This window comes from Chironomus tepperi, unplaced genomic scaffold, assembly GCF_022539635.2.
Source record: "Chironomus tepperi strain 1889 unplaced genomic scaffold, CSIRO-AGI_Ctep_v1 contig_88, whole genome shotgun sequence".
In the NCBI taxonomy this organism is placed as follows: Eukaryota; Metazoa; Arthropoda; class Insecta; order Diptera; family Chironomidae; genus Chironomus; species Chironomus tepperi.
In genome coordinates, this window is record NW_027226210.1 from 889,279 (window position 1) to 1,033,457 (window position 144,179).

At 33.0% G+C, this 144,179-nt stretch overlaps 1 protein-coding gene and 1 long non-coding RNA gene across 3 annotated transcripts; both read right to left on the reverse strand.

Moving 5' to 3' along the window:
- Positions 1 to 35,166: 35,166 nt before the first annotated feature.
- Positions 35,167 to 36,561, reverse strand: LOC139086767 (uncharacterized). Its single transcript, XR_011544059.1, has 3 exons — positions 36,455 to 36,561; positions 35,510 to 35,714; positions 35,167 to 35,441 (listed from the first exon to the last, which is right to left on the reverse strand). It is a non-coding gene; the product is annotated as an uncharacterized lncRNA (long non-coding RNA).
- A 13,693-nt stretch (positions 36,562 to 50,254) lies between these two features.
- On the reverse strand, positions 50,255 to 104,900 carry Cph (BCL11 transcription factor chronophage). Of its 2 annotated transcripts, none has more exons than XM_070635306.1 (5): positions 103,672 to 104,900; positions 65,516 to 65,668; positions 65,260 to 65,448; positions 64,972 to 65,187; positions 50,255 to 53,859 (listed from the first exon to the last, which is right to left on the reverse strand). In XM_070635306.1, the coding sequence occupies exons 1-5, from the start codon at positions 103,706 to 103,708 to the stop codon at positions 51,593 to 51,595; spliced, it is 2,862 nt and encodes a 953-aa protein (XP_070491407.1). In that variant the 5' UTR covers positions 103,709 to 104,900; the 3' UTR covers positions 50,255 to 51,592. The 2 variants fall into 2 exon arrangements, with proteins under 2 accessions (XP_070491407.1, XP_070491406.1); XM_070635305.1 differs by having other exon boundaries at positions 65,516 to 65,671.
- Between the last annotated feature and the right edge of the window lie 39,279 nt (positions 104,901 to 144,179).

A 144,179-nucleotide genomic window follows, 5' to 3' on the forward strand; every position in this document is an offset into this window, starting at 1 on the left:
TATCAAAATTAAAATAAAGATGTAAATCTGCATGCTGTTTAGTATTCTAGATAAAATAATCAATACATCCAAAAAGAGAAGAATCTAGTCATAACAGTGTCATTTGCATTTGATCTTTATTGAGGCTGGAATTATTTTGTTTAGAATTCCTCAGGAACTACGGATATAAAATAGAACAGATTTAGAATTGATACTTAACAGACAGAAGTCATGAGACATAGTCTTGAAAGACATACGGCATGAATAAATCAGAAAATTGTATCCTCAGAGTAGCGTAACTCTAGTAAGAACCGAATTACTCGATGTTAGATTCGCGTCTACTTAGAAACACAATTGTCCGAATTTTCCACGCGACATGCCTCTAAGGAGTGAGCTATAAGTGACACATAAGGTCATCAAAGTTCATAAATGTCACCCAGTAAAGGAAGTAACAAAAAAAGCCATCAAAGGAACCAAAAATACAAAATTCTAGACAATACCGTTCCAAATATACCGAGACAAAAGTAATCCACAACAACAAGCATCCAGCCATACAAAATAATTCATCAGAAAACGTAAAAACATTTCCAAAGAACCTTGAAGTACAAAAAAATACCAAGAAAAGTCATCCTTAAAGCTAGCATAAAATTTCCTTGCCTTAAAAAAAATCAATAAAGTCGCACATGAGACATAAGACACAAGACATGTGTGTAGTAGCCAACGGGCTCCATTTTCTATTTTTCCACAACTTGACCATCCCATTTGTCCATTTTATAGCATCGTCTTACTCACCCACACTACACACAATTTACTCTCTCATGTACATCCATTCCACCCTCCGTAGCAGTCAACGATATTTAAGGATAATTTTGTGCTACAATGTCGACTGACGTGCTCTTTAAAGCTTTAAACGAAAGGAAAAACAGCCGCGAAAAAAGGAAAATCGATAAAAAAAATGTTTCGCGATGGAAGGAAGGAGAAGAGGAAGGAAAAAAAATGAAAACAAAGACGCTGTGCTTTAAAACATAATTTAAATATTTAAAGAAACACTTTTTTTTTTCGTGCTGTATAAAAAAATGGTGTTGATAGAAGCACAATTTTGAATGAATGAGAGAGAATGTGTTTTTGTTGCAATACATTGCGGCCCTTATGTACATGACTTCGGCTTTTTCTCCTTCCACTAACACATACAAAGGATGGTGATTCTCTGAGAGTTTTGAGGACTTTCTTCTTCCCCTTGTGTCTGACTGTTAGTTGGGATTGTAGTTAGGGGATGGAGAGAGAGAATATTGAGATATGAAATTGTTATTTTTCTGAGAATACAGAAGGGTTAGATTTTTGATGCTACTCGTCGGGGTTTGTACTTTTTAGCAATAGATGGCGCTAGGTGGGTGCTGCTAGAAATGACTTTTGATTGAATTTATGAGGATTTTGGAAAATTTGCAAAAAAAAAAGATTTTAAGAGAATAATTCAACAACTATCTTACTACATAAATTATAATTTCATGGGATTTGAACCCGTTACTATCTAAGAAACTCTACAATATGTAATGCAGTTGTAAAAATCACTTACTCAATTCCGGCTATCAGTGATATATATGAAATCATTGATGGCATGGCACAACTAAACATTGAGAATTTTGAATTTAAGTGAGTAACTTTGCTGCAGGAACGTAGCCTAAAATTATGAGAGAGAAAGCGAAGAGTTGGAATTTTTGGAAGGAATTGACAAAATTTAGGGGTTTTTTGAGATCTTTTTATGGAAAACTTAGCAAATTGAAGAAGTTTTGACATCTAAACCTTTCCTTTTCCTTGAATACTCCCCTGTTTTGCTGACCGTAAAGATCAATTGTGATCAATGGCCTCCCTCATCCAACCTCTTCCCTTCAATTTGAATTAAAACTCTTCAATTTCCTAGGTTTGTTCATAATAAGAATCTTAAACTCCTCCAAGGGCTGAATTCTTGCTATAAAACTAGAAACGAGTACCGTTTGCTTAAGGTCGTCGTGGGAAGTCTTACTCTGTTTGTATTCTGTTACTTTCTTTGTGCATGTGTGGTTTGGAGGTTCAGAGGGGCTATCTATCATCATGCAGGGTTGTTTTGATAGGCTTTTAATCTTTAAAGTGGTACCCAATCTGTGTCATGGGACTGCCGTAAAAAATAATTGGATGTCGATCACTGAACTATTTTTTCATGTCCATGTCTAGGCACAGAGTTCGGTCACCAAAGATGTATTTAATGGTATAAGAAGGTATGCACTTGACACTTGGTACGCTTCGGAGTTAGACTACCGCTTCCCCAATTCTCCAAAACTAGGTACGATACATTGGATCAAACAACTGTGTAGAATTTAACTCATGCTACAACACAGTACATTCTATATATTCCCTAACATCTCGTCCACAAAATCTTCAAAACAGCATACAAAAAAGAAAGAATCACCAAGCACAATGAAAGCAAATATAATCCTCCTACAACAACATACATACATAATTCGTCTCCTTCATATGCATATCAGATACAGAAGTAAATGATGATGGCGTCCGGTTTTAAGTGCTCTCTCCTATCTCCCCCGTATTGTTTTTCATTCTGTACACAGGATGGATGCTTATGTGTGCAAAAAGCAATTTATAAATGAAAAGACTGAGATTTTTTTTTCATGATATTATTTATTCATGTGCAGCTTCCTCATGTCTAAATGTATTTTCATGGTGGAGATTTTAAGGATGTTGATGGATATTTTTTCATGTGGAGCTTTGTTGAAAATTTAATGATGTTGAATGAAAATTTGACCAAAATATTTTGTAAATCCTGAATTTTTAATTATCATTAATAGCAATCACTTCCACTCAATATGTAGTCTCATAAAGTTATGGGAACATTTTTGGTAATATCCCGAGGGCGTGTATTAATTTCATGAATTTAAATTGGAAATAAATTTTCTAATCAATGAAATTCAAAAATAGATTTTTTGGTAGTGACTGCCTGCTTTAGACTGATGTGACGGCTAAATTGGATTTAATATATGACTGTGGTATTTCAATTTCCGTGCTTGAGAACATCATGCTGTGGAAATTTGGGAGAACGCCTTTTTGATTTGTTGAATTATGGATTATTGAATGAGAATTTGGAGTTATGAGTGCATTGGATGGGCTGTATGGACAGATTAGGATTCTGGAGTGTTTCGTACCTAAACCTTCTTTCTTTTGGAGTTTGACTTGTCCTTGACAATCTTCAGTAACCAAAAATGAGTCAAAATCAGGCGTTAAGTAGCCGTCATGGCATCTTGGTTACTTACCGTCAACGTGGTTACGTAGCGGTGTCCTAGCGACTTCATTGTCCCGTTTAGCAAAGCTAGTCCAGAGCAGTTCCTTTCAACAATTCTCAACAACCATTAAAAATCCATCAAAAACCCAGATCCAGCCTTAAACCATACTCAACCATGCCAAATGCGTTCCATACCCAATACTCCTATTACTTCCCAACTTCCTAACCATCCCAATTCAATTTCCAACTTAGTGCGGGTCGAGACTAAAAATGAATTAAAGAATGGCTTGACGATTATCAGTTAAGAAAAAGGATATGTGTATATATGCTGTATATATATGTATGGATGTGAATGAACGAATATCATTATCCTTTTTTGATCGAAAATTAATTGGCAGTGAAAAAGGACTGGCACACAATAACTACGTTTATGATGCAAAAGGATTTTCGTGATGATTTTACATGGCTTTTAGTGATTGTGGATGAATGGATGTTATGAACTTCTGGGTGTATGGGGGTATTGTCCTAAACTTCTAGGTGTATAGGGGTACTGTCTTGAAATTCAAGATATCATTCTTTATATGTTGGAATAGGTTGGATATGGATCTTACAGCTGGATTGCAAAGTGTGCAGCATTGGATCCAAAGCGGCAAAAAAATCCAAAATATCCATGTAACTATGTAAATCATACATGCTCTGCTGCTGTCGAGAACTAGCATCGAATTACAAAACTCTACGAGATAAAGTTCCCAAAACCTGTTTATCTAGATGTCTGACAAGCAAAATATTATTATAAGGTTATTGACTTAATGGTAAGCTGAAAGTCTGCAAATGAATTTCACCATACTCAATTCCCTATAAAAGAATTTTGTAAAGCTATGCACTGATCATTATTAGTTTGTTTGTTGGTTTGTGAACAAACAGTTGCCAGAGCATGCTGAAAATATTTTTGTAAGTATAGACATTTATTGATTAATCTTAAATCAATTCTAATGCAAAAATACATCCACTTAGCATTTTGTCATTTTTTGGAGTAATTTACTCCGCTCAACTTAACTGCAAATACGATTTTTATGAATGGAAAGCTGTGGGAAACATTTATTATTGTTGGGTACAGAACAGCTTAGGCATAAATTCTCCAGCCGCAGCCCAGATAGATTCAGAAGTAGGAAAGCATGTAAGTGGCTACAATAACAATGCAGTAAAGGGTTTTTGGTCCGATAAAGGAGGAATTAGCTACTTTCCTCGTGGATTGGAAAGAATTTATCCGAACATCATCTACATTCTCATAAGAGATGGCCAGGTCAAAGAAATTCATCAGTCAGATTTGAAGCAATATCCAAATTTGATTGAGCTTGACCTTTATAAAAATGAAATTGAAGTTCTTGAAGATGGCCTGTTCGCCTACAATCCTGATCTTGTGTACGTTTCTTTTCAAAGCAATAAGATCTGCTACGTTGCGCCAAACATTTTTGATCACTTGACCAAATTAAGATGGCTCCTATTCGGTGGAAATGAATGCATAAATGAAGGAGTAGAAAATAGCTTAACAGGTGTCGAAAAACTTACTAAAGTTATCAACAATAATGTTTGCTCATGTCCAGCGTTTGAAAATCTAAAATTGAGATTTGAAATTATTTTACTGCAATTTAACTTCTTGGGATATGAAGAATTAAAGAAGAAACTTGAAACATTGGAAAATCAGTTCAAATTATCCAAATTTTCTAACTTCCAACAATTTCAAACTAAATACTTAAATCTTAAACAAGCTCTTGAAAAGAGACATCAGCAAATTCTTTTGGTCAATTCAACAGAAATAAATCATTCTGAGACGTGTTCTACTTTTAAATTAAAGCTTATTCAAACAGCAGTAAATATCAAGGACCTAGTTTCTCAAAGTTCATATGGTGTTGATACACTGATCCAAACTTGTGAATCAGATTTTGATGGAAAACTTGGAACTATTGCTGACAACTTGTACAAGGTTTTTGAAGCTTTAGGAGTCGATTATTATTGATGTCTTTGTGCATTTTGGTGTATATTCATCTTTGTATCTTGAAACATTAATAAAGTAAAGCTTCTCAATATCAAAACTACTGGTTATGCTTAGTTTCAATCTTAATTTCCAGAGCATCCAGCACGGAAGTCAACAATTCTTACTCAAACAAATTTATGAATGATTTTCATATGTGAAAATTCCGAATATGCTGTTAACAATTAAGATTTTGGAACAATAACCTCAATTCCTTTAAAGTCAATTTTGTGTGAAAATTTTTTATGAGATAATGAAGACCTTTGGGGCCGTTCAAGTCCTACGTAACTCGAAAAATCGACTTTCTGACCCCCCACCCTCTCCCCTCTAAGAGTGTTACTTAATGAGTGAAGGACCCGATTTATTGATGCCTGAACATGCTTCATCTCTGCTATAAATAAAATGAACAAATTATCTAATTTCTCAGTCACTAAAAAGCGATGCCAATCATCAACAACTGTGTCACATGTCCATGTGGCACTTAAATCTGCCTACGACAATACCACCAAGCCAACATGGCCGACTCATTTCAAAGCTATCCAAAAAAGTCTTGTGGATGGAGAGAAAATTTTCAAAAAAAGAATATTTTACCATCCTAGAGATTTTCAAGCCATAAGTAAGTATGTAGGAACGAGAAATGGAAATAAAATGAATGGGTGGGATATTTTTAGTTTGGTCCTTTTTCTTGTGCTGTGTGCTCCTTTTTGTGTGTATTTAAAACATTAAATTTTATGTGTTTTTAAGGCAGAAAATTTTTGGTTGCCTTTTTTTAAGCAAAAACACGAGTGTGAGAGAGGACGACAGAGCATGCTGTGCCATACTATTTTCCAAATTGTACGTAAAAGTCGTCGTTTTTTTGGAAAACTTTCTCTCGAAAGATGATAATGAGGATGGGGATGAGGGATGAAGGGATGATAGTGAAATGGGCCGAAGATAAGGGACCATACACACATAAAAATGGTAAAAGAGCAGAGGAAAAAGTTTTCTGTGGGACGAAAGACTGTCTTCTTTTTTTGGGGAATGAATAAGAATGAAAATTCAAAAATTTTTTGGAATGAGAAAATGATTGTGTCGATGCTCTAACTGCTCTCATCGTAGTCGAAAAAATTCGATGCTTACTTGTAAGGGGATTTTATGAATGTGAAAATCCTCGAAAGTACCAATTACATTACTCGAACCGAACCATTAATTTGCTACATTTTTAGTATCTCTCATTCACTCTCTCCCTTCCATTTCATCCTTAACACGATAATATAGTGCGCTATACATCTATAGATGTGTAAATGGTAAAAGATATTGTGTCCGCACATTCTATCCCTTACTGTCTTCTTCTTATTATTTCCATTTTGATGTTAGAACATTTTTTAGATACTTTTAGACTCTGTAAAGGAACATATTTTGAGAGAAATGAAGTGAATTATAGTTTGGATGGTGTAAAATGGCTGACTGGCTATGTTCAACTGTTGAATAATATGTTTTTGAAGGCTATTGTACTTATTGTTCTTGCAGTTAAGGTCTAAGTCATTCGGGAACTTGTCAGTTTGGGATATTTTGGACTCTAGCTTTATTTCTTAGTTCTGAGCTCGAAGAAGGATTTTGTATAAACAAATGGACGCAAGTTGACTTGACTCTGCACACTACAAGACCCAGAGTATGTGCTAGAGTCAGACACACCTAATACAATGCATCTAGAACAGCGAAAAAGCACTCAAAATTCAACTTGACTCTCCCTGGAATTGAACCTGTGTCGTTAGGATCGATTGGCTGACACTCTAAGAACTACGCCACTGCTGATGTTTTGCTGTCTCTCTCAGTTCTTGCAATTCTATCTATTTATTCCAATATCTCCCGAGCGGCACAATGCAGCAAATCGCATTTTTCGCCGTAAGATTTGGTCGAAATCAGTCGTTATGGTCACATCCCAGTCTCGTCAGGACCACTTCGTTGTGCTGTTCGACACTACATCTTCTGAATGAATTTCCGCTCTAAATCTCCACTTACTCTACTCAATAATCCAGTTCCAAGAATACACTAATCCATCAAATCCCATTCAAAAGCATCACTTTTTCCTCATAAATCTTTCTAACTGCATATGCTGCACACATTCATTTTCTATTCATTCATCATTATTATGAATAGACTTTTTCAACAGTAAAATTAGTCTTGACTGCAGTCATGTTGGAATAAAACATTCAAAAGGAAGTTGATAATTACAAAAAAAAAAAATGAGAAACTTTAGATAAGGCAAAGAAGCCAATGGAAATGTCCTGAATGACATGGTAGAAAAAAAGGAAGATAAAATGTTGTAAAAAAATAAGCATACACAAAAGTTTTCAATGGATTTTGATTTTGTCAAGTGTGTTTACTTACCTTACGGATGATAAATGTGCATACATACATACATACGGTATCTAGGATGTACATGAGCTAACAGCAATGCTGGAAAAGAAATAATAATAAAAAAGAACTCAAAGAGCGACCCTTTGAGTACTTGAACATTAAAAATGTCACCGTTTGATGTTTCTGTGACTACATTTTTTCCCTATCCTTTACTCTTACTTACTTCTTTCATTTCCATTTTGTTGTTGTTGTTATTGCTACTACTACTGTGTATTATTATTGTCGTCGACGACCTCATATATTCGCATTATAAATCTCGAGTATCCGCTTCTCTCCTTTGTCATTGAAAAACAATAAGCAAAATAGAGAAAATAAAAAAAAAAAAATATTTGAGTTTGGGTATGGACAGGAGTTGTGAGGTTTAAAGGTGCATTTTTTGGATCAAAGTAAGGAACATTAAAGATTATACTGCGAAGATTGAGAATTCCAATGAGCTTAGCTGCATTCGGATGAGTTCGAATAACCTCGGCTGAATTCGGTTGAACTCGGATGAACTCGGCTGAATTCGGATGAACTCGGTTGAATTCGGATGAACTCGGCTGAATTCGGAAGAACTCGTATGGATTCGGATGAACTCGGCTGAATTCGGATAAACTCGGCTGAATTCGGAAGAACTCGTATGGATTCGGATGAACTCGGTTGAATTCGGATGAACTCGGCTGAATTCGGATGAACTCGACTGAATTCGGATGAACTCGGCTAAAGTCGGATGAGCTTGGATGAAATCGGCTGAATTCGGATGAACTCGGCTGAATTCGGATGAACTCGGCTGAATTCGGAAGATCTCATATGAATTCGCATGAACTCTGACTGAATTTGGATGCTTAAATTAGTCCAAATAACAAACAGTCCGACAGGCCAACCATTCATCCACATCCTTTCCAAAACATCCCTAACAAATCTCAAAATGCAATATAAAAATCATGAAAAATGTACGAAAAGGGTTAGCAATCCGCTTCCATGGTTCATGCATGTCCTTAAAACAAAAGAAATATTAGACTCAATGGCTGTTGCAATGGCTTTATGATATACATTTCTATATTTCCTTATACACAGCCATTTTTCGTCCATTTCAACTATTTACAATGTCGGGGTGGCATTGCCGTTGGGATTATTCACTTTTTACCTTGAAAAAAAAAACTTTTTTTTACGACTTTCCTTTTTTTCTGTATGTACTGAATATTTACAGGATGCTCGTAATTTTGATGCAAAGAAACAGCACAGACTGAAGAAAGGAAAAGAGAAAAAATCGCGGAAGTAAGAAGAAGTGAGAAAAAAATCCCAACTTGTTGCATCTTCATCACCCTGCTTGTTTATCCACAACTTTTTTGATGACTAAATTTTTTATGGAGGTAACTGACATTTGCTACATGACTTTTGGTGATCTGTACAATTATTTCTCACAATACAAAAACTAGATTCAACATCCCTTCATCCTCAATAACTGGTTTGGTCCAGTTCAGTTCAATGAATGAGTTAATATGGATGTAAATTATTATGATGCTGTATGCAGCATAATAATGAAGGGGATTGAAATGTCATGACACGTATTTGAACTTTGATATTTCATCCTCAAAAAAAGCCGTCATGACAAATTTAGCATCATCAATTGTCCCATCACATCCCTTCTTAATTTTTAGAGGAATATGTAGATTTTCTATTTGTTATTCTCATATGTGTGATGGGTATTGTGTGTGCTTTATTTTATTGTAGGATTATTGAATGAGACAAATTAGACATGAATAAAGAGAAATTTTAATTTTGATGAAAAATTATTTAGTTGTTTTTAATTAAAATGTTGTTGAATTGAATTTTCAGGATAGTTTTAATAGTTGAAAATGGACGGAATGTCATGATATGAGTGATGGGGTCAGACAACATCGCAAGTTGCAATTTTCAAATTTTCATCAATTTTTATGATTTTTGTCTGATTCTCTTAACTTTGGTATTCAGAATATTTAGACAACCTTCAACAATCTCACGCCACACTTGGATACTAGATGTCCCTCCTCAAGCCAAACTACTTTATAACAAAATCATGAAACATAACTTCCATTCCATAACAAAATTTTTATTTAAATCTCCATTCTTTTACACCCTAAACCCTTTTGATCCCCTACGCTTTCACACCTCCCTCCCCTATGCGTTACGTAATTTCCAAATGTTCCCAGTGATATATGTAAGGACACAAATTAAGTTTCAACTGCCAGTTCTATTTCAATTGGCCGTACAAACTCTAATCTTGAGAACTAGGTTCGGATCTCAATAAACAGAGCAGTAAGAATAGACCTAGATCACTCATAATTCCAAATGTCACATATTCTTGAATTTCAGATATATTCGTAGGTATTATTACAGGTAATTGTGTTTAAATGCTATAATTTTGAGATTCGAACCTCGAGTGTCGATACTTACAACAAGAAAGCTTGCGTACCTTAAACTTGAACACATAATAATCAAGTCGTTTCTCCTTTGTAATCATAAAGTGGTCAAAAGCATTATATATTACAAATGTAAGCTCTTAAATGTATTTTACATCATAGCAGACCATCAAACAGCTCTAAAATTGACAAAATTTTACACTTCCATACTTATTGCAAAACAGTTGCATGTAACAGGCAAAACCGTACAATTTTTTCATAATTTGCATGGTTTTATCAAGATTTTTTACGGTTTTTGTCTGACACACACCTGTGTTGCAACTCTGCTTCCTCTGCTTTTTACAAAAATAGTCCACCTCAACTTTAGCTCTGCTCAACCTTTGAAAATTTAAAAATAAAATCCCAAAAATAAATTATCATATTCATACTCTCACCCAATACAATACAATACATGAATGCATATCAATCTACATACTTACACTTTATAAATAAGCAGCATAAAAAAAAATAATAAAAATCCCATCCACAACATCCCAAAAACTCATACGAAATATAAAATGCGAGTGCTGGTATCTCATTAGCAAGATTAATTGTATCATTCATGTTTCATGTCACCGCAAGGCTCCTCTGTATCACTATTGTTATATTCAGCTCTTAATATCATTTTGGATTCCTGGTTGTTAAGAATGGATGGAAATAAAAAAAATTTTCGTGGTTTTTTTCATAAGAAGGGATTTTTGTGAGAGAATTGAGGGGCTGTGTGGGATGATATGTTCATGTATATATCCATGGGGTTTGATGGATAGTCGAAGATAATTCCTACACTTAAAATCTATTAATGAAAGATAGATTGAAGACATTTTTGTATCATTCTGTAACTTTCGTGTGGTTTTTCATCCTTTTTCTTTCACTTAAGCTGCTTCTTCCTCCTCCTTCTTAATGTTGGTTTTTCCCATCTACTGACTCATGCTCGATAATATCCTCCTATTTTTAAAAGATGAAAACTAGGAAGATTTTACAGCCATCTAGAGAGTTATTTTACAGATCCCACAACACCTAAAGGGAAAATTTTTTTGTTCTTTACTGCCATTTTATTCATATGAAATTTGTGGGGATTTGAATAAGTCGTTGGTTCATATGTGGATGTATGGGAACTTTTTAAAAAGTTGTTTATAGTTTTTAGGGGTCTTAATGGAGTTGATGTGATATTTGATGTAAATTTTTGGGATTTTGTTGATTTTTTTACTGGCTAATGCTTGGACTGATGCTGAATTTGTAGAGATGTAAGTTCCAGTTATTGTAAGCTGATTATGCATCATTTGGAACTTGACAAGGGGTTGTTTAGTTATTTTATGAGGCTCTCAGGATGGATTGGGTATTGAAGACTTCGTTACGTTACAAATAATCAAAAATTAAGCACGGGGTCAAAAGTCGATTCTGATTGTTAAGTAAATACCTTTTGAGCTAAATGCTTTAAAACATTATGGACCTAGTCACTACCACAGCAATATTTTTGTTTGTAGTTTACCAGTCCAGCACCTGAGTCCAAGGACTATAGTATAGCCACTAAGACACCGGTACGTAGCCATTTAGACAATTAAACATAAAAATGATGTGAAGATACCCTGACGACACAGGCTCAACGACTGATTTTGGTTCATTTTGACAAGACAAATTCAATTCGTCATAAATTTATCAGCTTGTGATCAGAAGGGTAGGAATTTTTTGAAAAGATGTTAGGAGGGATGTTAGGGCTGAGGAAGTTTGGCATAATGTGCCGCTAGGAGGGATTAAGATTCTTTAACTTGCTAAGTGTCTTCGATCTTTGGAGACCTTAACTGCCAGTAGACCTGCCTTACTACATCCAAGTTTATTACTCTTTGTAATGAAATTAACATTTATCAGAGGTCGTAGTCGGAAAGTTTTTAGTCGGCTTTAGTCGACTAAAGTCGACTAAAATTTAGTCGACTAAAGCCGACTAAAGCATTACAGATTTTTTTCTTTGTCGACTATAGTCGACTAAAACCGGCTAAAGCCGACTAAAGCCGCGACTAAGATCGACTAAAATGAAATTTTTACACTTGTGAAGTATATGGAATTTCATATTAAAAAATTCCTTTTTTTAATTTCGAAGTTCGATTCTCATAATATTTTTTTAATATTTTTTCAACATTTAACTACTTTATAATCTCAGAAAACAAAATTTCTTATTCTAAGATGCAAAACTCCTAAAACAGTCAATTTTGCATAGATTTTCTTATTAAAACGTGTATAATTCACGAGAAATCCGAATTTTGCCTCAAATTTCTAATTATTGAATGAAAAACATTAAGAAATGCTGAATTTTGCTTCAAATTTTCTTAATTAGTGAGAAAACCGATACAAAACTTGGCTTTTCTGGGTAGATTTTCACCTCTAAATAAGATAATTCAGGCAAAACTTAAAATTTCCGAGAGTTTTTCATCCAAAAATTAGAAATTCAAGGCATAATTCGGATTTTTTGTGAATTTGTCACGTTTTATTAAAAAAAAATCTATGCAAAATCGACTTTTTTAGGAGTTTTGCATCTTAAAATAAGAAAATTAGACTTTTCTGGGATTATAAAGTAATTAAATGTTGAAAAAATATTCAAAAAATATTATGAGATTCGAACTTAAGCTTGTTGGAAATTAAAAAAAGGAATTTTTTATATGAAATTCTATATACTTCACAAGTGTGAAAAATTTTCATTTTAGTCGATCTTAGTCGCGGCTTTAGTCGGCTTTAGCCGGTTTTAGTCGACTATAGTCGACTAAAAAAATTCTCAGAAATTTTTTAGTCGGCTTTAGTCGACTAAACAAACTTTAGTCGACTATAGTCGACTAACACCGACTTCGACCTCTGACATTTATTAAGCTTTGGTCATCATCTTCCCCAAAAACTAAGAATCAAACTTCATTATTCACCCAAGTACTCATAACAAGTCAATCCCTATACCAATCCCTATACATATCCAGTATAACTTTAACAGGAAGTTGAAACCAAAAGGAAAATGGGAAGAAGAACCAAAAAAAAGAAGAAATAAAGTTTAGATGAACTGCAACAACGTTCAATAGTCATGAATTTTGAAATTTTGTTTCTCATTTGTAAAATTGCTCTCTCATGGAAAAATGAATATTTTCAGCATACAGCATAAAAAAAAAAGTTTTGGTTCTTCTCGAAAAATACACATAGAGAGGTTGTAGAAAACCATAGAGCACAGGAAAAAGTAAGGAAGAAGAAGTTGAGTACAAAATGAAGCTCGAGTACATCATTGCCATCCACAACATCTACCAACTTTTTTGGTAGTTGTTCCGAAAACTAACTTCCTACACTAAACCACTTTTCATTAAAATATCCCTTTTTCTACTTATTTCCACTTCCACCCATTCCACTCGATTGCCCATCCCATCTATAATAAAACCCATTCATGTAGCCTTTTCGTATAATTTTCCTATTGCTGTATATCCTATACATATATATATATAGATATTTTCAGTAGAAAAAGTTTTTACTTACACTAGAAAAAGCTCCATTGGCCCCTCAACTCTTTTACTTCTTCATCTACAATTTTCTTCCTTGTACATACAACATGCCCATCTTCCATCCTACTCAAAAAATAACCACCCCACAAAATAAATTTTTAGCTATTTTTGTGGAAGGAAAAATTCGAGTTTTAGTTGATGCTTTGTTGGAGTCATATTGGGTGTGTGTAATTAGAAATGGATGGGGATGGATGAGGGATGGATGAGAGACTAGATGAGTTCCTTAATATGTTACATAATGTTAGAACTTCTAGGGAAGGTGGACTGATAGTGTATAATGGATCAAAGATGGATGGTCAGTTCATGTATTAGAAGCAGTTGCTTGGCATATCCTAAGGTTATCTACATTTCAGGGCCGAGAAACTCTAGAAACTTGAAAATTGTTATTGTTGAATTTCAAGGGAATGTCAACCTTCTATCATCTCCAGGTTAGTAGCCCCTACCCTCCCCAGGCGTGTAGCACCAACAGTCACCAGGTGAGTAACCAGAAATTGCCGACTGAGAAGATGAGTTGGGTTTCTTGTCTTAGAAAACGAGGGTAATCATAGGTTCTAGGCTCATTCGCAATATTTTGTTGGCTGCAAGCACATATGTCATCAGAGGGGTTGTTCGGATTTCACTAAGGACTATAGATCTAGACAGTGCTCAAAATCGAATCGGAAATTGTTTTAATTTGCCATCATATAGCAGCTCTAAATCTAAGAAGGCTTAAGAATTCTGATAAAGCGTCACTTAAATGACTGGAATAAGTCTTTTACCGCATATAGATTGCTGCTTTGGAGCTTAAAGTCTTTTCAGATTTTTCATTATATGGACGGTAATACTAAGGATCTTAGGTTCTTGATAAGAACTAACCTAATTATGATCTTGGTCATGTTTATTTTGTGTAGAACTGAAATTAAGGCATCCTAAGATTCGAAAAGAAGACAGCCAGTGTCAACACAGAACACTCAACCTCTACTCAACAACAATACCCAAAACTACAATCATTTAAATAACCAGACATCCAACAAATACAACAAACAGCCCCAAAACATGCGCCACATCCACAATAATCCTCAACAAATCTTCTTCCTCACTCAGTGCTTTCTCGTTTTTCCAAAAAACGGAACCCATCTTTTTGCCATTCTGCCAATTTATTTAGAGTTTGAGGTTTTTTTCTCTTCTTTCATTTGTGCTGCTCGAAAAATTAGTTTTTTTACTCAGTTCCGAAAAATTACTGAAGTGAAATTTTCAAACTTTTTATTTGGTTGTTCCTTACTGTTGTTGCTGTGGATGTTTAGTTTTAGTTTTTTTTTTTGTGATATGGCTGAATGGATTTTTGGCAATGACAAGCATCGGATGAGATTTTATGTATCAGTGCCTGATACTCTGCAACATCATAAATGCACATGAAGCTTGTTCGTCCAAAAGGAAATAAGTCAGAAATTCGACTTCCAATTTCTATCAACTAAAGTGGATGACTTCCTTCTTTTCATCTCCATCCTTTATGTCAGAATGGATGAAATTTGGAAACAGGAATGGAAATAAAAGAAAACTTTCATAACGACCTTTTTGAATAATTTATGTCTGATCAAGAATCTGATGAGGTTTGAAATTTGAAGGAGTTGAGGAACAGCACTTGATTGAGATTGGATGTCAAGGTAGGTGGACAGGGTATGATGAGGTATATTTTGAGCTTTTTTAGCAAGTTTTTTGGAGAAATTGAAACTAATTTTTAAGATTCTGAAGTTAGAGGATTCTGAAGTACTGAAGGCTGTACAGCCATTGACAGGCTAAAGCCAGCTACATAATCAACAGAACTTAAGCTCCAATACCTAAAGATCGTCTAAAAAATCACAATATTCTCCAAATCCAACCTAATCAGCATTCAAAAATCTTGCAAAATTTCCTTTTAATTTAATTAACTAAAAACTGAAATTTTCCCCATCCTTAAGAAATCTGATCGAAATTTTTTATGATTTCATCCACTTCATAGCCAAAGGAGTCGAATTAATGAAGCGAATACTTTCTATTATCGTCAAAAGAAATCGATAACAAGACATTTTATCAACTTACAAACTTCCTTTTTTGCCGTGGAAATGGAAAAAAAACTAGTATGGATGGTGGTGGGCATACTTGGCACATGATGACGCATTTTTAATGACATTTGAAAATTAACGGTCAAAAATATTTGAAAAGTAACGGTCAAAAATGATTTGAAAAATAACGGCCAAAAATTATTTGAAAGTAACGGTCAAAAATTATTTGAAAAATAATGGTCAAAAAAATTTGAAAAATAACGGTCAGAAATTTTTTTAAAATTAACGGTCAGAAAATATTTGAAAAATAACGGCCATAAAATATTTGAAAATTGACAGTCAAAGGATTTGAAGGTCAAAAATTATTTGAGAAATAACGGTCAAAAATTATTTGAAAATTAACCGTCAAAAAGGATTTGAAAAATAACGGTAAAAAAAATAGTCAGAAAATATTTGAATAATAATCAGGTCAGACAGACAAAATTAGACCAAAAGCACTTCTTCAATTCCCAAAAACTCACCAAAAAGTCTTGTTCTCATCAAAAAATAGTTTCGTGCCCCACACCTTCAACTTGAGTTTATTGATTCGAATTTAAAATTGACAATATCATCATAGTCGTGACTACATCACCCATCGTATTGATAATTTGAAGCCTTTACATCATCGCTGAGCTGGAAAAAGTTTTTTTCTATTTTTTCTGGTCGGTCCTCGTGTCTTATTTCCATCGATAAATTTTCCTCCGCTTTTCATGGAAAATTTTTCATTTTAAAATCCCATTCCACTTGCTTTTAATCCTCATTCTATATAAATTTTTCCACCGCGATGGTTTCAAGTGGCTTTATAAAGTGATTTCTATGTATATATATACAGCATACACATTCCGAACCCGTTTCGATGCTGAAAATGGAAAATTTTCAAGGGGTTGCCGATGGTCCATTTACAACATAAATTTATTTACCACCTTCTAAAAATTTTGTTCTTCTTGTTCCTACTCGTCGTCGACTTGTATTTCACTTGATATTGAATATTGTTGAGCCACCCACCCATACCTCTTCTTCTTGCTGTGCTTCGTTGAAGATCCTCTTATTTATTTTTCGAAAAGTAATTTTTTTGAAAATTTTACTTTTAAAACTAGCAGGGAAAGTTTTTTTTTAATTCTTGTAGCAAGGTAGGGGATGGTTGTGGATGGATATGGCGCAGTTCTATGGATTGCGTAGTTTACTGAGATTGTTTGGGTTGAATGAGTTTGAAATTGTTGAATTTTCATAGCTTACTGGGATAATTTCATTGGAAAATTGAGTATTTGAATTTTGACCGTTTTTTTTCAAATATATTCTGACCGTTATTTTTCAAACACTTTTTGAGCGTTATTTTTCGAATATTTTTTGACCGTTATTTTTCAAATATTTTTTGACCGTTATTTTTCAAATATTATCTGACCGTTATTTTTCAAATCTTTTTGACCGTTATTTTTCAAATATTTTTGACCGTTAATTTTCAAATATTTTTTAACCGTTAAATTTTAAATATTTTTTTAACGGTTTTATTTCAAATATTTTTTGACCGTTATTTTTCAAATATGACAACATGCTTCTCTTTGACTCCTTCGACAAACCCCATAAAATTCAGCTGCAAAACTATTGTATCTACTCCTTACACTCACACACAGACAAATACAAAACTTAGGAATAGAAAATTGTTTATTTTCATTTTTCAGCACATTGTTTTCATCTTCAACAGAAAATGACGATAGTCAGTTGAGTGAGTAAGAAACAAAAATACACAAACAAGTGAATGGGAAAAAGTAATTTCAAAAACAGAAAAAGATGCTTACTGTAAAGATGGAACATAACTTTTTATTAATGTGAACACAATGAATTGTCCTTTTGTGAATATTTCGTGCTTCCTTCTCGTTTTTTCGTAACATCTCCGCTCGTTTCTTGAATTTTTTTTTCAAAAAAATGGTTATCTCGATGGAAAAATGACACCCTGGCTATGTAAGGGGAGAGTGAGCAGTTTGTGGAATATTGTGGGATGAGGTTTGAGGACGATGGAAGCAAAAGGGATGAAAATGTGTTTTTTTTTTTGGAGGTTTGGTTTTCTTGCTGCGGCCTCGGTTTTTGTGATGAAAATGAGAAAGCTTATTTTGAGAATTAGAGGATGTCTTGGAGTGGGAAAGTGTTGAATTTGAGGCAGTTTGGAACTTAATTGAAGACATTAGAATGAAATTCAAATTTAACGGTTTTTAAGAATTTAAAATTTAACGGCTTTCAAAAATTCAAATTGTAACGGTTTTTTAATATTCAAATTTTAACGGTTTTCAAAAATTTGAATTTCAAAATTTTTCTCTTTCAACAATTTAAATTCCTTACAAATAAGTATGCCTATTTCCATCCCATCCATACTTTCCATCCATTTTGTCCATTCCGTAATTTTCATTGCCATTATTTTTCAGACACTGAGCATGTTAGAAATGAAATAGTTCTTTTTTGGGTGTGCGAGGGCGATGAATATTTTATAGCAGCAACCCCTTTTTTGTATATACATAAAAATTATCATCGTCATGCTGCTCTCATACTATGGCACTGTTTTGTGTCGGTCCACTTGAAGCTACTTATTTTTTGGGAAATTTTAGTCGTAAAAACAAGGAACATTTTTGTGTGCCATTATGGAATGTGCTGTGTATGGGGACTTATGTTTGTGGATGTGGATGTAAATTAAAGGCATGAATTGTGATTTTGATGCTGAAATTTAGGGAAGCACTTTAACTCAATTTCTAAGGACATCAAGGCACAAAACTAGCAGCAACATTCATCCTTCCAGTTAATTCCATCAAGAATATAAAAACGGACATGAAAGAATGCCTTCATTTTGCTAAGGGTATGAAAATTAAACTCATTGCAACTCATCATAGCTTTTATTTGTGCTACTCAGCTCGTTCAGCACCACTAAAAGACACAAAAGAGGAGAGGAGAGGAAATCTTTAATGATTTTGACGTGTGAGAATTTTATGCCACTACTGATGCTGTTTAAGAAAATTTGCAATAGGAAAAGTTTGACGTTGTCACGCGAATGGGACTGTGGAATAGGGGATAAAGCATGGGAAAATTGAATTTAAAATTGGGAAGGCTTTTTAACGGTATTTTGAAATTTCACATTTTAACGGCTTTTTAGAATTCAAATATTAACGGCATTTTAGAATCCAAATTTTAATGGCTTTTTAGAATTCAAATGTCAACGGTTTTTTGAAATTCAAATGTTAACGGCCTTTTAGAATTCAAATGTTAAAGCTTTTGTAAATTCAAATGTTAACGGCTTTTGGAATTTCAAATTGTAACGGCTTTTTAGAATTCAAATGTTAACGACTTTTTGGAATTTCAAATTTAAACGGCTTTTTAGCATTCTAATACTAGCGGCTTTTAAAATTCAAATGTCAACGGCTTTGTAGAAATTCAAATTTTAATGGTTTTTAGAATTTAAATGTTAACGACTTTTGAAATTTCAAATTTTAACGGCTTTTGGAAATTCAAATGTTAACGGCTTTTCAAAATTCAAATTTTAACGGCTTTGTAGAAATTTAAATTTTAACGGTTTTTTAGAATTCAAATATTAACAGATTTTTAGAATTCATATTTTAACGGCTTTTTAGAGCTCAGCTTTTTGAAAATTCAAATCAATCTAGTTCCTTCGAAACTTTTATCGATTCCGACAGTATAAAGCTAGAATCCCCACATCTTTATCATCTCATCTACAGTTGATAGTCATAAGTTTTATTGAAAGATTAAGTGAGCGACTCTAATGAATTGAAAAAGTTGTCAATTCAATGTTTGTCACGTAATGTTGAAAATATCTACAGCATGAAAACTGCAAAATCTTGACTTGAATATGTTGTGCAATTTATAGTTTACTAATTAAAATTTTCCCTTCAATTATTCATTCATAGCTTGATAAAATATTTTTTGGAAGGAACTGGAACTGGATGAATAAGATGTATAATAATTCATATTATATGTGCCGCTGTTCCGTACATGTGAAAGCGGGTGGAAATCTTTAAATAATGATGACTTTCAAGAGCGCGACTAATGTGTAACTTTATACATTCAACTATAGAAAGTGCTAACATGTTACATAATTAATAATTAGCTGTTATATCATCATTTAATAACAGATTCTATGTGCTGTGCTGTGCGTGTATAGATGCTTCTTATAGGATATGAAAGGGGTTAAAGGAATTTCCAACAACTAATGATTTATGGTTTTTATATGTGACGCGGCCGTCATCTGCTATTGAAAATTTTTCGAGTGATACACGAACAGCCCGTGGCTATAGAGCACATTGAAATATGTTAATTCATCATAGGGCGCTCGCCTTTTTTTGTTGCTATTTAAAATGTGTGTGTTTTTGTGGATGTGACGAGGTTATATGGGATTAATTAAAAGCAGCTCAAGATTTATTTTTCGGGGAGGTGTGATGTGGATTTTGAGGAAGGAGGTGGGGTTAGGGTGAGTTGTAGGAAGTTCTGATTTTTTGAGCAAGAATGGTCGCTAAAATTAAAATTTGAATTTAAAGTTCAAAATTAGAACTTAAAATTTTAAAAAAGATCAAAATTAGAACTTGAAGCACAAAATAAGTTCAAAATTTGTACTTACAGCTCATAAAAAGTCCAAAATTTGAGTCAAAATAAATTAAAATTGAACTTGAAGTTCAAAATTTGAACTTAAAGCTCATAAGAAGTTTGACTTTAAAACTAAAAAAGTTCAAAACTAGAACTTGAAATTCAAAATTTAAATTTGAAATTCAAAAAGATTTTAAAATTTGAAATTGAATTTTAATAAAGGTTCAATATTTGAACATGAAATTCAAAAGAAGTTTAATATTTGAACTTGAAGTTCAATAAAGTTTGAATATTTAAAGTTTGAACATAAAGTTCAATAAAGATTCAATATTTGAACTTGAAGTAAAAAATTTGATTTTCAAGTTGAAAATAGGTTCAAAATTTGAACTTAAAATCAAAAAAATTCAAAATTTGAACTTAAAGTTCAAAAAAGATTGAAAAATTAAGCTTGAAGTTCAAAATTTGAGCATAAAGTTCAAAAGAAGCTCAAAATTTAAATTTGAAGCTCAAAAGAAGTTCAAAATTTGAACTTGAACTTCATAAGAAGTTTAAAATTTGAACTTCAAGTCCAAAAGAAGTTCAAAATTTGAACTTCAAGTTTAAAAAGTGTTCAAATTTTGAACTTCAAGTTCAAAAAAGTTCAAAATATTGACAAGCTTCAAAATGGACACTTCAATAAGCAAAATCCCCTTAAAGATCCGATAAATTCAGCCTAATCTCCACACAGTTATCCAATAATTTATTTCCATCTTTTCATTCAATTTTCAACTGCAATTTTTCCCACAAAATAATGAAGAAAAGCTGGATATAACTCGAGAAATAAAATAAAAATCAACCAAGATGTGAAAATAGTGAATTGGAATAATACAGTATAGTAGAAAATAAGCAGCAAAATACAATAGCTATAGCTGTTGATAATGGTTGAATTACGGATTTTGTGAATATTTATTCAGCAACAAGAAGGAATAAAAATTGTACGTATAGTGAAGGATAAATTTTAGTGAGTCAGAAAGAGGAATGAAAAAGTAAGAGAAATGGGTGAAAAATAAATGCCCAAAGCATTCTTGAGTTTTCACATAACAACTTTATATAAATTTTTGAATTTCCTATGGATGAATGTGAATTTGGGTTGCCTGATGAGGTGGATTGATTGTGGATGTTTTGGAGGTACTGGTATGGAGGATGCTGTTGATAGAGACATTAGTTGTATGAAATTGGCAATTTAGAAGCCGTAGTCAGCTTCAGGAGCCCTCTAAGTGAGGGTATGCACTCACATCTTTCACTAGGTAAGACACTGAGTGCTAAAGAAGGATTCCAAGGTACGGCATACAATTTAAACCAGTTTTGACTCTCAAGTAGAACATAAGTAACCTTAGTCCCAGGGATGGAAGGGAGGGGAGGGCAGAGGGGATTGTAGGGAGTCAACCTCCTCATATAATCCCCTCAAGTAGGACATAAAGAGTAACCTCGAGTGCTGCCAGGGGTGGAATACAGAAGAAAGGGGTGACTGTAGGGAGTTAACCCCTTCCTTGGCTCTCATGAAGAACATAAGGGGTAGCTTTAGCGTAAAGAGTGGAATCCGAAAGATAGAAAGGATTGTAAGGAGTCAACCAATTGGCTCTAAAATAGAGCATAAGCAGGTAACTATAGTGTCAGAACTGGAATCAAGACATAGACTATATTTTTGGGTTGGGAGATTGGAAAGAGTCAACCCCTCTCCTTATCTCCTCAGACTCTCAGTTAGAACATTAGGTGTAACCCTAGTGTCAGAGACGTATTCAGAGGAATTGTATGGTAGGGAGTCAAATCGACCACCTCCTGGTTGGACAAGATTCTTTAAATTTGATGGTTTAACAACTCAATCAAACCCAAACTTCTTGCCATATTGTAGATCAGTGTTAGCTAAACTGGGTGTCCCTAAAACCATACACATTGTAAGGTTTTGGTCGACGCAAGGTGCACTCTGGATCAAAATAGCTTGGACAAAACTGGTCTGAATCAATAACAGTTACCCCAAAGTACTTTCAAATCCGATGGAGTCTGATGGAAGGCCTTTTGTAATAATCTAGGCTCCAAAGCTTTAAAATTCATAATTTGAAGTAAGTAAAAAGAAAAGTAAGTAAGTTAGTAAGTGCTTCTAAATCCAACATTCAATGTCCACAACCACAACACATCTCCAGCTAATTCAGACTACATAAATACCAAAAGCATCCAACGACGTCATCAGGCATCACAAAAACTTTTGCGACTAGAAATCGGAAACCGAGCGAGAAAATTTATTTTCACAACATCCAAGACATATCTACTATATTTTTGTGTTGGCTTGGAAAAAGTCTCTCTCTCCTTATCTCCTCATCCATTCCTTTTATATACATACATATACTTTTTTATTATTATTCCTCCTCGTTCCTTATTCGAATGAGTCGTAGAAATTGAAAATGGAATGTTTATATCTTTTTTTGTGTATAGTATGGTATATCCACTGGATATATTTATAGTTTAATTAAAATTTTTCACCAGCCAGTCGTCGAAAAAAGAAAAAAAGTGCAAAAAAAAAGAGGGAAAATTTATTTCAATGGAAGTACAACAATAATAGAAAATAACAATAACAACAAGGACGGGTAAGTAAAGTTAGAAGATGTTCTAAATGCTACTGGTGGGAATTGAGAAAATTGAAAATAAATATTAACCAGCAGCCAACCGTGAGTTTCTTCTCTTCTTCCTTTTTTTCTGTGGTATTTCTTTGTGTTAAAGGAAATGGATGTTGATGTGGAGAGATGGAATGTGGAATTTTCTGATATAATAATTGATGGGGGCAGACTTATGAGCTGAATGTACTAGAATTTATTATCTATAGTATCAAACTCTTTAGAATCACAGGTTATGGAGGGATTCGAACCACTTGGAAAGCTTTTCATATTAAAAGGATATGAGAAAGATTTGATGAATTCTGAATTTCCTTAATTTTTGAGGGATTTTTTTGGAATCATTCTTGAATTTTGAGGAAGTTGTGGTGTAGATTTGACCCAATTTACCACTTTTGCCCCTTGCTGATCGTAAAAAGGGTTTGTTATTCGATATTCATCCTCAGAAGCGCTAAAGGAGGCTAAGATGGAGCATAAGTTAAACGAGGAAGTCAAACAGCATTTTGCGGTCATGAAACCCCTTGCATATTGTCCTCTAAACGGTGATATGGCAGTTCTAACGACTACATTGTGTTATTTGTGGTGCCGACTTGGTGTCAATCATATTATGATCTGGAGTCGGATTGTTTGTAGTTGAGCTTTCTGGTTTAAAGTGTCTGGTTGGTTGGATACATTTATTTTTGGTAGGATTCGAACTCAGAACTTCTTAGAAATGAGATTGATTCATATTCCAGCTCAAGCGACTGACCATTCAGACAATCGGAACTAATTATTAAATTGACAAAATTTTCTACATATTAGTTTGTTAAAGTGTAATCGAGTCGAGTCAAAGGAAGTCGACACAACTCGACTTGATTACTTTAGAGTCGATTCAAGCTGATTTCATATTTTCTCCAATAAAAAGTAAATTTGAAGTTAAATCCATTCGGAATCCATTGAAAAAATTCGAAATTATTAGAATTGAAAGATCAGCTGAAGTCACGAAGACTGACCATTGACTCAAGGAATCCGCATTGGCTCAAGAGGTCTGCATTGACTCAAGGGGTCTGCATGATGTCCATCATTTTGGAAGAAGGCTAACAGTGACATAAGAGGAGTGAGGAGTTATGTGTGAAGTCCAGTCGCTAATCTCAAAATGCATCCCAAATTTATTTCAAATCAAGTGTTAAATTGGAATGGCAGTGGGGAAGGAGTTCTGGGTCCTAAAATCCGTTTCCATAATTGACGTCATAAATGAACTACCCCATAACAACTCCTTCATTTATCAGCACACAATTCAATCTCTTTAGCATGCAAATTCGAAAATATCACCAATTGATATTCGTCTATCCAATATTTTAAAATTCAAATTTCTTCCTTAAATTAAATGACACATGTCTCGACAATTTGTAAAATTAATTTTCTATCAAGTTCTTGTGAATATTTTAAATGAATTTCATGTTCATTGTGCATATATCCATTGAGGGAAATTGATGTATGTACATACACAACCGACAACAAACAGGAGCGACATATTAGCCTCTTAACTTCACTTCCATTGTCATTCAAGTTTTTTTCGTCATCGTAACTGGAAATCCGCTGAAAATGTGTACAAATATTTACGATTTTTACCGCGTATTTGGCATTGTAACTATTAATAAACCATAATTATGTTGCTGACAAATTTCTTACTCATCTACTCGTGGATATACATGTTGATGAAATAACAATAAATTAACAATATAATATGATTCGTGCATGTCAAGCTGTAAACCCCTTTCCCTTAAAAAAAACTAGAAATTTTTACTGGATTTTCGGCAACCGGTTGTGCTGTACAAATGTTTATGCATGTTATGAACTTCTCCACACATAAAATCGGGTAGTGAGGACATTAGAGAAATTAATAAAAAATTATTTTGTTGGAATTACTGCAAGTTAAGCTGTGATTTTACGTCATCACGCCTTGAAACTGGATGTTTATGGAAATTAGAGCGTGAATTTTTTGATTATTGAGGAATAGTCTATGGAAAATGTGAAATTCTGTTAGTTTTTGGTTTGTTTTGTGGATTACAGCTGTAATTATGCTAAATATGATTGAAATTTTAGAGATTTTGGTGATTTTTTGGATGTAAATTAAAATTCACATTTTAACGTATTTTTAAAATTCAAATAAAATAAAGATGCAAAAGATAACATTTGTATGGTTTTCAGAAGATTCAATGCACTTTTAAAACATTTGTATGGTTTTTAGAAGATGAAAATCTATTTATAAACATTTGTATGGTTTTCAGAAGATTTCAAACATTTGTATGGTTTTTTAGAAAATACAAAACTTTTTGAAACATTTATATGGTTTTCAGAAGGTACAAAACTCATTTAAACGCTTTTTCGTCATTTTAAAGCTAAAGATCAATGATGGGCAACCTGTGTGCCTCCAACAATTTTTGGATCATGTGCGGTCTCGCCCTCCACTGCCATAGATTATCATTTTTTGCTACCTTCCTCCAATTTTCCCTCCATTCCATCCACAATGACACAGAAAAACTAAAAATCCATAGCCTAAAAATAAGCACAAACACAGAAAAATTGTCAACTCACCGAGGCGAATGAACAAAAAATTTCCCCAAAAAAGGAATAAGAATGTCGATTGGAAAATTAGTTTGATTTATGAGCCTAACCATTTTCTACTTTTAAGCATGAAGACATAACAAAAAATAACATTTTTTTTGGCCACAACAAAACAGCGATCGTAAATGGTCTGTGAATAAATTCAGAAACTAGAGCAAAAATTTACTTCCATCGCGTACAGCACACAACACACAGAAAAATGATAAATCAAAACCGACGTGTCCTCCGTCAGTTGAATTTGTGAAGATACTTTACAGTTGTCAACGATAATTTTTCATATTTTCTATGCCAATCCACAAAAATATTTTCATTGTGCTGTATGGTTGTTGCCCACCCATTTTACAGCAATGACATGTAGCACAAAAATATATAAATTGAATTATCCTTTTGTGTTTACCATAACCCCATCATCAATCCATCTACTTTCGTACCCAGAATTATTGTCGTCAATTTCGTTTGTATGCTGGGTGTTTTGGGGGTAAAGTTGTGTTGACTGGGGGATCTTGGAGTAGGGATACTGCATATCCATGACTTGCTATGATTTGATTTCTCCTGTGGTATGGGTATACGGGGCATGTTAGAGTTTGACTTCAAATGCAGTTGCTAACCCTGAATTGACCCCTCCTTCTCCTGTATGCGCCTGGGGGTAACTTGGGGACTTGTGATGAGACTTTGACCTACAACATGTCGAATCTGGTTGATGTTTTCTGGGTATATCTAATGTGTGCTGAAACACATTAGGTTTGACTCAAATGTAATGCTCCAACACATCCTCTAGATGCGCCCGGGGAACCTCTGTTTGTGCATTGTTCTGATCATGTCAAATCTGGATGCGTCTCGGGGTAACTCGGTTTGTGGCCTACCCTGGCCTTAGCGTAGATCATGCCAAATCTGGGTTATGGCAAGTTGTGTGCTCCGACACATTAGAGTTTGACTGCAAATATACTTGCCATCCATGCCATCCCTGCTACCCCTGTCACCCAAACCACCCCTGCCACCCCTGCCACCCTTACCTTTCCTCCTTGATGCGCCTCGGGGTAAATCGACTTGTGGTCTATTTTGGCCATGATGTAGGCTGAATCTGGCTTTACCTACACCTTGAGAATACCTCTAGATATACCCCTAAGTAACAGCTAAATTACAGCACCCCTTAAATAGTGTCAACCCTTCAACACATCACCCAACCAACCCCATATCCACAATATCCATCCACTCACCACCCCAGAGCACCCATCATAAAAATACAAAACGTAAATGAAAATGGAAAATAGAAGAACAAGAAGTAAAGAATGAAAATAGTTTTTTATGGCAATGATTGATTGCATGACAGATAGTACAATACGGTCGTTGTATGAAGGACATAACAATAGGCACGAAATACTAGAAAAGAAAAATCCATTTTTTGGGTGATGATGAGAGATGAACAATTTTTCGGAAGGTGGAAAAAGAGCAGAACCGAAAAATTTCAAAAATGGAAGGAAAAAGGCACAAAAATTTTTCATCCTTCACTTGACATTTTACTTTTTAATTAATTTTCTACACTCACATTCATAAGCATACATATGGTGGAATGATGTAAGGCATATGTTAGAATGGGCCTCATTTGCTGCTTATTCTTTTACACAAAAAGGATTGTGATAGCTGGATTTTGTGGATGAATGTGTTGGCGGTTTGTCAATGAAGGAGGATGTGGTATGAAGTGAGAATTATTGAAATTTTGATGAATGTTAAGGTTCGAATCCTTTGGAAGTTTCGGTATAAAATATCGAATTTTTTGAGTTTTCTCCATAATGTTTTTGGAACTTTTTGCACTTTTTTGATGCTTACTTCCTTATTTACTTACTTCGCTGGCCGTACAGATCAACTGTGATCCATGGCCTCCCTCAGATGTCGCCTTACTATCGCCGGCTTCCGGCCAATACCAAATGCAATGCTGTTTTTTTCGACAGTTTCCATCCAGGTGGGAAAGAATTCTTCGGTTTTTTTGGTGCTTACTAGGCAAACACTAGTTTAAGTATCGAATTAAGTCATTCATATTTGAGGAATCCGAGAGCCTTAGTAGCTCATTAACACTTTAGTCTAGTAGTTTAGTCTATTAAAGTCAAAACGAGGCAAGTAATCGATCAAAGGTTCAAGTCCCAACAGAAGAGAATGTGAGTATGATTCTTCAGTCTAATGAGCTGCAAAGGAAGCTTAAAGCCTGCTGAAAAGTGTATCAAAGACTAGAATGCCAGTAATTGGTGCTTTTTAGTCAGAACCTAACAGATTATAGTAGTAGTTGGCAACCTGAGTGTCACGGCATACTTGTGTGCCTTCTTTTTTGGAAATGCAATATAGCATGTCGAGTGATGTTTCTGTCTAGGTAAGTATATGCTATCCCTACGACCTAGGGTAGGTTGTATCCCTCTGGTAAGACTCATCCAAGACTTTTATCGTAATACAAATCAGTTACTTAATTACTTCCTTAGCTGCACGAGGGCCCATTACCGCGCTTAAAGAATGTCTGTAGATAGCTCATCTTTCGATTACTTCTGCCAATTTAGGAGACACAGATCACCTAATGACTCAAAAAATGCGCCTTATTCCCAACATCCAGAAACTAGCTTTCCATTTGTTCTCCAAGAATAAGAAAAACGTAACGAGAGAAGAATGCTGATGGGATGATTTTTAATGTTGATGGAGAGCAGGGATTAATTTGTGAAATTTTATTTAACTCTCAAATACGTTCCTACACAAAAAAAACGGCATCACATACGGTAGGAGGTATTTTAAAATATTTAAGCAGCTTATGGCTGACTTTTGTTAGTTCACACAACCTCTCCATCTAAATGGATACTCTCATTTCCTTTTTACTTGATATAATTAATGATATTTGCTTATATAGTCATTAGTTCCATTCACCATTCGATTTATTTTAAGGCCGCTACTGTCACTTTTACAAAAAGGGGAGATTCTTGCTTTATTTTTTTTTTGAGGAAATTAAAATTTATTCATATAGCTAACGTATATGTATGTAGAGGCCACAAGAACATTTATATACACAGCATACTAACGAGACTTCCTTCTCATTTACTCTTTTCGTAATGTGACTTTTTTGTCTACTCATGCCAATTTATGAGCGAAAATGGATGATGGTGGTGAGTAAGGGGTGTAGTTTGGGTAGTGTGGTATCAGGCAAGGAAGGGATTGAGTAGGTCTAGTCAGGGGTTCTTGGGTCAGAGCACTAAAAATATTACATTTTCTAAAATTGTAAAAAGAAAAAAAAAAAATGAAAAATTGCCAGAATTGAGAATCGAACTCACAACTTCTGATTACAAGTCTATCGTTCAAACCACTAAGCCACTGACGCATGTATCAAAAGTTGATAATTTTCCAATTTAAACTATTGCAATGGACAGATTTAGTTGTTTACATGTGTGGAAGTCACTCCTACCCAGATTATAAGAACGTCACCTCTAGGAACCTGAAATAGTCATCTAAATTCTATGCAGTATCCTTAAGACTCTAGTTCAAATCCCAAAATCCAATAGATTGCCAGATCCTACCAACATCTATCAATTTATCACCCACCTACCCACTCACAGCACCCTTCCTACACTCCTGCCTCTCCAGATCATATTTACCCATATGTTGTAGTGTCAGTGGGTAGCTAATATTAATTAATAGTCATGTCTTTTTATTCACCATTATTCAACCATCTTTAGGCAGATAAAATCTCAAATTTTAAGTCATTTGAACTAAAAGGATCACCATGTGGAAGTGAAAAATCGCGACATGACTTGTAAGAAGTGAAAAAATTTTCTCACTCATGCTGTGAGGCGAGTATGAAAAATACTTATGGTGGCGAAATATTTTCACAACAGTGGATAATGGCACACATCATGGAAATGAGTGAGGCTTAATGTTAGTTTTTCATTTTTAGATGAAAAAGGAGTTTTTTTGGTGAAAGGGAAAAAATTATTTCCGCTTCTTTTTCTGTCTTTTTTTGGTGTGGTGGAAGAACTCATTTATTATTTTTTGGGGGGTTCTTTTGGATGGGGGTTTGGTAGATTTGGTGGGTATTTGGGATTTGTTTCATGGAAAATCCTAGCAATTGAAGGACTTTTCTTCCAAATTAGGACCTTTCCCTGGTGCTTAGGAGAGGGGAAGGGGTTCACTGAGGGGCACCCAAGGGAAAGGGGTGACTAAAGGGGCACGAAGGGGAAGGGGTTGACTGAGGGGTCAGTGAGAGGTTCAACCTCTGATATCAAGAGCTAATTCCAGGAAGCTTGGTGGCTCTAATCCGAATTGTGCATCCAAAAAGATAGATGGAAGGGGTGTGACTAAGGGGGAGTAGGGGTTTGACCCTTGATATCTAGTACGAATTATACAGGGGGTTCTGTTACTGTAATTCAACTAACACATCCTATTCGGCATCCTTAATGACTATATTCCTACTAGTTTCTACATACTCACCCATAAACCCCTAAAAACTCAATCAAACCCATCCAAATCTCCATCCCAAGGACAACATCCCCAATTGTACGTAGTTAAATGAACACCCAACCAACCAACCACCCACAATATATTCACATATCATGCAAACATGAACATTTCTTTTACTTCTTCTGCTGTGCTTACACAAAAATTCATTATTTACTGCCATTTACATGAAGAGAGAGGAACCATAGCCATTTACCATTTGAGACAATGAGGAAGGCAAGTTGAAAGTGATAATTCATAATTTTTCACAAGCACATACACTACACATATACAGCCACATTCTCACATATTTGCATGTTCGTTCGCGCATAATTTCTCCCTCATTGTTAAAGTTAATGGCATCAAGGAGAACCCATTCATCCCCCAATTTACATTCTGCAAGACACAATAGACTTTTTTGACTCTAAATCCACAAAAAAATAATATTTTTCATTTGTATGATATGCGACTCTCCTTTGTGTATTGTTTTTTAGTCTCTGCGAATGGAAATAAAGGCTGAGTTTTTTTTTGTTCTGGAATAAGTAAGTAATAAGTAATAAAAATATCCTCGTATGTGATGCTTAAATAAATAATTTCTTTTTGTGCCATTTAGATTGTCTATGTTTGGGTGGGATTTTCATTTCCTTTTATATTTGTATGGGACTTTATTGTTGATTTTTGGGATAGGATTGGATACTAGTACGGCGATATAATCTTGATTGGACAATAAATATGTTAGAACTAGTCATCAACTGGACATTAATTTGAGAATGATGGGTTCACAGTTATTAGTTTATCCTCTATTAGTTTATTGAGTGCTTGAATGCACAACAGTTGACTTCTTGTATATATTAGAACTAAACATTAATGAACCTGGTGCAATAGTGTCAGTTCTGGAACTGATCAGTTCCGCACTCTGGCTTGGTTTTCTAATATAAAAGACAAAATAATATGTTGAATTCGTTAACTCCTGAACATGATTATGACTGATTAAGAGACTGACAACGTATCCAAGTCCATTGTAGTAAAACTCCTTGCATGGGGACTGTACGTGTCCCATATCTTTGTCGACTCTAAACTCCATCATTCATGACCCGTTTCATCATCTCATACTACCCAATTTTAAGATTTACGTCGTAAACTGCTGTACCTTAAAAGCTGAAATACCTAAATTCTGAAAAATTATTATTCTGGTGGTGGGATTTGAACCCAGGAGTCTAAATTCAACACCATTTTTCATGACCTACACCTTGCCAATTGAGCTATCAAGACACTTTTGCTTCTTTGAAAAATCCTGTGCTGGTCTGCGATTTCAATGATCGGTTCAGCCTTAATCATGACAAATTTCATGACAATCACGAATCGACAGTAGTTCAACTGGCTTTTTACCTAGGGTGTTTTCAGAGAAGAGAAGGGGGTCTTCACCTTTTTGGTGCATCAAGATACTGTCTTGATCACCAGCTTTCTTCAAAGAGTTCATTAGCACACTCACGTGACCTTTTACCATCCACAAAGTCAAACTTAGAAATAGTCAGATCTTTCTTAAATGAGCTTCTACAAGTCTTCTAATAACATGTCCCGTACATCAAATTCTGTTCATTTTAACATGTGGTCAATTTTGACTAGAAGCAACAAATCCAGTGTCCATCCCTTGACAAAAATTTCATTTCATTTTCATTTCCACCAACTACAAATGCAATGTAAAATGAAATTTATTTTTTTTGTTGATTTTTAATGGGAGAAATTTAGGGTTAAAAATGTAATTTTTAAGCAAGCTAATTGGAAGATATGTGTGTTCGAGTGATATATTGAGATTTGAAATAAGATATCAAAAAAAAAATGAATAATTTTTAAAAATAGGGTTGAGTTTTAGCTTTTTAATTACGAGTTTTGTTGGATCTAGATTTGAATCTTTTGAAATTTAAAATTGAAAAATTTGAAAATTTTGATGGATTTTTACAAGATTTTTGCCTGCAAACCTCAAATTAAGAACATTGCCCATTGCTAATCCAAACATTATCATCAAAACTGCTTTTCAAGCCTTAAATTAAATCCTAGTTCTTATAACGTTGATAAAATGTAGCTCATTAATACCTTTCTATCTCAACTCACGTTCGAAAACAAATTTATCAATGAAAAATAAAGTTACTATATAGACTCTAATACTATTAAGCTTGCACCTGTCAATCAGTCGATTACCTGGCAGTTTAACTTATGTAAAGATAATTATAAGCTCACAAAAACAACAACAATAGTGATAAGGAACAATTAAAATTAACCTTGAGTACGACCCGAGCAGCAACTGTAAGACTTGAAGGTACCTTGGCGGCACTGTAAATACTGATTGTATCTCAATTTTGCGTCATAAATCAATATTGTTCAATCTGTCTGCCACGGAACATTAACATGCTGTCCAAATTTTTCGGAAATGCCATTATCCGCATGCCATGTTCTGTTTCGGTTGTGGCACACTTTCAAGGCCCCAGAGGACAAAAGGACGTTAGAACTAGTCATCAACTGGACATTAACTTGCCCATAATCAGTTCTAACGTTTTTTTGTCCACTGTCGCCTTGATATTGTGCCACAACCGAAACAGAACATGGCATGCGGATAATGGCATTTCCGAAAAGTTTTGACGGCATGTTAATGTTCCGTGGCACACAGATTGAACAATATTGATTTATAACGCAAAATTGAGATACAATAAGCATATACAATCAGCATTTCAGCATTACAGCATACAATCAGTGCCTTCAGGGTACCGCCAAGGTACCTTCACATCTTAATGTTTACGTGTCGACGCATTTAGCGATTCCTTAGCGATATCATTGTGCTTCCCGGGTTACAATTTGTGAAAGTACATGCAATTCAATTGAACTTATCAGGAATTGGTCAAATGCCTCTCAGGAGAGGTAAAAACTCTCGTTTATTTTTAGATTTCCTCAATATAATCAATAATAAAGTTGAATGAAATGCTTTGTCTGTGACTGAATTGCTTCCTAATTGAGAAGTATTGATTGACTGATATGAAACTAAAAATAAACAGTAATAAGAATGAGATTAAAAGTCATCTATGGGATTGTCAAGTACTTGAAGAGGCACGTTTTGTGCTCAATATTTAGCTGTGGGTTTAAATGCTATAACAGTGAATATGTCTGATATGTAGCTACGATATGTTGCGAGGATCATGAGAATGTCATGTTCGAATCCTTGCATTATCGACAGCACTCTATATCAGTGGTGGGCAACCTGTAAGCCGCCAAATTATGCAGTATGCGGTTTCGATCGCGGATTTACTACCAAGGTGTGTCTGCCACATGGCAGTGACTATCTAACACAGCTCTATATAATGATTGGAAGAATTCAGCTTCTGATGAGAATCGAACGCACTTCTTCGCACAAGATAACACCACTTCATGTCCGGTCTGTTGTCTTACCACTCGACCACAGAAGCCTTACTCTCATATTGGCAGAATCGCCTATATCTAGAACGGATTCTGGGATTATACATTGCTCAGACACAACAATTACCTTTGCATTGATAATGAAAAGAGAATCCTTAAAATACCCCAGAAAAACCATTCAGATTACCTAAATCTAATCTTAAAATTCCATACATTTTCTGACTTTGCCAAAATAAAATTTCATTCATAAATCCAAACGGCTCTTATCGCTCGTAGCAACGACAATTGATACTTCTTGTAGACATTCGCACTTTCATTAATGAATGAAAAAATGTTTTGATAAACAATACTTTAAGTATGCCTCTTCTTAGTTGGCGCAGGCCTTATATAATAATAAAAGTGGAAGCTCCCTTGATATAAAAGGCAATAAAAGAAGTGGATTAATCGAATGAGTATTAAAAGTATTAATAAACAAAGTCTGAACATTTCATGATAAGATAAAGCAATTTTTGAAGAATCGAGAAGAAATAAACGTGAGAAACCTAAGCGGAACACGCCTTAAAAAGGCTTAAAACTAGTCATTAAGATCTTGCGTTGCCACTCAAGATTGTAAACTTGTTTTTAATGATTTTAGTTTGAGAGCACAAGATGTGATTAGGAACAAAACTCAATTTTGAGTACAGATTTCCTTAGTTCTTGACAACTATTTTGAAAATGGTAAGCTATGAGCTTAAATAGGCTTAGTTTTGAAGTATTTTGTTTGCTTTGGAGTCCAGTGGATTAAAAGTTAATTGACTGATAAACAGTAAATATTGTTTTGACTAGAAGTTTATGATTTAAATCTTTTTATGGCTAGTATAAAGTCTTGCCGGGGAACACAATTTGTGGCTTCTATGGTGTCGCTATGCCACCAAGTTAGAGTGAACTGCCGGCTACATTAAGGATGATTTTGGTCCATTTTTATGCTGCAAAATGAAATTCTCAGCATCATGTTTTCTGGTTCATGAAAACTTGTTATTTAGATCCTGCAAATCAATATTTCCATCAAAATGCTGTGCAAGCCTTATTATCCAGTATAGTACAAATCGGTTTATCAATCAAAAATCCGTCCCTAGGTCAGTTTGACTCTGACTTGATGACAGATTCGATTTAAATCTGACTCTAAGTCAGAGTCACGCCTAATCCGACACTATGAGTCAAAATCACGACAAATCCAGTACCATGTAAGAGTCACGCTGAATCCGACACCACTTTGGTTTGATGCCAGATTTCGGGTTGACTATCCGACTTGTGCTCTTCGGGTATAAATTATACTGGATTTAGCGATCATATCCCGAGTGGACAAAAATACGTTACAACTAGTTAATGGCAAGTTAATGTCCAGTTGATCACTAGTTCTAATGTACTTTTGTCCACTCGGGTATGATATAAGTTCAGATTCATTTTGAACTGTTTTGGATTATTTGAATGAAATTGAAACTTGAGCTTGTGATGCTCATAACTTGATCCATTTTTTGGGATTCGAACTTTGATTTTGAAGACTCTTTCTACTTACAACCTTTAATTCAAATTAAAGTACAACATTCAGTCCAACTATATGCATTTAAGATCATGGATTCAATATTGCAGTTGGACCTGTCCACAATAAAATGTCAATCACTTCCACAAGACACAGTGCCAGCACTTGAAAATTTAACTTTTAAGTCCAACAACTTCATTTTTTTTCAATATTCACAAATATTTTATTACCAAATCTAACTTAAAAGCCTTAAAATTAGCAATCCTTAATCATACACATAATTTTAATTGAGATATTAAAATGCCAAACATGTTTGAACATCACCAGGCACACAAGCTCTAGCACTTATATCAAAAATTTGTTCAGCTGCACAATCAAACCAAACTGGTACTTCAAGCATGCACATATAAAATCGTCCACAATTATCAGGATGTACTCCAAATCTGATTATTTCATCTGTACAATTTGGTGTGAAAAGTGGAGTTGGGTTGAGTGGTGCTGAGGCGATTGCGACGATGAAGGCGATGAGGATGATGAGGAATGCTGTGGAATTAAGGAAGTAGGTTAATGTTAAGTTTGGGAAGAATTTTATTTTTTTTAATGTTCCTTACTTTTCATTTTGAGTTATTTTCGAGACGTAGGCAGTTAGACTTCAATTTTAAGAACTATACTGATGGATATGTTCTTAAAATTTGAGCATTTTATACCTAAAACTTATCTTATCACATTTTAAACTTCATTTGATAATAAAATTGAAAATCTCGTGCTTTTAACGCTAATTTTTTTGTTGTTGTTGGGTCTGCGATAAATCAGGTGCTGTAAATAAATTTAAACAGAATCAATTATAATTTTAATTTTTTGATAGCTTCTCAGTAACTGGTTGATTCTTAGTAAAGTGCACTTGAATTTTATATTTTGATACTCTTAAGCTTGCATATACCGTTATAAATTGTATGAATGTTGATAAATTGCTGATTAATAATTGAACTTTATTTTTTTCTTCTGAAATGGACAACTCTTATTGCTATCGGAGCACTTAAAATGGACTAACTCTTAAGATGCCCTTGATCAAACTTGATATGAATAGCTTGATGCTTTGTTTTTATTTATTTTTCCAATATTTCTTGTCAATAAAATGGATTCCGGAAAGCACACGATGTATTAGTGGTCAAGAATCCGGTCTCAAGGAATAGAAGGAAGCTGTCAATAGAGACAGTATTGCATTTGGTATTGACAATTGGTAGGCGAAAGCCGGTGTTAGAACCAGCTTTAGGCAACATCTTTGGGAGGCCATGGATCACACTTAATCTGTACGGCCACTGAAGTAAAGTAAGTAATCAGGTCCCAAACCGACTTGGCTCTGAGACCCTATTCTTGAGGTCGGGTTTCATTGAATCTAGTCTTTAGCCATAGTCTCGCTGGGTAGGGATCGTTTTCTTAGTATAAACCTATCCCTTGCTAAATCCTTCACCTATCCTAAGGTATACCGTAATGGTTAGCAACACTAATGTGCTGTCAAAAAAAAAATTGGAAATGCAATTTCGGTCGAGGCTTACCACGAAAGTGTGCTACGAACACAAAGGTTGCCAACCAGTGACCTAGATTGTGCCAAGCGTGGGTCCAATCCTTTGGGATCCTTTTGTCAGCCACGCAATACACCTTTCGGGTATTTAGTTTAATTCCGCAATCTAATCCATCCTATATTCTCTGAATCTGATAAGCCTCAAAATGCATCTGATTTAATTACATTTTTATTGTAAATTTCAGGGTCAATTTTAATTAATTTTTTTTTTTTAAATTTTTGACTAAAATAAGCTCCGTTATCTCGACTCTCCGCCAAGCCAATTTCCTGTCTATAACGAGAATATCAAAAAATTATTAATTAAAATTGTGACTTGATATTTTCTCTCACTGCAAATTTTTCAAGTGTCTTAATTATTGGGAAATGTGAACTTGAAAATGTAAAGATGAAGATTATTTTTGTTGTGGGTCATTTTTGAGGGTGTGGCACATGTGCATGGCTTTGTGTCTAATTTGGACTTGAGTCTACACTAATACTCGGCTACATCCTTAAAAAGCCCCTCTCGAAGAACCTCAAAAATATTGTCAAATTTAAGGCAATTTATCATCCAAATTCTCAACCAAACCTCCAACTAGGGGTGTGTTCCTTCCACTCACAAGGACATTAATGCCCTCCTCCATATGAATATAAAATATGTTTATCCATTCTGGTTGCGATTTCATCATTTATTTATTTTACATTATCATTTATATTCTTGGAAATGAATAAGGAAAAGGAATTTTTGCTATTTCATTGTGTGATTTTCTCCATTCGTTTCCACTATTTTTTATTTGATGAATGAGTGGATCGTGGATATAAGTCTAGAGGTTCTTAATCGATTCTTAATAATATTGATTTAGGCAAAGTGTTGATTGGGTGTTGAAGTGGGTTGGTGGTGGAATGGTTTAGTGGTATGGTAGCTAATTATTGTGATGTCCGACCCTACGATCGTGGGTTCGAGACTCGGCAGGTGATAATTTTTCAATTGTCCTTTTTCGAATCCATATATTCAAGCTAGGGCTACGCAGTGCCGTCGTAAAGATTAGTTACGAGACTGCTCAATGACATGTCTGGCCCTAATGACTAGTTTTGACCCATTTCTATAACAAAATTTGTAGATCGCCTATTGGTAATTGGCAAGCGGTAGCCATCGATAGAGCTAGCTTCAGGAACCAACTGAGACAGGCCATGGATCACACTTGATCTGTACGGCCAGCGAAGTAAGTAAGTATGTAGATCGCCGCATTAAGTCGCTCGAAAATGCAGCTGCATAGCATTTCCTTTTAATGCTACAAACAGTGATGGCATCAAAAGAGTCGTTCTGATTCCACTGTAAACTGTAGATCTAATGCGTGCGTAGAGGTCTGGTTCAGCTCTGGATCTTAATAATCTGATTAGTTAAAGGATGCTCGTTCAGTAGGGTTCGACGAAGAATCGAAGACATGCGTTTCCAGCATATTAGATTGGCTGTTCTGCAGTTTTTGGCTGTTTGTTGTAGTTCAGTTAAAACTGCAGACCTGCTTGTTATGTCTACAGACCTGCAATTTTCGACGAACTCTAATTTTTAAAACATAAAATTCTTCGAATTTCAAGAACCCCCAAAAAATTCCTTATAAAATGAACACTTAAAAATATGAATAATAAAATCCACACATCTACAACACAATCAGAATATGTAGACGTAAAAGCGGAAATTCTAATGGCGAAAATGTTGAGAGAATGATGATGATCATTTATATTACGTAAAAAAGGAAAAATTATATTTCTATTCTATTGAGAACATAATAATAGTAATGAATAGGGAAGTAGCATATATACACGAAATATGGAAATTCCTTTTTATATCCACAACAACTGAAGCAGCAGCAGCAATAAAGTAAAAAATGGAAGAATCATTCTTGAAGTAGTCATGGTCTCATACCAAAATTTTCATGTATTGTTATTGTATTTATGACTCAAAGTTCCATTTCCATTTTTGCTTCTCTTTTTTTTTTTCATAAATAGAATTTCCACATACATGGAATATTTTTCGCGCATTCATATGTCAGGAAAGGATTAATATTCGTAGGAAATTTATATCCTTTAATAGGCATCGTACACTGCATTGTGAGTGGATTCTTTTCTAAGCATGATATTTTGTGGTGTCTACTGTGTAGATGGTAGATGGATTGTCTTGGAGCTACATCTTTGCTTGGCTGACTAACATGATGGAAAGTGACTTAAGGTATGGTCATAGTTTGGTAGTCAACTGGGGATGGTATGTTGAGTTAATCCTAGTCATTTAAGAGCAGGTGCTTCCAAAATGTTAGGGAAGAGGTGGAGGTTGAGGGTTTGACTCCCAAAACAATCCTGAATTCTTCGTTGCTAATGTGTAACTTGAGGACTAATAAATTTAATTGAGGCTGAAAAGAAGTCACAATAATAAGGTCTTTTTTGAAAATGAATATGGGAAATGGGAGGGGTGGAGTTGTGTAGGTTCGGAATTTTTCGGAATGGATCAGACCCTAGCAATGGAACCCTAGCAAAATCTAGGATTTTTTCCAAAAAATTGAGGTTTTGAACCTCAGACCCTTACCCCTGAACATGCCGCTGGTCAGTACTGGGTAACAGTAATCCATGAACATCCTATAAAATCTCCTAAATCCAATCTTTTCACCTCACAGACCAGCAAATAGCCCTTAATAATCAATGTTATTCGTCATCAATCCTAAAGTGACCAGAGAAATGTGTCCAAACCCAAATGTCCCTAAATGCGCCTTAGTCACACCCTAAACAAGTATCCCCATGCCTTACCTACCATCCACCGTTATACGATTGTGCAAATAATAGATGTGCTCTTCCACTCGGTTCCACAAACGCTTTATTTCCGTTTCATGAATCTCATTCACTGTCTGCGATTTTTCATAGATGCAGGAATGAAAAAAAGAGAAAAAAGAACGTAGAAAACAGGCAGCCAGGAAAATTAAAAGGCAGTTTGAGATATGAGGTGGTGAAAATTCCTTTTCATGTGTATGAATAAGAGACGGTCGACGGTGACTATTATGATGTTAGATATTCAACTTCAAAATAATAATTATTCCATGCATCATGGATGCAATAAAAAATATATTCGAGTCGAGACGATGCAATGAGACATGAATGGAAATGGCATAAACTCATTTTAGCAATGGCGAGTTTTATGTTTTTTAATTTTAATGGGGACATAAAAGTGCTGCTTTTTTTTGCACGCTGCATTCATACGAACATTAATTAAATATTTTTTTTTGTGTGTTGACTTTGAATTGGCACTTGAGGAAGGGATTGACGTTGGAATTTTTGTAGTGATTTTTGATAAAATTTTAGTGGAATTGGGAAATATTGAAGCTGAGCTGCATATTGTCCAAAGCTGTGCTGTATATTGTCCAAAGCTGAGCAACATATTGTACAAAGCTGAGCTACATATTGTCCAAAGCTGTGCTGTATTTTGTCCAAAGCTAAGTTGCATATTGTCCAAAGCTGAGCTGCATATTGTCCTACGCTGAGTTGCATATTGTCCAAAGTTGAGCTGTATATTTCCCAAAGCTGAGCTGCATATTGTCTAAAACTGAGTTGCATAATGTCCAAAGCTGAGCTGCAATTTAATCCAAAGCTGAGCTGCATATTGTCCAAAACTGAGTTGCATAATGTCCAAAGCTGAGCTGCATATTGTCCAAAGCTGAGTTGCATTTTTTCCAAAGCTGAGTTGCATAATACCTTGAGCTGAGCTTAATATTGTCTAAAGCTGAGCTTAAAGATGAGCTTCACTTTGCCTAAAGCTGAGCTGCAATTTCACCCAAAGCCGAGCTTAATTGCGTCTAATTCCAACTGTTTACGCTTATACTTATCTCAAATATTATAGCCACCGATTGAAGTCACAAAAAAGTCTCATCTTTTTTTGTTTTAATTGCCACTCTCCATGACAGCATTTTGTGTTGATTTCCTGCTTCTTTTTTGCACCCTTTAACTTCAAAAATCTCTCGCTTTTTATCTTATTTCATCCCGTAATTGAATAAATTATTCATCAGACAGTGACATAAAGTGGCTCTTAAAATATGCACGAAATTCTGTGCATTTTTTAATTCCTGCAATACAGCGACAGTTTTTTTGACAAGCTGAGAAACTTATTTACAGTCCAGATGTTATTGGATCACAATTTAGGACGAATTTCCAGCATAAAGTTTCGGTTATTTCGAACGAGTTTTTCAAATTCTACCTGGAAACTGTCATGCATGCAGGAAGCATATGGACATATGTAATATGGAAATGAGTAGCTAGCAGGTAGCCGAAATATAATCTCGTCCATGTCCAGGACATTAAACACAGCATAAAGAATCGACATTTTGTTAAGGAACGATATTAAAATATCAGAATTGACTATAAAAGGCTTTATGTATGTGTGGATGTAATGTCGCTTGACAGAGACGAAAAGGGTCAAACAATATTTTATGTTCTGTTAAGGATATAAAGAAGGATTGATGATGATGAGGATCGGCAAAAAAAAGGGGTCGAAGGGTTTAATTATTGTTCCCTTGACGGAACGGTCAGTAAATTTTTATTTTTCAACCCTTCACATTTTTTACGATTATGGCCATGTAGAAGTAGCATTGAACACGCGTTTTAGACACAAACATCTACAAATGGTCACATAAAGTTCCTTGTACCGCACATGTGTCTTGAAAATAATTAAAATTTTCATTCCATCCATTCATCCCACACAGGCTATGCACATCCATCTTTGTTTTTTTGTAAATACCATTTTCCTCCTTTTATGCTGAATATGCTCATTAATGTTTAAAATTACTTCAAATTTTTATCTTTTTTTCATTCACTTTTAGATCATATGACAAGATTCATTGCTGATGTGTGTGAATGGGTGACTTATGTGATGACTAGACGCAAGTTCTTTGGCCTTTTGGTAATTATATCGAGAAGGATTTAATATGGATGTTTTGGATTGTTCAGATTATGGAGGAAAGATAAGGAAGTAAAAGTTCTTTGTGGTACTAAAATGGCTGAGAGTTTAGATTCTTAATTTGGGGTTTTTTAAAATGAAGGATATGCTTTTAAGGAACAAAATTATGCTTTCTATAATTACTATAATTAGTCTTAGACAGAGCTTGAAGTCAAATCTGATTTTGTATTAAAAAGTAGACTTTGAGCTCTGGTCTTTGATCAGTTCGGCAGTCTCATCAAAATAATCCCGAATGGACAATAGCAAGTAAATGTCTCTTAATCAAGATATACCTAAGAACTCGTCATTAAACTCGACATTATCTTGACTTCATCTAGTTATAATGTATTTTTGTCAAATATGGATAGTTTCGGAATTCATTATAGGTTGCATATTATTTGACAAATCATTGTACCTAAGCCAATCTACGGCCACAAGAATTTATCTATTCAGATCATTGAGATCCAAAGCTGCGTTAGGACAATCCACGACTAATAATTGTTTTACAAATGCGGGTGCGCCAGACCTCTACACTCACTGGACCTACAATTTAAAATCGGATAAGAAACTACTCCATTGATGACATCACTGCCTCTAGCCTTCAAAGGATGGCTTTGTACTGCGTTTTAAGTGTATATGATTCGAAAAAGGACTAATGAAAAGTTTCTCTTGCCGAGTCTCGAACCCATGTCCGTTTGATCGGTATCACAATAACTAGTAATCAAAGTACTAAACCATTCCGCCACCGAGCCATTTCGACTGACACAATCAAAAGCAACACTGTACTTAGAAGAACTTATTGATTTGTTCAACTGATTGCTTCAGCCAGAAGAGCTTAGTGGGTGCTGTACAGGAGGACTGCGACTTTGATTCAGACTCTAGTACTAGTAAAGCTTGAAAATGTGCCCAAAATAAATTCTTAAATCTGAATTAACTTCAAATATTCCTCAAATATCAGGTTACGACTCAAAACATGCTCAAAACTTCCTTCAAGAATCAATCATATCCAATTAATTCCACTAAATTCCATTCATTATCCACAAAATAAAAACAATAGTCTCGTCATTAAGACATATTAATAGAGAGAGATCCAAAAAAGAGGTAAATACATATCCGCACATGCTTCACAACTCTTTATTGACAATCAGGGATGAAGTATGTACTTTATTTTTAATATTTCACTCAACAGCACGCAAACAGATGTGAATTGTTTGAGCTAAACGAGAAGTAAAATTTATGACATCCAAAAAAAAAGAGAATCTTTTGTTCATGCCTTGAAAAACAGCAAAAGAATGGAAAAATTTTGTTGGAAGTAAATTTTAAGACAATAGACAAGCGTGGTAAACTTTTGTTGGATATAAGAAACTCAATACTTAATGCCATTAGACGATAGCAAATAGTTTCGTAATTTTTCAGTCTCAAAAAACAATTTTCTATTCAATTTTACATCCACAAAATATAATAAAATGTATATCAAAACCATACGAGCACATAGAGTTTGATTTAATGAATAAGAATTGAAAGATAATAAGGAAAAATGTAATCGAGAATGGATTTTCAGATGGTGAATCTCACAGAAGTTGAGGAAAAAATTGTGAAATATAAAGATTAAATGCGGAAAAGATATTTTTTGGTGGATATAACTGGAATTTTTGAGGTTAGTGGGATGTGGTCTTGCGGTTTGTATGGTAAAGGTATCCAAGAACTTTGAAAAAAAAATAAATTAGCTTTTAACTTTGATTAAAATTCAAAAAGCTTCAATGAACATAATTAAATTGGTTAATGATTTTTGAAACATTTAAAAATTCAAATATTTTTGACCGTTAAAAATTCAAATATTTTTGAATTGTTAAAAATTCAAATCAACTTTCGCACATGACAGGTTAAAGATTCAAATATTTTTTAACCGTTAAAAAATTCAAAAACTTTTTAAATCTTAAAAATGAAACAAATGTTCAAAAATTCAAAAATAATTTGTCCGTTATGGTAAGGATATCCAAAATTCTGAAAAATTATTTTTTGACCGTTAAAAATTCAAATATTTTTTGAACGGTTAAAAATTCAAATATTTTTTGACCGTTAAAGATTCAAATTTATTTTGACCGTTAAAGATTCAAATATTTATTCACAGTTAAAAATTCAAATCTTTTTTGACCGTTAAAAATTCAAATGAAAATTGAAACAATTTTAAAACAGAACCTAGAAAATCGCTTCAAATTCTGCAAGATATATCAAATCCCTACTTCCACTTCCATCAGTTTCCTTGAAAAAATATGATGAATTGATGAAAAATCTTTATTTGATAATATACAATCGAAGTAGAACAGAACAGAAAAAAGAAAGATGATGGAACTACATCATCAATAGAAATTCAACATTTTCCATATTCTTTGTGCTATTTTTCGAGGATAATAATAACAACAATAGTAGTAATGATAGTAAATGAATGAGATTGTAAAATTGTTTGAATTGAAGAAATTTGATATTGAAAATTTTAGATTGAAAAGAAAATTTGTTGACAACGCAGATGGAACTAAAAAGATGAGTATGGAAGCTTTTAAATATTCTTTTAGGAACAATTGTTGTTTAATTTTATATATTGTTTGGTAAATTTAAATAATTTTGAGAAAAAGGATTTCAAGGTAAGTGTCTCAAATTATTTAAAATGGCTGAAAAAGAAATTGAAGAATTTTTTTTTTTTTGAAATTGAAACTAATTTTAAAATTTAATTTTGAAAATTAAAAAGTTAATTATTAAAAAAAAAAACAATTATTTTTTTAAAAATGAACAATATTTTTAAAAAATAAAATAATTTTTTTAATTTAAAAACAAACAAATTTGAAATTTAAATTTAAATTTTAATTACTTTTTGTTTCTTTTTTAAATTTCAGCAAAATTTTAAGAATTTTTATTTGATTTTTTTAAATATTCTTTTTAGATTTTAATTTTAGAATTATTAAACTTTTAAAACTCAAAAACTATTGCTTAAAATTTTATAATTTTTTTTTATAAATTTAACTCAGCATTTATGTCTTTATTATTCCATACCTTAACGTATACTGCTGTAATTAGAAAACACTGAAAAAATCTATTAAAAAATGAGAAGGTACAACAAAGGTAAATGAGAGATTTGAAATTGAAATTTTAGGGAAGGGGAACTGCTTACTATTCTTATAAGTTAATATAGTTCATCTACCTTAAAAAAAAAACATTTTTAGGAAAACAAAATTTGTCAATAAGCAGCATGTATTCTGTATAAAATACTACATATTCTTTACGCACTATTCATTAATGCCTGTTTTTTTGAGAAATAAACAATTTGTCAACTAATATTTATTTAGCTGTTTTTTTCCTATAATTTTTCTCAAGAAATTCGCCAGAAATAGATTCAAAAACAGACATCCATCATATTGCGGATAATGAAAATTAACTGAATCTACTTTAAATTAACGTTTCCAGAAGTCCCCGAGACCGGGACCGAGACTTCCCGGAATATTTCCAAGACCGACAATATTCGAGAAGTCTGAAGCTCGGTGCCGGCATCGGGAATCATTACTTTATATCTATATGTATTATTGTTACTCCATGTCAAGAAAGAATGAACTGAAGCTGTTTAAACACTGTTTTTTTTTTATTGTTTATAATGCGTGGATATATTTTGAATGATGTAGTAACTTGAAATTGGGCTAGACACATGCTATCGATTGTTGGTTTTGTAATGACGAAAAGGTTATAAAGGTGTTTGGTAATAACTTAAAAATAGTATAGTCTGTTACATATAAGTAGAGCTGTAGCCGAGTTACTAGACAGAAGATACATAATATCAAACCTCTCAGTTGTAATTCTATTGGTTCGAATCCCACAGAGCAGAATATTCCATTTTATACCTAAAGAGTTGATCAGGGCTCTAACCCGGGTTCGATTCCTGGAATAATCAAGTCAAATTTTGGATTCGTATCTACTGTTTTAGTCATGCCATCTCAGTTTGTGTTAATCGGGATAAACAGATTGTGGTTGCATTGATATACCTCGGGTCATACAATTGTTCAGATTTTGGAATCATTATTACTGTTGTTATAAATAAGTCATTTTGAAACCGAGTTTGGGAAGGTTTGGTCTCGGTCCAGAAATCGGATATTTGTCGAAGCCTAGACTTTGCATAATTCTCTTGTAGTCTCCGTCCCGGTCTTTGTCTTGGAATTTTGTCAAAATCGAGACTTCGGGAAACTTCAGCTGTAATAGCCTCTGGCTAGTCATTTTGAAATTGTTAATAAAATTAAGACATTACAATAGTTCGATTCCCACCTGAGATTCTCAATTCTGTCAGTTACAACATCAACATTCCTTAATGTCTCGCAAAGAACCAAATTTAAAATCAGACAAAAATCAACTTCAAAAAAAAGTAACATTCATGCATACTCTTTCAAATCAACGACAAATTGCATCAGCAACCGCATCAAAAAAAGTATAAAAAGTCTCAATTAAACTTCAAACAGGCAGCACTTGCATAATTAAACAACAATTGAGTCGGCAATCATCAAAAGAAGTCGGCGAGAACAAAAAAAGAGTAGAAATTCAGGCATGAAACATAATTAAATTTTCATGTAGCGTCCATGTGCTGACTGTGTTGAATTAGCCATTTTGTAATTTCATATTTCTCATTTGCTCACCCACAACATGGACATGAATGAGGACGGCAAAAAAAAAGTGGAATGAGGGATAAAATTTTGTGTTGGACTTCCTTTCGTCCTATTGTTTTCTCTCGATGCTATTCAATCCTTTTTGCGTATGTATATGTGCAGCACATATGAGTAAACATTTATGCTTCTCATGCTCTGCTAGAAATTCTCATTTCCCCTCATGAAATAACTGCAAGAATATTCTATGTGTGATGTAGAAAGACGGGGAAGTTCGAATAAAAAGAGAGAATCATGTGTGCATGCATGAAGTACTAGATTTCTACTCATGGAAATACCTATATGAATTTTTGATGTGATTTTAATGAGATTCTTATTAGATGTGGTGGAATTTTGATGAATTTGATGTTGCTTGACATTTTATTTTGAGGGGATTCATATTGATTTTATCCGATCTTATGTTGCTTACATTGCTGGACGTACAGATCAATTGTGAACAATGGGATTAAAATTTTAACTTTTAATTAAAGATGAAGGCTTTGCTTGATCTACACATTTTAAAAAAGACAGATTCTCATTTGACTATGCTGCAATATGAAGCAGGGGCTAAGCATGATCCCCTCCCTTTTTATAACCCTGCACCAGTTCTGGACATGAATCTTCAATTTAGGAAGGTTTTTTGATACAAAAATCCCAAAATATCGGCTAAATTTCACACAAAAAATGCAATTGCATCCAAATCTCTTCCAAAAATTTCTGACTACCTCCCTGCTATCTAGGCTTGGATCACCAGCCCTCAGACCTTTTTGAGAACATGAAGATGCTTCTAAATGTCCTTAAATTAAGTGAGGATTTGAACCACATTCATAAATTGAGTTCACAACCTCTATCTTCGCCTTTTATGTATTTTAAAGGTAGTCTAGGATGCAAAACTGATCAAATGATCAAAAATAATCAAAATTAATTTGATTCCAACAATTCAGCAACTCCACAATTTCAATTTCCTTCAATAAATTTGAAAAATTCCAAAAATCCGCTTCTTAGAAATGTTGAATAAAAATTAAACTCGATCATGTGCGTGCTGTGGTGAAATACTTCATCCTCAAATCAAATAAATCACAGGTAAGTTATTCTCACCACACCTGAAGTACTTTTACCTGTGGTATTTCTGGTTGCCTAGCTACCAGGTTTAAAATTTCATTTTTTTTTTTAATTTGAAGCTTTTTTAAATTGATTTATTTTTTGCAATTTGAGGGTTTTTAATGCAGAATAATCTGGAAAATTGACATCCAAGTGTTGATTATGCTGATAAGAATTAGATTTGGGGCTTTTAAATATTAAATTTAATTGAGGGTAATAATAATTAAAAATATTCTCTAAAAATTTTACAAAAATTTTAATTTTTAAATTTATTTCAATTTTTTAAATCTGAAATTTGATTTTTTTAAATTTATAAAATGAAATTTAAAATATTTTTTAAAATTTTTCAAATTAAAATTTTAAATTACATATTTTGAAACTTTTTAAAAAAATTATTTTTTAAAGTTTTATTTTAAAACTATTTTTTTTTACTTTAAATTCACAATTTAAAAATTGAACTGATATTAAATTTAAATTTTTTAAAATTAATTTTATGTTTTGAATAAATTTAAATTTTGAATTATTAAAATATTAGTTTTCAAATTTTGAATTTTTTTAAAATTTAAATATGAAAATTTCTTTTATCAAAAAATCTTAATTTCTATCAAATTTCTTTGAAAGTTTAATAAATTTTTGCAAAAAAATTGAAAAATCCATTACAAAATCACATGATTTCACTCATTTCCTTGCAACAGCATTTAATGCTCTCCCGAAAAACTCAATGATATCACTCAGTATATAGATTAGCTTCAACGCGGAAAAATGAGTCAGCAGTAAGTTTTATCAAGCATTCCTCTCAACACAATGATACACACAGCTAAATGAGTAAACGGACAAGACTTTATTTCGGGTATGAAGCTTAAAAAACATTTATTTAGCTGAAATATAAATTGACGCACATGCTTATAAATATGACGATTATCGGGGGGACTGAAAAGACCTGAAAAGTACCTTGAGAAATTCTCAGGAAATTCAAAAAACTTGAATAAATAAAAAAAAAGTCCAAACAATATTTTTTTTTTAAATTAAACGATTATTTTTTATTGATTGATTTTTTTATAATCATCGTTTCAAACGTACACTACTTTTTTTATTATTTTATCTACAGAATCCATTAAATATGCAATTTTTTACGTCAATTTTTTATTTTTTTCTTATGACAAAAATGCTCCAAGAATCGAAACAAATTTTTCACATTTTTTTTTTCATTTTCTTCTTTTTTCGATTGCAAAATAAAATCTTTTTTTTTTTTTTATTTTCTATAAAGTACGTTTTTTCCATTTATTGTATATGAGAAGAATGTTTTAATGCCTTTTTTTTTGTTCATCTTTCATATCTTTTTGGGGTGCTTTGTATGAGGGGGGTCATTTGGGGTCATCTATTATCAAATTTCAATTTTTTTTAATTTTTTTAAATTTGAAATTTTTTAAAATTTGAATTTTACAATTAATTTTTTAATTTTAAATTTAAATTTAAAAATTTGAATTTTTATTTTTTAAAATTTAAATTTCAAAAATTTGAATTTTTTAATTTTTAATAAAGTTTCAAAAATTTGAGTGTTTAAATTTCAAAAATTTCAATTTTTAAAAATAAAATTTTAAAATTTTTAAAAAATTAATTTTTTTTATTTTAAATTCAAAAATTCAAATTTTAAATTTTCAAAAAATCAACTTTTTAACACCCCATAACCCCCCTCACAAGACCCCACTCCTAATGCATAAATTGTTTCATTTTTTTGGAATAGAAAGGAATTTAAGAGGAGAGAAATTTGATTTTTTTTTTGTTTATATAAAAATGAACTTAACTAAATTTTTTAATATATAATTATTTTTTCATAATTTCTATCAATTTGCGTCTATGTCTGTTGTGGATGTGGGCTTGTGTGTCTTACATTTAAACATTACATTTAGTCACTTAAATTATGTTTTTTAATTACTTTAATTGATTTCATTTTTTTTTTCATTATTTCAAATATACAACATTTTTTAATAGTAATAATCTACAAAAAATTGGGATTTTCTAATTAAATGTTCATCATCATCCGTTAATTTAAGTATTTATAGTTCTTGTGTCTAATCAACTAGGCATGAATTAAGTATGTATATAGTTTATAGCAATTAATTAATTATTATAGGAATAATTTCATTTATCATTCGAATTCAAATTTTCCTTTTTTTAATTTAAATAGATTACAACTCAATTTTCCACAGTGGTTTTTTTATTTATAAAATTAATGAACAATTATTCATCCTTTTTAGGGCAATTTTAAGGTTATGTTGACATAACCTCAAATATTTAAACCTAGGACCCCCAAAGGATTTTCCACTATAATTTAACTGTGTATCTTAAATTCTAAAAACTTTTTTTTGTAATATTGCAATTAGTTCATTTACTTACAACTGGCTTCATTTTCATATTTCTTACTTAAAATGAGGATTTTTTTTTATTATTTTTAAAATTAATTATTGACTGACCATCGAGATTTTTATTGTTAAACATTAAATTTTTTTTATTATTTTCTGTGTGCTGCTTATTTGTTTTTTGTGTTTAAAATACCCTGTTGTTTGGTGATAGAGATTTATTTTTCTTTGTCTTTTTTGCTATTTTTTTTTTGTGAATTTTTATTCTTAAATATTTTAAGTAGAAATTTTATTCTCGACTTTATTTGTACATTTTATTAAATGAATCATTTAAGTAGTGTCCTTTATACAGTTAGACGGTAAGTAAATACACAGTCATTATGAATTTTTCTTGTGTCTTTTTTAAGTTTTTTTGTTTTTTAAAAAATGGAAATTTTTTTTTGTTTTGTTGAGAAAAATTTGAATTTTTTTGCATTTAACGGTCGTTTTTTTATTGAATTTCTTTTATTTTAAAACATCTTAAAAATTTACGAATTCAATTTTGAAAATTTCAAATTTGAAAAATCCGTTAAAATTTCAAATTTGAAAAATTCTTTAAAAATTCAAATTTGAAAAGTTCGTTAAAATTTCAAATTTGAAAAAAATTATTTGAAATTCAAAATTGAAACTTTTGTTGAAGATTTAAATAAAAAATAGCCGTTAAAAATTCAAAAAAGTTAAAAATTTCATTAAAATCAACTAAAATGCTCAAAAATAGAATAAAAATTAATACTTTTTCAATTTAAAAATTGTTGTTAAGTAAATTGTTAGTACAATTAATAAGTTTCAATAAAAATCAGTCTCTCAAATAAATTTTTTTCATTATAAAAAACGTGTTCGGTCTTTTTCATCATTATTTTAAACCATTTCCACCCCATGAAGATAGCTTTTTTAAAAAAATTATTATTTTTTAAAAAATAAAAATAAAAACTAAACAAACAGAACTAAAAATGCGAAATTAATCGGTGCATTAAAATAAGAAACATGTTTTAAAAAAAATTTAACGCAACGTTAACAAAAAAGAAATTTGACATAAAAAAAAACATTGACATTTTTTCACTTTCTTCTCAGTTTCAATTAGCGCGCAAAAAAGGCAACCAAAAATATGAAAACTAAATTTTTATTTTTAATAAACAACTTTCTATCATTACTAATATTATCATTATTTGTGCCTAAAAACATCAACTTAAACGTTTTTTTTTTTTAAATTTCGAAAAAAAGGAATTTTTACAATTTTTTTTATTTTGGGAACATGAGCTGCTTTTAGTGACTATTTATACAAGTTTCCTCACTTTTTTTTGGGTTAATTTATCTTCAATTTTCACAATTCAATCATCAAAATTGCTAAAATTTCCCATTTTTTTCGGCCAACCCCTCAGTAATTTACAATTTTTCAGCAATTTTAAATAGCAATTTGGGAAATTTTAAGTACAATTTGACTTTTTCCTAATAATTATGGAAAACCTCCCTAAAATAAAGGGGGTTGTCCGTAAAAATCAGGAAATTTTCCCCATCAAACAATATTTTTTCCATAGCATTCTGTCGTCATCCTTAAGTCCATCTAATTTATACAATTCAAATTTCATTTCTTACATAATTTTGTCTACAATTTTCAATTTTTTTTGATACATCAGAATTTATTTTAATTTATTTTACAGGTTTTTGTCTATACATCCTCTAACTTCTCGTCCTCTAACTCTTATTTCCTTTGGTTTCGCTCGAATGCCTCTCAAATAAATTACTTCTTATCCATATTGCGTCTGTCTTGCGAGTATCGACAAAGTGGAAATTTTGAAACTTTTCCATATACTTGTGCCTTAAAAATTTCAAAATTTTCAGTTCATCAACGTCTATAAAATCACTAAATTCGTGTTCCTTTATAATTTTGGTTGGACTAGCATTGCATGTGTATGTTTGGAATTCCATTAGAAAATCCTCGACATGAGTCGATTAGGTGGCATTTCATAGGCCCATGGTGGGGCAAAGAGTCATGCATTCTGCTCTTCCTTTATCATACCCTGAGATTGATTAGAATTCTCGTCCATATTACGGCTAAGTCCATTTGGCATTCCACCCATACTTAGACTACTGATGGAACTACCATTACTATTACAATTGAGATTAAGTGCGGCGGCTGTTGAGAGATTTGTTGGATTATTTTGTGAAGCACCAAGTTGTAGTCCTAGCTGTTGCATGTTTGGTGGTAGGAGCATATTATGTTGTTGTTGATTATTACCTTGTAGCTTGCCTTGATTTACGACACATTTTCTCATATGCTTCTCAAGTGTCGATGGTACACTGAATGGCATCTCACAGAATCGACATCGATAGACATCCTTGCCCAGTCGACCGTGTGTCTTCATGTGACGTGTCAATTTTGAACTTTGTGCACAGGCATAGCTACACAATTCACATTTGTATGGCTTCTCGCCTGTATGCGATCGTCGATGAACTGTCAAGTTTGAGCAATTCTTAAATACTTTACCACAATATTCGCATGTATCGTTACGCCTTGATTTCTCCTTGGCTGGTGGATGAAGTGGATTTTGGTGGTTGGCATTCATGCCTTGAGGCAATTTGGCTTTTAAATTTTCCAACAACGCTTCGTTACGATGGAAGTTTGACAAATTCCACCATCCATCATTTCCTTCCATTTTAAGACGTTTTGAGGCATCAAATGGATTCTCAAATGGATTAAATAATGGAACTTGTGGTAATTGGGCATTTTGGTGGTGTTGCATGATATTCTTAGCAATTAGCTCTTCCTTAAGACGTAATGCAGCTGGAAAGCCATTTAATTTCTCAGCTAATCCAGGAATTGACAGCGATGTATTATTATTATCACGATCCTTACTTGTCAAATGAAGTTTTAATGCATTCTCAGACTCTTGGAGTGCCTGCTTATATGCTTCAGAATATTGTGCAATATTTGACAATCCAAACTTATCCATAAGTTCACCAACAAGTGATGCTGCACGATTTGCATGATGTTGTTGCAGCAGTTCCTTATCTCTAACACTAATGTTACTTTGAATACCAGACATACTTAAATCTTCAGCTTCCTCATCATTCTCATCATCAATGTCATCCTCATTCATCTCTTCGGCCTCTGCCTCCTCATCATCTAAATCATCAGGTGAATCCTCATTCTCTGTCTCAACCGATCCTGAATTACTAGCACGATCTTCAGGCGAACGATGTAGTCTCATGTGACGACGCAATTGTGATGCTTGAACGCATGTAAAATCACAGCTTGTGCATTTATAAATATCCTCGCCCGTATGAATACGTCGATGTACAATGAGATTACTTTGGAATCTAAATTTCTTATTGCAAAATTCACATGTATGAATGGCATCGACATTCTGTTGTGATGATGATTTTGGTGGCGTTGATGCGGAACGTGGTGTTGCTGTTATTGCCATACCATTCTCAGATGTCATATCATTGTGCTTTTCTGGTGGCGTTAAGCTCTGTGGTCGGGAATTATTTGTTAATGGTGTTGGTGGTAATTGATGTGATGGTGATGGACTGGCAAAATTTGGTGAGTGCTGTTTACGTGGACTTGGTGAGCTTGGTGTAACACCAATACTACCACCTGGACTCGTTGTACCAGCTAATTGACGTAATCGTTGTGAATAGAAATCTAAGTGAGGTTCCATTGTTGGTATTTGTGGAATATTCATTTTTCCTGATGATGATGATGATGGTGGACGTTCTGGAACATTTTGTCCAAATTGTGCCTGATTATGATTTAATTGATTTGCAGCAGCAACGGCAGCAGCTGCTAAATTTAATCCATGATGTCTAAATTGTTCAAATTGTTCCATACGAAAGTCATGAGGTCGTGAAAACAATGGTCCATGTGGAACTAATTGACTTTGTGACAATGCTGGAAGTGGCATACGTAATAATCCAAATGGATTACCATGTAAATCAGGTGGTGGTAATAATGGATGATGACGTAAACTGGGAGGCGGTAAATTTTGTTGTTGCTGTTGTGCTTGCTGTTGCTGTTGCAATGATTGGCCGGAACCATTTGAGGAACTCGTTGAACACGTTGAACTGCCACTGAGATTATTACTTGACGATGATGATGATGATGATGACGATGATTTTGTTTGATTTTGCTGTTGATTTGCATTTGACGTTTCCACGTAAATCTTTACGCCATGTGAGTGCTGAACGTGCTGTACCAATCGCCATGCTGAGCTATATTTTGTCTTACATGTTGAGCATACGTAGTTTGATGGTTCTGTGAATGTACAAAAAAATATGGATTTTTAGTCAAAAAATATTCATAAAAATAAAATCAAAGTCATGGTTCTGTTGTGACAAAAGGAATCTGCATCAAATCACGCAGTATGGAACATCCACAATGACATTTTCAATGTTGCGATCATAAAAAAGAGAAGTGGATTTTTTATTGCATTTTTTTATTCATGATTTTTTAAAAGATGAATGGGATTTGAGGGTATATAGATGATGTACATCTATGCTTGCCACTTTTTTGAACGATTTAGATCAAATAGTTTTATTTGATTCGTGATCCGTAGCTTAATAAATCAAAAAAACTTTTCGAAGTGGAGCCGCCATTTTGAAATTTTCAAAAAAAAGTTCGTTAAATTTCCAGCCATTTTGGAAGTCACCAACAGTGCCTCATTTACTCATTCATGAATGCAGTTGCAGCAGTAAAATTCACAGTAATCACTGCGTTGGTCATAAAATAAAAACTCACATTCATGACGGTTTATGATACTTCCATGCATACATATTTCATTGTTTGATTGTCCCCGGGAATTTTTTTTCCTTCCTTCATCACAAATAAATAAAAAAAAAAATCTTTACGAGGCTTGAAGCATAAACAAAGCATAAAAAAAATTATTTTTCTGTCGCTCGATTCATATCAGTTACATGACATAAATGCATTGATATAAACATTCGAAAATGTACACAACAATAAAAAAATCCAGACGATTGTTTGTGTTTCTGTCCGATATTAGCTGCATATTTTCGCGAATTTTAATTAATATTCTCGTTAATTAAAATATGTTTAATATGCAGCAGCGGCATCACATCTATTGAAAAAAATGTTTATCATACAGCTACACATAATTATTATTATTATTACTATGTTGGTCGACATCAAATTTCAATAAAATTAATAAAATAATGTATCCCGTATTGATATCAATGTAATAAGTTCGGGGCTGTATATGTACGACATTGCGTATATTAATTAATTTTTATTAAATGTTGTTGATACAACAATAAATATTGCTGGTCGTCAATTTAAAATTGGAAAATTTGTGATTTTTTTGTTGCTGTGCCTTGATACATCATGTACTTTGTTGATTAGACTTGTTGTACATGCGTTGAATTATTTCATATAATTTTAAGAAATTAAATTTCTTTTTTTTTCGCGTCTTTTGATGCGACAGAAATTTTAGCCTTGACTTTTTTTCGCACATGTGTTTGGCAATGATTGATAATTTTAAATGATATCAATGCTTGCCATCTTTTTGAACAAGTTGGCATTGAAATTGACTGTTAAATTGCTTTAATTAAGGAATTATTCAAGAAATACTTTTCGAAGTGAGAAGATGCAAAATTTCAAATTCAAAAAATCCGTTAAAAACAATTTTCATCATCTAATGCGCTTAATTCATCAATCTAACCATAAATCAACAATTCAAGCTATAATTGTGTAATTTCATGAAACTTATTTCCCTTTTATAGCCCACTATCCATGATGGTGTACGTCAATCACAATATTTTCATTCTCATTTCATCATTAATTAAATTTAAATGTAATCAAATAAATAAAAACGTTTTTTTGTGGGACTTGATGGCAGTCACATAGGATTATGATGTGTGTATTCACATATATAGCGATCGGCCCACAAAATGAGAGATTTTCACTTTCCATAAATTCTCGACAGAAAAAACCGCAACACGACAAAGTTTCCATTGTATGCAAATTTTACAGCATTCCATGACGTTTGTTTAAAGCGTTGGTGCCGTTTTTTTTTTCGTCCATTTTTATATGCTGTGTGACTTGAGGATGAGGAACATTAAAATTTTCCACAATGATACAATTTAATTCACAGGTTGGACATTTTTGCTGTTCTGTTTCAAATTGTCGCGACCATTCGCAAAAGGCATTATGCATTATGTGATCATCAAGACAACGAATGATGTTGATGATGATGGCAATCACAGTACATCAATAAATTACAATAAAATTATGGTTGAGAATTGAATAAATTTTCGTGTTGTGTCTCCTCTATCTCCTTTTTTAATAATAAAAAAAATATTATTCTATCTCTTCATAAAAATTGTGTGTATAAAGCGACGGACGACAATGACAAATTGCTGATGAATTTCCACCATCGAGATGATTTGATTTGCAAATTTTTTTTCTTTCTTCATTTCCATTCTCTTAACTTCTTGCCAGTTCTTATTTCATTCGATTTCATTTGTTGATGAGATTTTTATGTCATTTTGAGGGACTTTTTGGAGTGGATGATGAGCGATTTGGGTGACTGGATTGGCTACTAAGCTTAGTTGTGCTTCCATAACTAGCTATTGCAGTTCTGATGACTTTAAAGGCTTTATGGAATCTTTCAAAATTTGAATTTTAAAAAACCGTTAAAAATTCAAATCCGAAAAAGTCGTTAAAAATTCAAATTTCAAAAAGCCGTTACAAAATTCAAATGCGCTCCAATCTCCAAAATCCTGACTAAATTCCTCATAAATTTCATAAAATCACAACCATGAATTGCAAAAGATGCAGACATTTGTGGGCAATAAAAGCGAGAGATGCTCGCTTCTAAATTATCATAATTCAATGCAGAGGCGATCAACGGAAATGGCTTTATCAAGGTTTACACAAAGAACAAAAGACAAATGCACACACGAATTTTGGGCTCGTGGATGACTCAAATATCACGTGCAACCCTTTCATTTCCCTGAAAGACAATCGTCTTCAATTCCATATGCCCATCCTCAAAATAAATAAATAAAAATGCTTATAGACATTAAGACACATCATATTTGATGCCCTTAAATTGAAATTCATCCTCTCCTTTCAATTGTATTCATATATAGCACATGCCGCATTATAATAAACTATCGAAATATGATTATTTGTGTACAGGCACAGATATCTGTTTACCAAAACAATTGTCTTTCGCGTCATCCTTTATAAAAATGGATGAGGGCAACAAGACATGAGGGCCCACCAAGCTGTACAGTTTTTTTACCACCCCGAAATTGAGCATTTTTTTATTGATGGGAAATGAATAAAAAAAATCATGACCCACATTTTTTTAATGCTTGCTACCGCGTCCACGTCAATCCAATTGAACTGTTGTCATGCAATTCCAATTAAAAGGTCGATGCTGATGATGATGCCGATGATTTACAAGGATTGTAAATGGGAAGTAATTTTTAATTGACCATCATAATTCATTCTCCCTACATCCTACATTGAACTTGAGTAGATAATTGATTGGAAATTTTCATGTCAATTATCGATGTCATGTCACTCAAGTGAAGCTGGAGAATTTTCCGATTAAATTGTGTTGAATGGAAATTGTGTGCAGCATTTATATCTATCCCCATGTTAGATTGTGGATGGAAAATTTTCCTCTATTTCCGGTGTCTCTTGCATATGCTCATAAATAATTTTTTTTTGTGGCCTGTTTTTTTCTTACTTCCTTTCCAGCCGAAATGAATGCATAAACAGCAGCATTTCCCTTCCATTTGTCGTCATACCAATAATATGACGTAGAATGGCACTACCAACTGCTGCTCACTCACTTCTTCGCTCTTTATTTTCTTAAGCCTTTCACTTAAATCCAATATTAATGTCGAATCCCATTGAATACTATGTGACATTTGGATGTCAAATGCATGCACAACCAGTGATCCAGTGGGAGATTTGTTTTTAATATTTCATGTCGTTGATTGACATCCGCAGAACTTTTAGATATCATATTTCCAACTCTTTTTCTGTGCAATAAATATGTGATTTTATTCAAACTGTTTTTTCCTTTCCTTTTGTCCTTCTTCCTATTTTGTCTTGTTTTTTGTGATGATAGAAAAAAATATGGCAAGTAAGAAAGTCACGGATGGGTGTTGGTATAAGGCGCATTTTTGGAGATAGGGGTTATTTCTTTAAAAATTGAATACAAATTGTGAGGAAATTAAAGTTAATTAAGATTTTTGGAACTAAATACGCAGAAAAGTGTATATTAGTTCAAAAAGCCGACCTGATTGAAATTTAGCTCCACTTCGAAAAGTTTTTTGAGCTGTATTCTTAGCTCTTGATACCTAATAATTTGAAAATTTCTCCATTCGCTTCAAAAAAGTGGCAAAAGTCAACTACAAAAGATCCCAACTCAATAGCCATACCAGAAGTCAACATAACCTCAAAATCCCAAAGTCACATAGACAAAGCACGACAATTTTTCCAATAACTAGACATCAAAAAAAGATGATAAACGTTTTCAGGTCGTATGAATTGGGGGATGTATGACGGTGAATGAAATATTTTGTTCCGTGTTCAAGTCAAAAACATTTGAATGAACGCGATAAGGTATAAAGGTAAAGGAAAGCTGTCATAAAAATGGACTTGATGAAATTTAATATCTTCGACTGCAAACCGCCACTGTCAACAAGAAGAAGGAATTGTATCAGTTAGCATTTATTTATACAACTTTTTTTTATGGAAAACGATTTTCATTCATTCGCAGAACAGAATAAAGCCGAAGAATACAATTTTTCGTGGTTCTGTAGACAATTCATATATGCAGAACATTCACAGCAGGACATAACTGAGAAGAAAATTATGAGAAGACCAACATAGAATTTTATGGATATTTCTCTCGACTATTGTGTCGTTTTGGCTACTGATAAACATCTTAATGTATAGCAATTTTTCAGACTCTTTTTTTTACTTCCAAATGCAATTGCCCTTTATTGCTGCTGTTTTTCATTTCATGCGACCGTTGCCATTAACATTGACCGCAGAATTTACATATTTTATGATTTTTATTTGTATTTTTTTCTATCTCAAATTGTTATTTGATATAATCAGAAAATATATATACAGTTCTGTGGTGCTTAAAGCGAATTTCGCTGTATTTTTTTTTTTTATTTGTGCTTACGCGATTCAATTTGCATTTGATATTTTCTTGGAAGTTGGAAATGGAAATTTTATGTATCCAGTTTGAATTGTGGACATTTTATTGAGAAAATGTTGATTGAAAAAATTGTGGGAATTGGATTGAATTTTTTGAAAATATTTTGAGGTTATGCTGGATATTTTTAGGAGTTTTTAAAGCTGAGCGTCATTAAGGCTGAGAGTTAATAAAGCTGAGCGTCATTAAGGCTGAGCGTTATTCAAGCTGAGTGTTTTTATGGCTGAGCATAACTTAAACTAAGCGTTACTAAAGCAGAGTATTGCTAAGGCTTAGCGTCACTTAAGCTAAGCATCTTTAAGGCTGAGCGTCATTAAAGCTGAGCATTGCTAAGGCTATGCGTCACTCAAGCTGAGCATCATTAAGGCTGAAGGTCACTAAAGCTGAGCATTAATAAGACTAAGCGTCACTCAAGCTGAGCATCATTAAGGCTGAGCGTCACTAAAGCTGAGCGTCATTAAGTCTAAGCGTTACTAACCGATTCAAAACCTATTAAATTTCTACCGCAATAACCTCAACTCCCTTCATATCAATATAGCCGATTATAGAATTAATCTCAGATAATTGTTGCATTAAAAAATCTCAATCATGCTTCACCCACTGAGAATCAAACATCAATCTTTCTGTACATATAAACAAGGAGCAGCATATAAAAAAGTCATCTATATGACGTGATTATTGTTCATTTTTATATATTCCTAACATCATTCCTCCCTCATCCGATTGTTATTGAATTGTTTGTAAAAAAAAGGGAGAAAAAAGTATGTCCAGATAAAGGATTTGTTGCTCTCTCCCCAATTCCTCTTTGACCCATTCTATGACTGTTTTTATTTACATGAAGGCAGTCTATTGTGAATGTTCTATGACTCGGAAAAATCATTGCCATTCTCACATTCACATGTTTGTGGGTGATGAAATATCTACAAATTTTCAAAGTGCTACTTAATGCCCATTCTACAGACTTTAAAAGAAATCATTTAAAGCTTCTGTTTATGGACGGAAAGGGTCGATTTCTATTCATATTTTTATGGACACTTAGCCTTTCTCGATCGGATACAATAACTTTTTTTTTATTATTATTCCCCTCCATCCTTTATCCCTTTTTTCTTTCATGCTCTTCTTAAGACTTATGTCTTTTTTTTGTTTGTGGGCAACAAAAAAGTTAATGGCAAACACCGTCGTTGAAGAAAGGACAGTTGTTAGACGATGATTTCCATTAATCCTTTTATAAGATGAGGTATAAAGGTACGGATGGATGGATGGAGAGTGATCTGGTTTTATCTTGGGTGACAACTGACTAATTTTAATTTGATTGTGTTGGAGAGGCGACCCCGGGGGGTATATTGGTAGTTTTGAGGTTATGTTATGGTTTTTAAGGTTATAATTCATAATTTTGAGGTTATGTCAAGAATTTTGAGGTTATCTTAAGAATTTGGAGGTTATGATCCTATATTTTGAGGTTATAATGAAGAATTTTAAGGTTATGTCAAGAATTTTGAGGTTATGATCCTGAATTTTGAGGTTATGCTCCAGAATTTTGGAATTATGATCAGGAATTTTGAGGTTATGTCTAGAATTTTGAGGCCTTGCCAATAATTTTGAGGTTATGCCATCAATTTTGTTGTTATGATCCACAATTTTGAGGTTATGAACCAGAATTTTAAGGTTATGCCATCAATTTTGAGATTATGCTTCTGAATTTCAAGGTTATGATCCTGAATTTTGAGGTTATGTATCAAAAACAATGCCTGAAAACTCATGTGCATCTCGGGCTATTTCCCCAAACGAATCTCAAAATGATGGACATAAGTTGATCACTTCTAACTTGACTTTACTATGCGCGACGCGTGACAATCGTCTTCATAAAAGAAAGGTCTTCTTCTACTTCCAACAAGAAGCTCAAAAAAACCCTTTCAATTTTTATTTTTATATTTATTGCATTCATCAAAAGAAGAGAAAAATATATTTTTTAAGGGATATTGCCGCGTACACTTCTTATAGTCCCATCCGGTTATATAATTCAAAGCCATCCACACGTCTTGCCACTTCTACATAGAATAGAACTTGTCTCAGGAATGAAAGGTAGAGGAATGAATAAATTTTTATATCCTCACATTCAATTAAAATCTCCTCTTTGTCTTCAACAAAAACTAAAGGCGAAATAGAGGAAGGGACATGATGCATCTAATTAACATAAGTACGATGAACACGAGCTAAAAAAAAGATAATGAAATAAATTCTCTCTTTGACCCTACTTGATTGTCGTGAATGCACGTATTATATGTATATATAAAAAATTATTGTCTTTTGTTATTTGAAATACTCGAAAAAAAAATTGAAATTAAAGTTCGGCGGAACGGATTTTTGATGAATTTTTTGGTGGACAATGAGGAAGAGATCAAGGGATGGATGTTGAAATAGGTTTTAAAATTTAAATTTTAATTTATTTTGAATTTTGAAATTTTAAAAAATTTTAATTTTGAAATTTTAAAAAATTTTAATTTTAAAGTCTTAAAAAATTTAAAAAAATTATAAATTTGAATTTTGAAATTTAAATTTTTAAAAAATTGAAATTTTAATTTTTTGAATTTTTTAATTTTTGAAATTTTTTAAAATTTTTAAAATTTTTTAAATTTTTTTAATTTTTTTTTTTAAATTTTTTTTTTTTTGATTTTTTAAATTTTTTTTTTTTAATATTTTTTTGAATTTTTTTTTTGAATTTTAAAATCTTAAATTTTAAACTTTTAAATCATTTCCAATTTATAACCTCAAAAATCTCAAATTCTGATCGCTGGGACAAAAATGCGCTTAAGTCCCTCGATCAATAACACGAGGACTTTTGTAATTTTTTTTAAATGTTTTCAAATTTTTTCAAATTTTTTTAATTTTTTTAATATTTTTTTGAATTTTTAAAATTTTATTTGAGGTTTTTTTTTTTAAATTTTTCAATTTTTTTTTTTTGAATTTTAAAATCTTAAAATCTTAAAATTTTAAAGCATTTCAAATCCATAACCTCAAAAATCTCAAATTCCCATCCCTAGCCTGCAACTCCTTTTTTTGACAAAGATGAAAGGCATATTTCAAAAAAAAGCATTAGATGAGGGCTGCTTCCTCGTTCCCATACAATCATAATGTATTTTTTAATGCTGCGTCCGCGAGACCTTTTTTAAAAAAAATTAAAAAAAAATTTAAAAAACATATCCGATGCATCCGGTCATGCGTGATAAATGCAGTAAATTATTTAAAATTCCTTTCTCTATTCACCACGCTCATTTCACATTTATCCCCGCATATAGCATATATATCCTAACAACTGCAATAATAATAATCATTGAAAAACGATGGGAAGTGAAAGGATATAAAATCAGTATTATTGTTATGTGCGATGTGGTTTAATTAATAATTTAACCAAAAAAAAGGAACTTTTTTTAACACAATGGCATTATAGACCGCCAAATGATTTTTTTATGCTGTGCTGTAGCAAAAATTTAATTGCAATTAGAGCAAAACTGATATCGTACATCCCGATGAATGGTTCAATGGATGGAATATGAGGGACGTAATAGAAAAGAGAAATTGTTATTAAAAAAATTGTCAATAATATTCAGCGAACATGCTGAACATTTCTTTATTGTGCATTATAGGGGAAAAAATGATGTTGGATTGATAATGGACGGTGACCGTAAAGAGATTGAGATTTTTTCCTGTGTGTGGCATTGTTAAACAACAGATCATAAATGTTGAAATTTTTTGTGATTTTTACTGCATGTGGTTGGTACTGTAAGGTGGCAAATTGTTGGGATTATTGAGTATATTTAGTCAATTTTAGATTTTTAATTTTTAACGTACTTTTGGAATTTGAATTTTTAACGTACTTTTGGAATTTGAATTTTGATGGTTTCTTCAACATTGATTAACCGATTTTTGAATTTTGAAATTCAACGGTTTTCAAAAATTTGAAAGAATTTATTCTAAAAATTTAAAATATTTTTTGACCGTTAAATTTTCAAAAAAATTTTGACCGTTAAATTTTTTTTTGAATTTTTTCAAAAATATCTCCTAATTCTTCGACAACTTACAGTACCGACAATCAATAATCATCCCTCAAAAATCGCCTGTCTCTGTGGTTATTCTAACGACTTTAAAATCTTTTTTTTTTGCAATTTTTTTAAAGACCACAAATGTGTGGAACAGAACAGCAGACAACATATTGTGTAAACGATTAGCACCCTCGGATTTCCTTGTCTTCATTGCACTCCATGCCGACGATAATTTAAAATCCAAAGAGACAAGGCCAATTACACGAACAATTTTTCTTTAAAATATGAAATTTTGTGGGTGGAAGCAGCAAGCATAAGAAGCAGCATATCACGGGTGCAATAATAAAAATGAGGCAATATGATGCATGTTTTGTAAGATATTGTCAATATTTCATTCCTACTGTATATTTTTTATGTTCACCAGATGATTCCTTTATGCTACCGCGTACACAGGATGTACGCGCATTTTACATAGAAATTGTCACACGACAGAAAAGTGTTTCCATTGCCATCGGACGAGGACAATAAATGATACAACCGAGCTACTGATAGCCTCATAATCTGCACATGGTCTTTTTTTACACTTTTTGTGCTATATGAAAAAATTTCTTCTATCCATCGCATTCAAAAAGAGGACGATATGAACATATATGATGTCGTTCCACTGCTGCTGCTTCTATTTTATTCTTGCATGCAAAAAAGAAGCGATGATGAACGTTTCAGAATACAAATGAATATGAAAAGCACCAAAAGAACATAGAGAAAATTTTTTTTAAAAATGGAAACGCGCAGCATATGGTGGCTCCATATTTATAAATTTTCATATTTGCATTTTATTGTATATTTACATGGCTTTTTACAGAATTGAGCGCACATGAGTGAAGAAAAAGAAGACGAAGATGCGATGATAGAGAATGAAGATGAGGCTGGATGTGGAGGGGGTGGGATGGTATGGGGAGGTTGGGAAACAAAAGGAGGATTGTTGTGGTTCGTTATCATTGAATGTTGGTGTCCCTATGTGGTGATTTTGGTAGAAAGTTGCTTTTGATATTTTAACGGTCAAATCAGATTTGAATATTTAACGGTCAAATGAAATTTGAATTCAAAAAAATTGATTGAAAAATTTAACGGTCAAATGAAATTTGAAGTCCAAAAAGTCAGGTAAAAAATTCAAAAATTTAACGGTCAAATCAGATTTGAATTCAAAAAACCCACTTGAATTCAAAAAATAACCGTTAAATCCCCACAAATCACCCAAAAATCCCCACAAGGCATCAAATTTTCCATACATATATATTCATAAAAGAAATTGGCACATTCCTGGTCATTCACTTTCATTTCATAACAAGATGTTCCAATCTCATTTCATATTCCACATCCATAAACTTTACATACAGTAGCAATATTGCAGCCACCGAAGAGGATGATGAAAAAAAAAGAAGAATTGAAAGAAATTTACATGAATTTTTAATTGTGAAATGTCCATGTCCATCAATGTTGGCATCTATTCAATGTCATTTCTGAATAGCACTGAATAATGATGCAGGACATGAGACATTAAAAGGTGATTATCTATGTGCTTTGTGTAGCTCATTGTCGCTTCTGGACATTCAACCCCTTTTGCTTTATAATGTTGAGTATCATTTTAGTTTTGTACCTTTTTAACCATTGAGTGATTAGAGGAAGGACTCGTTGAGTTTGAAGGATGAAAAATAACGGATTTTTGAAATTTGAAAAATAACGGATTTTTGAAATTTGAAATTTAACGGTTTTCAAAAATTTGAAAAATTCAAAAATATTTTTAACGGTTTTTTATGAAACATGTCAAGCAACAGACAAGTGCTGGATATTATACAACATCCAGCAATTGCAGCAGCAATTAAAACGAGAAAAATCTCCTGAAAAATTAATGCTGTACTTATGCTGGACATTCGAAAGTCATTTACCATGCATGCAATTAATGCATGTGACTGTTTATCGATTTTTCTATCCTCCTTCATCCCTCTCGCTTCTGCACTCTTTTTTTAACCCCTCGTAACTTTTGCATACATCGTCGTCATGTCACAAGATAACAGAATCAACTCATATAAAGTCATACTTGAAAAATAAAGAAGAACTTACCACTATTTGTTGTATTTGATTCAGCATCAACAACATCAGCACGTAATCTTTTGAGTGGCGGTAATGAATGAAAGTCATCATCCGGACACAAGCTGGCATCATTGAGACGCTCTTGCTTGATTTCGACACTATCGCGTTTCTTATTGTCTACAACATTATCTTTACAATCTAATGATGGTGTGGCGCTGTCAGGTCGCTTAGATCCCATATCATTGTCTGTTAATGATAAGCAGATAATTACAAAATTATTTGTTGCCTGCAAATGACATTTAATGATTGCCAACTTACCTTCTGAGAGTCTTTTTGGTGTACTCGTTGATCCATCTTCGAGTAGATGACTTGATGGACTCGCAAGTGGTGGTGAATGAACGCGTGAAACACTCGATTTACGCGATATTGGTGCTGATATTGAAGGTCGTCGTGAATTTGCTAGACTTAATGGGCGTCCATCATCTGAATCTCTATCACCCGTTGTGCCTGTTATTATTGAAATATTCATTGAATAAGTAACAAATTTATCAATATCCATGAAATCTTGACTTACCTTGTGTATAGCATTGTCCATAATTCTCTTTATTGCATTGTAACACTTTGTGTTGGATGAATTTTACAATTTCGGCGAGTGCGAATGTTTTCTGACATGAACCGCACGTTAAAATGTCATGTGCTGGTTGTTCTCCTTCTCCTGCATCCGAATCTGCTGTGAAAAATAGATAAAAAGATGTTTGAGATTAATAAAATGCTTACTTTGATTGATTTTGTTTGATTTTAAGGTGAAAAAATTGTTGAAGAAAAATTTGAATTTTAAAATGTCGTTAAAAATTTGAATTTCAAATGTTCGTTAAAAAGATTCTTGAACTCTAGAACAAATTGAATTTAAATTTCAAAAAGCCGTTAGATTCAATCTTTGCTAGAATTCACATCCAATAAACCAGCTACCCACACCCAACAGTCTAAAAATATCCCTTAAATCTCGATCTCACTATGACACTTTTATTACCGTACAGCGTACTTATCCAACCATAATGTCTCTAAATGTCACTTCCTTCACACCATACTTTCACATTTGAAGGAAACAAATTGCTTTTAATTATACGAAATGTGTCGCAATTGACCATTAAGATGCTCGTGTAACTCATGGCTCTTATTGGATTCTAGTGCAGATTAAGTCTATAATTTCTGTTGTCGTTCCTTCTTTTTTCATTATAATTCAAGTGGGATAATAAAAATTTCTTGTGCTCGTACTTAAAATTGTGTATGGAAGGAAATGGCAAATGAAATTATTGATATTGAGTGTAGTTCTGGATATGCAGTCACTTCTTCATTCCCCTTCTTATGCATATTTATAGCCGTATTGTGGATGAATACGCACTTTATTAGAAATCTGTTTGAACTTAATTGACGTTCCAGCATTGGATTTTGTGTAAGTTATTACTGATTTATGTAAATTACTTTTTCTTTTGGATATCCACATCCACTACATTATGAAGAAGATGGCAATTGCGGACCCCGAAGAAAACGGAAAATCAATAAGCTAATCTTCGATGATTTCGGATGGCAATGAGGGAATGAGAATAAGAAGAAGAAGCAAAATGATGGTAAAGTAGTCGATGTCCCAAAACGTGACCTTTTGAATAAATGTCCTCCGTTGGTTCACAATCACATAATAAACACGGTTAATTTGATTTTCCGATCTCGAAGCAGACCTTCCTCAGCAGAAAACAGAAAATAAGAAAGATTACAGATTCTGTCCGTGATGAAAATCTGGGTGAAATTTATACATACAATGAAAGGAAAGGAGAGAGAAAAATTCCGATCAATGGACTGGCTGAATGGATGGAGAGGAAAAAAGTTTCGTGTAATCAAGAATTATGTCACTCATTCCACTGCTTGCTTGCCCTTAAGCGAATATTTATCCCTTTTTTGTAATGTCACAGGAATTTTTGAAGAAGCAGTTTTGTAGTTTTTTAGGTTAAATGTTAAAATGTCTCATAACTTTTGAATAATTGAGTGAATTGGCATCAAACCTTTTGTATTCGATGCTTGCCACTTTTTTAATTCAGGAATTATCCAGTTCTGATCTTAAAAGCATCAAATTTCCATAATATTTGAGAAAAACTTTTCGAGGTGGAGACCACGTGGTTTTGAAAAATATTCAAATTTCAAAAAACCGTTGAAACTTTAAAATGCGCGATAAAATAGAAAATTCTATAAATTTCAAACTTAACCATTTCTCCTGTCATTGCTCTCACACATCCATAGACAATATGACATATGAGTCACAAAAAACATTCAACGGACGAGATTAATCAGCACAAAAAACATTTCTTATCACACCAAAACTATCGACACAGTAATTTGATAAATGAATAACAATTGGGAATATCCATTGTTCAACATCCACAAAAAAAATATATATATTGCATAAAACATCAACAAAGACACATCTCATGGGCTCTCGGGCGATGTTTATCGATGCTATTAGTTCCCCGCTTTTGTTTTCTTTGTCTCAGGGACTTTTGCCAACTCAACGTAATGATGATGAACTGAATTTCTCTATTTTTGTTGTTGTTGCTTTGTCCTTCCACCCCAAATGAAGGAATTCTGTCGATTATGTCGATAGGGATTAAGGATATTTCTATTTGGTCGATTGGGAAGTTGCGTCAAATTTATTGAATTAATAAATTAGTCTTCCTTTAGCTGACAATAATCCCCTTGAGCTGTATTGGCAATAGCTAATAGAATTTTATTTTTTTTGGCAACAGAAGTCATGGAAGGCAAATGACCAAATGCTCTTTGGGAAAATTGGAAAAAAGGATTAATATTGGCTGTATAAATCCATGATTTATCATCTCCGACTGACTTTGAGAATTTCTCAATGATTCCGCGGTGCGTCAAACGACTATTTAACCCCTTATTATTTGCATAAAATGCATTTTGTTCAGCATTGCTGCCTTTCCAAATGCAAACATAAAGAGCGAATTGTTGTTTTACAAGTGGTGAGCGACATAAAAAAATAAATGTCAAAGTACTTGAGTACTTGAAAGGCAAATGTTGAATGCGAGAAGCATTTGTAAAATTTCGTGGGATATTGGAAGCTGCACAGAATCTTTTATTAGTTTCCTGTGCAAATTTTTTTTTTTATGAGAATTGAAGGAATTAGGAGAATTTTTTCATATTCAACAGCTGTTTTTATTGTTTTTAATATGCTGACTTTGTCGGTGGACTTCTTTTTTTGTGTGTACTTTTGTGATTGTTTTTTGGAAGTTATTGAAGTCATTTAATTATGTGAATTTTTGCAAATGTTTTTTTTTTTGCGTTTGGACTTGATTTTTTGGGTTTGAGGTTGGTGGTGGGAATGAGATAGAGGAGGTTGGGAGTGGGATTTTGGGAATTTGGAATGGAATTGTTAAAAAAAAAATGATTTTTTAAGGTAAAAATCCAAAAAAATAATAACCATAGATAATACCATTGTATATTATTTTATAATTTTTAGGATTTGAACCATTGATTTCTCAAATTTTAATGAAAACTTCTATTTTATACAATGATAAAATTTGACAAATCCTAAATTTAAGTTACAAAAATAATAAATTGGATCATTTATGTAGAAAGTAACTCATGGACAAACAGGAACTGATTAATCACATTTTGAAATCAATTTCAATTACTTTTTTGAAATTTTTTATAACTTTTTGAGGAATTTTGATCATTTTTCGACAATTTTAATCATTTTCATACCCTTGATCCCCAATCTAACTCATAATCCACTCCCCAACCTCCCCAACACCAGCACCAACTAATCCTCATCCTCATCCATATATCACTCATGTCCACATACAAACATAATCTCCAAACAAGATAACCATGAAGGCATAAAGACAAGAAGCAAGCAAATTTATGACAATTTAATTGCACAGCATCGATACAGTAAAGAGATTAAGTAGAATTGAGGGCGTTGAAGACAAAAAACAAGGAGGATATAAGATTTTACTGTAATAAATTGCCATTTGTTATTAATAAAAACATATTTTCAGATCTGTCGATAAAGGAATTGTTGAAGATTTATTTCCATAAATCCTTAAAGGACATAACATGTCTGGCAATGAATAATAAGTGAATATGAATTGGAGAGTGAGGAAGGCATGGCATGGCTGTCAATATAAGGGTTGAAATTAGCCTTTTTTTTATTAAAAATAATTCTCGGCTATTTCAGGTCCATGGCATCTGTCATAAAAATGAAATATCAGCAACGATGTAAAGGAAGCCTTTTCGATTATTTGTTGAATTGGAAATAAAAACGGAAAATCAACATCTGGCTTACAATGGCAGTAATGTCAGACTCTCCGCTCTAATTTCTTTTTTTTTGATAAATTATTTTTATTTCTATGCTGACTGCTGTGGTTGCTGCTGAATTTAAAATGACTTTTTGATTTCAATTTCTCATCCACAAAATAAAAACTGCATCGAATTGGAACTAATGTACTGCTACAGATTGGCTATGTAAGTCACAGCATGACAACTAAATCCCAAACTAATGGTCAAACTGTTTCCCCTCCCATTACATGCATCATCAACGAATGGCTTTAACTGATTGACGAAAAATGCTGACCATCACAATCACCATTGGTCAAGGCATGCGCGTCACACAAGGACATTTGTCCATGAGCACATATGAGTGGAGAGAATGAGGATAAAAAGGAATACAGAAAAAAAATGGAAAACGCCCTTTTCGTGTGTACAAAAAAACTTTTTTTCCTACAAACTGTTCGAAGGACGAAAGGAAAAGAAGAAGAATAAAAAAAAAGTACGAAAGGAATGGATAACTACCTCATATATATATATGAAATGGATATTGATTTTTCACATACATGTGAATGTCTGTATATCCGTTGGTTCTTTCATATCTATACATGATGCAAAAAAAAGAATCTGACTGGAGAATGGAGATATGTACTTAACATATTAATTTGTCGCAATTTTTATGACTATGACTACTTCTTCTTGTGCTGATCATCATCTCCACGGAATGAATTTTTATTATTCTGTCGATTCCTATTTTTTTTTTTGGAGCTTTTTACGACTTTGTTTTTGCACATGGATTACTTAAGCGCACACACAGCGATTTGCACATAAATTGGAATCCATTTCATCTTTGGTAATAAGAATCGAGAAAGGGCAATTGGCAATTGGATGGTTTGTGCTGTATTAAATGCTTTTTTTCCCTTCTTCTGTTTACGATACCGAAAAACTCATATCAAACTCAATTTACTATATTCGAGTAATGGTACGCAGAACTACAGAGTGAGTTGGATTGGAGATAAGCATCAATTGCTGATGTAATTGGAGCCAACGAAATCGTATTTGCCGTTATGTTCGATCGTAATCAACGAATGAGCATATCAATATTTTCTTTTATTAGACCGTAAGTATTCTGTAACAGAAATTAATTTTTAGCATGTTTTTCTAGGGGACATATGCGCTTTATTTGAGGTTTTGGATAGGGAAGTTATTATGATTGATGCTTGCCACTTTTTTGAAGAGAAGTACATCAAAAAAATGGAACTAAATGATGATTTTGACTGTAAAAAAGTCGAAAAACTTTTCGAGGTGGAGAAAATTTTTCAAATTTTAAAAAACCGTTAAAAATTTGAATCTTTTGAGACGCTTGAAAATTCATGATTTTCAAAGAATCATGTAACTCAACATCACAGACCATACTTGGCACTTTCCACAAAAATCATAAAATATATTTTTACAACTCGCATATAGCGCTCATAAAATTTCTCTCCCGACTGGTGCCATTAATATATTTTTTTTTTTGTAGTTTCATTTTCTGATGAGTTTTTGGCAATTTGTATAGTAATTGGGAAATTACAGTCATTGCTATTTGCTACAACATAAAATAATAATAATAATAATATTTGTATTTGAGAGAAAATTCACGCCACAGAAATGAGGAAAATTGCAATTTGGGCTGATGTGGAGTGGAAGTAGGAGAAGCAGAGGAAATAAAAGTTAATTTTCCGTCATTCGCTCCTCTAATTGTAAACAATTTGAATAAATTAACTCATTCTTGATGTGATAGGGAAATAGTTTATTGCGAAATTTTGTGGAAAAAAGTTCTATTCCATCCATAAATATCACGCATATCAATTACTGTTATATTGACATATAAAAATAGGGAAAATAAGGAAAAACATAAAATAATAGAAATTGTCTTCGGAATTCGAGGATATACATCCATCTGTAAATAATCATAAGTCATTGAATTCTGATTCAATTTATTTATCATACATGATATATGCATGTATATCCATCGCCCTATTCCGATTCATGACCGCAACATTTTCTAGATAGATTCAGTAAATAAATTTGATTAGGATGAATGTGTAAATGATACTGTCGAAGAGGACATTTGGCTTATTTATTTATTTATATTCCAATATATACTGTTACATCCTGGACGATTTGCAAGGCATAAACATAATAAAAAATATATATTTATTCTTGGGAATTTTTTTTATGTTTTTTTTTATATTTTATTGCTGGAAGCGATTTGTGCCTTGTATTTCTCATATTTTCCTGATTATTGAATAACATTACATTGTGGGATGATGACGTCGATAGAAATTGTGGAAAATTTTCCGTTTATTATTGAAATGAGGTCAAATTTTGTTGGTTTTTGTGAGGGTTGTGGATGAAGGATTATTTCATGTTTTCAGCAATTAGGTGTTGTTTTTACAGTAAAAAATGTTTCTAGAAGGATTTGAAATTTAACGGTTTTTTTGAATTTGAATTCAAAATTTGAAATTTTTTCTCCACCTCGAAAAGTTTTTCGTCAATTTTGACTTCAATTCTCAGATTTACAGCCAAATATTGATCGAAACTCATAGAAAAAAGTGGCAAGAGTTGTTCATAACTCAATAGAACCAACAACACAACTCCAATCGTCAGTTATGAATCAAAAGCTTATCTCAACTGCCAAATTTGAATGACAACTGTTCATAATCTGAACAAATACACAACAAATGTCAATAAATTGAGGGTAAAAGTGTAAAAAAGAAAGGCGTATGTACAAATTGATTGACCAGCATTTGCCCCGAAGCGGACTTGAAATACATCCGAATTATTTCATCACATATTTCAATTTAAAATTCACCTCTTGTTATCACCAGCAAGTAAAAAAGGGGGGAAATTGGTGTCGCAATAAAACACGTTGTTATTTTCTGTGAGAAATTGTCGTCTATATCGTACAAGCCATGAAAAAACAATTTTTTTTATAATCATAATGCAAATATTTGAATTTCATTCGTAACTGTTATCACTTAGCTTGGCATGTTAGCGGACATTTGTGTACAGTTAATGTTCTGACTCAAACGTGTGAGGTAATTTATCAAGCATGTTCAAAATGACTTTTTTTGGAAAATCCACTGTATGTCACAATATAAACGTTTTGTGTCAAACACAATCCCCGAAAACAAAATAAAGTCATTCGTTATCATTTCGAGGGCGACACACAAAAAATAGTAAAATAAAAAATTGTTAAGCAAACATGAAATTAACACAATTTTATTTTTTTTGGTCATAAAGTCAATAGACGATTGCGTATATGGAAATGATATGATCCAACCAACCCCAGTTGGAATGATATCTCATACGTTATGACAAATGATGGTGATACAATTAATATTTTGTGAATATTTCTTTATTGACTGAGCGTGTACACTGAAAAAAACTGGAACAAGGTAAATAGACAGTGGAATGTTCAACTTGCGCTTACTTCATCTTAGTGTCTACATCTTCTTAAAACGTGTGTTTACAGTTCTATATCAGCAGCATCATTGTCATACTGATCCGAATTTTGTGTGCTAATAGTCTGGAGATGTTGAAATTATTAGGAAATTTCGGAATAGGGAAATGTGAGAATTATGAGGTAATTTATGAGGGGTCTAATGAGGTACTGGATTTATGTGTGAATTTTTGGTATTTTTAGGGGATTTTTTTTTGTCAAATTTTCACTGATTAATTTCACTGATTTTTTGCATTTTAATGTTCAATTCCTGATCATCCAACTCCAAACCCCCCAATACCCTACCCCCTTTCAAATTCCAACTTCCAACATCTCCACAGCTCTCAATAATTGTTCAATAGCAAGGACATTTTGTGGCTTTTACTCTCATGTTTTTTTACTATAATGTTAGACTTACGATTATATGAACTAAATCCAGCATCGTCGCTTGTCGACAACATCTTTTATGCAAAAATTAAACCGCACACATACACAATAGTCAACCACTAAATGTTCTTCACAGTTCTTCAATTTTGCGCAAAATTAAATTAAATGTCAATAAGAATTGTTTTTTTGTAGTCAGTTCATTTGACCGCACGGATGGGTTTTGTGACTGTTTTTTTTTTAATTTTTTAATATTTTAAATTTTTTTTAAATTTTTTCAATTTTTTCTAAATTTTCAATTTTTTTATTAAATTTAAATTTTCAATTTTTTTTTCAATTTTCAATTTCTTTCAATTTTCAAGTTTTTTTTTCAATTTTTAAAATATTTTTAACTTTTTAAAATTTCAATTTTATTTTTTTTTAAATTATTAAAATTGAATTTTTGTAGAATTTTAAATAATTTTTCAAAATTTCAATTTTTCGAATTATTTTTTAATTTTTTCAATTCCGGCTTTTAAAAAAATTATTTTTTTTTCTCACAATTTTTTTTCGAAAAAAATAAAATAAAATAAAAAAATCTCTTCTATACAGCAACTTCGATGTTGATCCTCCGATCGTCCGAATTGCACTAAACAGTTTGTTAGAAAAAAACAATTTTTTGAGCCCTCAGAACTGTTCTCGGTCAGGATAGAAATCTCATTCAAACGAGGGGTGACACGAAACAGAAGTAGAATAAAAAAAAACTATTTTCGGAACCCTCGATATGAATGAGAGAGAATGAGAGAAATGCAAAAAATAGAAATAGAAGTAAAAAAAATTAGGGCTCAGGTAAAGTAAAGGAAATTTCCTTGCAGGTAGACGATCTGGTCCGTACAGATTTTTTTTTGATCCTTTCTTATAATATCTAAAAAAAAGAATATCTTCACGCACAATAAAGGGGATGGATAGACGGATGATGATGATTTTTTATGGGGTGCGTGATTATTTTTTTATATATTTAATTCAACGTACATTTGATATCCCTAACATTTCTTCTTCTTCCCCGTTGCCTTTTTTTTTATTCCTTTTGTTCTTCTTCTTTTTTTCTTAAGAAAGTCTCACATAACGGTAGTTTTTTATGCATATGCATATCTCATGTACCCCTAAACAAATTTTTTTTTTCACATCACAATCATTCGAGATGAAATTTATTATTATTTTAATTTTTTTTATGCTGTTTCTTCCCATGGATGGGATAAAAAAAAAATGTGTACGCATCTTTAATAATATGATCTTCATGAGAGTCTCAGACCGTATGTGTGCGTGATAAAAAAAAAAATCTGTTGCATAAGTAATTTAAAATTTATGCAATTTCAATGCTGAACAATAGAATTTATGAATATGACAAGGATGCAATTTACTGTTATGTATGTAATTAGATTTATTCTAAACATTGAGTATATATGTTGAATAAACTAGAAATGGAAATTAATTTAATATTTATTATTACTAGTTCGTCCACCTTTTTTTTACAATTGAAGTAAGGAAATAAAGTTGAGGAACCGGAAAGTTCTCAAATTACGCAGTGAATTTATAATTAAGAATGTGGATAAGGAGAAAATCAATTGAGGAGTTTTTGGCGGTTTAATTGAAGATTGTGGAGTATTTTTTGGGTGTTTTGGAAGTATCCTGATAAGCTAAGGAACATGGAATAGGATGGTGATGAAGGAATGCCAGTTAGATGTCGAAACTGATCATAATATTGCAACTTTTATTAAGCATTTTGTCATAAAAAACTCAAGTTTGAAATGTAAATTTTAAGTTGTAATTGAAAGATCTTAAGTTCGAATCTTATTGTGGACTTTTATAATTAGTATAATTTTACATGACTCAATAATATTTTTTTTTAAAATTTTTTTTGATTCAATATTCTGGGAATAGAAAATAGTTCCAATTTTTTTGGACTTCTTTCTCTTTAAACTGCAATATCATTTGAAATTTGCCAATTATTTGTAGGAATTAGAGTCATAAGAGCTGCAAATTAGCGATGAATTTTGGGTTGAATCTTAAAATTTATTGAAATTCCAAGGTTCAAATCCTACCTAATTTCTCATAATTCATGAGAATATCCAGCATCAAACTCCAATTCCTTTCCATCACCAATCCCAACTTATTTTCCATTATCAATCACCCATCCCATTGTCACCTTCATAAGAATATCCATTAAACATATTTTTTTTTTTTCATAATTTTTATGTCTATTAATGAATAGATTCATGCCCTATAAATCACCATCCAATAACTCTTTTACGATCATTCATTATCATCATTCAAATTGAAAAAAATACAGGCAATAAAGAGGTACACAACAGAATGGGAAAAAACAAGAGAGACAATGCCAAATGGCAAATATGCAATTAAGCCTTTTGCTGTTTATCGGAAAGTTTCTTTTGAAAACTTGACAAAAGTATGGAAATACGTGTGAGGTGGCACCACAATCGCTCTAATTATTCCATTAAAATTATTGTCAATTGTTTTGCTTTATAATAATAAAAAACTATATCTATGACAGCAATAAAGCGACAAGAACTTCAAAGACCTTAAATGCGACAAGAACATTAAATATGCCGATTGCCGATGTTTATTGATAGCAAATGGAAATTCATTGCTTATATTCACGAGCATATTTTTTTTTTGCAGCATGAAGAACGCCCACATTTGTGTCTAATGATGGACATATGAATTACCTAAGACTCGATTGCTTTATTACTTTATTGTTTATTTTCATTTTCGATAATTTCTCTCGGCATGCCATCCAATTGTCCAAATTTTTTTTTGTATTGGATGCCAAAACTAATTGCAGGACAGAAAAAGGGACTCCAGAAAAAGAAGGACTAATTAGCAAATTACTTTATGATCTGTTTATGAAAAATATTTGTTGTTCGAAGTTTGTTTTGAAAATATTTGTGGTTTATGCTGAATAGGAATCCCACAGCTTTTCGGAGGCATGTTGCAATAAATGTTCCTTTCTTCTTGTTCCTTTTGTTTCTCTCTGCCTGTTCCTTTATGTCTTTTTTTTCGTGATGAGTTTATTTACTTGTTTTTATTTTTATTTATTTGGCAAATCTCTTCTACCTTCCTTCTTCTTTTGTCTTATCTTGTAGCATTTTACGTAATAATTTCAATCTTCTGCCTTGCTCATCTTTCTTATGGACTTTTTGTAGGTCACAAAAACATGAAATAGAAATTTTTTTACAATAGGACAATAACTTAATGTTATTTGAAGATTAAGTGATGAAGTTACTCAAATGTTTGCTAATTTGCACGCAAAATTGATAGAAAATTTAACGACTTTTTGAAATTTGAATGAAAAAATTTTCTCACTTCGAAAAGTTTTTCTTGATTTATTTGATCAAGTTAGCTTTGAAAATTATTCTTTTTAATAGTTCTGATAGAAAAAAGTGGCAAGAGTAGAACAGAGAAGATTTCAAGTCAAAATCTTGTTCTAACCTCAAAAAATTTCAAAAATACCCAAAACCACGTGGACAAACCAGCGTAAAATCCATCAAATCACTCAAAAATTATGCATCAAACATCATCAATCATATGTAACATAGAAGATGAAGCATAAAAACTGTCTTTCTCGTGAGACATGCCAGAGACATTGGATAATCGTCATCTATTGTGAAAGTAACATTTGACCACTCGAGAAGAGATGCTCATTGTGTTGTATTCAAATTATTTTAAAGCATTTTTTTTGAAGCAGAGCAACAGAGGAACAAGAAGAAGATGAATAAAGGCAAGAAAGTCATTATTCTTTCAGCTTTATGCCATTCGGATGGCTTTTGTCGGAACATTTAACTTTGTTTTGTAGATTTTTTTCTCTGTTCCTCTCTGTGTCTTTTTTTGTTGTGCTGCTCAGAGAACTTCTTTATGCAAATTTCAATTTCTGGCTTGGGAAAATTGCACTCATTATAAATGAGATTTAGCCGGCAACTGGCAAACTGGCAATGCAATGCATCATGCTGTGTGTATGGAGACTTCAAGACATTATTCGCGTAGTTAGCATGCAATTTACTTCTTCTCGGACTACCAAGTCAATGGATAAAGATGCGATAACAGCGATAATGGTACATTGATTCTTAATGCCGATTATTCTACTTACTCATTCTTATTATTATTAATATGAACGTAAATGAACATTAAATTGGCTTATCTGGTCACCCAAAGTAGCATAAAAGATCAAAGAAGAACAGCACAAAAAAAGTATATAGCATACGAGAAAGAAGTTAAATGGAAAATTTATAACTTAATTAAATGAATTTGATGTCACTAAATAGATTCGCTGATATGCGAGCAAAAGAGCAGCGCGACTTGTTATGTTGAATCGGCTCGATAATTTATTATGAAAATTGTGAACAGAGAAATTGTGCAGTTTATCTATCCATCATTGAATTTAAAAGAGTAAATATATAAAATATATTAAATCATTTTTTTTTATGCTGCAGATGTAAGTGCTGCTGATTCTTGGTTTGGAGGCTTAGGGGTTCTGGGAGGTAGATTTTGAGGTTATGTTTGGAATTTTGAGGTTCGATTCCTAATTTGATCCTTCAAATCTCATGAATATTGAGGTTATGTTAAGGACTTTGAGGTTATGTACCCAAATTTTAAGGTTATATGCCTAATTTTGACAACTAAATTATAAGCTCGAATTTTGAGGTTATGTACTAAATTTTGAGGTTATGCTCTCGAATTTTGAGGTTATATACCTAATTTTGAGGTTATGCTCTCAAATTTTGAGGTTATATACCTAATTTTGAGGTTATATTCTCAAATTTTGAGGTTATGCTCTCAAATTTTGAGGTTAAGTTCAATTCTAAGCTTGAAGCTTGAGCGTGAAAACCCCTAACAAATCCAACTACATACACCCAATCCATAAATAAATCCAGAAGCGTAATCAGATGAATGTATTAAAGCCTGTCTCTGGCAGCCACTGCTGTTACTATATCACATTCTCGTAATCTTAAAAAAAAAAATAATATATATTTATGTTAAGAGACAGCAAACAGACCAGAATGAAATGAGGATGAGGATGAAGAAGAGAACAGCAGAAGAGACACAATGTCAGATGATTGTGCATGACATCGAATATCACAGAAGGCTCTCTCGCGGTCAACTTAACGTAATACATATATATGTGAATTGCGAAATGACAATAATGAGGCAGAATGAGGAGAAGACAACAAAAAAAAATCAACAAAGCGCTGATCTTTATCTTAACTCGATTGCCTGACTGCATGCATGCGAAGATGAATGTCTGATATGAGTAAGAATGAACAAAAAAAAAAAATCAGAATTGACCATCTCAACATAACCGCAGTCATGTAATTTGAGGGTTGCCATTGGCATATGAGCGTGGGAGCTCTACTTTTGATTTGGCATCGCTTGACTTGTACTTTGCCAACAGTACCAACAATCGTAATGATGCATAAATCGCTCATAGTTTAATACTATGTGGGTTCTGACACTTGATCTCTGCCTCATTCGGGCGCTTTTCTTACCGCAAAAAAAAAATTTATTTATGCCAATAGATGAATGAGAAAGAATTGCAATTGCATGTGGACAGATCTTTTTCAATTTCATATGTTATTGCGATTGTCTGATCGTTTGGCAATTTGATCACACAAAATACCCCGCGTGCATTCAATTCAATAAATTTTTTTAGCGGATCTTTTAGAGAAATTTGTGGGAAAATTGCTGGTGTTGTGACTGAGTGCTGGCTTGTGAGATTCAACTAGTAATTGCATGATATATCCTCAAAATCAGTCAAAAAAGTGAACTTTTATGATTTTTCATACAAATCTTATACTTCACAAGAGAGTGCAGAAATGAGTTTCATTAATAATTTTTGTGAATTTTTCAAAGGTTCAAATCTCAAAAATATGCGCACTAACAGTTCACATCATTTCTGACTTATCATATCCATCGACAGTATTGAAATCGATCGGCACAAAATGCAAAACTATACAGACTTATGACAGCTTTGTGCGGTCAATTAGGAAATAGAAAAGATCAATTTTATATGATTTAGACGTCATTTGAGATTCAAAATGTATAAATGAGAGTTCCTTAATATCCCACAATTAATGTCAACATCACAAAATATCATTTTCTATTTTCAAAGTGGCATGAGACACAACATTAATATAAACATTTAATTTCGCATTCTCAATTTTTTTTTTTATACTTCTTCCTATATCGTCTCATGTCTTGAAACATCGCATTAGAGATGCATAAATTTTCTAATGCATTTAATAAATTTTTTTCTATTTCTTCTTGTGCTTCCACATACACTAAATGTACCCGTACTTATGCCATCATCATCATTATTGCCATTTTGAAGATCATCAGTATGCATCTCTTGAAGTTCACAATCGTGCGCCACTGTCAATAATAGTTGAATATTGTATTAAGAGTAATAAACATAAATTTCTTTATGGATTTATTTAATGCAAATAGACATAAATATTTGTGGATTGTTGTAACGGATTTATTTGATTTGAATTTTTTAACGGTTTTTGAAAATTTGAACTTTTTAACGGTTTTTTGAAATTGGAATTTTTCAATGGCTTTCTGAATTTTAGAAATTTAAACGGTTTTCAAAAATTTGAATTTTTAACGACTTTCAAAAATTTGAATTTTTAACGGCTTTCAAAATTTGAATTTTTTAACGGTTTTCAAAAATTTGAATATTCAAAGCATGATTGAGCAATGAATTGCTGTGCCTTTATTGACTTTTCATTACAGGAGTTCAAGCCTTCAGACCCCAATTCAATCCATTTAACCCACATCCCAACAAAGTTGCAAGCAATACCGAGAATACATCCAATTTCCATCCACATTATAAGCATCATTAATCGTCAAATGATTCTATTACCTCACAATACAATTCCATTAAATCATTCACTGATGTTTCTCCTCCATATGTCTCTAATAATTACTATTTTGAGTCTATGAAGCCCTTCTTTAAAGCCTCAACATTTAATGTTTGATCCAATTTTAATGCCGCAAAAAATTGCACAGTCTTATGTAAATTTATTTGTATTTCTCATTCGGTATATTAAGCATCAATGATTCGGTAATTGGCGCTCACCTCTGCTTAATATTCTGTTTCTCTCTCTCATCTGAACTGCATATACATATGCATTAACTTGGGGTTTGTACGTCAGTGATGTAAAAGGGTTTGGTGCTGTATTGTGGATCAATTGAGGAACTAGAGAATGAGGATGACTAGCCCAAAACCCTTCAATTCCCAAGTGACGTAACTGGTGGATGCCCCCCAAAAATAAAAGTGGATTGATTGCAAAATACGCTGGAATTGGATGAGAAATAAGTAAAGGCAGAAGTGAATTGTATTAAGAGATTTTTAAATGCTTTTTATGGCTGCTGTACTGCTGTACTATTTTTTTGTGTTTGGTACTCTGTATTGCATTTTGGATTATATGCTTCCTATTAGTTAATAAATCATCTAATTGTAAACGTTTATGTTGCAGCAGGCATTAAATTGTACAATTGCTTAGCTTTCGGAAACAGCCGAGGCAGCATAAAGGAGAAGAAAAAAATATTCTCACGATATACATTCGCTGTGCGGATAGTCAGGCGCACTGACTTTAATATCAATTAACCGAAAAAAAAGTGAGTTGGAGTTCCTATTGCCGATCAATTTTGTGTTTATGAAAGGATTTGTCAAATTGTGGCATAAAAATGAGAATTGACAGTCGAATAGGAATTATTGTAATTAAGCATCAGCATCAGCATAAGGAGGATGGATTTTAATTGGACAATAAAATGATTATTCTTTTAATTGCTTATTGATTACTTAATCAGCCTGCAGTTGAGACATAGACTCTCTGTGTCATAAATCTTATGCAATTTAAGTGAGCATAAATGCTAGTTATGGCATATTTTAAGGCAGCATCACAATTGCTCATCGGCTCATTGCTTTAATTATTGTTTATTCTAGAATAATGTGCACATAAAAATTAAGACATTAAAGGCTGGTTGTGTAAGATTATTGGTTATTGGGGATGGTGGGATGGATTCATGTTTATGCAAATTTGATGAGTTTTTAACGGTTTTTGAAAATTTGAATTTTTAACGGTTTTCAAAAATTTAAATTTTGTAACGATTTTTGAAAATTTGAATTTTTAACGGTTTTCAAAAATTTGAATTTTTAACGATTGTTGAAAATTTGGATTTTTTAACGGTTTCCAAAAATTCAAATTCCCTAACTACTTAATCATGCTAAATCCAGCTCCAATCTATCAATAAAACTGCATTATTCTTCCATCTTCATCCATGACATTTAAGAAGTAAGCACAAAAAAAAGCAATAAAAACCCAGCGAATATCATAAAAAAGTGCATTAGGTTAAGTCTATCCAGTCTCAATTTTCGATACTTCTTATTTTAAATAATGAGAACTTTCTCACCAATTATGCTCGTGAAGCTGCAGCCTGAACAATTTACCTTCTTTTTATTGTTCATCGTCCGAAGTAAAGTCACATGGAAGTAAGTTCCATTGAATTGCATTTGGCAAGTAACTACTTACTTTCCATCCGAAAACGGAACAACGGAGATTATGAAGATGAGGATGGTAATAATAACAACAAGATGATGAAGAAAGTGCATCGCAATTCACATCTGGAAACGAGCACGTCGTTACGTTTAAAGTTAATTAATTAAGACGATAGCGCAAGACGATGCCAACAAATGAAAAACAATAATAATAAAGATTAGTACGAGAAGATTATCGCTCTTTTGCGTTTTTTTTTCTTACTTCTACCTTCTTCTTTTTAAGGCACAACAGAAAACAAGATGCGATATGTTGCCTTGTTCTTTACTTCTTGTTCCTTGTTTGAGGTAAAGTGGCTTTTTATTCAATATTATGTGTGCTTGTTTGATTTATTGAGGTGAATTGGATTGACTGTTTTTTATGTTTTTGAGGTTAAGTTGATACTTAATTTGAATTTTGAAAGTCCGTTGGAATTCAAATTTGAAATGTCCGTTAGAATTCAAATTTGAAATGTTCACTGAGAGTTCAAATCTCAAAATTCGTTGAAATTCAATTTTCAAAAATTTGTCAAAATTCAAATTTCAAAAGACCGTTAAATTCAAAAATTGAAAAGTCCGTTAAAATTCAAATTTGAAATGTTAGTGAGAGTTCAAATCTCAAAAGTTCGTTGAAATTCAATTTTTAAAAATTGTAAAAATTTAAATTTCAAAAGTCCGTTAAAATTCAAATCTCAAATGTTCGTTAATATTCAAAATCTTCAAGAAGCTATTAACAAGCCTCTAAATCTGCATAAATTCAGCCAACTTTCATTTTCACTTCCAAAACGAATCGCCCATCACGAAGTCCATAAATTCACATCCAAACATCATCATTAAGACAGCAAAAAAGTCTCTTCCATTTCAATTCCAACATTTCATCTTAAGTGACTTTTAATTGATTTTTCTTTTCTTATTTGAGCATATTTCCATTTCAATTTCATGACTTGCCAAGTCGTCTTCTTCGTCCATCATTCCATAATGTTGATCTGCTTGTAAAGTCATACAGCCGATTACAATTTTTCCGCCTATGTTTTGCCTGTCTTCAATTCAAAAACAAACAAACAATTAGAATTTCAGATAGACGTAAGGCAGAGTAAGAAGAAGAAGTAAGACATGCGATTGTGGACTAAACAATCCATGAATGAATTGAGGCACAGGTCTACGCATAATAAGAATAATAAAAAAAAGGGAAGAGTTACTTCGGGTTCTTGTCTATCATGTTGATGGCTCATTTTACACTATGTCTATATAAAGACTGGATGGATATAAACTATATGCGGTCATTAAATTAATTTATGACGAAGTCGACACGCGATAAAGTAGCGGAATTGTCGGAACCTTTATCACATGCCACTGTGTGACTCAATTCACCTTATTCATCTTGTGCTGATCATGAGATGATTATAAACAATTATTAAATTGTTTCGACATGCATATTAATCATTCTAGTGCTCACTAACTGCCACTTTTTGACTTAATAATAATCTCGCGCATCTATTCAATTTGGAGATTCATGCTTGAGCATCCATAATGATGGAAAAAATTATTTCACACATGCGGTTTATTGTCTTTGGTCAGGGAAGAGAAAAGAAGTGTAGCCATGATGACATGGAAGCTTCATGTGAATTGAATGAATTGAATCAGATCATGTGTGTGAGAAAATGCTGTGCGTTTTTGGACTGAACTGTTACATATTCAGCTGTTTGTTATTTTACATGAAGGCACGGATGGACTTGTTTCTTAAAGAAAGAGATTCAAAAACCGCAAGAAATGAAAATATTCATGAGAGAGTTTAAGGCATGCAAAATTTGAGACTCATGATTGAGTTTTTTTTGGGTATGGAATGGATTAATGGGAATTTATGCTGTTTATGCTGGTTTGTGGATCTTTTATTGACTGTTTTGATATGGAAACCTTGATTTGAGGCTCAATCACACAGGTTCGATTCCTAAAGGGTCTAAATTGGAACTTTTATCAATTTTGGCGGGAAATTTCACTTTTTAGCGCCAATTTTGGAACCTTTAGCTGTAAATCAGTTTTGGCGGGAAAATACTAATAGGGAAATTAGGACCCAACAAGGTTTTGGCGGGAAATTAGGCTCCCAAAGAGATTTTAGTGGAAAACCTAACCTCAAAATCAGTTTTGGCGGGAAAATTGAATTTTGGCGCCAACTGCGCTCCAATCCTCCAACTTCAATCCACCAAAACTTCCAACCAGCATAACAAAAACCCCTGCCATGTCCATTGTTTGGTCCATTTTGTGTGATCATCACCGAAGCAAAACTTCAAAAATTGTTAAGCGTCAAGCAACAAAATTCAAAAGAAACGAAAAAAATGTGAAAGAGTTGATTTCATAAATCATCATTGGAAATGCCGCAGACATGCCGAAAAGAAGAAGAAAAGAGACACAAAAAAAAGTCAAATTTCTTGCATGAAATTTGTCACTTCTCTTTTTTGCTGGGCACATGAAAAGCATCTCATTTAAGGTTCATTTAAGTCAAGAAATATAATGAAGCAGAGATAGACAGAGAATTTGAATGATAAACGACCGACCGATCATTAGTATGACAAAGTTTTGATACATTCTTTCGGAATCATCAGACGAGAATGTACGATACAGTTTACAGTCATTAAAGAGACCAAAAATTACCATAGAATTTCTCACGGTCGATTTACCGTCCTCTCTAAGCATCCAAAAATGGATATGAGGAATGAGCATGACACAACATGTGCAATGTCATACGAGTTTTGGCTTTATTGTGACCAAATTGATGCTGGATTGTTTCTTTCTATTGAATATGCAACTATTTCCATATTCGACTTTCTAGGAACAATTGATGCACTTTCTGTGATTTTTCAGCATTTGCGGAACTAGTGAATGGGACTCGGTTGGAATCGTTGGTAAAAAAAAATACAATAAAATTATCTAAGTTTGGTTTGAGATTCGAACTCATGACTCTTTGTACATCAGTCAGAGCATTTGCTAATTACTCCACTGAGACATATTTTTACATTAAGAAATTTCGACAAAATTCTAATTTAAACTTCAAAGTCCTTTCTTGGCAGTACTGGACTTGGTATTGGAGTACCCATGGGGGCATATCCTAAAGGAAGGAAGGAGGTAGGGTAACCAATATGCTCATATTCAGGCATCATCCAACAATATCTCACAAATAGCAATAGATCTATAAACACAACAAAGTAACCAAAGCAGACCGTCCACCACAAAAAATTATATTTATCAAGCCACAACTTGCTGCTTGCATTGTACAATCGTAACATTTTCTATATCTATATCCATACCAAATTAAGAATTTCACTATTATTTTCTATATTAAGCATTTTGAGATGTTAATTATTTGATAGTCGAATTGCAGTCGCGAGTGAAATATGCATGGGAATGGAATATTAAATGAGATCACCAAAAATAATTATTAAGTCATTTCATAAGAATTGCAGCAATTGAAATAAGCTATACAGCTCAATTCCATTATGAATATATTACAAATCGAAGTAAATAAATTTGATGAATTAAGCTTGTATTTTTTAAATAGCTTAATAATTTATGCCTTAATAGACATTCGAATATGTTAAGTAGAAGGACAGAGGGAGAGGGCGTACGAGGAATAATGTGATTGTTTACTTTACTGACTAATTTCCCGGTGGAGATTCTGAGTCGTATGGAATTTTCGATGAGGTCATGGACATAGTGTCAATAGTCGTACGCATCACACCACTATGTGCCTATTGAACCCAAAATCAAGTCCCATTCCCTCCCTTTTCAATTCAATTCCTGAACTTGTTGTCGAAATGTTTAAGACAATAATTTATTTCTTTATTTATTGACTCTACCCAAGCAGTCGTAGCTGCTGACTTTTTTTTTCGCTTACTTCTTTCAAACATCAATAGTACCAGTTGGAAGGGAAAATCGTTAATCTTTTTTAATATCTCCATCTCACTTACTTTACTCAATATATTCACATTCTCGCTCCTGTATTTGTTTTATAGGTTTTTTTTGTGCTGTTGCTGTGAACATTCGAATGTGCAAGGCTCCAACAATGCAGTTGCACATAAAAAAAAAATCCAATTGGACATATACATGCCATAATAAAAACAGAACGCGGTCTGTATGCGGGAAATATAAAAAAAGTGAGAGAGAGAGCAAAGTAGAACGATGGATGACTTGATAGAGAGCTCAAGTCGGCAGCATGCAGTTAAAACAAATTAAGGAGATTTAAATTGATTTTAAATAATAAATTTTAATCTTGATTACGTTATTAACTTTATTATTGTACTTATGTATGCAAAAATAGTCGACAGAATGAGGAGAAGGAGAGACTGATTTGTGAACAGTAAGATGTGAGTGAGGAAGGGTATTTGAGGTTAGGTAGGATGGCGCATTTGGGTGAATTAACCAAGATTTAATTGCAAAAGAGCTGAAATTTAAGAAAAATTTGTGCAAAAACAGTAAAACATCGAATTTGGAAATTTCTGCAATTTCTTGTGAAGTATGTAATTTTTAAAATTTTTATTTCACTTATAAATCTTTGAAATCTTCAAAACTATTCAAAAAATTGTTCAAAAACTAAAATTTAAAATTTTTATGAATTTCTGCAACTTCTTGTGAAGTATATAATTTTTAAAAAATAATTAAAACTTAAATTTCTAAACTTTATCCATCAACATATCTCAAATAGAATCTAATCAACCCAGACAATCTGCGAATTACACTACATAACCTCAAAAAAACTTTCCCGCTAAAAACGACAGCTAATGCACCTAATTTATGGTGCTTGCTTTTCTCATGTTTAATGTTTAGAAAATTGTGTAGTTCTATCAGCCGCTAAACCTTTTTTGTGTGTTGAACTTTTTTTTATGCCCGTGAAAAGAACACAAAAGCAATAATTTTTTTTCATACAGCCTAAGATCGATAATTAATTTGTTTCTCGAATGTTTTCAGCATAAATGTCTACCATAGCACATAACTTTTTTTACTCTCTTTCCATCTCTCTATATGGCTATATAAAGTTCTTAGGAGAGCTATAAAGCTATAAATTTTAATATCTTTTAGACGCTTGACTGTGTGTTATTTTTTTTATAATTCCAGGAGAGACTTCGTCACATATGAAAAAAAAAAATATTGCATTTAGCAGCTCTGATGCAGTTGGATATACTTTTTTTTTCGTATGTGCTTGTTTTTCAATTTAATTTTAATAAAAATTAATCTCTCTTGCATCGCTTAGTTGTTTTGCTGGTGCATGTGCATGGCTGATGCATGGCGGTTAGGGGGTTCTGATTGGGGGATGTCGGGTCGAATCCTATGAATTAAGATTTGAATTTTTTAGGTCAAATTCAATGCCATTTGATGGATATTTCTGAATTTTGTCCAAAAATTCTAAATTGCCGACATCCACAGAACCTCTAATCCCCCTCATACATGCCAACTCCCTTTATATGCAGCACATAGTGGCATATATTGTGACTACTATTTTTATATTTAATAACTTTTTTTTTGCTCTCACACAGCACAACTACTCGCAACAAAGTGTGCACTTTTTTCAGCTTTCTCGCTTCTTAAATGCTCTATCTATTACCATCCAGCAAACACTATGTGTCGTGTCACAAGGTAATTGATTTATAGCGATGAATTAATGACTACTTTTTTTTTCGGTACACAACAGTAGCTCATTGAATTGATTGAGCTTTTATATGATTTATAAGGCTATTAATGTCTCATCTAAATTAATGATTTTAAGATTTTTAAGCTTCCGTATAAATTAGGATTTGAACTGTGTATGGTGTATGTTAGGCTATAGAATGAGATTTGCTCATTTTGAGATTCGAACTTGAGAATCCCTAACTTATAGGACTCAAACTTGAGAATCCATAATTCATAGGATTTGAACTCTTTTAAGAATCCCAAACATGCTCCCCGTTAGGACTTGAACTCACAACCGTTACTCAAATAATTCACAAAACAACTCTTCCAACATGACCCACGAAGACCCTCAGCATCAGATTTGATTGATGGCTAAGCATCCATAATAAACATTCAGTCGTTAAAAAATTGTATGTAACACGATAGATACAAATTCCTAGAAACTCAACACGAAAAAAGGGAATGTATCAACTTGTTGACCATAAAAAAAATTGTTCGTACACTTGTTATGGTCGAGGGTCTTTTGTTGTTTCAGGACATTCATGTGAAACATTATATTTTTTTTATGATAGAAAGGAACAGAAGAAGATTGTGTAGGATAATCTTAACGAGAACATGAAAACATTTCTTTACAAAATGCACTAGAAATGCAACATAAATCCCTTTTTGTTCCTTCTTTTTTTTATTTAATTCTCTTTCGTTCCATTTTTATGGATCGCATATCAAAAAATGCAAAAGAAAGAAATTTTATTGTCCAATTTTGATCGGGCTTCAGATTTCTATAGAAAATCATGTTCGATAATTTCGAGGATTCAGGTCAATATGACCGTGTATAGCAGCCACATGTTGAACAATTTTTATATAAAAAAAATGTTTATAAAATAAAGCGAAAATATCCTTTTTCAAGTCCTTTTTTTTCGCCGTCGAACAATAAAATATGCTTTTAATTTGTCCATAGAATCTATTTTTATATCAAAAAAAAGGTTTTGGACCCACTCTAGAAAAGAAATTTACTTTAATGATGCGAATGATGAGCAGAAAATAGAAGTAGAAAATATACGAGTAGGAATTTATAAATCATGGGAAAATGATGCAGGTGTAAAATGCAAGAAACGATGAATTTTATGCCAATCACCACAGTAGTTGCCTGACCTTCCCTTTTTATATACAACACAAAAAATGTACCGTTGTCTTTCCTTTTTACTTCTTTCGATTCTTCCTCGATTTATTGATGAATAAGAAATTTGTATTTTTAATGAAATTATGGACTGTGAGAAAATTCCGTATGACAATTGATGTAAAAAGGGTTTAAAGTCAGCAAAACTACCGTAAAGTGCAAATAAGATTTTCTACTATGTATTTTTGAGTCCATTTGGTCCATTCATCATAACAATGAGACTTTTTAGCTCTATTGTTAATGGGAATATTTTTTTCTTTGTTGTGCTGCATAAATGTCGAAGATGCTATAGACGATGTTTACAGTTATTGAATGATTAATGCGCATTTTATTTGAATTAATTAGATTTTAATAATTTAACGGTTTTTTGAAATTTGAATTTTGAAATTCACAAAATTTTCCTCACTTCGAAAAGTTTTTTGGATATATTGGCACAATCAACCTTAAATTAATCCATAAATGCTTAATTCTCATAGAAAAAAGTGGCAAGCATCACATTCAAGTCATCTTCGTGTCATAATTACCGTCTAATGGTGAGTAAACCTTAACTAAGCTTATAAATGCACTTTATAAAAAAATACAGAAATTATGAACTCATGTGAAAAATAGTGTGCCCATTGGAAATGAGCAGCAAAACAACAGTTCAGATACGATTATCATCAGATTCTCACGAACTTTTTACATAAAAATGCATTAAATTGGCACTGAGTGGAGGGCACAAGAAGAAGAAAAAAAGGCACACAAAGCCCAGATGAGAATTGAATGCAACGTGATGTGCATTGGGCTTCATATTATGTATTTTATGTTACATTTACCGCTTACTGGGCCGAAAAATGCTCATCTGGTTCAATTTTTTTCTCTTTGCTTTGCCATTTTCTAAATTCTGTGCTTTAATTCCATTGTGCAACGACTTTACCGCTTTCCATATTATCTAATTATTCAGATGCAATGTTAATTTTTAATTTCATTCATGATGATGATGGAAGTCGAGTGAGAATTGGCATTAAAGATCTCAATTAATTATATATCCAACTAAAACAATTGTTTCGTGTCATGCAAGCTGACTGACTTTTAATTTGACCGTTATATAAATGAATCACGATACAAAAACCAATTCACTAATTAGTTCAAATGATGATTAATCAAATGAGAATATTCAGTCACAATTTTTTTCGGTATATTTTATGATAAATGAACAGACACAAAAAATTGTCATATTTGCCGATATTGAAACAAATGTATTTTTTCATCATTCATTGCACTCAGCACGTAATCCCCTTGTTTCGAATGCTGATAAGGAATTCGTTGTTTTCTCCATCTTTGTGTCCATATAAAGTAAATTGAAGATAGACTTGTATAGAAACAGAAATTTCGCGTGTACCTCATTTCCATTAATCATTGCCAGCTTTTTTTTTATTGTTATTTATTTTACTGATCATTTTGTAAATTGGATATGCGAAATGGAGTCGTTGAGCTGTGAAGATGAATTTCTGGTGATTAAGGATTGGATTTGAGGAGGTTTTGGGATAGAATCTTTGATTTTATTTGGTTTGTTGACTTGATTTGTTGGGTTAGTGGGTTAGGGTCATGTAAGTTGAGTTTACAATGGATATAAACCCCTTCTTGTTGGTCTATGCGTCTATAATAGTAGATTGAGCTTTGCTGAGCAATTGAAGATGTATTCTATGCATCTATAGGCATCTATATGCTCTATATTGAGTATAACCTAAGTATATTCAATATTCCTCCAATATCAAGCCACACATCAGCCATTCTACATCAATATCCCGCCAAAATCACCTAATAATGCACATACATCAATATTCCATCAACTAAACTGCTTCAAGCTACAGCTACATCAAAATATCACCTATTATTCACTAAACTAACATAAATTACGCCCTTCAACTCATTGAGTGATTCAAAAAGTGACACAGCCTTGAATTACACCCTTTAATAAAATTCCAACAGTCCACCATTTTCAATACTCATTAAAAATACGCAACATACATCAATTCGAGTCACCTCTTTATTCGCTGAATCAAAAATAAGAAAAAAACTGGTTGTCAACACACAAAAGAAATCAAAAATGAAGGCGATTCTATTTGGGCATTTACACAAGACGCAACAAGACGATGAATACAAAAAAATTAAAAATTCAAGAGAAGATTTTTTTTTTTATCGAATCAGAGAGCTGCGCACACCACACGAGACTCTTTTTTTTTGGACTTTTATGGTGATCTCAATGTTGACGGTATCGGCCAATTGCCACATTATACCCAATTTGCTTTCAATTCATGTCTCGTTGTCTTCTTCTTCCATCAAAAAAATTGGAATTTGAATTGAATTGAGCGCAAAGCTTAGTGCGTGTGTGTATGATGAATTGCCATATATAAAGCCTGGCTTCGGGTACAAAGAAAAGAAATTTAAATTTTTAATTTTCATCTCAATTTTTTGTTAAGTGCCCGGTGCCATTTACCATACATCTATCGATAGATGGATAGCCTTGAGGTTAAGCGCGCTTTTGTGTCTACTTGAAATAAGTCCATGTATGTGCCATACGGAGAGGTGTGACTTAAGAGATCACTTACAAGGCAGGCACAATTCTAACACAATTTTTTTTTATTTTTGCACTTTTTAATTTCAATCCTAATTTGCATAAAACACACCAAAGTGCTATTTCTACAATGTATCGTGGGCAAGTCAGCCACATCTAATGGAATAGCAAGCAACAAAAATAAATAAACATTCAATCTGTGCGTCTGTGGGGTATAAAGATGTGAGATCACGATTCTCAATCGGTCGCTTCGATGATCATGTATCATATATAATTAGTATAATAATTTAATTAAGCGCGAGTGCTTGAGAGCAATTTTAAAAAGCTATTTTACACATTATCAGGCAAGCGCGGTGTATGTTGCACGCTATAAAACTAAATTGTTGACATGATTTCATCTTGTAATTTTTCAATCACTTCAAGTGCATCACGACAAATCAATTTTTTTTCCTCTTCTCTTCTATAGCGTTGTTGTGGATTGGGATTGGTGTTGTGGAGGCAGTTTGGGATGGTTTGAGTGGATTTTGTCATCTTGGGAGTTTGTACTAAAATATTAGTATACTTTATTAGTCATCTAGATGCAGATTATATGAAATTAGTCATATTGGTGACTTGTACTAAATTTTAGTACTCAAATTCAGTCATCTAGGTAATTAGTACTAAATTTTAGTACCGAAAATTTGATTATCTCGGTACAATGTATTAAAATGTTGTAGTCTTGGTCAAATTTAATAAATTCAGTCTCCTCAGACTCAAGTACTAAATTGTAGTACAAAATTCTATCCACTAGGTAAGACTACATCCTCTTGATCCAAAATTCTAACCTCAAAATTCATTATGAATAATATGCGCATTAATCCCAAAAACCCGACATCCTCCAACCTCTAAATCCAAACTTCATGCATCATGCATCCTCCATCAATAATTTTCTCGCGATTTTCCATCCAGCATGACTACAATGCTGTCTATATACACATTTTTTTGTCAACACTGTTATTATGAATAAGCAGCGCACTCTGGCCGTCGGTAGAGCATCATAAATATCGCGCAATATTCTCGCCTGAGAGAAAAAAAAATCTCATCATACTCTTGGTGCTACCGCGATGCTGTATGTAAATCAGCAAAGAAGGGAAGCATTTGCGAATGTATTTGTGCAACAATTATTGTCGTCCCTAACACATATAGCAGTTCTTTTGAGCCTTTTTTTTCCTTCCTGATGCGAATAAAAAAATACGGCGTGATTGTGGATGTTTATTAAGGCAATGCTGTTTTTCACTCATCCCCAAATCTTTTTTTACATCGCGGCTTCGTTGAAGAATTTTTAAAAAAAATCAGCTGAAAATTGTTATTGTGCCTTGTCTTGTTACAGAAGGAGAATGAGACAAAAGGAGCAAGAATTGACTTTAAAAGAAATTTTTCGCACCGCATCAACTTCATGGCTTTAAGTTTGGTTGCAAATTAGGTGCTGTTGATGTTAAGTACTGATAATGATTCTCTTCACTTCTTTTTTGTGTGTTTTCTTCGCCACTTTTTCTTCTCGTCGAACTCAAAAGCACGCCAATTTCGCGAGTGGCATCTTGTCGCGTGCTTTACAGTACTTCCGGTTCTCTTTTCTTATTATTATATTTTATTCGTCATCGAAAAAATTGACTGCGTATGATGCACAAGAAGAGAATTGAAATAAATAAGAATTCCATCAGTTCATGCAGGGATTCGAGTTTTATGTTTCATGCCAATTCTCATTTCTGCGAAGTAGATTGAACAAGAATGAAATGGAAAAAAGGGGTTAAGCGACTGACACATACACACAACTGGGGTTACAAACTGAATAAATCACGTGTTTATGTTTGACGTCAATGAAATTGATGATGAGTATCAACAACATAAACTGTTTTATAGGATAATCAGTACTGGATAGTCGATTTATTGGTTTAATGTGGTTGAGTTTACGTCATGAAGATTTTAGGGCAAATTGTGGAGATTTTGGAATGATTAGAGAATTTTAAGGTTCGAATCTCATAGGAAATGTTGGATTTTTGGCTTTGACACTCAATTTAAGGTTCGAATCCTACAGAATATGAAGAATTTTGGGCTAATATTGCAAATTCAGGTTCAAATCCAACAATTGAGTTAAAATCTTGGATAAAATGACAAATCGCATCCAAAATCAAGTTCGAATCCCAAAACTTCACCTAAGCAACTTCCAACAATGCCTACAGTTCCAAAATACCCCCCAAACCCAATCACCATATCCACAAACAAAACAGACATAAACGGCAATAAAATATCGAATTTTACTATCAAACCAAAAAGAGAATATCTAGAAGTGCTGTTAAATGAAGCATAAAAATATTATTATTGAGTACAAGAAATACTTTATACTTTATACTTTTTTTTCTGTTGTCAATGAATAATTTTTAATAAAATAAAACAATGAGGCTACTTTTGTGCTGTATATTTATTTATTTGTTTCAATTTTATAATAAATATATGATTTTTATGTACATAAATTTGAGAATGTCCAATTGAAAAATTATGCAAATTAGGACTATATATATATATAGATTTATGTCATCAAAATTAAAGATTGATTTACATACGTAATTGCTTTGTATTTGTCAAATTGTTTGTTTGTACTTTATTGATTGCTGTTTAGGTACATTTGGAATTTGTTGATGAATTCGTGACTCATTTTTTAGAGCTAAGTATTGTTAATATTCATACTTAAGGCGGGCTTTTAAAGGTAATCAATAAAATAATTATAGGGAAAGGTGAATAGCGGAATAATGAGTAATAAAGTCGAGTTTTTGTGACTAGATTTGCGAATTTGAGGAGTTTGGTGGGTTAGTGGGTTAATTGGAGTCATTAATCTATTGATAATACTGAAAAAACCGTTAAAAATTCAAAAAAAGCCGTTAAATTTTGAATGTTTGAAATTTTAACGATTTTTGACCATTCTGCATGAATAATTTCAACTTTATCCATCCCGTCCACTCAAAAAACACATAACAACCAGCATAATTATGTCTACAATGCAACTCAGTACAAACTATATTCAAATAAAGCGATATGCATGCAATTAGAGCATAAAGAAAAGATATTTTCCGCATCGATATTTTAAAAAGCTCTTCTTATGCACAAAAACACAGCAAAATTGTAAAGAAGAACAGAAGAAGAGAAAAAAAATTAAATTCCAATTTCAATATTGAAGTTGAGACTTGTATTACATTGTACATTGTCAATTTCATTTTAAGAAGGGGCTCGCAGAGCGCCACAACTAAAAAAAATCTTTATGAAAAGAAAAGAAGAGTTGACTTCCGTTCCATCTGGTTGAATTTCTAGTAATGCAGTTACTTATTGCAATAAGCATCACATCCTCTATCGAAATGAGTTATGCTCAGCCGAAAAATTATTGAGAATCTTACTAGCTTTCAATTGTCTTTTTTTTTTTATTTTCGCGTACAGAGCACCATTTATTCCAATAAATCAAGCATTAAGAAAAAATTTCAATAGCTTGAACTCAACAAATGACTTTGCGCTGCACGAGAGCCATTAGTTTTTGGGATATTTCAGTGATTTAGGAGATTTTAAAGCGCATTTTATCAATTAAAAAATTTTAACGGTTTTTTGAAATTCAAATTTTTTTGCCTCACTTCGAAAAGTATTTTGGCTATAACTTCTATTTAACAATACATTTTAATTTACTTTTAATGCAAATGAACTAAAAAAAGTGGCAAGAACAGCCACAATCAACAAATTCTGAACATAAACCGTCAAAACGTCAACATAACCTCATTTACCTTACAAAAATCAGCACAAATAAACACTGTGAATGAATTGTGATTGTTTCGTCATAATAAACATCGGAGATATCGGTGCCGAGGTACGTTTATGACCACCACACGACATGTTTCTTTATTTCTCTTCTTTTCTTCATGCTCAATCGCATTTGCATACGCATTCTATGGACAATATCAACCCGAAAAGGTAATGTACTATGTTCTGTTCTAATGTACAAGACCTTTGACATCGCATTGTATTTACTCATTGCCATGGCTTCTTACTTATGTCTTGTTATGAATTTTTATTTATGATTACAACATGTTAAACTCGTTAAAGAGGGTTCAGAGTTCCTCGATTACTTCTTTTTATTCATTTCTCTTATGCCCGTATTGTACATTGTACAAAATTTCATATAGAGGACATTTCGCGATTCCGACTTCATTTATTGTTATTTTACAGCATGATATTCATAATTGCTGTCCCGAATTACATTTCATACGTTTTTGTTTATTTGGTTTCCCATACATGAAGGGGCGATATGACCCATAAGTCTCTTTCACTCCATGGATTTTTAAAAAAATTATTATTTTCATGCACATGCAACTAGTTTGCATAAAAACATAAAAATCGAGGCTAAAGAGAATAAGAAAAAAAAATCTTGAAATCGCGACCTTATCGCGAATATGAGATGATCGAAACGAAATTTATTACCATTTCTATACGACTATGTGGATGACCCATAGCGATTCTCCACCCATAATCTTTAATCTATGTCTTCTCTTCTTTTCTCTTCATCAATATGCATAGTGCCGTGTCGATAAATGTATATTTTTTTTTCGTCGTTTTGTTTCTATGTTTGGTTATCGGGCACGGTGAAATTGGAGAAGAAGAGTAGATTGGTTTATTGGAAAGGAATAAGATTAAGTTTGATAGGCATGGTCGATTAACAGGATATGGCGATATTTTCATGGAATCAGTATTTGAATGAAATTGTAACGACATTTTGAGGTTCAAATTTTTGAGAGAAAAAATTTTCTCCACCTCGAAAAGTAAAATTGCTTTTATGAGCTGTAGATTGATTTTTTTCTCAATTTTGCAGCTTAATGTTGTAGAAAAAAGTGGCAAGAATCAAACACAAAAACATTCAATTGATAAAATACTTCCCTAAAAGTTTTACATCAAAATTTCATCACATAACCTCACTTTTCAGACAAAATGTTCCCATAACCGCATTTAATTCACCAAAATAACCTCCAATAAAACTATTCTAATAGCAATTTGTGTCCGGTGCTGTAAAACGAAAGAAATTGTAAAACTTTTTTTTCTTCCTCCATCAATGAAGGATGAAACACACCTTCGGGGCTGAATAATTCTATCTTCGTACGCATAAAAAAATCTTTCCTAGGCGATGGAGACAATCAACTTCAATTTTATATTCAAAGGAATGAAAAGAAGTAAAAAATTTCATGGACGAATGGCAAAAAAGTTTCTCAATTCAAAAAACATATAAAAACTGATGTTTTTGCTTTTCTTTTATTTTATGGTGGCTTCTGTACAGAACAGGCAGCATAAGAAAAAAAAAAGTTTGATCGATTCCTGCGATATTTTTATATATGTGTGTGAGGGCGAAACTCTCGCTCAGGAAGGAAAAAGAAGGTGCCGTGCCGATTTTGCTGTGAGCTGTTCTGTAAAAATTGAAAATTTTTTGTTTCAAATGCGAGCGCCAAAAAAGTTTCATGAAACATAAATCAACATAAATTCACTTCACATTCGAATATACTCGTTTATTGGATATTGGAATCAATATAAGCAATAATATGCCACATTTATGACCAAGAAATTGTATTAAAAATAGAAGTGAATATGCGTCACATGAAACTATGGGCATGGATATAGTTTAATCAATAAATTTGTCAAAATAGAGACCAATCACACAAAGACATTAAAAACTACCGTTTGGTGTCATTTGAATGAAAAACTATCGACGGTAGTTGCGCAAAAGTCTAATAATTCTTATCATAAAAAAGAGCCCCAAATAAATTTTTTGTCACCTATAAAACAGTTGTGGTGATATCGATTTACTTGATATTTATTTTTTAATACACGAGGAATAAATGCAGTTGGTGCTGTTTGTCGGATGTTTCATCGGGGCTTATCTTTGACAAACATTTGTCGTGATATCAAAAAATTCAACATTTTTCTTTTAAATATTAACAAGTTTTCGGTTTGGAAATGAAAAATTAGATTAGTATTTTGAGGACATATTATTTTGATGGGATTTTACGTGCTGCTTATGAGGTCTGTTTGGATAAGGAATGAGTTCATTGAAATTTAATTTTCGACAAGATTTTCATGAAATTAATACATGATTGACTTTGGATTCAATTTTTAAAATTTTGTATGGACCTTCCACTTGCGATTTTTGAGGCTTAATAACTTTGAGGTTGGACAATATTATGACAATTTATGACTGTTTTCATGTTTTTCAGGCCGGAGCACGTAAGAATTTAATATTTACTACATTATTTTTGTTGATTGTGATGAAATATGGTGAAATTAAGTTTTAAGGAGTTCAATGTAATTTAAGTTCAATCTTCATAGAACAACCAATGTGAGTTCAAATCCCAACAATCCTCTCAAAACGGAAGAAAGTCAAATTGTAAGTTCAAATCCTAACAATCCTCTCCAAAAACGGATGAAAGCCATAAACACGAATGAAAATAAAGTAAACAAAACCTTTTGTATCTTCATCATTTTAACAGGTGATAACAACTTATGACCATCAAGCTGTACAGTCACTTTATTCAAACGATAATATCCAAAAGTAAAGTTAAAAGTTGTCATTTCCCAGAAATTAAAATAAAAATTTTTTATTTCATAAAACACACTCATTTCCAACTATTTACCTTCCACAATGCCTTTAAATACAGTCATTCTCTTATCAAATGTTTGCCTTCATAATAATAAAATAAAATAAAATGAATATAACTTTTTTTTTCGAGTTCATTGTGACGTGAAAATGTGTGACTGTTATCAAAAAAAAAAGAGTGTACAACACGAAGGTAGTGCGGGTGTTGTGTATGGTGGACATGAGTCTTTGACTTTGTCTCTATCGCTCATGTACATATGTGCATACACACTATGACTAGTCATAAAAAAACAGTTTTTTTTTTATCAAAAAGTCAGTTTTGTGTTTAATTAATCATCAAGCCGATGTTGTCAACGTCAATTGACCGTCAGACGTGGTAAAAGTCGATGGAAATTTCTCAAAAAAATAAAATTCCACTTATGTTATCAGTTTACGTGCTTTAGTAAATATGAACTCTTTAATTGAGTAATAATACAATTGCTCTACATTGTCGGCCTTTAATCTTTTATTTCTAAGGATGTTGATAAGAGGCTGTTTAGCACTTAGTGACGGCATTTGGTTGTTTTTTTATTTATTGACCTAGGTGTTGTATTGTTGATGTTGCTGAGGTGTTGGAGTGGTTTGGAAGCAGATTCAAACTTAGGAGATTAAGACGTGTGTAGTGCCTATATAGTCGAATGATTGATGTGGGTTCGATTCCCAATCAAACACTGAATTTGGAATTGGAACAACCGATAATGACTATAAATTTCCTTATCAATGTCTCAAGTACCTCTAATAAAAAGACCCCAATAACTCTCCAATACTCGATTCTATCGCCAATTAATAAGAACACTTCTAGTATCTAAATCCTTAAAACAATTTTTTGTTTATTAATCCATTTCCACAGGTTTTGACTGGTTTTAAGATAAGATTTTTTGTCGCATTTTTTATGAAATTTTTAAATGATATCAGTGCCTATAATGAGTGTAAATGTACTGGGCCATGTTTTCTGTGTGAAATCTAGTTAGTTTCCATGGAATTGAAATTGGTTTTGGGGAGTTGATAAGAAATCTTAATGATATCAAAGGTTGAAGTGCTATTTGCGCCACTGAAGGACAGTTAAGACGTAAATGATAAATTGAATTGAATTTTTTTTTAGATTAGGCGTGGCTTGGCTGCTATTGATGGAAATAAAAATTGGTAAAGTCGTGTGCAATTAGTGAATTTTGTGTGGAAGGGATTGATAAGTTGAAGTTTCGAAGTATGGATGGAAAATTACAGAGATGCTGACTTGAAGTAGTTTTTGGAAATTTTCCAGAAAGATCCTCAACACCTGCAAAAGTCAAGCATCAACATGTGAATATTCACACAACCTACATCAACCTTAATAAGTGCCTTTACTACTAATCACATAAGTACATACTCCTTATCAACCACAAAGATTCTTGCCAAAAATCATTTTTTTAAAAAAACAGTCAACAATCAACGCCCATATTGACTCAGTCCCAAACTAATCCTATACAAAAAATATATAAATAAATTCCAACCTTACCCAATAAATTTATCACAATAATCACCTCAGTTGTACTTAACGTCTTATCAATCATATCCGTCCAATCAGCAAGAAAAACAAAATATTTACTCAAGTCAATAGCTAATCGGAGACGATTGCAGTTTTTCCTACAGGAATCGTCATCTTTTTATTTTTAACTTAAGCTTCGCGACAAAACACCTGAGTAAAGTTATTATCTGTGCAAGACGTGAGATTGTGGGATTTCTGATTAGAATCATAAAAATGACGAAAATCTCTTTAAATACCCTTCAAAAATGGCTATTTTTCGACTGGACTTATACATACTTATTGTCAAGGCATGATACAGGTGAAAATTTATGACTGTGAGGAAATTTGGAGATTAATCTATACGTGTAGATGTATGAAGGAATTATAAGATTGATGAGTTTTGATAGGAATCAAGATTCAACCAGTTTGAGTTGAAGTGGGAATTGCGTCAATGGACGGAGAAATGTAATTATTGGGAATTTTGGAGGAAATGGTTGTGGATTGATGAAATTGTTGCTTGGGTATTGATACTAAATTTAGTTCGAATCCTGAAAATTAGCTTAAATATGTCATTTAGCCAGATATTAAGTAACTTAAGATGGCTTATTGGTTCCAATGATTAGATTATGAATCTAACAATTGTAAGATGTGAGTTCGAATCTCATTCCGGATCAGATATTTGGAATGAATCTATTCTTTGCTAGAATTCAATACTAAATTCAATTAGATGCCAAACTAAGCTACTATAGCTTCTAGAATTGTCTAGAGCGGCTTCCATTTGGTGTTAATACCCAGATCCTTAAAAGCATTCATTTCATAGCCTTTTCAATTTGTGTAACTCGAGATAGACACTTAAGTCCTGCGATTCAAAGCTACAATAAGGAGTTTTATGACTATTAATACTATGACTAGTAATAGTTGACTACTAAGTAGTCCTAACCTCAAACTAAGGACTACTGTTCATATTAGGATTCGAACTCCTCTACTTATCTTGACATTCACTACTTCTAGTCATAATGCTCGAAAGTCTACTCGAATGTTAGTTGTGTAGTCAAGTCGACTTCTTCATAGATGATATAGATAGACTTTGATGCTTTTTCATAGATAGGCATAGAATTGACAGCATTGACGGCATTAATGGGACATTGACGGGATTTGAAAATCCAAGTCAACTTCAAGTTCTACTTGCTTTCTTAGTAAAATAATTAATCCTTCTAATTCCACCTTAACCAGGTAGAAATAAAACATAAATTAGATTACACAAAAATCCAATCCAACCTCAATATTCATCCACTTTACACCAACCCCAAATATAATCAAATAGAAATAAGGATATACTCAGCAATAAAAAAATTGTCTCTCACTCCTGAGTAAGGAAGAAAGCAAAAAAAAAAAGACCGAGACGGAAAGTCAAAGAAAATTAATTAAAAAAATCGCGTGGCGATGAAAATGAGAAGGAAAAAAAAAGAGAAGAAAAATCCTTGTTGAATGAAACTTTTTTTTTTTTCATTGTCTGCGACATTTTTACGATTTTTTGTTGATATTTTTTTTTTTCCTCATCGCCGTTTTTTTTTTCTTTCTTTTCATACTTTAAAGACGGTGGGAAAATGAAGGAAGTTTGAATACATAAGAATCGCAGCTTTCTTTTTTCCTTTCCATCCTTCGTCCTTGGCACATTGAGAGTAGAAAAAAAAATATACTCTTGGGTACATAGACACACAGTCAGTAGTAAGAATGTAAATTCTCTTTAAAAAAAAAGGCGATGAACAATTAAGATGAAAATAAGAGGCGGTGGTGGTGGATGGAGGAAGCTTAGATGCACAACACACAATTTTTTTTTTTCGGATGTTTTGATTGATGACGGAATTTTTTGTTCCGGGTGTGAATTTTAATTCTGTCTGCTGTGTGACGTGGATGAGGATTTTTTTACTTCTGTCTGGTTTGATGAATTTTTATGGATTTTTTTTTTTGGGAAGGTATTTGGGTCATTTGGGATTAATTGCATTGAGGTGCTAACTATTCATGGAAAGACACTGTCTATGCATATGCACTTGGCAGGCGGTAGCCAGAGATATAGCTAGACGGAATCTATTGGAGACCATGGATCACAATTGACCTGTACAGCCAGCAAATTGCCAGAATCTAGTAAAAACTTTCCCACCTCCACATCCCACAACATCCCGTCTGGAATTCCCGTATATTGTCTCACAATTTAATTCCGATGACCTTACAGTTTCCTCATAAATCACACACACATTTTCATTTCAAGCAATTAATCGGCAAAAAAAAGCTTTTGTTCGTTAACAATAATTCATTGTTATATTACAGGTTGTAAATTTATGATCATGATAGGTATAAAGTTTGATGTCACTAAGTCTGAGACGGGATGGAAAATTTAAGCTTGTGGAATGGAAAAATTGAAAAAAAAAAGTTTTTTTTTGGGGATTTGAATAAGTTCAAAAAAAAAGGTTTTTATAGCAGTTTGAAGTTTGTAATTAAAATTTGAGATTTGAACTCAGGAATTGACTGGATTTTGTAATCTTTTAAGTTTTAACTTTGAGGAAAATGAGCTAAATTAGGACTAAATTAAAAGTTTTAAAAAATCCAAAAAAATTCAAAATTTTCCAATTTCCACCACAAAATCCCCAAACATCAACTCCAATTCCACTCATTCATTAATATTCACTTCCAATAAAATCTATTTATTCTATTATTCATCGTCGACGCAAGCACATGCACAAGGTAGTGATTAGATAAAGAAAATATTATAAAGTTTTACTACAAAACGAATGTCGGACAGACATGATTCATAGCAAATTAGTGCCAAGATACAAAAAACCCGATAAGAAAAAAATTCATTAGACCATAAAAAATCAAAGTTCTTTCTTTTGTGAATTGTCCGTAAAAATAAAGAAATATTGGCAATGTCCATAAATTCAGTTTTTCTTTTTGGTTGTAAACCACATTCGAGTGGTTTGAAATTTGAGCTGTTAATGATTTTTTTTTATTTTAGACGCACATGTTTTTTTTTTAAGTTGATGATTTGAGGGATTGATGGGTATGGAGATTTTTTTAAAGTGGAAACAGTTTTTTAGAGATTTTCAAACATTTTTTATAAATGAAATTTTAAGCTTCTTTGAATTGTTATTGTTTTTTTGGTTTGAAGATTTTGAAATTTGAATTTTTTAAAATTGTCAAATTTGATTTTTAAGAAATTTTAAAATTTTTATTTTATTAATTTCAGAAATTAGAGTTTTAAAATTGAAGATTGAATTTTAAAATTTAAATTTGAAATTTTTGAATTTTTTGATTATTAAATTTGAAATTTGAATCTTAAAAGTGAAACTTGAATTGTTTTAATTCTTAATTGATATTTTGAAAATTTAAATTAAAATTTAAGGTTTTCAAAACTTTTAAAATTTAAGTTTTGAGTTTTAAAAATTGAAAATTGAAGTTTGATTTTTAAAAAAAAACTTTAATTTAAAATTGAAACTTGAGTTATAAGAATTGAATTGAAAATTTATGAAAATTCGAATTTGAAATTTTAAATTTCAATTTTTTAAATTGTATTTTGAACTTTTAAAATTTGAAAATTAAAATTAGAATTGAAATTTAAAATGAATTTTAATTTCAATTTAAAATGAATTTTAATTTCAAATTCAAATTGAAAAATTGAACAAAAATTTCAATTCAGTTTCAATTCACAAAAAGTAGAATTCACCAATTTCTATATTTTCCACTAATGATCACACTTGTTTTTGAGGAACCATGCAATAAAGATTAAGGACCACTTCAGACTATAACTCAATAAATGATAACATTTTAGGAACCAATTAATTCAACAATTTTCTTCCGTTTCTTCAAATGTCCACAAAAATTCCACCCAAAAAATTTTCAGAATCGCGCCTAAATTTCCATATAATCAGCCACATAAAGCAACACCTACACCACCTATTTCACAATCATATCATAAATTTCCCATCCATAAAACTAACTTAATAATTATTTTACACAGGAAATGAACCGCGATTAACTTATCAATCGATTATAAACTTTTCGGAATCGATTTTCAGACCCAAAATTCGGAAACCAATAAATCACAAGTGTGTAATCATCTTTGGTGTTATCAACTTCTTTTTTGACAAATAGGCTGCATTTTATTAATTATTTTGTGGATTTATTTGATTTTTTTAAATTTTTGAATTTTTTTAAATTTTTTAATTTTTTTTTTTAATTTTAAATTATTTTATTTGCAATTTTTTAATGAATTTTTCACTTTTTTTAACAATTTTAAATTTTTCTTCAACAATTAAATTATTTAAAATTTTAACAAAAAGTCGTCCTTACCTTGAGCAATTCGCACAGCTGGCATTTTAATTCTCATTTTGGCTGATTTTATTTTTAAACTTTTTCACTTTCTAAGAATTTTTTTAATTTTAAATTTTTCAAATTTGAACACAAAAATATTTTTTAAATTTGTTAATTATTCATGAATAAATTTCACTCAAACTTCCGTTTGTTGTTCCTTAAATATTTTTTTTTTTATAATTTCAATTTTTTTTCCTCCTTTTTTTATTCAACACAGTCACAGCATCAGTAAGGAAGAGACTTTTTTTTTATTATTATTTTTTCCGTTCCTTTTGATTATTTTAAATTATTCATATAGAGGAGGAAATATCCTTTTCGGCCATGGGATATTAATGCTTCTTATTATTTCTTTTGTTATTCGACACTGTCAAGGAATGGACCAAAAGTCCCTTCTGCCTTGTTGTCAACGAGTTTTGAATCCATTTGGTGAATTTTTAATTTTTTTATTTTATTTTTTTGCACGGCAAAATTTAAAAACTTTATTTTTAATCCACAAAGAAAATTTCAAATTTTCAAATAATTATTTTTTAAAATCCAGAAATTGTCACAGTCAATTTTTAAAATCCAGTTTTTTTAATTTTTATTTTTCAAAAAAATCACAAAAAATAAATTTTTCACTTTCCCAAAAAAAAAGTCCAAAAAAATGTTTTTTAATTCACACAGAAAATTTTATTTATTTATTTTTTTTATCAATAGATTTTGCGTCCTCACTCGACGACAGTCCGTTTACATCTAATGCATGATGGACTAAGAAAACGTTAACTCACCGGCCAGAGCGATATAAAAAAAAAAATATTGTGTGTTCATACATAAAATGTCCCCATCTAAGAAGAACATATATCTGGCAAGCAGCACATGTATATAGAGATTTTAATAGTCGACCGAGTTTCTCTCTCACTTGTGCCTTGTGTGTATCAACCACTAAAATATTTTTTTTTTTCTTGAACCCCCGAATGTAGACTTTATATCGTATACAACATACGTTGTCGTACAAGAGAATGTCTTCTTATTTTTCTTATTTTTCCTCAACTCTTCCTCTACACTTTTTTTTTTTTTTGGGTGATGGAAAAATTTATGTATTCAGTCTCTCTCTCGATCACAACACATGAAATTGTACAACAACAAAAAAATAATTTTTCGCAAAAATAAGAAATCCACACACGAGATTAAATCCTCGGCATCACACGTTGCCGTGCGTCTGTCGTGTAGCTAATGTGAAGGAAAACTAAACAGCAAATGGGATATGAATGTAGAAGGCGAAAACTGGCGGGTGAGCGATACACAACACACGAGAGTAACACACAACTGTAACACAAGACTTTACTATTATGTATATATATGTATATTATTTTGAAAATAAAATAATATAAAATTGGATGAAAGAAGCAACACAAAACACAGTCAGGAAAAATCAGCGCTTTTTGTTTCTTTTTTTGATTCTCTCTCAATATTTTTAAGTCTCTCTGTTTTCGTATCCGCCGTCACACAATTTTATCTAATATTATCCATACATAGATGTACAACACAGACACAAGCATGTCTTACTCTCTCACAAACACATATACAGTCATAGATTTATAAATGAAACTATAGTGGTCGGCACAAACGAATCGAGACGATTCATTGAATGATGTTGATTGGTATGGATGTATGGGTGTACATATGGTCGAGGTTTATTGTTGTTCCCTTTATTATTTATATTGAAATACTTACTCAGTTCTTCTTTTCTTTGGTCCGCGAGAATTATTATTATTTGAGAGAAATTAATTTTTTTTTATTTATTAATTGAGAATTGTTGGATTGGCTTTTTAAATTTTAAAAGAACTTCTTTTTTGCAGATTTTGGTATTGTCAATTGAGTTTGAATGATGATTATGGAATTGAAATTGTTTTAATTTAAATCGATGTGAATTTATTGGAAAAACTGCAGGTTAATGGACTGATGATGGGTGGATTGAGGATGGAAATTTGGAAATTTAATTTAAAAAGAGTTTGAAATTGAATTTTTGAAGTTTTTAAAACCAAAATAAAAATTCGAATTTTTTTTATTTTAATTTTTAAATAATTTTAAATTTAAATAATTTTTTTAAAATTTTAAATTTTTATTAATTAAGGTTTAATTTTATTATGCTTTACAAATTTATTTTCATTTAAAATTTTTCAATTTGAATTTTTTTAAATTCTTTAAAATTCTATTTAAATTTTTAAAATTTATTTAAATTTTTAAAATTTTTTTAAAATTTTTTAAAATTTTTTTGAATTTTTAAAATTTAAATTTGAATTTTTAAAATTTTTTCAATTTTTTTAAATTTATTAAAATTTTTTAAAATTTTATTCAATTTTTTAAATTTTTTCAATTTTTTAAATCGAATTTTAAAATTTTTTTAAAATTTTTTTAAATTTTTTAAATTTTTTTTAAATTTTTTGTAATTTTTTTCCATTCTTATTTTCAAATTTTAACTGTAATTAAATAAACAATTGAAATACAATATTAAAAAATTTAATAAAAAATTCAAACTTTTTTTTTAAATTTTAAAAATTTGTAACAAATTTGTCAATTTTGTGAATAATTCAAACAACCTTTTCCCAATTTCCATCCAATCAAGCCAACATGAATACCAAAATAATTCAAACTCAATTTTCAAATCCTCACAACTTTCCCAAACACCTCATCCACAAACAATCTCCATGAATCTTCCCTGAATAAATATTCACATTCATTTTTTTTTTTCATATAAAAGGTATTTAAATAATTGATATATCATCTGATATACGTGTTACTTACACATGCTGTTCCTGTTTTTTAAAACAATTTATGACAAATTTATCAGACGTGCTAGACGTACGTAAGGTACGCAATTGATCACACATGTTTCCCTGTTTTTCAATTGTTTTTTATGAATATATATATCGTCATTAAAAGGTAAAAATAAGTAGTTTTTGGATATACTTTATAGAGTTATGAACCTTAGTTGTAGTATAAAATTGAGGATTTTCATTATGCGACGAAAGTGCAGCAATGGCGTAGTGGTTAGAGTGTTTGCCTACCAATCCTAACGACCTGGGTTCGATCCTAGCCGGGTTCGGTTTCTTTTTTGCTATTTCTAGCTATGGCCATCAAAATATCCCCAAAATTCTCAATTTTTCTTCATAATAAGCCTGTAATTAGCCAATAGAACTCATAATCAGCTTGCTATCAAGCTTGTCATCCAAAACAAATTCACAATTGTCAATGAATCTACCTCATCAATCCACGAATCTATTCCGAATCTATTCTAATTACACCTATATCCATCTCCGATGAAAAACCCTCTTAACTAGCTTCACATGTGTGTGGGTGAATCACACAAAATTTTGAGAGAAAATTTCAATGACACTAACGACCACGAAACCCTTTTCATTCGGCAGCAACAAAAAGAGTTTTTGATAAAATATCCCCTCCAATATACAGTCATACACACACGTACGAAATGTGTCAATATACATACATGTATGTAGTATGTGATAAACAACAAATTTCCATTTCCACATATGAGCAGCAGCAGTAGCAAAGTAACAGTGTGTCATATATACATTACAACAACAACTTCTTGTACGATTTTTGAGAGAGAATTTTTGGCCATGCGACTTCGATGCGCGCGCAATGTCCTGTGTCTGAAATTTTTCGAAAAATTTCACCTAAAAATTTTATTTTTCCCACTTTTATTTTTCCCTCTCCGTACTCTCGGTGGTGTATCGGTCGTCATCATCACCCCCCTACTATATGGATGTGCTGCCACCCGCTCTCGTTCTCTCATCATCTTCGTCCGAACAACAACGACAATGATGCTTGCTGATGTTGTTGTTGGTACTATTGACACCAAACTCATTCTCTCGAATTTACGATATTCTACTACTCAAGAGTGCCTTCCTTTATTTTCCATTTACGATTGTTGTTGCTGCCATAGATTATTCTGTCCGGCTGTGTGTGGGTGAAGTGGAAATACGATGAAAATGATTGTGGTCAAGTTGGGATATTTTTTGAGATTGGATAGCTATAATAGGACACAAATCCTATGTGTGAGTGTGACTTCCTCCCCAATTCATCCATTCTTGGTCACCCACAATCAAGTGACTCATTTTTGTTGCTGGAAAAATCAATTTTTCATTTTAAAATGAACAGTTTTTATTCCTTGATTGAATTTTCACAGTGGAATGGACAAATGTCGGTGACTGTTCTGAATGTATATTTTTTGTGAGTTTTGAGATGAATCACAAGGCATTGTTGGAGTTTTTGTCGTTCTGTTTGATATAAATAGCTGTCGCCGAATAAACGACGGAACAAATAATGAAGTTATGGGCAGTTATGAGAACTTTATGCTTTAATTAGAATGAAGTAGAATGGGAACAGATAGATGCTTAGTGATTGTTGGGGATTGTGGCGCATTTTTAGGGTTAGGATGATTTTAGAGTCGATATGAAGGTTCAATTCCTTAAAAATTAGAGCAACATGCCGAAATTTCTAGGTTTTGGCTGTTTTTAGAGTCAAGATGTAGGTTCAATTCCTGAAATTTAGAGAAATATGTCCAAATTTTCAGGCTTAAGCTGAATTTAGAGTCAAATTTTGAGGGTTCAATTCCTTAAAATTTAGAAAAATTGACTCAAATTTTGAAGGTTTTAGCTGATTTTAGAGACACAATGAAGGGGTTCAATTCCTTAAATTTTTGGGTATCTAGAATTGGATTCTTAGTATAACATGACTATATCCTAGAACATGTCAAATAACACAAGTCGGTTAATCGATCGGAATTCCAGCAATAGGGCTGGTGTGGCTGTGAAACTCAAACTGGAACCGGCATCAAGTAAGAGTCATACCGACCTATAGCCGGATTTGGGATCATTAAACCGATTTATGCTCCTCAGAATGCCTCTAAACCCCTCAAAATCCTCATTTCCTCAATTCCATCAAAATTAAGACGTTAATGACCATTTATAATCCTCCAAACTGCTCATTGTGACATTTAAATGGACATTACAATTCAACAGCTGTTCCGACAATACACAAATAATTTCCATATTGACTCTTTCATCTTCCCATCAAAACATGTCGCATGAATTCCAAATAAATGATGACACATCTCACTTCCGTTCTGTATCTTCGTTCTCGGCATTAATTGAATCACATTGAGTAGTCAGTCACACATTAATATATATATCATATTCTAAGCGCGAAATAAGAAATGATGGAATGTGTATTGTCCCACCCATTAAAGTCAGTAATAAAGCCATTAAAATAATTTAATTGAAAGTCATTTTGGATGCAATTTGATATTCTAGAGTCGAAAAAAGAGGAGATAAACGCAAAATAATAACTCGATTATCGTAAAGATGAGTACGGAGTGATGGATTTTTTTTCTTCTGCCTTCATTTCTTCATCACCCAGTCGTACACTTTATACTTCTTTTTCTCACTCTACAATAAGTCTTGCTTGCCTTTTTTTTCTCTCTTCATTCATTCATAATTTTTATGTTGCCTTTTTTTTCTTACTCTACAGCAACAACAACAAAATATGTTGTTGTAAAATATTCGCTGCCAACATTTACAGCATTTTTATATAGAGTGTACTTTTCACTCGCTATAGCCGAGGTGATAGGAAAATGCTTTGGGTTTTGTGGTTGGAATTTGGATGGGTGTTTAAATGTCTTGAGGATATTTTCATTTGGTATTGGCAATTGGTAGGCGGAAGCCAGGAATAGAACCAGGTTTAGGCGACATCTGAGGGTGGTCATGGATCACAGTTGATCTGTACGGTCATCGAAGTAAGTAAGTAAATAAGAGGATATCATAAGGGTCTTCAGGAGTAAGGTCGAGGTTTTCATGACTTTTGAACTTCATACTCTCTAAAATTTGCTGTCAGAAGCCAGTATATCTCAAAGTATATCGAATTTGGCATAAGATACCAGTGGTGGGTAACCTTTTGTCTTTGGTGGCACAACTTGGTGGTAAGCCTCGACCAAAACCGTACACGATATAGGGTTCATGGCGACACACTAGTGTACCGCGGTTCACAGATTACCCATTACTGTAAAGTATACTATAAATCTTCCAATATGTCCAATATAAGTTCAGCTTGAGATAGTCTAAGTGTGTCTCTAGAACTGTACATACATCAATTGTGAGATTTCAGTCAGAGTTAGCCCCAAATTTGGATTCCGACTGAGTTCGATTAGAATCCAGGGTTGTCCGACTCCCAGAGTCCTCACTTAAGTACCTACTGCAACCATGTCCCTATGTTGAGCTTAGGTTACAACAAAAGGCTTCCAGGTCTTGGTTTGCAAAGCCCTCCCAACTCTGATTTTATTCCAATATTATGTTGCATAAAATACCGGTATCCAATACCGGTATTCGAAAGCCATATCAGAAATAAATTTAAAATATGTCTTTCAGACTTAAATGATAAATTTTTGAATATTCAGCAATTTATTTTGCTACACATGGATAAATATTTGCAGCCAACAACTGTTTTTTCAATAATTTCCTGGAATTGTTTATAAAATTTCTAATAAAACATCTGAATTGATAAGATAGGTGACGTATGCATAGCATGATATTAATTTGTCAAGGAATACAGGTTGAGGTGAGCAATGTGATTGTATGACAGTTTTGGAAGTCAATAAGTCTAGATAATCTTTGGATTTGTTTTCAGAGAAGGGTTAAGGGTGTAGTCAAGTCTTCTTGTGGCGGGAAGAAGGTGAGAAGGGGTCACTTTTTGATGATCAAATTTCTAGATATGCTTATGATTAAGGAATCAAAAATAAGTCGGAATCAGGCGTCAAGGCACCGTCAGGGCAACGTAGCGATGCTCTAGCAAACAAGTCAGGCTATTCGAGCTAAATTACTGATTTTTATATGAATTTTCATGATTAATAGCAAAATAACTGACCATTCCACTAACCTATAACCCATCAAACCCCCATCCAAAATTCCAAATCTCCCAAAAAAATCAATTCAACGACTAAAAAGCCACAAACAAAACCTTTATCATCCGGGCAAATAAAAAAAATTATTATAAAGTGAAAAAGAAGAGCAAAAGTACGCGAAAAAAAATCGCTCGAAGGAAAGAAGAACGAGAAAAGAAAAAAAAAATCTTAAAGAAGTGTAAAGAGCATTAAATGCAAAAGCACCAACAACTTAATCAAGTCATAAGCACATAAAAAAATGACATAAATTTATACATTTTTTATTTACATAGAAATAAAGTGAGTGAAATTGGAGCAGGAATGGAAATGGAAAGTAAAAGTTTAAGTAGGTAAGGAATAGAGTTGGTGGTCAAGAATTGTTTGGAGGGTAATGAGGGGTATTTAAAGGGTAAAATTGAGTATTCTGAATTTTTGCAAAAATTCAAATTCTTAAAATTTCCACAAAGTTTCAAGTTCGAATCCCAAAAATTCAAATTTAAATTCTAAGAATTTAAACAAAAATTCGAGTTCAAATCTCAATTTTCATCCTCACATCCTGTCCAATAACACCAAAAATCACAACGCACAACCACCCATCCAAAGTCTATTTTACAAGAGATGTCACTATGTGCATGAAAATGTTATCCATATCGCAAAAATATTACACATACGCGCTACACATTTTCCATATCATCCTCAATTTTTCTTCTTGCTGTTGTTCCTTTCCGTTCAAAAGAAAATTGTAAAATGAGGAAAAAAGGACCAAAAAATATTATTTCAATGTGTGCGTATTTATATCAGTTCCTCTATACTATATTCGGTTAGGATATCATCATGGATGGTGATACAGAGACTAAGACGTGTGTGGGAGGGTTAACATACAAGCTCCGAAAGCCGAAGTTTTTGTGTGTGATGATGATGGCACATACGTATGTAAATTTTTACTATCGAATATTTCTGGCCGTTGCGCAAATCACATTTGAGCGAGATGAACGAGAAATTGGATTTCCATTTGATTTGTTCTTGGCTTGGATTGTTGAATGTAAAAGAATATATAATTCTACAGTGTGTGATAGGATAAAGTAAGGAAGTTGGAGAGTTGGGGGATTATATGCGCATTTTTCATGATTATAGTCTTGGATAATGCATGAAAATGTGGATTATTTAAGGATGAACAATTAGAAATCGATGAGATTCGATCTTTAGCTCCGGCTGGAAAAACAATATACTTTTTTTTAGAATTTTTGTATGAAATTACATACTTCACAAGAGAAATTTTCAAAATTTTGTATGAAATTACATACTTCACAAGAAGAAGTTTCAAACTTTTGTATGAAATTACATACTTCACAAGAAGAAGTTTTAAAGTTTTGTATCAAATTATATACTTCACAAGAAGAAGTTTCAAAATTTTGTATGAAATTACATACTTCACAAGAAGAAGTTTCAAAATTTTGTATGAAATTACATACTTCACAAGAAGAAGTTTCAAAATTTTGTATGAAATTACATACTTCACAAGAAGAAGTTTCAAAATTTTGTATGAAATTACATACTTCACAAGAAGAAGTTTCAAAATTTTGTATGAAATTACATACTTCACAAGAAGAAGTTTCAAAATTTTGTATGAAATTACATACTTCACAAGAAGAAGTTTCAAAATTTTGTATGAAATTACATACTTCACAAGAAGAAGTTTCAAAATTTTGTATGAAATTACATACTTCACAAGAAGAAGTTTCAAAATTTTGTATGAAATTACATACTTCACAAGAAGAAGTTTCAAAATTTTGTATGAAATTACATACTTCACAAGAAGAAGTTTCAAAATTTTGTATGAAATTACATACTTCACAAGAGGATTATTCAATCTAATTAGGAAGTTGACTCAAGGATCTTAGATATTGCGAATTTAGAGACAGGCTTAAAGTTGACTTACAGACAGACAAACCGCAATCAAGGGGTAACCCTTGGAGAAAACAATCCAAAAGTAATCCACATTGTAAAAATTCAAATAGCACTTGCATGTTTGCCATGGCTATAAAAAATAATAATTTAATATCGCAATTGTAAATAAAATATTCAAAGTCATTGAACTTTGATCGCCTCACACATTTTTATTTCCATGTCTCATTCCGCTCGCCTTCCTTTTGTATTTATTTTATCGATAATCGCCTCGTTGTCTAGCTCACCAAATGATTCACATTCAAATTTCACCATGTGCATGTTGCAGTTTCATTAATTTCGTTTTGGTTGCCCCTTTTTTGCCTCTTCTTTGTGCCTCTATTCTTATCCTCAGCTCTTTATTGATATTATTGTTATGTCGTTGCCTGATGTACACTTGTGCACTTTTAAAACATGATCATTCATTCTGGTCAGCGGAATTAAATTTTATTGTGGCTTTTAAAATGCAATAATTGGCCATCAGTTTTAATTAATTCCGTTTCAGTGTCTGTTGTATCTGGTTCTGTTGTTAACGCTTTTCTTTGTGGATTTTTTGATATTTTTGCATTTAAATTGAACGGGTTTTTGAAGGAATTGAGGATTAAATTGGATGGAATTCGAGGGAAATTGGAAGAGATGCGGAGTGGTGTTGATGCTGTTAATTGAACTGGATTTGATCAAAGATAGGGGCGGAGATGATCATAAATTGGACATTGATGTTGTCAGATGATGTATTAGACTAGAATAAGGCATAGTTGGTGTCTAAGAGTAGTGTCTTGGACTACACATCCTCTCTACAGCTTCAAGTTGACTTTTCCCTCCAAAATCTTAGTCAACATCAAGTTCTAATCTAAACAAGCTATATATCTGCCTAACTACACTCTAATCCAACTTAACCTCCAATTTACAGTCCTTATATCCAAAATACCCATCCATTTCTTCCCAAACATCCAACAATCTCCATCTATCCCCATTTTAACATCAAACTTCACATTTTCGTCCATCCACACCTCATCCAAAAATAGCACCAAAATTACATCTCTAAATTCAATCTACATACATGCATCTTCTCTTTCTTTGACATTCTCAATGTCTTCTATGTTTATCAACAAACTTTATTCTAAATTAGATTCCCAATTGCCCAATTTGATTGACCTTCGAAGTTCGAACATGTCAGATTAACTTGCATTGTTACATGTCTATGTAAATAGCCTGAAATTCGCCGACATGATGAAATAATTAAATTAAGTAAAATGAGGAAATGTTGGATGTAGATGATGTCTTTAAGGTATGGAAAGTAGAGTATGCTGAATATCAGAATTATCAGGTATATTAAGTAGAGTCAGATGGAAGGCCTTTTGTAGCAACTTAGGCTCCAAGTCGGAGCATGGTTCCAGTAAGTAAGTAAGTATGCTGAATATGACTTTTAATTGAGTTTAATGTTGAGTCTCGAAAAGCAGTGAAATTGTGGTTGTGGCTTAGGAGTTAGGACGTCGGCTAACTGAGTCTGAAGACCTAGGTTCGAATCCTATCGGAGTTTCTCCTTGAATTTAAATGATTTTCTAGCTGATTCAGCTAAAAAACTGAGTTTGTGCCTTAAAGACAGCCAGATTATGGCTAGGTCCACTGCCATACCCAAACTATCTTCAATCCCACACCTCACATCCAAACAGTCCCTCTAAAAAACCAAAAATTCTGAGAAAAGCATTTCCCATCGCATCCAAACGACTCATTAGCCTTCAGACATAAAGTAAATCATTCTCGTTGATTCTTTTCAAGAACATAAAAAGTCATTGAAAGTGAAAATAATTTTAATGTACATTTTAGAACACTAAAATTAAATCCTCACATAGAGGAACACGAGTGAGTGAAATGGAAATCCACCTCAAAAAAAAAGAATGTTTTTCATTCTAAGGCGTCGTGGCGACATCAAGAAGAAGAATAGGCAGTGCTATTTTTAATACCAAAAAATTCGTTCTTACTGGCGAGGGAGCATATTATGCTTTATGAGCATTTTGTGGTCGAGGGATTCTTTTTATTTTCATGAATCTTAACTGCCGCTTGCTCATTTACAGTCGAGATTTTTTTGAGAATGATGTGGAAGAAGAAATTAAAAGAAATGAAATCTCCCGGACATGATTTAAAGTGCATAGACATCATCTCACACATGTAGATACTCAAATGCATTTAGAGGTTCTGAGTGAGTCGCGGTGAGGGGTTAGAAATTTTTTGGAAGTGAATTTTTATTGACTGCTGCTGAGATGGTCGTTAATTTTGGATTTTTGATGATTTTATGATGAATTTCGATGGAATTAGGGGGGAGGTGGGTAGGTGCTTATCCAGGGGGAGGTTGGGGTCAACCCACTGGTTCTTAGACTAAATTCTTCAATTTTGGACATTTTTCCGGGACAAAAATGCCCAAAAAGTCCCAAACAAGCCTCACATAACCTCAAAACCAGGTGCATATCCAGGGGGAAGTTGGGGTCAACACACTGCTCTTCCTGCTCATTTTAGGCTGAATTCTTCAATTTTCTTTGGTTTTAAGTGACAAAAATCCCCAAAAAGTCCCAAACAAGCCACAAATAACCTCAAAACCCCAAAACTATCCACTTACCTCAACATCCCATCCGTCCCCCAAATTCTAAAACCCCCAACTTCATATCATCTCCTCTTCTTCATCGTCTTCTGATTCTGACACATTAACATGAACATCTAATCTGCATTTCAATCCAATTTTCTATCGTCTTGTTGTTGTATGTATGTCTTGCGATGCACTGAACTGTACCAAATAAAGAAATGAAATTGAAGGAGATGGAAGAATTAAAAGAAAAAAAAAAATTATACACAACTGTCTGTGAAGCGACATAACAAATGTTTCCAGCTTTGCTTTGTCACACGGTGAATGTGATGTGAACTTAGTTCTGTGTCTTTTTTTGCTTCGTCCATGGCTGGGAAGTTGGAGGGAATTTTGGTGAAAATTTGGTGGATTTTTTGAAGATTGCTGTGATTTTTGAGTTGGGTCTTGAGGTAAAACAATGCCCAGAGGTACTCAGTATCACAATCTGAACTGCAAATGCCTTTATAGTCCTCAAGACGCTCAACAGCCATAGATTCTCAATTAAACAGCCCAAAACCCTCAAAATTCAGCTAAACCCCTTCAAAACCCTCAAATCTCACTCAAAACCTCAATCCACATCCATCCAGTTCCCTTCCATAAATCACATTCCTCATAAAAACATAAGAATACAGTCATGGGAACCCATGCCAGTACAAAAAAATAATTCTGGCGATCAAATGCATAAATCATAACATAAATTGCTCTAAAAAGGACACTGATAGCTTCCCATATTGCACCACATACATCTCCCATGCTGTATTCTGCATCGCAAAAAAATAAAATCTGCTGTGCCATTCCAGACATACAAAAAAATATTGCTGGAAATGTTCCAAGCAGTCAATTTTTTTTGTAGCTTGTATCGTGGCTGTTTTTATGCCATTTTTGGAGATAATTCATTTGCCGTCCCCGAAAAAAAATGAAGGAACAACAATTTGTGGCTGAAATATTTCATACTTAATGTCCATTCATTTATTTGGTAGTTCTGTGTCTAGTGAAGACACAAGTCTCTATTCAATTGCATTTCATTGTGTTGGCACTGCTATATCACTCAGCATATGACTACTTATATTTATTATTCTTTTAATGACTGTTTATTTTCAGATGAGAATGCCTGTTTCTGCTTCATTTTATGCGTTTTTAATTAAGCGAATAAAAAGAATTTTCTTTCAGCTGAGAATGAGAGAAGTGACTGCATCTTTGTAGTATGCAAATACATTCTTACTTACTTACTTACAGTTAATGTTTGTTCCTTTGTAATGAGAATGTTTGTCTTTATTATGATCAGTTTCAAGTTCATGGTGATGTGATTTGTTGTTAGAAGCATGTGTGTTACAGTGTAATGCTGTTTTTGTATCCAAAATTAAGTTTATTAAGGCTAGGATCGAACTTGAGTCCTCTGGAACACTATGCAACTCACTGACATCTGATTCAATAATGTATCTGCGTTCAAAAGAATTTTCACTTATTTGTGCTATTTTGCACTTCAGACAGGCATAGATCACGTTAAATGCCTTTAGTCGTCTCTAATTTGATTCATACCAAGCTACTAGCAATTAATAGCCCAGATTCGACAAGACATATCCTGGGTAGTGGGTAGGGTAGAGACTGGATCTCGAAAAATGCCAGGATCGAGAGCTGAAAGTCTTAGTCTCGGTCTCGAGAGAACAGGACTCCTGGGATTGAGCTTGGATCAGTATAGGAGCCGATATACTTTCCACAACGCGGGACTCGGTCTCTCAGTCTGGGACTCGGTCTCTCAGTCTGGGACTCGGTCTCTCAGTCTGGGACTCGGTCTCTCAGTCTAGGACTCGATCTCTCAGTCTGGGACTCGGTCTCTCAGTCTGGGACTCGGTCTCTCAGTCTGGGACTCGGTCTCTCAGTCTGGGACTCGGTCTCTCAGTCTGGGACTCGGTCTCTCAGTCTGGGACTCGGTCTCTCAGTCTGGGACTCGGTCTTAGTTTGGGACTCAGTCTCAGTCTGGGACTCGGTCTCATTTTGGGACTCAGTCTCAGTTTGGAACTTAGTCTCAATCTGGGACTCGGTCTCAGTCTCGAACTCTTTGTGTCTCTGCATCTCTTCCAAAAATCACCTCATCATACCAAGTCATCACTGTAATCCCCCATTTAAATGACTCTTTCATTCTCAAAATGTATATCATTGCCAATCTCTCTTTTTTTTCATTTCTTTTATGCCTTTCTGCTCTTCTTCCAATTCAACATTCTTTTCTTATGCACAAGTTCATGTGTGCGATATTGTGTTTATGCAAATTTTCGGTTTTTATGGTGCACATCTTACATTTTTGCCTCTCTGTTACTGCTTTTTTTTCTAAAAAGAACTGGCAATGGCAATGTTATGACTCTCATGTACAAATGCTACATGCAATTGCAAAATGTACGAAAACAAAAAAATTCTCGGATTCGCGAGTGAAAAAATAGAATCTGCTTATTTTTTTGTGTGTTTTAAATGAAAGGGTCACTCAACGGAAACTGCTGTTGATGCTGCTGCTGTTTTGTTGGAATAAAAATATAATGCAAAATGCAGTATGTGTGGAAAAAGAATTGAAACAAAATGAAAAGTTTTTACTTTTTTTGGATGTGCAGTTTTGTAAGAGTTATTGTGAGGATTTTGTGGGATTATTTGGGGGAGATTGGATAGTGTTCCCCATCAGGCATAGATCGTGTTCTCAAGAACAGAGTAAGCTCACAAAGATGCTTATCTAGTATATTTTAGGTGAGCAAGCTCTCGGGACCATGATCTTTGCCTGTTAGGGGTTGAAAGAGGATGGGTTGGGTTTGTAGGGATTTGAGGTGATTTTCATCAGTGGTGGGCAAACTGTGTGTCACGGAACACTAGTGTGCTGCCAAAATTGTTTGTAAATGTCATTAACCGTATACCGTGGGTGGTTTTGGTTGGGGTTTATCAAAGTGTCGGGGTGAAGGGGGAGAATCAAGTTGTGTCATGCACCAATCGAGGCTTGCAACAAAGGTTGCCAGCTACTGATTTAGATCAATTTCTGTAGTATTTAAATTTGATTTTTTTTTTTTGGAAATGTAGACTTCTGGCATATTCGAGAGATATGAGGATCAGGGTTTACCTACTCAAACTCTTGCAACCCTAGAAAAGTCAAGGATCAGGAGCACATCCAGGAATTTTTAGGAGAATAGGGTGGTGCATTGCAATTTTTGCCTCAAGAAACAGGAGAAAATTGATAAATTTTGTTCCCAAATAAGTGCAAAGGAAGCGAGAATGATGACTGCCTGGACACATGGCAGTCCAAAAATATCCCTTAGTATTCTTTCGAGTTATTGACGATTGAAACTATTTGAAGATGAATATGCCATAAAATTATACATAGTAATTAAGTCTGTGTGGCCGAAATGGTTCGACATAATTTAAAATTTAATAAATTCTCTGTTGCGGGTTCGAATCCCACCAGTAAAAATAATTATATACATGGGTTACGTTTCCCTCTTAGTGCTTTCCTTTTTGATCATTGATTTTAGCACTATCCATTTTTTGCACATTTTGATCCCCACAAATTCCTGACGAAATCCTCACAACATTTTCCTTTCATTTTGCACAGCACAAAATTTTCCTCACTTATTTTTATCCACCAAGTTTTTCGACTTCTGCATACACTTAATTTTGGAGATTTTTTTTAACTGCATTTTAAGATGTGCCGCTTTTCCTTCACATTATGTTTAGAGAGTTCCTTGACATTGTACAATGAAAAAATGTAAAGTTTGAAAATAGAATCTAGAATTTCCGATTTTTTAGAGACGCTGACTAGGAAAAAAGAAGCTATTGTGCTTAAAGGTGGGCATTTGCGGCGATTTGTTTGTAATTTTTTTTTGTGTCTGATTGAAGGCTTAGCATGATGAATATCTACTGAAAATCGCTAAAGGCTGATCACGCGATTGGCATTGAAAGGCAACGATTTTTGCTGTTATTGCTATAAATCATAATAATCACTATCGATTTATTGTTTCATTGAAACACGTTAAGGAACTGAAATTATTGGAAGTGATGTTTATAGAGTCTGCGTGATGTGGATGAGTAAGTGTTTGGAATGAATTAGATCTGGTTGCTTTAGACCTACGTGACTCTGCCTTAGAACCAGATTTCTATCTAGTCGTAAATACTTCCTCAGTGCTCAACTCTTCAAGAATCTTCTTTTCGGAACTAAAAAAGTTTTTCCATCAACTGCATTGCCAATTCTATTTTTGTGTATTATTTTGGAACTGAATTTCTGAGTTTTACGTAATCTACAGTGAAATGAACTTTTAGATTTGTATGGAAGTAGACATGCAACTCAAGAGAGTAGCTTGCTCAGACAGCACAATGTGGAGGACATCGGCTTCGTTGCCGTATTGACAGTAAGACGCGAAGTGGACATAAAGATGATCTCTAGAGCAAAAAATGCAGTTTGTCGTATTGTGCACCTGGGATGCATACCAATAGGTAGCCCAAATGGTTGAAACTCAAGTTGCAATGCTGTAGATACCTGGAATAGCTTGAATTTGGAGTAAATAGGAATCAAACTCTCTCCATGCTGGCTTCATGAATAGTTATCAAATTGACTGAATATACAATGTCTTACAGCAACTGCTCATCCACCAGACCATGCACAGAATCAGCAAAATTCTCCAGAAAATCATAGACATTCCCATGACCAACAAAACAAAAAATTCTAATTCCAAAGTACAAAAAGTAAAATGTCACATAAGAAAAAAGCCAGACAAAGGCGAGAGATGACTCAATTATGAGCTATAGAGTGACTTAATTCATTCAAAAAATAACGTAAAAGACCGAGACAATAATTCACTAGAAATAATAATAGATAGTACCGGAGATGAAGCACAACCGTTTCGTCTTTCTTTCTCCTCATCGTCGTTGTCGTCTATTTAAATGCTCATCTTTTGTTCGAAATGGAATGTTATATTATTAAAAATTGTCTTCTTCTGCATATGTTCCACACATGTCACGAACGAACGACGAATCTTGTCTTCTTACTTCGACTCTCTCATTTCATCTCACTGTATGCATATCCACAGTAGAGAAAGAATAAGAAGATAGAAAATTTCCTTCATCTGGAAACGGAATGGACATGAGGTTAAAATCATAAATTAAAATCTGTCTTCTAATGACTGTGTGGCTGTGAATGGCAATAGCGGCTCAGTTGTTCATTTTCGTTTCTTATGAGAAAATGAGAATGAAATGAAGAAGATTTTAGTTGGAAGTGAATGAAGAGTTTTGGAGTTTATTTAGGGCATTGTGGGAATGTTCATTAATATTGGACATAAGAAGCTAGTTGAATTTGGGAAAATCCTTCGATGATTCATATAAATTCTAAAATTATTGAAATTTGTTTCTAATTTTACTTAAAATTCTTAAATGAACAATTGAATCAAATTAACGGACATTTGAAATTCAAATTTTGAAAAAAATTTTCTTCAAAATTTTCTCACCTCAAAAAGTATTTTCAATCAAAATCTACCTTAATTAATGAATTTTAAGTCGGTTTTCAATCCAAAACATCCAAAAAGATGGCAAGGATCGATTGAATATGATTAGCAGTTCTAAACTTTGGAAATAAATCAGAAAATTGAATTTTTGTAAAAACACGTGTTTTCTCACATTGATTTTTTAGAAATTAATCAACAGCCACAACTGATTTATTTCAGTAGCTTGTCAATATAAAACCACATCCAGTGTAATTCCATCAATTTTCTGAATGAAATCCAAAATCTCCATCATCTCCTCATTACATCACTGCCCGATTTGTTTACTTTCCAATTCACATCCAAAAAAAAGTAAAGGAAAAACTGTCGGATCGATTAACGATGTCTGCACAATTTCATCGTCTCATATTCATAAGGATAGTTTATGTCCACTTGAGACACATAACAGAATAATGGATATGCATGTCCTTAACATGCATGGTTTGCTACTTGAAAATAAATTATTCAAGATCCTCTTAACGAAAAAAAAAGAGTCAAATGTGAAAATGACATTTACAACCCTTCAGAGCATTCATCCGTTATTTTTAATTCTTTAGATTTTTTCTGTCTTTGTTTTTAATTTACAAAACATGTTAAGACATTTCTGCTGTAATGAGGAGTTCTTTTTGGATTTCTTTGTGACTTTTTAGATAAGAATAAAGAATTATTAAAGAAAAAGAAGTCTGCGGGCGTTGAAAGATTTTTTTGGGAATCTGATGATATGCTGACTATATAGATGTGGTTTGTTAGATGCCTATGTGTTATGTCCCGAATAGCACAAGTCGGTCAATAGATCCAAACGGCGTGACGCAGACTTGATGCTGTATTCGGCATTATTTAAATCCGGTAAAATGCCAGAGTCGAAAGATAGAGCTGTCTGCAGACGTTCTTTAAACGCGGCAATGGGCCCCCGTGCGCACCAGCCAAGGAAGTAAGTAAAGTAAGCAAAATGCCAGAGTCACGCCAGACTGGAAGCTGATATGTTTTGTATTAGAATATCATCTCTAAGTCCATCTTTAGTCAAGCAGAAGTCTCGTCCGTTGAAGAAGAAGGTTCGAATCTCATCAAACACAAGCTATGTTGTATATGCATTAGTAATGAACAGGCTGTGTGATTACTGAAAGGGAGTAGGTTCAAATCTCATCAAATTCATCCTGACTGAACAAAAATGAATGTTATAATTAGTTATTGGCAATTTATTGACCAATTGAGGATCAACTCTAACGTATTTTTGTTCATACGGGAATGCTATGTTGTGTATGCATTAGTATGAGGTATGCAGTTGTGTATGCTTCATGAATGAAGTGGCTGGATGATTAACTATGGATTAAGTTACACAAATCCTAATTAGAGACTAGCTTTTTACTAAGTCAAGATACTCCCTAAGGCTATAAAATTAGCAATATAGTTGCTCTCATCAAAGACAGACTCAACCTCCATTCAGTGAAAGTAAAAAATTCCAGCCCATTCACACAAATCACATCAGCAACAAACTCTAAATTGCATTAATATAATCATAATATTCCACCACTTAGCATAAAATTACTAATTATATTCGCATTCACACCTGCCTATGCTGTTTTGTCTTAATTGAATAATAAGTTTCACATAAGTGTCAGTGGAAAAAAATAAAGCTCAAAACTGCACCGACATGCAAAAAAAAAAGAGAAAAGTAGAAAATTTATTTGAATTTGAGCGACAATTGAAAACTTGCATTATTCAATGCCTGCAATTGCAATATTTTCGATTCAAAAAAAAAGAGAATTAAAATCAAAGCAAAAATTCCGACAGAAATTATTCGTTAAATAATTGAGTACTTGAGCGACATGAAACGATGCCGAATTTGAATATGGAAATAAAGGAGAATTTACATGAATTTTTGGATGTCAAAATACCTCTCGAGTGCCATTATTCAACACTTATTCATTAATCGCTCATCATTAATTTATTCATGTGCTTATATCCACGCGCTTTCGCGTACATATTGTACATGAAATATGTTTATGTACAGTGGAATATGTGGAGAATGAAAGAAAATCGATTATGTGATGGGAGGTCAACGAATGGTGAGGAATAAGGCGCATTTTCAGACAAAAGTTTGATTTTTTTCATTTAACGGTCAAAATTTGAATTTTTTTCGTGAAATTTTTTCCCACTTCGAAAAGTATTTTTGAAAATTTAACATAATTAAGCACATGTTTTACTGACAATTGTGTAAATACTGTTGTAAAAAAGTGGCAACGATTGAACTTAATACATAAAAACTCCAAAAACGTCATAATTTCAAAGAAATTCACAAAAATAGCAAACCACGTGGTCGATGTTTTTAGAAAAAAACAAAGCATTAACAACAATACAGCATCTAGAAATAATTGATTAATCTACTCAATGAGTCATAACACAAATTTATCTTAATATCCACAATTAATCACCCAAAGCGACTAAGCAAACCCGCACATTTTACATAAAAACTTAATTAAAAGCAATTCGAGTAAGGTGAAAAGCTAACAAATTAAACGTGACAATAAATCGACCATATGAAAACACATACATTTTCTCACCTAGAGGCTAAGTGAAGTAAATTAATGTACCGCAATTATTAATTGCTCTTTCATTTATCAGCTACAAAACTATTTCAAACTTGTGTAAGAAATTGTTAATTCTATTTTGAGACTTGCAGGTAGATGGAGATGAAAACTGGAAATCCAATAAAAGCAATATCGAATTAATTGCTGATCCTAAGCTACTTCCATTAAGTCCGTCTCACGCCTAAGGGCAATAAATTTCCTTTTATTCCTCATATTTCCTTCTTCTTCTATTTTTATTTTTATGTTTACACAAAAAATGTGTCTCTAATCCCTGGAACAATCGTCAATGAAAGAAGAATTTAAAGAATGGATACACAAAAATTTTTATGAACTTCGCAGAATCACAATGGTCACATAGATGGATATTATTATGTGAATTGGAGCAGTAGGGGTTTGATTGCGATCCGGGAATGGTTATTAGGGATTTTTAGGGATTTTGATCAACATCATTGACATTGGATTGTATGGGTCAATTTTTCAAAGGATGTCTCACTTCAAATGTTTAGATGCTTATAATTCTTAAACTGCTAAGCTTTATGGAGTGAAATTTGTGGGATATTGAAGATCTAGTCGGAGCAAAAATGAATTTATATGACTTGATTGGTTAAGCAGTATGGAAATGCTAGAAATTGATTTTTCCAAAAACCACGTGTTTGAAAAATAACCAAAAAATTAAAATTAATGCTCAAATCTTCTAAAACCAGCAAAAATCTCAAGAATTCAATCCACAACTTCATGAGAATCTCTCAAACAATTCATTTAATTGAAAAAATTCTCAGAACATATCAAAGATCTTTACGACCATAAGAAAGTACCTTGTAGCCCCTAAACATATTACATAAAATAAAAAATTCACATTATTTAGATGTGGAAGGTGCTCAACATAAAAAAAAAGTAAAATTCTTTTCATAGAAAGATTATCACATTTTTATTTTCATTCTCTTTCTCAACTGCTATTACGCAGTTTGTGCGAATATTGGATAAAAAAGGAAATCTCAAAAAAAAAAATGTAAAGACAGATTTTTTATCGCCATGAGAAGAAATTGAGAAGTATATGCTGTATATTTAGGCTTCAAAAGGAGATTTTAGATTAAATTTTATGACATTTATTTTGTAAACATTTATTGCTAAAAATGTCTTGTAAAAAAAAGGACATATTTATGCTACTATGCAATTTTCTTTTTATGGGAATGTGCATGATGTAGAAGAAGTAATAATAATAATTAGATTATAGATAAAAAGCAGTTTCTTTGTGCTATTTTAGACCTCCATCAAGCTTGAATAGTTTGAGTGCTGCATAGGTAAATAGAGTTCCTTATCCGACGATCAATTCACATGGATCTGAGCTGTGACGTCACATAGCACACTTTAAATAAATATCACAGCATTAAATAGATCCAAAATCTTATCAAATGTCACAAAATATTTCACATATTTTATGTCAATAAAGTAATTTGATATGATTGCGTCTGCATATGATGAGATTGTGTCAATAGATGCTTCATATTGACATGAATTGGATATTTTCAGCAGTTTACGGGTCCTTAAGATGTTTTGCTAGCATTTTTTGGATGGAATGGTTCTTGGAAGTCTACAAGATGCAACAATTCCTCACTGCCAATTAATTCCTCACCTCTCCGTCTAAGCCTTCATCATCTTCTAACACTACAAAAAAAAGATGAAGGTACAGCGATACAGAAGCACTGAAACATAATGTCACAAAGAAAATGATGAATTTTTAATTGAACAACTTCATTCCATCGTGTCGTTATTAAATTAATCTACAGAAATGAATCTCAATAAAGGCATAAAAAAGAAAGAAAGCAAAAATATTCAACTGTGTGTTAAGTGACTTTATTCATACTCGACGTTATTAAGTTAGCGCTTTATAATGTAGAAATTGAAAAAAAAAAAGAATGAAGAAAAATTATGGTTTGAAGTGAGGAATGGAAACTTGACTTAATTGGTACATTTTGGTTAATTGTGGTTGTTAAAAGGATTTAGAAGTGAGGTAATCAAGAGAATGGGAGGAGTGGGCACTGTTGTCTAGACTCTAGAGGAAGATTGTTGTTTGTTGAAGTAGCTTAGTATTTAATTAGGCATTGTATTGTTTTGAATTAGCCAGACTGGCCTATTTTGGAAGTATTTATGGATCCTTTGACATTTTGTAATGGTTTGGGCATCCAAAAGGTGCTATAAGGTCGAATCCTATCCTAAATATTCAGATTTTGTCATCATTTTGTTTTGAATCAGCCTGACTGGCCTGGTTTGGAGATGTTGGTGATCCTGTGACAATTTGGAATGGCTTGGGCATCAAAAGGTGCAACCAGGTCGAATCCTATCCGAAATATTCAGATTTTGTCATCTATTTTGCTAAAGTTTTCTCAATTTTAGTAGAAATAAGATTCGAACTTACACTTTTTAACCAACAATCTTACTCATCCAAGCTCCAATCTCTCCCTACAGAGCAATCCCTTGATTACTTAATGGAACCATGCTCCGATGTGTACCCTGGGTTTCTACAAAAGGCCTTCCACCTGACTCTCTTGCTGGCCTTATCACAAAGTTTGTACAGAGCAATCCCTAGCCTTTATGAATCCCCGACCTAAACTCCATTCCACTCCACATCCAAATCCTCCTCAGCTTCTCATCCTCATCCAAAAAAAAGCCTTTAAATAAACACCAGAGGAATTGAAAAATAAAAATGAATGAATGGATATAAGCGAGAAAAGAAATGATTTGTGCACCCGCAAAGACACACAACACACGTATGCACAAAGATTGTGTAAAGTGAGGTGCATTGGAAGAGAGAACCGGTAAAAGGTGATAAATCACAAGACATAAAGGCAAACAGCAAATAAAAAAGCAATTTATGCATAAACAATTAAATTAATGGTCGCTGCTTTCGGTTAAGCGTAAACATTTCATTCAATTTTTGTTGTGCTTTTTGGTTATTTTTGGTTGGATATTGCGATAAAATGTGGATTAAGATGGAAATTTATAATTAGAAATTCCTTGACGCAGAGGATGGAGAGAGATAAGATTAGGAAATGTGGTGTGGTGCGGTTATCAGGACTTATTTTGAGAACATAAGTTGATGGAATTTTTGATTGTTTATTATTTGGATGGAAGTAAACAGAGACTAATTGACTGCTTACTTACTTTATTCGCTGGCCGTGATCCATAGCCTCTCTCAATTGATGTCTTAAACTGGCTCTTTTGCTAGCTGTCCTTTGCCAATTACCAATACCAAGTGCTACACTGTCTCTATCAACAGCCTCCTTCCAAAAATAGGTCAGTTGATTCCTGGTGCATAATATGACGCAGCTACAGAGTGAGGTTAATGGTATTGTGCTAAATGTAAGTCAGTGTTTTCCAAACTGTTTGCGCCACGTTACACCTTGGTGGTTAGCCATGACTAGGGCGGCCATTTGCTGTATTTTTGCCGGGACACTGCTGTACTTTTCACCCTTTCTGCTGTTTCCCGACAAAACCTCAAAATGTCCCGATTTTTTGCGAAAATCCTCTGGCCAGTTTAGCCATGACTGAAATCGCGCACGGCAAGTGGTTCTTGGTATTTGGGTTCATGGCGTCGCACTAGTGTCCTGCAACACACAGTTTGGACAACACTGATGTAGATGAATATGCAATAGTGAGAATAAAGCAGTTAATTGTCGTTGTGGCGTGATTGGCAAGACGTTCTGCTCAAATTTTGCAAAAATAACTCGAAAGTCATCGGTTCGAATCCTGTCATTTTCAAATTGATGCTTTATCCAGAAGTTTAGACACTTATACTGCTTTATGTATGAGATAAAGGAAGAATTTGAGCTCTGGAATCTGATTTGCCTTCAATATCGCAGTTGTAGTGCCGATTGAGTAGTTTTGTTAGTGAAAATCTACTCAGAAAGAACTCTTGGAAGGAAGCTATCGATAGAGAGAATTTCACTTGGTATTGGTAATTGACAGGCAGAAGCCAGCAATAGAGCCAGCTTTAGACATCATCTGAGTAAGGTTATGGATCTGTTCAGCCAGTGAGGTAAGTAAGCAGTATCAAAGCAAATCCCACTATCCAAATTCTGCTATTCTAAGCAATTAGCATTCAAACAAATTTCAAACGTATATTTCCAAAATGTACAGTAACAACAGCAGCAATAAACGACAATTCCAAGCAATCATAAAAATACGTACATTTTCTCATCATAAACGTAGAAGCACATCGCGTCATGGCGTATCTAATTCTAATCAAAACTCTGATTATTTCGCGTCACAGCATAATTCATATAAAGGGCCTCATGCTTATTTCTTTTTCACGCTACATAACAATGAATGTCGTTCTTCATTTCTTCTATATTAACTAACTGGGATGTGAGAGAGTCGATAGACGTAGTAAACAGCAACAACGGCAGTAAAGTTTTTGAAAACAATGTTAGGAAATTGAAGAATAATTGTGAACTATGTTCATCATCATGATGCCCACATATTATTATTATTACAATTTTCTTTATTTCTCCTCTAAAATAACATAATGCGCGCAAAATATGAAGCAGTGCTGAGAGAATTTCACGTTGTTTTGTTGTATTTGGTACTCGACATTTTAACATCTCTTCGTCGTCTTGTAAACCATCACCCAAGTTTGCTGTTAGTATTTGGATTATTGTACCTTACCTTCACTTCTTCTTTTACATCCACACACAGATGCCTTCAAATGAGATGAGATTTTCTTTCTTTTCTAGTTTTTTCGTCGAGTTACAATTTTTATTAGCTTGAGTTTCTAGGAAATTAATTGAGATTGTGGGTCGATTTGTAGATGGATGAGAATTATTTTAGGGATAGTTCTGGATTTATTCTATTTGTTGCTTGATTCTTGGAAATTATTTAGGTGACTTGAAGATGTTGGTTGATGCAGTTTGAATATTGTAATGAGATTTTGAGTTAATCGAAAGTGATCAGTTGTGATCCATTCTCGAAATCGCTGGCTACCACTTGCCAAATTCCGATACCAAGTGTACTACTATGTCTATCGTCAGCTTCCTTCTAAGAGTTCTTTGGTATCTGGTATCAGACTGACGTGACTCTGGCCAAGGATCAGACACTTCAAAAGTACTTAACTGTACTTTTTGTACTTGTTGTCCGACGCTCTAACCACTTGACAATTGCCACTTTTTTGCTGCTTCATGCTGAATTTATATGAAAGTCCAGTAAGGACAGTACCGTACTATTGGTGTGTACTGTACCACTTAATGTGCTGTCTGATTCTTGACTCTGGTATGGTAGTGGATTTGTCTCGAATTCTGCACTGAGTCAGATTCACGCAAAACTGGAGCTTTATTTTTGATCGATTAATCAATTTGAGCAATTCCGGATTGTGTTGTTGGACAGTGTAAATCCTTTTGGAACTCTACATTCTATCCGGCTTGAATCTTGCTAGATCAGCTATATTTCGCTTCCTATCTTGCTAGAAAATAGTCATAGAGCTTAATCTAATGGTATTTAATCTTATCTATGGTTATCTAATGATTGAAAAATCCAATTTCTAATGAGAATCGAACCCACACTCTTCATGTACTACACAATATTATTCTCAGCTACTTCACCACTCATCCATAGCAGCCCAACATTCGTGCTGGTAATAATTTGCTAATATTGAATTTTCAATCTATTACTTGACTATTACTTGACTATGGACCTGTTTTGATGCATTTAGATGGAATTTTGGATATTATCCTAGCACCAAACACCAGAGCTTGAAATAGACATGGAATTTACATGAAAAAGTAAACTCTTTAGTCGACTCCATACTTAGTTACTATGTTGATCGCATGTATCAATTGTAATCCATGGTTTCCCTGAGTTGGCGACTAAAGCTGTCTCTATTGCTGGCTATCGTCTGTCAATAACCAATACCAAGTGCAATACCGTCTCTATCGACAGCTTCCTTCCATGCTCGACTCCATATAATCTTTAAACCTGTCTCTAAATCAAAAAATGCGCCCCAATCCACCTCCAACATCACCAATTCCATCTTCAAACTCACTCTTAAAATGAGAATAAGAGAAGAGCAAGACGTGATTTGCAGGCCCCACCTTTAAAGTGATCTTTGGCGTTCACTTTGTGTCGCTCGCTTTTTAATATCATTTCAATTTCATATTAATTCCACATTCTGTGATTTAACATTACTTTTTTTGTTGCTGTTGTGTGAATAACATTTGAAATTTTAACATATTGCACATCTTCAAGTCAGCAATAAGCAATGTTTAAGGCATTGTCAATCCTAATGTCTAACTAAATTGACTTATTGTTAATAAGATTATCGCTCTAATATTGTCCCATATCCCCCACCTAAATCCACAATTTTCACATCATAATGAAATTTTTTTGTTGGCAATTCCATTGATGATGAGCATGAAAAGTTTGTAGTTCAATTATTGTTAAACATCGATAGTCACAAAGTATTTTTTTTACCTTCTTCTTGTTCATCTTGTCTCTTTTTTTGTTTTACAGATTGTTCAAATCAGATAGCAGTTCAAAGGTGCTGCATTGCGACGATAATTATAATGGCAAAATGTAATGCATAAGCGGAAATCATTTCTCTCTTTTTTATTGTTTTTTATAAACTCTTTGGCTGTTTCTATGTGGAAAGGAATTGGAAAATTGGAAATAGGAGCGGTACTGAAAGAGATGAGATCTTGTGAAGTGAAATGTTGATCATCTTGAAAAATTATTGGGAACGATTGATTCTTCTTTTTTTGTTTCGATCAATTGATGCATGGTTTGGTGACATTAGGTGGGTTTACGGTGAAAACTGATGAGATGTTCTGGGATTCATGAGATGTGTAACGCAAAAAAGTACGGTAATTATAGGAAATAAATGAAGTAAATTGGAATAAGATCAACCCATGCAGTGGAACACACACTTTCTAAATGGTTATAGTAAATGCAGTAGGCATGATATAGGAAATTGAGGAACTGTTAAGTTAGATTCTTTAAAATAATTTCCTTAAAAATTGACAGTGGGAACTTTTGGTCAAAATAAGTATTGGCAGGGGGTAATGAAGTTACAAAGACTTGATCAGGAGCGTATCCATCACTTGGTACACTGCTGTTAGTGCCTATAATGAAACCAATCCACAAATTCAAATGAAAACCAGTTTACGAAGACTTCACCTCTCCAGTTTGTGGCGCCCTGGGGTAAATGGCCAAATATTCCACCCTTGTTACTCCACTGCCAATTTACAAAGGCTTACCCTCTCCAGTTTGTAGCGCCCCGGGGTAAATTGCCAAATATCCCCACCCTTGTTGCTCCACTGCCAATTTACGAAGGATTCCCGTCTCCAGTTTGTGGCGCCCCGGGGTAAATGGTCAAAATCCAACTCATCCCATTCTTGTTACTCCTCTGCCAATTTACGAAGGCTTTCTCTCTTCAGTTAGTGGCGCTCCGGGGTAAATGGCCAACTGTACCCACCCTTATCATTCAATTACTACAATTTGAAGCGTCCTCGGGTAAATCACTGCTAATGCCATTACCAAAACATCCACAAATTCCACACAACAACCAATATCCAAACTTCAATTCTCAATAACATTTTGTCAATGCAATGTGTCTGATGACTAATAAGGCATCCCAAATAATCGACATTTTTTTGCACACCTTAAAATTTCAAGAAATCATTTCAAACCAAAATGTATGATTCAATAATAATAATTGAATTCCAACGGATGGGAGGCAGTCTTTTACAATGGAAACATTTTAAGTATGAATGATGGAATTTCAGCAAAGTTTCACATTTTTTTTTTGTTTTACTTAAAAGTAAGTAGACATATCACGTGATGTCTTGTAGGATTATCGAAATTTTTCATGGTCATGTGCTTTGCTGACTGATGTCACTTGACGTATTGTGATTTTTAAGATATTCTCCTACTTTTTAGTCATCATAAAGTCACTTGATAATCAATCATGAAGCTAGATGCCTAGATATGTAAGATATCCCATAGTCTTGACTCTTCAGTGTCTATTGGGTGCAGTTACTATCCAATTTGAATTAATTAAGTTCGGATAACATCTACATCCAGTCCTAAATGATCTAATCTGCTTTTACAACGACTATATATATAAGCAGAGATTATATCCACATAACCTCAAACTTTTCCTTTGGAATATCCATAAACCCCCTTCAGCTATCCAGTACTCTCCCCAAATTACTATAATCATTACCATTATTACATTAGAGCTAAGTCAATACCCCCCTTAAATGCCAGTTTACAGACCATATTTATTCTATTAAATAAAAACTTAATTAAATCCCTTTAAATTTCTATATAAGTAATGGAATTGAGGTACAAAGTAGATTCACCAACTTCCTTATAAGCACATCATTTAAGATGATCAAGAAGAAGCTACGATTAGAGCAAGCATCAAGTCAAAACATAGTAATTATTCAAAAAAAAAGACTGTACATCCCACAAAATAATAACAATAATAATGTGTACATACACACACTTTTCAGCAACAGCACAGCACAAAGGAAGGAGAGAATGAAAATAAATTAAAGTAACTTAATAATAAGAATAGAGTCATTATGAACGCCAACGATGTTTAGACAGAGAAAATTTCTTACTTTTTTATTCGTACATTATAATTATGTCCAACTATTCCCATTGTTGAATGATGTGCAAGTCTCAAATGAAATTAAATTAACACACACGTATTGAGATGAGACTTATTCACAATGAAATTTAAGAATGGAAATTAAATACTCAGGATGGGTAGCTGAATAAATTTTGCTTCAATTCAAGCAGTTCTGCTTCAATTCTAGTAGTTTTGCTTCAATTCTAGCAGTTCTGCTTCAATTCTAGTAGTTATGCTTCTATTCTAGTAGTTCTGCTTCAATCCTAGTAGTTTTGCTTCATTTATAGCAGTTCTGCTTCAATTCTAGCAGTTTCGCTTCAATTCTAGTAGTTCTGCTTCAATTCTAGTAGTTCTGCTTCAATTCTAGCAGTTCTGCTTCTATTCTAGCAGTTCTGCTTCAATTCTAGAAGTTCTGCTTCAATTCTAGTAGTTCTGCTTCAATTCTAGCAGTTCTACTTCTATTCTAGTAGTTTTGCTTCAATTCTAATAGTTCTGCTTCAATTTTTGCAGTTCTGCTTCAATTCTAGTAGTTCTGCTTCAATTCTAGCAGTTCTGCTTCAATTCTAGTAGTTTTGCTTCATTTATAGCAGTTCTGCTTCAATTCTAGCAGTTCTGCTTCAATTCTAGTAGTTTTGCTTCAATTCTAGTAGTTATGCTTCATTTCTTGCAGTTCTGCTTCAATTCTAGTAGTTTTGCTTTATCATAGCAGTTTCGCTTCAATTTAAGGAGTTCTGCTTCAATTCTAGTAGTTCTGCATCAATTCTAGTAGTTCCGCTTGAATTATAGTAGTTCCGCTTGACAATCTTCAAATCAAGCATTTTTACATCGATCTAACCAAGTATCCATACCTGAAAACTGCAAAGGAGACAGAGATCAGACAGAAATCATTATTATCCATTTCTGTACGACCGAACAATACGTGACAATAAATCATTTTTAATAACTCACAAGGCACTCGACCATCTATCCATCCATCCATCCATCTATCGTCGCATTATAAATTCATAAATTTTGTGTGTGTTTCGAGGCAAGTATCATAAGCAGACCTCAAGCGAAGGTACTAAGCTAAGGAGTGTCAATTTCCATATACACAAAAAATTGTTGCTTTCCATCCAATTCTTCATAATTTTTATTCGTGTTTAAAGATTAGTTCATGTCAGTTAGTAAGTCAAATCTCTAAAGAGAGTCTTCATCGTCATCGGTTTCGGTGTATTAATGGATGATGTGCTTGAATAAAAAGTGGACATATAGGCACATCCCAAAAGTCTACAATGGATCAATACAAATCTATTTTATTATTTTATTCCAGATTTTACATACATGATTACTAAAAGGCAGATCAATGGTACCAAAAAGGTCAAGAAATTTATTAAGCGCGGTATTGTTGAACTGTGGCAAGTAAGAAAGGCATCGTGAGGGTACACAGCGCATTTTTTCGTAATTTTTGCGAATTTGACTGAATTTAAATTCCAAAAAATTGACTCTCGTGAGCCAAACCTAACCTCAAAATCTAAATCTACCAAATTTCCATATGATTATAAATTCAATTGAACATATCATGACGTTGCAAGTTTATGAGCTGATGAATGAGATCTAATACGAGGTCCATTATTGTGACAGAGCATCAATACAATAAACATTATTCAACATTCATTGCTTCTCTTTATGTTTTCATAATTCATCAATGAATTATTATTTTCTTCTTTTATTCAATATTCTTATTATTATTTGGTGAACTATCTCTAGAGAATCTCAAACACAGCACGACGATGATCGCCCTCATTGAAATTCAATTTTTATTTCTATTCTGTTCATTGAACATAACGAAAATATTGATGATGATCATGATTGAATAAGAAGAATAAGAAGATATATATATGAAATTTGGAGTAAGAAGAGGACAGCATTTAATGAGCCCGAGCAGTAGGGCAGAGTGGAGGGGTATTCAAAGAGGGTTTAAGGTCAGATCCTACTCACCACTCCCCCATTTTCCTCCCTTTTTGAAACCTTTTTGGTTCATTCCCAAACATTTCCCAAACATTTTCATTATTTAAACTCAAGCTACACTAAACAAGAAACAGAACTCTTATCAGACAGTTGACAAGCTTTTTTAAAAATTGATTCTAGGTAATCCTCACAGACGAGGCGCCCCGGGGTAATAACCTCAAAATTCTCACAGACGTGGCGTTTCGGAGTCATAACCTCAAAATTCTCCAGTTTAGGATCCAATGAAAGCTTTTATCGGACATTTGATTTACTTTTTCACCAATGATGCTAGGTAACCCTCATAGACGTGGCGCCTCGGGGTAATAACCTCAAAATTCCAAAATTTCGGATCCAAATAAAGCTCATATCAAGCAGCTTATCTAGCCTATTCACAATTGATGCTGGGCAACATTCACAATTGATGCTGCCCGGGGTAATAACCTCAAAATTCTCACAGATGAGACGCTCCGGGGTAATAACCTCAAAATTCCAAAATTTCGGATCCAAATAAAGCTCATATCAAACACTATTGACAAGCTTTCAAGCAGCTTGTCTAGTCTATTCACAATTGATGCTGGGCAACAATGGTAAACCTCAAAATTCTCACAGACGAAGCGCCCGGGGTAATAACCTCAAAATTCCATAAACCATTGATGCAAGGTTACCCTCACAGATGAGACGCTCCGGGGTAATAACCTCAAAATTCTCACAGATGAGACGCTTCGGGGTAATAACCTCAAAATTCTAAAATTTTTGAGTCCAAGTTGAGCTTTAATCAGGCTTTTAACAAAATTTAAAGCCAATAATGCCAGGCAACCCCCACATGCCCCCAATCCCAAGCCTCCACATCCCGGGCACCCAATACAGATATTCAATTGAGATCGAGATCTCATCAAAAGAGAACTATCCCATCCGCTAAAGAAGTTTCTTAAACAACAATATTTCTTATTAAATCAAAACATTTTGTATATGAAATATCTTTTAATGCAGTCCTTTGAGATTTGATCTTTTTTTTTTGTTCTCTTCTCTTTGTACTCAATTTATATCTGATTCTAATCTTCTTTTCACGTCCATTTGCCCATCCCAATGTCTCATGTAATAATATGAAATAAGAAAGCAGCAAAAAATAAAAAAATGGGAAATACAACAACATTTAGTATTGAATAATGTACATAACAATTGATTGATCCACCCTGAATGCTATATGAAGCATTTCGATAATATTTATTAACAATCTTATTGCTTTTTTTTATAAAAAAATAATCATATCGTTCGACAATTCATTCAATTTAGCTTCATGTGATTTTAGGTATTTGAGAAAATAAAAGTAATAACTTTAAATGTTTCCTTTAGCGAAATTATTATGAATGAAATGAGTTTTGCGGAACTGATCGTTTTGGATCATTTGCTTTGTAAAGTTAATTTTTGGCATCAAATATGAATGCATGAGCTCAAAACAGTGGTAAACTTAATTATTGAATATAATCATTTAGATTAGACCGAAGAATTCCTGGATATGTATTGAAATTGACACTAGAGTCCTTAATATCCTGAACTGGCAGAAGGTTTCGAAGGATAGAGCTGTCTTCAGACATTCCCTACGCGCGGTAATGGGCCCTCATGCGCCCCAGCCAAGGAAGAAGAAGATAAAGTAGTTTCAATACTCATCAAGCTATATGTAGTGGAATCTGTCCAAGCATAGATACAACATCTGTGGACGAGAACAGCTTTGATCACGACTTCATCACTGTTAACTCAATATATGAGTTCGATTCCTATAAGGAATCATTTTGGTAATCGTATATATATAGACATAAGAAGGATAAAATCTAACTTAGGTAGTTCTAGTCTGAATGCTTCCATGGGAATCAAGCATGGAGTAACCGTCTCGCCAATTCAAAAAGCACACTTGTAGAGTCTGTAGACTAGATTTTGATCCTTAAAGGATCCTAAAATTAGTGTTAAGCAAGAAAACCAAATTTTGTAATCAACTGTCCCTAGTGGGTACTTTTTGGATGGAAAGTGATCTCGAGGTAGACCGAAAAACTCATAGGATTGCTGTGTGAGCAACGATGCAAAAGTGCTGGGAATTAGAAACTGGCAGAAATTATCTAAAGACAGATCCAGCTTTCGACGAATTCTAAATGCGACAATGGGCCCCCGTGCGCCTTCGCCAAGGAAGTAAGTAAGCAAGTTCCTAGTGGGAATCGAACCAGAACCTCTTAAATGTCTTCCAATTTCTAGTTACATGCTCTCACCAATAAGCTATCTTAGAGCTAATATGAAGTTTAGCAGAATATCAACTTAAACCTTCAATCCATTAAGATCAGCATTTTTGGTAATATAGTGGACATAACAATCCTTGGGAACCTCCAACAGTTGCCAAAATCTTAATTCCCATCAAACTACAAAGAATCTCAATCAAAAGAAATCATTTGATATCAAAGTTCCTCTCACTTCCTTCTAATTCAAAATAGACTTCCTATATAAATTCAATACATCAAATCAGGATATTCCCACACAACATTTACTTCTCAATTACAATAGTAAGTGTATCAATAAACTTCCCAACTTGTTCCACTTCCCATACAATGCCCAGTGACTCAAGTCTACATATTTGGTCATTTTCATGCCCAATTTAGCATCTCTTTTCATAAAAAAATTAATCAACATCATGAATATCAAGCATTTCATCATCGTCTGGAGGACCACCGAGTGACTTCACTTAGTGCCAGTTACTAGCAATACTCATGTATTAATTTGTAAATTATTTAACTGATCTCTTGTCGATGATAAGAAAATTAAATTATAAATCATTTTCGTTTCTTCTCATTCCGCTTTGCCTTATATCCATTTCCATTCATTCACTGTACTGCCCTCCCGAATGCTGCCTATTGAAAATAATAATGAAAATGAGATAGACTCAAGCCAGTGAGAATTAAAAATGCAAAGTGAAATGGAATTACATGAAGATAAGTTAACGAGGTACAAACCTTTTTTTGGTAACGAATTTATGAACAGTCAGAGCTTGAGTGACTTCGAGAGAAATGAATAAAAAAAAAATATTGAAAATAAGCAGCCATGTCAGGCGATTATAATTCCGTGAGCGATTGTCGCATTATTGAAAAAAATAATAAAAATATGTAATGTAAATGTTCAATTCAATAATAAACAGCAACAGGGATTGTTGTAATCTTATTTGAGGTATAAGTTGTTGAGGCAGTGGTGATCTTGGGGATTATGGGTGCATTTTAGCTGAATTTAGAATCTGTGGTTAGTTGACGTAGTGGAGTAGAACTTTAAGATTTGAGAATTGCGAACCACCGGTCATGGGTTCGAATCTCAGTCCGGGAATGCTAAAATTGTGATCAAGGAAGTAGTTTGAATCCCCCCACTGAACTGGAAAATATTAACGCAATTTTAAAGGTTATACAATAAATAGATGCTGTTTGGTAAAGGCATCGTGATCGGGATCGACGCAACTCCAATCTCCGGATGGTATGTATGGATACACTTAAGAATTCGTTCCTTTTTGCCTTTTATACATTCAATAAAGTGCCCTAAGACCTTTTTCAATAGTTATTAGCTCGTATTATCAACATTACAGCCCCTAAGCCATAGTACAGCCACTCAGCCATTCAGCCAAAGTACAGCCACAATCCCCCTTACCTCCAATGATAACTCCTTAAAAAAGACATTCCATTATATCATGCAAGTTACAAATAATTTTAATATTATTTTTTTAACTGCTTCTATTCGACTAAATGGCAATCTGGAAGTGCCTCAATTCGATAGTTTGATGTTAATAGTCTTTTGTTAATGTCTATTTACTGCTTAACATCATGCAAAAAAGGTCAGGTCGGGGCATAAATAGAGAATTGTATGGATGTACAATTTTTTTTTAGTAAACTGGAAAGATGATCAGATGTCAAAGAGTCATCAATCATATTTCATGACTGCTCTTTTTTTCTGACTTTTTTTTTCCTTTGAAAGATTCTTCTGTATCTTGTGACTACTTTTTACTGCCTGCTTGCTTATGATGATGACCAATGATTGTACAACTTTTAGATGCTTTTATGTTGGAATTGAAGCATTGATGCCGATCTTTTGGATGAGAATGTTATGTTGTTATGAGAAGTAATTAAATAAAGATGAGATGATGCTGTTTGGGGATTTGATTTTGAACTTCCGTGCTGGAGTAAGTAGTTATTTAGTTTTTTGTATGAAATGCTTCATTTGGATGAATATTAAGGATATAGAGCTTCAATAGCTCGGTTTCTGTAATATGTATACTCATTTCTATAGCTTGGTCCATTTGCAGTGTGTCTTTATATCCTGAAACTACCCTGACTCAATACAATCCTTATTCTGCGTATACCCAACATTAAAACAAATTTAAGCTGATTTATGACACTTTAGTGACTATAAAATTGGAAGAAGTTCCAAAAAATCCCCAAAATTCATTGACATCACCAACAATCGCCCCCAAATCTATTTGTCATCAAAAATCCGCACCTCAACAAACCATTTCTTACTCAATAAAAAAAAAGTTTCACAATCTCTCCTTATCGAGACCGACAGCAGCTGATAAAGAAAATTATAAAACCACACAAAGTGAAACGCTAACAAAACAAGTCTTAAATTCAGGCGAAAAGTTCAACGAAAATATCCATAATTTCTTCAAGCGTAGATAAGCGTTTGACGTCTTGCTAATTTGAACTCGCTCTTATCGCTGTTGTGTTATATTTGTTATGTTGTGAATTACTGATAAGTCCGATGAAAAACACCTGGAAAACGTTAATCTTCACAAATATGGTCCGATGTGGTTGGAAGGGGGGATGGGGAACTTTTGTTGATAGTTTTTGTGGAGTTTTAGGTATGAGTAAGTTTATGTCTGGTTCTGACGTGGTTTTGTCGACTTGAGGAATATTTTGCAAGGAACTGGGTTTTTGTGCTGAATTTGAGGATTATAAGGAGCATGTATAAGTTGATGTCTTTTGACCCCTACACTATTGAAAAATCCCCAATCGCACTTTAGTAATGACCTAATAACCTAGTCTAGTCTAGGGAGCCTTAATCTACTAGACCTATAATGCTTATATCCCTATAGTAACTCACATTGTACACGCTATAAAACACATGTATTTCCCACACTTGAAACAGTAAATCCTGCTTAAAATAGGTATTTCATTTTAAAATAATACGGTCACTAAGAAATGATAAAGAATTCTACTACGCAAATAAAGAAGAAAAAAAATAAATTTTGATTGATTAACTGAGTTTTATTTTCATGGAAAAATGGCACTTGTCGTCCAATTGGAAACAAGATGTTTTTGGTGTTTATTGTTATTGACATTTAGATAAGGATTGTATTTGATTCAAATAATCCCTGAGTGGACAAAAGGTTTTGTTTGAGTTATTGTATGTTTAAGTCTAAGAATGACTATACTAACGTCATTAGAACCATCGCATCCAGAGTATATCACTTACTTACTTGCTTACTTCTTACTTCCTTGGCTGGGGCGTTCGGGGGCCCATTGCCGCGTTTAAAGAACGCCTGTAGACAGCTCTATCAGAGTATATCAATAGAGTACACAAGTCTGAATGCAATTATATTGATAGCGCATTCTTGAGTGACACAAATGAATAGCGCTCCATTCAAGAAGCTTTTCAGTGTCCGCTAAAGTACTTTATCTAGGACAAAAAAGTCGCATCTATTTGGCGTCCATATGGTTATCTTTTGGCCTTCATATGAAGTTATCTTCCATTTAGAGTAAATAAAAGAGCTTTAGGGTTCGTTTAAAGAGCCTGTGGTGTAGCTATCTTCATTGCCATCGCTCAGAATCTTGACAACTTCAGCTGTCCTTAGAACTAGGCAGTGTTGCAATCTGCCATTTTTTCTGCAGAAGACAATTTCTTTATAAAGATTTTATCTGGGAATTTGTCTTCTTGCAGATAAATAAAATTGTCTTTTGGCAGATTGTGTCTTCCGGTAGATTCAATCTTCCGCGACAACTGTCTTCCAGTAGACAAAAAAATGTCTACAGGAAGACAGAATCTGCATGTAGATTTATTCTGCCGCAGAAAAATCTACAAAAATTTCTTTTCAAAATCCTTATTTAGCAATATAGCTATTAATTATGTGCTATTTATGTTCGAAAACATCAATATTAATGTTTCAAAGCTTTTAATATCAACTTACATGGAATTTTCATGCAAAATTGTGCGAAAACAAATGTAAACAAAGAATAACGGCATTTTGAAAATCAAAAGTTGTTTTTCTCGATTTACATGTGTTTTAAATGATCTACAATATTTTAAAAGCGTTGATTCATTAATATTGATGTTATTGAACATAAATAGCACCTAATTAACGATTTTGCAAAAAATGAAATTTTTGGTAGATTTTTCTGCGGCAGAATAAATCTTGACAGATTTGTCTTACTGTAGACATTTTTTTGTCTACTGGAAGACAGTTGTCTGCGGAATTGAATACCGGAAGACACTGCCAAAAGATCAATTTTTTTATGCAAGAAGACAACTTTCTTGAGATAAAATCTTTTGTCAAATTCTGGAAGAATCTGCTAAAGCAGACATCTTCCATTGCAACACTGGAACTAGGCATACAAATAGTGAAATAGAATTCCGTCACTACTGGTAAATAAATAGAATTATATGAAGAGATCTAGGAACATTGCTTATTGATACAATATTAATCACAAGCTGCCATTTGAAGACCCCAAACCAAATCGATTAAAAATGCCAAACTTACATAAAAAATCATCCAAAAATCCATCAATCGACTCCTCATCAAAATCATCTCACATTTCGGCCACAAACATGATTATTTAACAAAAGTTTCAGCATATCGAATTGTATCATCCAAAAAAAATGCCCTTCAAGTATCAAACGTCAACGAAAATACCATCGAAAATTCAATTGAATGGCATGGAAGTCTGTAAAATATCATCAAAAAAAAGTGAAAAAAGTTGAATTTCATTTCATAATAAATATTAATAAATGAAATTAAACGTATCGTTACGATATTTATTGGATGTAACATAAATTGAAAAAGATTTTGTATTTTTACTGGTCTCGAGGATGAATCGGCAACATTTTTTTGTATATTGTTCAAAACTAAAATCATCATTTTTTTCGGCTCTTTATAGCCCATTGCATCCATAAACTTCTTTGAATAAAATAGGCAATAATACTGTGAGACGAACTTTTATAAATTGAAAAATTTTTGCTGCATCTATTTGACATCAATATTTAACGCTCTGGTCTGAATGGACATGATTTTTGTGTTTTCGGATTTTTTTGCTTTCTGTTGTGCAGTTTTGTCATTTTTTTTGAGAATGATTAATTGATTTTTATAATGCTAACGATAGTTTCACGTTTTACTGGTTTAAATGTTTTTGCACAGAAGGTCTTTGTTGGCGGTTCTGGTTGACTAGAGTCGGTAGATTGGGAAGTTTTTTGAATTATTGGCTATATAATGCTATAAATTGGACTTTGTAGTCATTTTCAGCATAAGCTTCAGTGGCATAGTGGTTAGAGTGTCGGACAACCGATCTCAACGTCGCGGGTTCGATCCCATGTAAATTTAGGTTTTTTTTTTGCTATTTTTTTGTCAAATTTACTAGGTTTGCCTTGGGCACCCGCGATCGACTCTAATCCATCAATCCTTTTGATACTTCACATCAACCCCCAACAGAACCCCTAAACCTCACAAAACCAATCATCCCATTTTTTTTTTTTTTTGTAACACGACATCCATCGATGCCCCGAATCGAATGTAAATTAGAGAAATTCATCTCTTTTATGTTGTGTCATTGTTACTTAATCTATATCACAGCTTAACTCTACCTGCACACCCAAACTAACTAACATACAAAGAGCCAAAAAAACATGATGAATCACATTGTTTGCCAATTGTGTAAAAATGGAAATAATATACACAAAAAATAGAAGAAGTAAGAAAGAGAAGATGAAGAAGAAAGTGTATGTAGGTCAGGGATTATACAAAGAGATTTGCCTTTTTCGTCCTTAAGTCTCGAATTATTTTTTTTTTTACTTCTATTTCACTCTCGTCTGACCTGAAGTGAAATTATTGCTTGTTCTGGCAGTGGGAAAAATTCCCAAAAGAAATGCAAAATTCATTGGAACTAGTGGATGAAGGTTGGGAAGTAAAAAAAGGATTGCTGGTGGAGGTTGAAGAGCATTTTTATGGAAAAAAATGAAGCCATAGCAGATTTTGAGAATTGCGTAATTCTAAGCATTTTATGAGATTCGAACTCTTGAATCTTCAGCAATTTTAATTTACTTTTTTACTGCACATTAAATTTATAGCATTTTTAAGCTAAAAATCTAATTTAAGTCGCTGTGCTTTAACCCCTAGTCCAAGTGGTGGCAACCTGGGACCGACACTAGAGTTCGACACATAAACTCTATTTCGTGCGCATTTTCGGTCGAGATTTCAAATCTAGGTGCGAAAAATGTAAGATTTTCCCTAATTGGTTTTGGGTCATCTAATCCTACCCAATACCTTCTCCTGCCTTAAGTAAGAGAACGTTCGGAAATTACGTATCGCTTAAGCAAGAGATTTTGGGTTTGCAATTTGTTATGAAGTAAAAATGGAAAGATTTCATGATTTTGTTGCAAAGCGTTACGGTGGGGTTGAGGAGTTTAGGGGTAGGTGGGAAGGGGTAGGGGATATGGGCCTCAAAACCCCATTTTCATTATTACGTAATCTCCAAACCTTCTCCAAACAAAGCAAGAAAATCTGCCTACAAAATTCCACTCCATCACTTCCAAATCATGCTAAAAAAAATATAAAAAATCCCAAGCAGTGCCAGTACGTCTGACTAAAATTATCGTGACTCTCATCTCCGTCCATTGTTCTCTTTCATTATTATCCAATTTTCAAATTCTTTTCTTCACAAAATGACCACTCGAGATACTTTTCTACAAAAATAAGTAATTTCAAAGAACGTAAAGTGATCGATGGCTGATTGATTCTGTTAATGATTGATCCTCTCCATTGAGAGAAATTCTCGATTCATAATTTGAGATAAAGAAGCCTTCTAGGCTTTAAAAAAAAGTAAAGAAGGTCTTTTTACACGTGAAGTGCTACTTGAATGAAAACATTGAAATTTAATACTTGCAAACTCCTTCAACAATATTTTCGGTTCCTTTTTCTTCAAAAAAAATTATTCAATGAGATTTTTATCTTTAAAATTTTTTGAAGGACTTGGAACTAAAAAAAATAGTTCTCATGATATTAGCTCATAGCTTAGATTACGTAGACAAAATTAATGCACAAATGTGTTGACATGATATCCTTTCCATTATAACAATGGCACCGTACACACATTGAAATGAAGTTTCTTTATTAAACATTCATCCTAATTCACATCCTGTGCTGGAGGGCCTTCATTGCATTCAATTCAATTCCTCGTCGTCGTCCTTATAACATTTCTCCCACATAATCTTGAGGAGCTGAAATTTTGAGAAATGTTGGAGGTTTTGAGGACAGTTTGATGAAATAGAAGTAGGATTTGATATATTAAGGAACTAGAGTTTGAAGTCGACTAGTGTTATGTCATTTGATGGATTTTGTCATAAATCCCTAACAGGCAAAGAAATACAGAAATACCTCTAGCGTATCCAAAAGCAGTTCCCCTGCCGGCTAAGGAAATGACGTTTTTCAACTCTACACAGTTACATGACCCAGGGCTTACCAATGCAATTATTCATCTACCAACAATTTGTGATGCCTTGAATGCCCAAACCGAATTGATGTGACTTGAAACAGCGAAAAAGCATCCGAATCCGAATAAGATTTCCCCGGGATCGAACCCGTGCCGCTAGAGTCGGGTCTGTTTGCCGAAACTCTATCCACTACGCCACAGCTACTTCTTTTGTTATCCAACGAAGTCGACTTGGATTTTGTACGAAAAAGTCAACGAAAAAGTTGACGCTATGTAAATTCGAGTCGAATTCAAGCTCTATTAATGAATTTTTAAATTTGCAGCAAAAAAGTGGGCTTCAGAAGATGTTAAAGCATTCAAAATGCAAAAAAAATGTATTCAAGAGAAAATTTTTTTTCAATGAAATATACTTCTCTAATAGGATTCGAACTCAAATAGCTGCTTCAATTTTTCAAATTTTATATTCAACTCATGAACGAATTTGATCTTATCATGTATTTAAATGCTTGATCATAGACGGGGCATAATATGAAAATTAAAATTAAGTGCTGATTTATATGCTTAAGAAGTGAAAT

Bases quoted from the DNA above. Each gene is read 5' to 3' on its own strand.
- Cph (XM_070635305.1), bottom strand. From the start codon at position 103,708: ATGAGAATTAAAATGCCAGCTGTGCGAATTGCTCAAG. The intron at 65,449-65,515 runs GTAAGTCAAGAT...CAATAATAACAG, and splicing joins TGGACAATGCTATACACAAG to GCACAACGGGTGATAGAGAT. The intron at 53,860-64,971 runs GTAAGTTCTTCT...GTACATTCACAG, and splicing joins ATCAAATACAACAAATAGTG to AACCATCAAACTACGTATGC.